The sequence below is a fragment of the Equus przewalskii genome, chromosome 21, assembly GCF_037783145.1.
Source record: "Equus przewalskii isolate Varuska chromosome 21, EquPr2, whole genome shotgun sequence".
NCBI classification, from domain to species: Eukaryota; Metazoa; Chordata; class Mammalia; order Perissodactyla; family Equidae; genus Equus; species Equus przewalskii.
Window position 1 is genome coordinate 21,694,627 of NC_091851.1, and position 139,158 is coordinate 21,833,784.

The following is a 139,158-nucleotide window of genomic DNA, read 5'->3' on the forward strand; positions in this document are numbered from 1 at the left end:
TTCCCGAGACTAAGCTGGGCACTAGCCAGCCCGCCAGGTGGAACAGGCCATGCTGACTGTTCAGTGACAGACAGGGAGGGTTTGTACTGCTGGACGGAGAGCCAGGACCAGGAGGTTTGTCAGCTGCAAGCCCACAGTCACAGGCTGGGGAATGGGGCCAAGACCTCCGTCTGGAGGGATGGGGGAGGGAGGGAGAGATGAGAAACCGAAGAGCGGGGCTGAGCCCCCTCCAGAAGCATCGAAGCACTAAGGGATGAAGGTACAACCCAGGTCATCAGAGCTGAGCCCCAGGATCAAAGCGATGCCCTGACCTCTGATCCCTGGAGCACCCACCAGGCCATCGCTGGTCCCCCACAGAGCAGGGCTCAGCCTGCTACGGAGGTCAGGAGGCCTCAGCTGCAGGGGGAGGAGCAGGAGGTCGGGGAGGGGAGCACCGCTGCATGCAAGGGCCGGGAAGAGTGACCGAGGGGACTCCCAGGAGCGCTGCGGCCATAAGCGCAACCAGCGCACCTGCGGGGGCTCCAGAGGGCTCCCCTGGTGCCTCTGGCCTTGACTTCTCCTCTCTTCCCCACTGCTCCCTTTCCCTTCCTTCCCCCTTACCTCCGGCCGTGCCTCCTTCCATTGCTTCCCTGCTTCCCCCTTTCCTTCCTTCCACGGCTTCCCCATTATGAAATCTCATAGTGGGAAGCTACATTCCCCAAAGGCAGGGGGAAACCTGGCCTGAACCTGGTCATGGCCGTGGACTTCACCACGAGATGAGACCTGACTCCTAAGCTGGCATCCTAACCATGTCCCCAGCCTGCGGTGACCTCCTTCAACTCTCCAGAAATCAAGTATAAGAGGGGTCTCATCTCCTCTCCACCCAAACGTCAGAGGGTGTCTCCCGGAGCATGGAGTGTCCTGAGGTTTATGGGGTGCGGGGGGCTTCCTGAGGCCCTGGATTATGAGCTGGTCACCTGGGACTAATTGCTGAGCCCCTCTGAGCCTTAGTTTTCTTGGCTGAAACAACTTCACGGGCTGAGAGGAGGGTAAGTCAGGACGACACCTGGTTGCACTCAGTCACAGGAGTGCTTCTGTCCTGCCCGGTCCTTTGCTGGCACAGGCCTCTGACCTTTCTCCCAGGCCCCTGGGGCAGAGCCAGCTCCCAGCTGATGTTGGCAAGTGGCTGGGTGGGTGGACGGGCAGGCTGTCAGGGCCGGCCTTGTGCCCAGAGAACCTTCTGTGCCTCTGTTCCTGGGCCAGACAGGCCCGGCCCACCGGCCACTTCCCGCGCCCCTGGCAGGACAGGGCTGCAGGCCCCTCCTCTCCCGCATCTCGCTCAGCTGACCACGTTGGCCACCCTCCTCCCCCCAGGCCCTGGAAACAGAAGTCTCCAATATAAATGCAAATTTGCTGCGGTCCCCAGTCTCAGGCTGGCAGCTCCAGCCTGTGCTGCAGGCTGGGGACATGAGCTGACGCTGGCCCAGAGGAGATAAGGCGCTTCGGGGCCACCCCCGCCCCCGGCTGCCCACTCCTCAGTCCGTCAACTCCACAGAGACCCCAGGGAGTCCCAGCCCTCCCTCTCCACTGCCCCATACGGCCTGCGATAGGCCTGCAAAGGCCCCCCTTGCCGCAAACCTCGAATAGTGATGATGTTCCACCCTCGTGCTCTCCCGGGCTGGTGGGGACAAAGCAGGAAGCAGACTGGAGAAAGGGCAGGCGATGTGGGGGCTAATCTCCACGGCCATCCTTGGCCGGGCTCAGGGCGGCCACTAGCCCACAGCGTCCCTTTGTGTGGGTTAGAAACGGTCTCCCTTCTTCCTATGCAGGGCCGCCCCTCACCAGGGAGCCCAGCACGACTTGCACAGCAGGGAGCCGCAGCTCTTGTCAGGGTCCAGCTCCTCCTTGGGACTTGGTTTCCCCTCTGGCCGGGAGAGTCACCTGAAGAGATCTTCAACCATTGACAATCCATGCAGGCCGAGAACTGGACAGGGCAGCCCCATGGGCCAGAGCCACTCCGGCGCCACTGTCTGATCATCTCTCCACTCCCAGGTCCCAGATATGCCAAGCCATAAGCCACGACTCCAGGGTTCTTAACAAAGGGGCAAAGTGTCTCTGGCCGAAGCCTTCTGAGACCCACATGGGACACAGGTGGGGCCGGTGTGGGGTCACGAGCAGGGCTCTCAAAGGACCCGGGTTCAAATCCAGTACATTCCCGGTTCCAGCTCCAATGTCACCTCCTCACAGGAGCCTCCCCTGCTGACCCCATAGGGAGCAGACCATCCCATCCCTCCAGGGCCCATATCTATGGCCTGTGGGGTTTCTTCACGGCATTGATCATTCTGCGAAATTCTCTCATTCCTGCGTGACCACCCGTGGTCCTTTTCCGTCTCCCCCTCCCTTGTTGGTTCGCGTCTCTGCAAGAGCAAGCACCGTGAGTCCACAGCTCCTCCCTCGACACTTTCTGGGAGGGGATGACGGTTCCTCTGCCGTAGGGTTAGTGTAAAGTGGTGTCGAGACAGCCAACGTTGCTTAGCAGAGAGAAGCACACAGTAAGTGCTCAATAAATGTTAATGGTGGTGGTGCTTGTTTTTGTTGTCATGAAAGGGCCATGGGTGTCCTGGTCCCAGAGGTCCTGGTCCTGACACACATCACAAATTCCACACCCACCACTGGGGTCAAGTCCTTTTCTCCATTCACTCATGGGCAAACTGCTTCTCTCTGTGCCTCAGTTTCCTTTTGTAAAGTGAGAGGGTGATCTCCTCATTGCCTGAAACTTCACAAAGTCACTATGAGTGTCAAGTGACATAAAGAAGGAAACACATGGGGCTGGCCTGGTGGTGTAGTGTTTAAGTTCATGTGCTTCACTTTGGGTGATCTGGGGTTTGCAAGTTCAGGTCCCGGGCACGGAGCTATGCACTGCTCATCAAGCCATGCTGTGGTGGTGTCCCACATACAAAATAGAGGAAAATTGGCCCTGATGTTAGCTCAGAGGCAATCTTCTTCATCAAAAAAAAAAAAAATGAAGAAGAAGAAGAAGGAAACACACCTTTTAGTTCCTAAATATGATTTCAATACCATGAAGAGATCTGTATGCCTCTCCTGATTGCCTGGCTTCTGAATTCATGACATCTACATCTTCCAGAGCCTTCCAGAGCCCTTGGCCTTGCTTTTCCCTGACCTAACTCAACTGTCTCAGGCTTCTTCAGAGGAAGGGGTTTCCATTAAGACAGTTTCTCAAAGTTTCAACATAATCATAGCACCTTCTCTCTCGTCCTATTTGCATTCTGTCTGTATTTCATACAATTTACTTAGTATTTTTCTTTAAATTGCCTCATTTTAAAAATAAAGCCAATTCATGCTAATGGGAAACTTTATACCACTGCCATAAATGAAAATTAGTATCGATTAGTATACAAAGAGGATATATGTTGATATTTGCTAAAATAATTGCTTAAATATTAAAAGTGTGATACCCCAATAAGATGGGAGTTCTGATGAGAGGTTTTCAAGTTCTCAAGCTGACAGTTCTCCGGGGGACTTTTCTTTACTCCTTGCTTCAGTAGACAAACATTTCATGAAACACATGCCCAGCCCTGGTGGCCGCAGCTGTAGGAGACACCATTTCCAGCCCTCAGCACAGAGGGTCTAGTTGAGGCAGCAACTTACATCCTTCAAAATTCAGTTAATTAACAGAGAATCATCACTCAGGCTAGCGTCACTGGGCACTCCTTGGCTCTTTTCTCTCAACACCACCTAATATGGGGGAGTGGGAAGGAAGGGAGTGAGGAGTCTTTATCGGCCAGCGTGACCATCTCCACACACACAACCACAACTGAACATGCCTGCTAACTGTCCCGCTAAAATGCAGACCAGGACCCCCGACCCAGTGACATCCATTTACTTTGCTGATTCCAGACTCGGGAAGAGCAATTTAACACAATGACATATTTTCCAGGAAAGGAATCAAAAGTGAGACCACTGCCAAGTTTGGTAAAATGTATCAGGAACCTTTCATTGGTTGGGCAATTTCTCTCCTAGGACTTTATCTGAATGTGGACACAATAGCTGCAGGATGTTCTTGGCAGCATTGCTGGTAATGGTAAAAGTTGAAAGCAACCTAAATGTCCATCAATAGGGGATTCAGTAAATAGGATATTCCATACAGTGGAAACTATGCAACCATTTACCCATGATACTGTAGAATATTTAGACATGGAAAAATGTTAATGCTATATTTTTAAGTAGAAAAGTAGCTATAAAATAGAATGTACAATATGTCCCATTTTTAATATATATACACGTGCATTGTAGAAAGATTGGATGGATTTGGGTTGGAGAGAATTTCTTAAACAAGAAATAAAAAGTCCAAACCATAAAGGCAAATATTAATAAATCAATCTAAATTAGAATTAAGACTGTGTTCAAAGTTCACCATCAAAAGTGAAAAGATAAGCCACAAGCTGGGAAATGTTTGTAACAATCTGACTGATAAAAATTAGTACCCAAAGTATGTAAAGAGATTCTACAAATCAATAAGACAAAGATAAACCAAAAGAAAAATAGACTAAAGATTTGAACTGACATAGAGAATAGAAAACATGAAGAGCCAAGAAACATACAAAAAGATGCTCAACCTGTTAGTAATTAGGGAAATCCAAATTAAAAGCTCATTTCGTGTCCACTAGATTGGCAAAACTTAAAAAAGCTGGACAAATCCAAATGTGAGCACTTATGTGGAACAAGGAGGACTCCTTGAGGCTTTGGAGCTAGAGCTTCAGTGACTGTCACGGGGGGCAGGGAGAGGCCAGGAGTGCTCAGGGTGTTAGGAGAGGAGGTGGCAGGGTTGCGGGGAGGGCTGGTTCATAAACGACAGATCATCCGAATAATAGACTGCTCCGCGCAGTACAAAAGAATGAACTGCTCCGTGCGAGCCAATCGGAAGCATCTCCAAGATACACTGCCAAGGGGGAAATGCAGGCAGAGCAGCCACCATGGTGAAAGGGGAGGAGTAAAGTGTGCATGCACATATCCACTTGTGTGTGTGCAAAATGCTTCTGAGCACAGGGAATTGGCCCTGGGGGAGGGGAAGGGGTGGCTGGGGATCAGGGGTGGGAGAGAGACTTTTCAGTGCGTCCCCTTGTGTATGTTTTTATTCTGCACCCTGCATGTGATACTATGGAAAAATAAATAGATACAGTAATTAAAAAATGGGGAAAAATGCAGTCATTAAATATAACACATGTGTAACGATTATGAGAGTTGAACCAGTTGCTGATCCCCAGTTGACATACTGCTACTTTGTAGACAATTAAATCATATTGCTTTCAACTGTGATAAGGTGTTTTTTGTTTGTTTCCAGCCAACTTTTTTAGGTTTCAGACTTTTCCATGGACCCTTGAAGAGCCTGTGGCTTCTTGCATTGTGCCAGCCGAGCCAAATGCCTGGAGCAGACCCGTTCATCACCCATGCCCAGTGGTCCACTGATTCCCCAAGGCCTACTCTTAGGTATTCATTCCTTTGACTTCAATCCTCTGTTGGGTCTACCCCAGGGTTGCTCTTTAAGTCAAGTGATGGGGAATTAGCATGACCTTCCCTTACTCCAGAGCCAAAATGCACAAGGTCACTTTCTGGACCTCTGTCTTCCGTTTGGCTCTATGGCGTGTATGTGTCTCTCCACCTAAGGTCCTCTGTGCTCTCCTACCCCTCGGCCCCTTGCTCATGCTTCTCCAGCCGCACTGGCTTCCTTGTGCTTCAAACCCCCCACTATGGCAGGCAGAATTCTACGATAGCCTCCAAGGTTCCCAGGCCCCCCCACCCCCCGCAGGTGTACATGTTTTGGAGTGTGAAGATGATGGAATTCTCTCCAGTTATTAGGTTGTCATATGGCACAGGGGGCTGTGCCAGACTTGTGACTTACAGAACTGTGAGCTAAATGGGGGTTGTTTGAAGCCACTAAGTTTGTGGTCATTCAGTACATGGTAACAGAAACTAATACACATGCCAAGTTGCCTCCACTCTGGGCCTTTTCTCTGATGGAATGGGTTCCTCCGCCCAGAAAGTTCTCCCTCCAGATGTCCACAGGGCTCGCTCCCTCCCTTTACCCAGGTCTCTGCTCAAATGTCCCTTCCCAGAGAAGCCTGCCCAGCCACACCATCTAGAACAGCACCACCCCTTCATTTGTATTCCCCCGCCCACTTTATTTTTCTACGTATCACTTACCACTACCTGACATTATATGGTTTCAGTTTCAACTGAATAACTTTTTTTTTAACTTTTTATTTTGAAATGATTTTAAGCTTCCAAAAGAGTTGCAAACATTGAACAAAGAATTCGCATATATCTTTCACCCAGAATCCCCAGATCTTGGCATCTGAACACGTTTGCTTTATCATTCTCTCTTTGTAAGGAGAGAAGTTTTTGTCTGGGCCATTTGAGAGTAAGATGCTACCAGATTGCCCATTACCCCCCAGTACTTTAGTCTGTATTTCCTACAAACAAGGAAATCCTCCTCCATAACCACAATAAATTTGTCAAACTCAGGACATTGACATTGATGCATTACTACCATCTAATCTTCAAACTCCAGTCAAATATTGTCAGTTGTCCCAATAATAATGTCTTTTATAATAAGCAAAAAGATCCGTCCAGAAACACTCATGGTATTTAGTTGTCTTATCTCTTTCATCTCCTTTCATCTGGAACAGTCCCTCAGTTTTTCCTCACCTTCCATTGTCTTGACGCTTGCCAAGGTGGCAGACCAGTTATTTTCTAGAAGTTTCCTCAGTTGGAGTTTATCCGATGGCTCCTCAGGATTAGATTTAGGGTTTTCATCTTTGGCAGGAAGATTGCAGAAGTGGCTTCGTGCTCTTCTCTGTTTGTCCTACCAGGAGGCACATGCCAGTTTGTCCCGCAACAGGTGATGTTTCCTCTGATGGCTTGATTTAGGTAGTGTCAGCCCTGTCTCTCCGCCATGAAGTTACTCTCCTTGCCTTTGTAGTTAATACATTACCTCATGAGGAGATATGCTAAGACTATGTAAATATCCTGTCCCCAGCAAATTTTCACACAATGGTTTTGATTTTAGCATCTAGTAATGACTCTTGCCAGAATCGATTATTACCATAATTTTTCCATCCTTCCTTCTACATTTATTCTTGGACATTCTACTGTAAGGAAGAACTTTTTCTTCCTCCATGTATGCACACATGTGTGTGTGTATGATATCAGTGTGGATTCATAGAGTCCTATTTTTATTCACTGGATTATAATCTGTTACTGTCATTATTTATTTCAAGGCTCAAATTGCCCCAGATTTGGCCGGTGGCTCCTCTGCTCTGTGGACGTGCCCTCGGCATTACTTGAGCACTTCCACACTTTAGAGCACAAGGGGATGTCCCAGGCTCCCTTTCCTGCCCCAGCCCTCTGATCAGCCTCTTTCCCAATCAGCCACAGACCCTAAATTCCTTTCAGTGGAGGAGAGTATTCAGAAGCCAAGATCTGGGTGCTAGGAGTACTCATTACTACACGGATACTGGTGTTCCTGGGCGCCCTGTGAGGGCAGAGCTGGGACATACATGTACGCAGAACACTCACACATACATTTGCATCTATGCCCATTTATCTACATGTGTCAGAAGCCATGGGTTTACACTGATCCCTCCAACTCTGTTCCAACACCACAGGGATCACTCTGGCCTTTCCCGTTCCCATGTTTGTAATTCCCTTCTCCGACAGGGAGAAGCCTGGCTCTCATTAGCCTGGATATATGTACTTGTTTGTTCAATCCCCAAGCCACTGAGCCATGGCCTCACTCGGCTGCCTTCCCTGCTTGGTCCCACACCCCACTGACTGCCTCCAATAAACGCTGAGAAAGGGAAAGAGGACGGAGGAAAGAGGCAGCTGAATGCTTTCATTTTATTTTAAAAACCTTCACCGCATACAAAGATAAAAACTGGAGAAAAGTACACCATGAAAAATCTTCCTCTCCCACCCCCATCTCTTATTCCATCCAGCCCTGCTCCTCCCCACAGGTAACAAATATTCTTAGTTTGTTATATATACAAGCTAATATAAAAATACTTTTTATTTCCCCCTCTTTTACACAAAGTATTCCTCACATTCCTTTTCTTATTTGCCAATTCATCTTGGAGACCTTTCTGTATCAGACCATAAAAAGTGGTCTCACCCTTTTTGTGGCTGTATAGTATTCCTCTGGCTGGTCCACTTTACTTAATCAGTTCATGTATAATAGACAAATAGATTGCATCTAAGATTTTGTTAGGCCAAACAAGACTGCAATAAATAACCTTGAATGTCTTCATTTCACATGTCTCCAAACACATCCATGGAATAAATTTTCAGAAGTAGGGTCATTGGTGTGACCTTATATGTTTCTACATTAAATGATTCTCCTCTCTTACAATGTCAGCTCCCAGAGGAAAGGGACTCTCTTCTATTCACTGCTATTTTCCCAGCACCAGAAGCCATTAGAATATGCTAGGCCTTGGGCCGGCCCGGTGGCTCAGTGGTTAAGTTTACACATTCTGCTTCGGCGGCCCAGGGTTCGCCACTTTGGATCCCAGGTGCAGACATGGCACCGCTTGGCAAGCCACACTGTGGTAGGCGACCCACATATAAAGTGGAGGAAGATGGGCACAGATGTTAGCTCAGGGCCAGTCTTCCTCAGCAAAAAGAGGAGGATTGGCAGCAGATGTTAGCTCAGGGCTAATCTTCCTCCAAAAAAAAAAAAAAGATTATGCTAGGCACTCAATAGGTGTGTGTTCAATGAATGAATGAATGATCAGTGCTCTCTGATTCTGGACTTGACTGTCTCAAGCTTGTATGGAGCACTCATACCAGTGCTAGGCGCTATGTGCTAGGTGCTATGAATCATCTTGCCAATCCTCCCCCTGTGAGACAGGGACTGTTTTGATAGCCCTACTTTACAAATGAGGGCCCCGAGGCCCAGAGAGGGAACATGACTAGGCTGATATTACATAGCTAGCCAATGGCCAAGCCACGGTTCCCACCCAGTGAGTCAGACTCTGGAGCCACTAACAACCTCACCAGCTGCTCTCCACACATCTCTTCTCTGCCCGAACTCAGCTCAGTCTTCCAGCCCCAGGGGACTGCTCTTCTTGCCCCACACACTTTCCAGGTCCTATCCACTCCTCAGCCTCACCCCCAGCCAAAGGCGCCTGCTCCCCATCCTCAGCCAACACAGGGCAGGACCAAGGAAAGGAACTGTCATTTCCATACAGCTGTCCCCAGGAGCGAGGCCCGGCCCAAGCCCCCCCATTTTCCCTGAAAAGGCTGAATTGTCTTGCCTGTTTGGGGAGCACCTCTCGGCACAGGCCGGGCTGCCTGGGCAGGGCCTGGCTGGGCTATTATGCTACATTATCTCACTCCCCTGCTCCTGAAAAGAGCTAGTGACTGCCCGCCCCCCTCGGCCCTCCCCTGCCCGCTCCTGTCTTTTACACTTAATTACCTCCCTCATCACCCCGCAGCCTGCAGAGGCCGCACCACAACTGGGGCGTGAGTAATCCCCGCAGCATACACCCAGCCAGCCGGCCGGCAAGGAGCAAATTGCACACACAGCCCATAAATAAAGGAGCAGGGTCCGCTCAGGCCTTCGGAGCAGAAGGACCCTCGTGACGGTGGCTGTGAGGGGCAGGCCTCGGCCCGGCTTCCCAGTTGACCTTTGCCAGTCCTGGTGAGAGGGTCTCCACCTCCTCGGCCCCAGACGGTGACCTTGAACTTCCCCAGGCCACTGAAGTCACAGCTCAGTGCCACTGACAGATGGGGCAGCAGGGGCCAGCACCCCGCCCCCCCACCACAGCCAGGGGACTGTCCAAGCGTGGCTTCCAGGCTTCCGCGTGACCCCCCAGCCATCTCTCACCACCTCCGCCTCCACACTGAATGCTTTGCAAGTCCCGTGTGCTTCCTCTTTCTTCCCCAGCTCCTTTGTCCATGCCGCCGTTTCTGCTTCCTGAATGCTCTTCCTAAGTACCCAGGGGCCTGGCTAACCCCTACTCATTGAGAGGTCACCTCCTCTGGGGAGCCCTCCCTGATCCCTCCAGGCTGGATGAGGGACTTCATGTACTTTCTCCCATCAACGCAGCAAGCCTTTATGTTGTCGTCGTCATTTCGCTCGTGTCTTTTGAAGGAAGCGCTGAGTCTCACACGTCTCCATTTGCCTGGTGAGCAGCCCAGGTCCTGGTGCATTACTAGGCCAGTTAACAGGCGCTAAGCAAATGTGAGAGAGCGAATGAATGGATGAATGAATGACTGAAGTGGTGCTCGGTAAGCTGGATGTGCTGGATGACGGGGGTTGGGCCTCCTTTCCCTGTGTCATGAGCCTCCTCCTTCCCATGCTATAGGTAGTCCAGGGCCCCAGAGCTCATAACGGTGCATGATCTGGAACCTCCCTGGGGCTTAAAGTTCCCTCCAATCTCTAGGAGGTCGGGCTCAGGCTCCTTCCTTTGTATCACCTTGGGAAACACCAACTTCTCACTGTTGTCATGAGATAGTCCAGCCTTGGCCCCTGAAGTAGCCTGCACAACCTCTTCTCCCTCAACTTAAGGTCTTTGGCTGGTCCCATCGCCTCCCGCATCAACTCAGGGCAGCTGGCACAGGAGCTGGCTGTGTGGTTGCGTCTCGTGGCCTGCAGGCCTTCATCCCAAACTCCTGCTCCCCTGCCAGACGCACGATAAGGGAGGGCACTTGGAAAGATGGCTGAGGTGGGAGGGTGGGGGCGTGGGAAGTTCTAAAGCCTTATAGGCTAGAATTCATGGAACCCTTAGATGTCTGGTGAAGCGTATGGACCCTTTCTCAGAATAATGTTTGTAAATTAATAAAATAAAATACATAGCATTACAAAGGAAACCAATTATATGGAAACAGTTATCAAAATATTTAAAATAAATTTGCATTACAGTAATACACATGCTTCTTTATTACATATTATAACACAAGATTTAGCAAATAACTGTTGTAATTTCCAAGCCATGATGAGTGTAAATGATATTTCAAGGTTTCTGGGACATCTGTAATGCAGTAAGAAAATATCTGTGGTTTCTATTAGCGACAATGCCACAGGTCCTGCTAATACCTCTGTGGTCCACTGCCTGCATTCAACGTTGAAGAGATGATAACGTTCAGATAGAAGCCAGTGCAATGAAAGACCTAGCGCCTTTCCCTTCTGAGTTAACGATGGACCTCCTGAATTCTTCCTTCTCTGTGGACCCAGGCCAGGGGCACCTGTGATAGGGAATGACAAGTACACAAACATCACAAACACAGGAGCACTTCCTTTCCTGGATCCTGGCAGACATCGTTAATCAATTACAGCAGTCTTTCCCACTGAGCCCGAGCTCAGTTCCAGAATCCATCTCAACACCATGCTCCAGGCAACTGTTACCAACCAAAGTGGGCTCTTGAGCTGTACTCAACTTGCGATTCTTGGGGGCTGGAGGAGGGGACAATGTCGCTGTGAGAATGGGATTACAGAAGGGGTAGGAAAATGAGGTTTAGCAACAATATGGGAGAAGCATAAAAACAGACCACTTGACAGTAGCCTAATGTATGTCGTCAGGGCAAAAGGTCACCAAAAAGCTTACGAACTGTCTGGTGATGTTATTAGAAGTCAAATGTCTACAGTGAGGAAGGTGACAGCCCCTTTCTGCTCAGCTTTGCTCTTATATTTCTGGGGGTTCTGTGTTCAGTTCTGGGCCCTACACTTTCAGAAAAACATTGGAAACCTGGACCATGACACCAGGAAACATGGCCACCGGGACTCAGGATGGGGAGATGTTTGGAAACCGCATCCTGGCCGCTCATCTGTTTGCACCATGACTGTGTTTCGAGACTTTCCTCTGAGCCACGTCGTGCTAGGAGCTGGAAACACAAATATGAGCCACCCCAGGCCCCCGTCCTTGGGGTAAGGACAGTGGAAAGAACTGGATGTCTGCATATCCCCGAGGGGCCATCCTGGGCCAGAAGGATGGAGTCTGTGGGTTTGCTCTCAGCCCAAGAAAAATATTGCCCCTGGAATCTCCAGACGATGGCATGGGCTGCGGAATCATCCGGCGTCCATGGCCACAAACACGCTGAAGAATCTTCAAGAGGATAAGAAGCCAGGATTTGAGGATCACAGCCAGAAAAAAAAAAGCCCCAAATTAGGCCAAAGCCCCAGCCTGAGGGAGACTTCACTGGTCACACCGTGGGGCCCCAAGGCCAGAGCTCAATGCTGACACCGAGGGACATTGACACCCAGACCTTCGTCCCTGCTGCCTTGGGACACTCGTGTAGAGGCTGCCACACTCCAGCCAGGACGGCACAGGGCTAGCCACACCACACCCCTGGCTGCAGAGCAAGTGGGGCCAGTATGGACTCTGCTAGTGGGAGGAGGGGGACTCATGCGACAAGGGTGTTGGAAGGCACTGGGCAGCTAAAAGGAGAGTCCCCTGTGCACTGTGGCCACCAAGGATCAGGGGCTTCTGGAGCACGCGGCTCTGTGCTCAGCACTTTACAGGGACCGTGTCTGTTGATCATCTCAGCTCTCTGGAGTGCGTGCTGTGCTTATCAATCCCCATTTTACAGATGAGAAAAGGGAGGCTCGGAGGACCTGAGTCGTTTGCCCTGAGCTTCTAACCGCTCCCCAGAGCTGGGCCCGGTAGGGCAGGGGGACTCACCATGTGCTTGGAAGCTGATCCAGGCATCTGAGCTCTAGGTGCCACTGGTCCTGGGACCTCTAGGATTCCAGACCAACCTGCCACAGTGATGCTAGAAGTGATACCCCGTCTCCCAACCAAGCACCTGCTGCTCTCTGGACTCTGCGCAGAAGCCATCTCAGAGAGCTCTTCCTGGACCAAACAGCCCCTACCCCTCTACCTTTGCCCGAGTCACTTGTCTTCCCAGTGCTTTGTGTGACAGGACCTGGCACATCTTCCTACTTGTCTGTGATCTGTCGGCACAGAGGGATGTGAGCCGCATGAGGGCAGGTCTTGGTCTGGCTCCCTGTTGGGTCTCAGCCCTTAGCACAGTGCCTGGCACATAGCAGGGGCTCAGGAAGTCTCTGCAGACCTACTGGCTGTAAGCCTTTGGGCAATTTCTTAACCTCTCTGTGCCAGTGTCCTCCTTTATAAAATGGGCATAATCCTTCACTCTGTCTCCAAATGTGGTTGTGAGGACTCCACAAATTCATGCGGTATCACAGCCAAGCGGACCTTTTAATGAGCCCCTTCCGTGCACCAGGCCAGCGGGGTTTCACTGCAGGACCTTGACCGTTAGGGAATCAGAGAGGAGAGGCTCCCTGGGGCTGGAAGTGCCAAGAGGTGCCCTGGAAGACGGCGGACTCGGAGTTAACAATGGCTGATGTTACTGAGCACTGACTGCGTTCAAACCAGCGTCCTAAACACCTCACCCATTTCCCACCTGCGCCAGGAGGTAGGTACCATTAGTATCAACATCCCCATTTGACAGCTGAAGAAACTGAGGTACAAAGAGGATAGGTCGCTTGCTCAGGGTAGATAACTGGCTAGTAAGTAGCAGGGGCAGAATTTAAACTCAGGCCATCTATGCTTGTAACCCCCCTGGCCCCCCGCCCCTCTGCACCTGGAGTGAGGCAGAGGGGAGGCTCGTAAGGTGTGCAAGGGGGCATGGGATGCTCTGACTCCTTAGGAGTCTGTCTACCCACCAAGTCTGGGGTCAGGCACAGGTCAGTATGGACAGCCCCCTGCCTCCACACACCTGGGCCACCTCCTGGCTTTCTCCAGAAGCTGATGGGTCCCAGCTGGTGTACGAGCAGAGGCAGGGAGCAGGAGGCAGAGCTGGGGGTGCTGAGAGGGGTGGATTCCTCTGTGCCAGAGCCCTGGGAGCCCGGAAATGCCAACTCTGCAGCTCCAACAGCCATCTCAGCATCTGCCAGGGATGGTTCTGGGCTTGGCTGATGGGGAAGCAAGGGAGGCAGGAGAGGCCACTGCAGGGCTAGGAAGCCAGCCTTGATCTGGCAGGCAGGCACTTCCCTGTCCTGTGCCTCAGTTTCCCCAGCTGCCAAATGGGGGTGGGGAGGGGATGATGCTGATATCCCTAAGGCTGTTCAAGTGGAGTTTCTGTTTATCAAGGGCTGACTAGCCCCAGGCCTCCTACAGCCTTGGCCTCAGTTTACAGAGGTTAAAATAGATGCACAGAGAGGCAAAGAGACTTGCCCAAAGTAACACAGCTTAAAGAGGCAGACTTAGAATTCAAACTTGGCTCAGGGTGACCCAGGGCCAAACTCTGAACCATCTCACTGGCTTGAATGTGGGATTCTTGTGGAGGGACCTTTTAGCTACTGCACCCCCCCACCCATGCTGGGGCCTGTCCCAAGTCCCCTGAGCTGGCAGGGAGCCTGGTGACGAGACTCCTGCAGCCAGTCCTTTCTAGGGGGTTCAGGGAGCTGCTTACGGTGTGACCTTGTCAGGGACAGGAGTTAGCATGTTCAGGAACATCTCTGACTTGGAAGGAAAGACAATTTAATGGGGGAATGTCAAGGCCTGTGATAGTCAGGATAGGGGCTCAAACTGAGGGTTGACAAACCCAAGCTCAGGCCAGAGGGGACCACGGTGAGTGGGGGTCTCAAGGAGGTGTGTCACTCATTGGTTTATCCATGCATTCAAGACAAGAATTTACTGAGTGCTGGTCATGTGTCCAGCACTGTGTATGTGAAGGGGTGTGGCAGGAAATAGAGCAGATCTGGGCCCCCACCTGAGGAGCATCCAGCCCTGGCAGGGGGAGGGGGAGTGAGACCCCCTCTGGAGGTCCCCCCACCCCGGCCCTGCATTGGCACCTCCGGCCAGTTTAGGGAGAGGGGTTCTGTGGTTTAAGACCAGGGCTTTGCAGCTAGGTAGTCTGGTTTGAATCCTGACACCTAGCTGGGTCTCTTTGGGCACATCACCTTGCCTCTCCGAGCCTCGGTTTCCTCATCTGTAAAATGGGGATAGCATTAGGCCCCCCCCCCCCCCACAGCTTGTTGTGATGGTCAAATGAGGTAATAGAGATTGGACTGGACTCCCGGCACAGAATGAATGCTCCGTAAACGTCAGCTAGTATTATTATCATCTGGGCCTTTGAAACATGCTCCTCCTCACCACATAGCCTCTCTGTCCAGGGCTAGATCCTGGGGTCAAGCAGGGGAGCGATGGGAGGAGGGGTTAACTAGGTGAAGAGGAGAGGGAAGAGTGCTCTGGGCAGCAGGAAGAGTATATGCAAAGGCCTTGAGGTAGAGGCTTTAAAGGAACAAGGTAGAAGCTTCAGGAGGGTCTGGGACCCTGCCACACCCCCACCCACCCCAGTAGGCCCCTTCCTGAAGTCTGCCAAGGCTCTGAGCTCCCGAGCCAATGAGGAACAGAAATGGAAATGTTCTCAGAAATTGCCGCCAGGACCTGTGGAGCTGGAGAGGAGGCAGCGCAGTGGTCAGAGCACTGCCTCTGGAGCTCACCATGTGGGTTGGCCCCACGGCTCATCACCCACTGGCTGGGAAACCTTGGACAAGTGGCTTAACTTCTCTGGGCTCAGTTGCTCCCTCTGTAAAATGGGGCTAAGAATACTGTCTGCCTCAAAAGGCAAGGGTGAGGATTAACCACGGGAATATAGGTAAAGGGCGTAGATCAGTGCCTGGCATGTGGCCCAGAGCTGGAAGTGTTTCCTAAATGAGTAAAGGAAAGAAAAACACGGTGGCGGCTGTGGGGAGGTGCCTGCCACTCGGCTTTCCTACTGACCGCCATCGCTGAGACCTCCAGCCGCAGGACCTTCGCAAGCTGCCACAGTGTGGAAGCCGAGGCCTCTTCCAGGACGATCTGACTGAGGACTGGGCACAGCGGGCATGGGCCTCCTGTGCAGGACATCTTTGTGCTGGAGCTCCCTGTCGGGTTGGCCGGACTTTGTTATAGCCCCACCCCTGCCGGAGGCTCCTCTCCCACAACGGACCCACGCCCACCGACCACATCTTCACCTCCCGCCTCTTCTTTCTCAGGTGTCAGACCTGCCCTTGGTCTGCATGCACCCCTCTTTCCTTCATGGGTGTTAACCCCAGGGCATCTCTTGCACTTCCACCTCCATTTTGACATGTGCTTCCCAGAGGACCAAAGGGACCCAGTAGAGAGCACCGCATTTGTCAAACTCCACGGAACCCACCACAGGCCCCTGGGCAAGTCGTCTCTGAGTCTTGGTGGGCAGAGCTGTGAAACGGCTTCCTTTTCATCCTTCTCCTCCTCTCTTTCCTTTGGCTCCAAGGAGGCCTGGATAAAACACGCTGGAGAACCAGGGCAGAGTAAGTGATGCTTCCCAGAGAAAGAGCCCCATCGGCGTGGACCGGATGCATTTGCAGCCACTCTCCTCCTTGGAATTCATACAGAATTCCATTATCGGTTCTGGACAGCAGCTCAGGGACCATCTTGTCCCATGCCCATTTGACAGATGAGAAAGCTGGAGCCCAGCAGGGGAGCAGAGGGAGCCGAGCCAGGGCTAGAATCAGGCTCCTGACTCCCAGAGCAGTGCTCCTTCCTAACACCATGGAGTGAATCCTGCAAGTATGATGCCCCATCCTCTCTTTACAAATGTGCAGAGGGAGGTTCAGGGCAGCCCTGCCAGCCACCTAGGGTCACATAGCACCAAGATTCACACCAAGACACTGGTAGCTACCCTCCTTCGTGATGGGCAGGGCAGGGTTGACATCTGGAGGACACTCGAGCAGTCTAGGAAGGGCAGAGAGGGCTGAGTCTGCAGCCTCCACCAGCTACACGCATTATGCCAAGCCTAGGGCTCCTGAGGGAGGCGGGCAGTGGGCCACAAGAATATGGGACACTCCCTAGGGCCTCTGTGCAGCAACCATGTGGCCTTGAGCCAGTCATTTCACCCTCATTCGTAGAACAGGCCAATAACAGAGCCTTCTCCCATGAGGCCATGCTGAGGCTTAGATGGGTGAAGACAAGTAAATAAAAACAGTCCATCTTTAGGGGCCAGCCCGGTGGCATAGTGGTTAAGTTCATGAGCTCTGCTTCAGCAGCCTAGGTTCCTGGATTCAGATCCTGGGTGCAGATTTACACCCCTCATCAGCCACGCTATAGTGGTGACCCACATACAAAACAGAGGAAGATTTGCACAGATGTTAGCTCAGCTACAATCTTCCTCAAGCAAAAAGAGAAAGATTGGCAACAGATGTTAGCTCAGGGCCAATCTTCCCCCCACCCCACACAAAAACAGTTGACCTTTATCAAGTCAAGCCACTGTGTGTCAGGCACTGCTCTAAGCATTTACAGGTAATTATCATCTAATCATCACCCCAACCTATTAACATCCCCATTTCACAGATGAGGACACAGAGGCACAGAGAATCACACAGCTGGGAAATGGCAGAGCACGGACTTGAACTGAAAACAGGCTGACCCTAAATCTATCTATCTGAGCCCCTGGCAAGGCCAGCTCTGTGAAGGGTAAGTGTTCAGGACAGTGCCAGGCACACGGAGCTGCTCAGTAATGCTGCTGTTGATACAATAATAATTGCTGTTGTCATTGGGGAAGTTTGTCACCGGTAATGCTATCATCCCCAAAGTCAGAAGAATAAACCTCCTGATACGTTTTGTGAAACTTTATCATTTCTTCTCTTTAGAAAGAAACGAGTAGTTAGCAAGTGCTCAAGATAAATCTTTGTTGGACTGAAAGGTGGTAGGGTTTTTTGAAGAGCACAAGAAGAAGCAGGACAAACCCACAGTCCTAACACCCTCCTTTCACTTGTCCGTGCATGTTTATTTTTATTTTAGTTCATAGCTGTGAACATGTTGTGAGAGATTTCTGGATTCTGCATCCTTCACTTAACATAATTCCATGAGCTTTTCCCCTGTATGTTCATTGTTAACAGCTGTAGAATATTCCATCAAGCGGGCGTCTTCTTCACAACTCCCTCCCCATTTGCTCGAGCCTGGGGTTTTTGTTCCAGCTTCTGATGCGGCAGCAGGCATTCCTGGGAGTAAAATTCTTCCCTTATCTGATGTGACTTGGAGAAGTGAATTCCTGACAGTGGACTTTCTGAAGCCAGTAAGCTGGTGCTGGGGGAGGTCTGGGGGACAGAGGGTCCTTCTTGGCAACCTAGTGATGGAACCGCACCAGCCATTGTGAGTTTCATCCATGCTTAAGGCCTCCCCACCCCTGTAGGTAGTTTTGAACCTCACCATCTGAGCTGAAGGTTTCTGCTTTATCTGCTAAAGGTGCCCACGCCCCCTCCCAGAGCCCTGGGATGTTATCCCCACCCTGACACTAGTGGGCTACGGGACCTTGGGCACGTGACTTCTGTGGGGCCTCTGTCTGTCAGTTCAGGGTGGATGACCTCTCCATCCTGCCCAGTGAGAAGACCTGAGGAGAGTCCAGTCCAGCTCTGTCCCTAAGTTACCGCAGACTCTCACGGTCCTGCAAAGCTCTCTGGGCTCAGTTTCCCCGTCTCTTTGCAAGAGGTTGCAACAGTAGAGCCACCAAGCGGGCAGACGTGAGCTCACAGGCACCCACTCGTCTTACTTACCCCCAGGGACTCGGCGCCCCTAGAGGACAGAGATCCCAGAACCCGGTGCAGACCCCAAACCACGGAAGCACCATGAATGACCATCAACAGCTTCCTCTTCGGCCCGAGCTTGCTGCTCTCTCAGGGCCTTCGAATTTGCGAAGCCTCTGCCTGGAGCATCTTTCCTCAGTTCCTCTCCTTACTGGCTCCATCTCGTCACTCAAGTCTTGGCTCAGATGACACCACTTCCAGGAGACCCTTGCTGGCCACCCTGTCTAGGTACCGGCATGCTCCAGTTTCATGATCTTCACAGCACTGAACAACTATTTGAAAGGATCTTGTTGACTTCAGTGTTTCCTTGTTCAGTGTCCATCCACTGTCCCTTGAATGTCACCTCCAAGAGAGCAAGGACTAGGACTGTTCAGGTCACCACTTATTCCACAGAACCCCACAAACATGGCATAAGTGAGTCCTGGGCGCTCCGGGCACAACTGTCCACATAGACTCACATGGATCGAGTACCTACAATATGCCTGGCACCATTCCAAGCTTTCTATATATAGCAACTCTTGTAATGCTCCCTACAGCCCCTGAGCTAGCAACAATTGTTATTCCCATTTTATAAGTGGGGAAACTGAGGCACAGAGCCGTTGAATAACTTATCCAAGTTCCCATGGCTAGTGAGTAGGGGAGCTGGGACACCCTACTGCATACTGTGAGAGTGCTGAGCCCAACATGGGACTGAGTCCCTGTCCCCATGAAGCTCAGGGGCTAATTCCTTCCACAATATAGGAAGTCAGGAAGACTTCCTGGAAGAAGTGACGCCTCAGCCAAGTCCTGAGGACAAGTAGGGGTGAGCTAGGGTGAAGTGGAGAGAAGGACAAGCTGAACGGAGGAAGCAATGTGGAGGCCAACAGACAAGCAAGAGAGCAGCAAGCCTGAGGGACTAGAAGTACGGCTTGTGTAGCTGGAGTGGGGAATACAGCAGAGTGCGTGTGTGAAGGGTGTGGTCACCTCAACTCTCAGTGACTGAGAGTAAAAAAAAGTCCCAGAGGGCAAAATATGAGGCAGTTCAGCTGGGAAGATGGACAGGGACCCCCAGATCACGCAGGGCCTTGGCAAGATCGGGGGCCCAATTCTATTCTGAGGCTTCTAACCCACAATTCAAAGACTGTGTTTAGCTCTTGACTCAGTGGTGCCCAGAGGCCACTGGAGTCACCGGAAATTTCTGCTGACTCACTGTGGGGCCTCAGGCACCTCCATGCCTTCTCTGGGTCTCAGTCTCCCAACTGGTATTGGATGACCTAGTCCTGAAAGCACATGCCCACTCCATCAGCCTGGCATCTCATAGCAGAATGCTGTTGAACAACGAGATCTTGGCATTCCTGGAGTCTGATTCTGGGACTCTGGTGCACTGGCCATCCCATCCTCTCCGAGGTCAGCCCACCACCATGGCACTTTGCCAAGCAGCCTCTGGGCTGAGGGCTGAGTTTTCCTGCTCCTCGGTCCTGCCAAGATATGGGAGCTCCCCCAGGTTTGTCAGGATGGGGTGTGGGGGGGGTCTGCTCAGATCCTCTCAGAGACAAAGGAGCTGACCTGCAAAGAGTTCCAGCGGGAGCCCCGCTCCCCCTCCCTTTCCCCCTCTCCCTTCCCAGTCCACGTGTCTCTATTGTCTGCTCCCCGCTTCAGGGAAAGACACAGCCTCGGATGTGTCAAAACCACCACCCCCCGGCAGCAGGGAAATTAATTACTGGACGATTTTCACTTCCTCTTGCAGCGCCTGCCTGAGCTAGGCACCGGAACAGGACCGGCTGAGTGGGCCAGCATCGGCATGGGGGACTTGCTCCCCCCAGCAGTTCTGGGAGAAGAAAGTTGAACCCCAAACCCAATAGGGGGCTTCAGTGGGAGGCCCAGCTGGGTTGGGGGGACGACTTCCTCTAATTAAAGCTGAGTGTCCACACTGGCCACTCCAGAACTGAGGGCGAAGGAGAGGACTGGAGGCAGGCGGGTTCCCGCTGGCGAGCTCACACTCTTTTCTTTGCATCCCCTTCCCTGGGTCCCCATGTGCCTGAACTCCCCCTGTCCAGATCACTCTCCCTCCTCTCCCCTTGGCTTCTCCCTCCATCTCGCACTTTTCTTTTCTTTTCTTCGTGTCCCTGGGGGGCTTTCTTTTTGTATGTTTGTATCTCTCTTTTCCTCCCGTAGGTGTGTGTTGCTACTTCTCTCCATTTCTGTCTTTCTTCTCTCTCTGTTTCTCTCTTGTGTCTTTTTGTCCTTATCTTGGTCTCTCTGTTTCTATTTCTACCTCTTTCAGTGTGTCTCTCTCTTCCTCTGTATGTCTCTTTCTGTCTTCCCCCGTGTGTCTCCTCTCCTCTCTCTCTCTCTCTCACACACACACACACTCCTCTTTCTCCGTCTCTCTACATCTCTGCGCCTTCCTCGTCCTCTCTTTCTCCCCTCCTGCCTGCCCGCTGCTCCCTGCGCCTGGCCTGCCCCCACCGCCGCCGGTTCAGGGGAACGTGTGCGGAGCGATTGTCCTGGGGGACATTTGATGGATTAGAGCGCTGAACAGTTCCATTGCTGGGGGACCACCTGATCTCCTCCAGCCTGCGTCCCATATAAAGCCGGCAGCCGGAGTGCTGAGCACAGCTCCAGCGATCGCCTGTCTGCGCGCCGCCGCCACCAAGCCCGAGCGGGAGCCGAGCCCGAGCCGGGGCCGCCGCCACCGGGGCCGGCTCCGCGCTGCCGCCGGCCCGCCGCCCGCTGGGAGCTGTCCAGTGCTGAAACCCCGCGCAGACAGCCAATCGCGCCCGGCTGGCCACCTCCCCCCACCGGGGCCCCACGCAAGTGCCCCCGCCGAGCCCCCTGCCAGTCGCACCATGCCGCGCTCCTTCCTGGTAAAGAAGATCAAAGGGGACGGCTTTCAGTGCAGCGGGGTGCCGGCCCCCACCTACCACCCCTTGGAGACCGCCTACGTGCTGCCTGGTGCCCGGGGGCCGCCCGGGGACAACGGTGAGTGGGACCCTGCGCGGGGATGGCGACGGTGGGGGGAGCAGCGGGGAGGGGAGTTCGGGCCCTCCCCAACTCGGGCCACGAGGAGGGGTGCGCGCGGCAGGGAGCCCCGGGAGGAGATTTCCCGGGCTGTGCGCGCCTCCGGGGCTTCCCGAGGGCCAGGCGGGCGGGGCAGAGGCTAGGTCCGTACAAAGGGAAAGTCGCAGGGTGGGCCCATCCCGCAGCCACGCGCCGGCCCGGACTTTGAAAGTTGTGGCCCCAGAACGGGGCTGGAGTGAGGGGTGGTGAGAACATGGAGAGAGAGAGGGGCCCATGAAGGGCTAGTGCTGGGGGGGGGGCTAATGCACAAGGCAGTCTGAGGGTCCCCTGTCCCTGGTTGAGGGAAGGAGGGTGGCTGCCTGAGTGGGCTACCCTGGCGGGCAAGGTAAGCAGGCCTGGACCACCAGTCCCTGAGGAGCTGGGGTTCACTCCCTGGGGGTAGCTGGGGGCACCCTCCTTCCCTTCAACCCTGCTCCCCCTAGCAATGCCGGACAAGTGTTCTCAGGCCCCCTCTCTCAGCAACTCTTTTGTTACCCTCAGCCACATGCCTGCCAGAAGCTGGGCAGTCCTGGGGACTGTGAGGAAGAGGGGATTTCTAGGAGGGATTTCTAGGAGGGCTTCCCCTAAAGTGGTTCCTGGTCCCCTGGCTGCACTCCCTCCCGGCTCCCAGCTTCTCACCCCCTCCAGAGCCAGCTTTGCCGCTCCTAGTGAGCCCCCACCCCCAACACACTCCATCTCTTCTCAGAGCAAGTTGCTGCAGGGACAAGGGTTTGGGGGACAAGAGAGGTCATTCAGGCTCAGAAGGGGGTGATCTCTGGAGGGTGTGGAGAAGCAGCAAAGATGCTTCTGTGGACCCCACCCCCCATCAAGTGGATCACAAAAGAGTTCTCCACTGATGGCCCCACCAGGGCAAGTGTCTGGAGAGGAGGCGTCCTTTTGGCAGTAAGAAATCTGACATCACATGTGGTATCAGCTTTGGGGAGTGTGTGTGTGTGTGTGTGAGAGAGAGAGAGAGAGAGAGGAGGGAAGAGGAGAGGAGAAAAAGGAGAGAAGAAAGGGCTGAGGATGAGGGGGAGCTGAGATGGCAAGGGCAGGAGCCCAGGAGGCTGGGAGCTTCCGCCTCGGGGATTTCCAAGCACTTCGCCCACATTCCATCACTCTGCCAAGCCAGGTAGCAAGAGGGCGCTGGGCAAAGGGCTCTGTGACCTCGCCAAGGTCAAAGAAATTAGAGAGTGATCAGGGATACAGCCACAGCCACCAGCCCCTGGTCTCCCCCGGATCCCCAAGAGAACCACCCCTCTTTGCTTTGCTCATGTGTCCCTTATTCTACTGTCCTCTTTTCTTGACCCCAGGGCCTCTTGGGGTCGAGGACAGAAGCCCAGGGACATGGCTGGGCTTGGCTGTGTGCTCGCAGGACACAGGGTGGACCTGGGGCCGTGCCAGGGCTGGGAGTGTGTGTGCGGAGAGCTGGGTAGAAAGTGAAATTCCTGCAAGACTAGGATGTGGATCCCTTGAGGGAACTGACACAAAGCCCTGGGCTCCCACCCCCTGAGGCCCCCCGGTCCTGTCCCCAGGCCAGTGGAGGAAACCCAGAGAAGCCCAGAGAATTTCTCATGCACAGCCAAAACTGCAGGCTGTTCCTCAGGAAGGAGGGAGGAGTGCCTTGCCTTGAATTCAGTCCAAAAAAGCTTTGAATAGAGCCCCTGAGTGAATAAGCAGGGACAGTGCAAAGCCATAAGCAGGGTGTTCTTAGGGAGGTTCCACCAGGTTTGATCTTCTAGAACCGCCCCTGTCTTTGGCCATTTCCCCGAAAGGCTCCAGACCAGCTCCCTGGCCTCTGGGGAATCCTGAGGCTGTCCTGATAGGCCAATATCTGGCCTGGAACTCTGGGAGGGCTGGGCTCTAGATCTCTGACTTGCTGTGTGACCTTGGGCAAGTGCCTTCCCTTCTCTGGTCCTCTGCCTCCCCAGCAGTGAGAGTTTGGATGGCATGAGCTAAGTATCTCTCTAACTTTGACAAGCTCAGCTTCTGTGAAGGGCAAGTGTGAGATGGGAGGCACTGAAGATGCCTGGAGGGAGGCCATTTTCAGGGTTTCTGTAGGGGTACATTTACCATTCGATGTCTGGCCAAGGGTGGCAGAGTTTCTGAGACCAGGCATTTTTCTTGGCTTCCATCCCTGCAAGCTGCCCCATGGTGAGGACAGGCACCTTGGCCTGGCCACCTTGGCAGTATCTGCATCAGACGGTTAGTGCAAGAGACTGGGCTGACCCTTTAAGCCTGGGTATGGCTGAGAAACGCAGGGTCTGCCTTGTCCTGTTTTCAGGGGCCTCTCCTATCCCTGGGGTGTGGCCAGATGGGCAGTGAAGGCTCCCTCACTCCACCGGTGGGTAGGGGTCCTGGGGTCCTCGAGAGCCTGCTGGCTCCTAGTGGCCCGTTGTCTCTGCTCTGCCGGAAATAACCTTGCTGAGCGTTTGAGGGAAGTGTGAAAAATTGCTGAGCCGACGTTTTTCTCTCCCAGCGTGTGTAAGTGTGCTGGGTAAACAAGGAGAAAGAGAGGAGGGGGGGAGGGGGAGAGTGAGGGAGGGAAGGAGGGAGGGGGGAGGAGAGAGGGAGGGAGGAGGGAGGGCCTGGGGCTGGAGATAGTTCCAGTTATTAGAAAGATCCTCTTACAAGCCATTCCTGCAGCAAAGGCTGCAGGGTCAGGATGGGGCTGGTGGGAGGGGAATCCAGTGGGACAGGGAGGGGGCCTGTGAATGTGGAGGTCAGAGGAACCACTGGCTCCTAGCTGACGAAGATGCAGGACCCTAAATTAAAGAAGTGTACCCCCAGCTTGGGGAATGCCTGGGAGTGCTGGCTGCTGGAGAATTCCTGGAGGACTCCTCCTACACACACAGACACACACACACATGCACACACACACGCGATGCTCTTCTTTGCTTCATGCTGCCTTCCTGTTCAGCTTCTGTGGGCTGGGCAGAGGGTGCAGCAGGTGCATCTGGGCTCCAGAACCCACAGAACCCCTAAATAGGGAAGGGGAAGCCCCCCAAATGGGGGATGTGCCAGGTGTCTCTGCAGAGCTCCCCAAAGGAGGAAAACCAGATGGAACCTCACCCGGTCCCCAGTACAATGCCTCTCCCCCCACCCCCACCCCCCCCACCCCCGGCTGGCTCGCCCTGCTCCTGCACTGGGCTCTGCCTCCATGCAGCCTGCCCTTCGCCTCCTCTCCCCTGGGTGATGCTGAGCACAGATTCAGTCTCTCAGGGAGATGCCAACTCACATCCTCCTCACCCTCGCAGAACCACCTCGCCCTCCAGCGCCACCAAGCCCACCCACCCCTTCGCGGGCCCTGGCCCCATCCCGGGGGATGCTGTGGACTCTCAGCCATCCCAGAGAAGGCTGCTGCTCACCCATGAGCTTGGCTGTGGTCTCCGTGGGCCACCGCTAAGGACATCTTCACTGTCCCTGGAGTGTCTACCTCCCCTTACACCCTAACTCTGGACTCCGGCCGGCGCCAGGTACCCCTTCCTCAGCACCCCGCTCCGTCCTGCCCCCATACTCCTTCAGAGTGCATGCAACCCAGGGAGATGAGGATCAATGCCAATCCAATAACGCGGGTGTCCGCCCTCCGCGGCTACATTAAGCCTCCCCGGCAGGCTGAGGAAGCTCCCGCTTCTACCCATAGGCTTATTTAGTCGACCACATTATACCAGCACCCGCTTCCGCTCACGCCCTCTGATGGCGCCAGGGAGTCGCTCCAGGCCAGGCCCAGGAGCCCGGCTGAAAGTCCCCAACCACCCTGCACCTAGGAAAGTCCATCTGGGGAGCAGGGATGCAAAAGGACTGCCCCAATCCAGTGGCAGAAGGAGCCCAGAGAAGGCTGGGGAGGTGCCCAAGGACACACAGCAGGCCCATCTGGGTCTTCTTTAACCACGACTTCCCCTGGCATATCTGTCTTCACTCACATCCAAGGCCCAGGTTAGAGACATGTCAGAGGTCCCGGCTCAGAGTCTAGGTCCAACATCCAGCCCAACATCCATGTCCAGACCTGCGGTCCAGGTCCAACGTCTACACCCAGGCTTAGGTCTAGGACCAGGTCCAAGGTCTAGATCCAAGGTCAATGTATGAGGTTATAGGTTCCATCTGAGATTCAGGATAATCCATGTCTAAGTTCAAGTTTCAATGTCCAGGATCAGGTCCAGGTCAACGTTCAGGGTCCAGGATCAAGATCCAGGTCCAATTTCTAGTCCAAGTTCACGTCCAGGTCCATTCTCAAGGCTGGCTGGGCTCAAGTCTCAGATCCACTGTTAGCTTTCTCTGTGGCCTTGGTCTAATCTTCCCCAACTCCAGCCTCAGTTTCCCTCTCATGAAATGAAGCAGTTGAACTTGATCTCTTTCAGCTCTTTCTGGGGACCCAGAAATCTGATTTTCCTAAGAATTAGTTAGTGGGAGTGTAGAATAACAGGGCCCATGTGGGATATGGAATCTGGGGCCCACAGTCCCTCCTAAAGCCTGGGGTCACACCGGGGACATGAGGGACCCGAGCTGAGCATCCACTCTTCAGACAGTGTGTTTGTGGTCCCTAAGGGCGGGCAGGAGAGTGCATATAGGCCGTGTGTCAGCACAGCAATTTAAACATCCCCAAATCTGCCCCCACACACACTGCGGGCAAACGGCAGCACTGGCAGAGGAGGGTCAGCCCCAACCTGCCGAGGCGAACCCGCGGCCAGTGCGGGTCCATGACTTGCCCAAGGTCAGAAAGGCATAAACAGTGGACCTTGTCACACCTCCCTGGGGGCTGCTTCATCTGCGTGTTCTAGGGGTCCCCACATCCTGGAGGCCCTCTGGGGGGCACGGCGAGACACCGCTGAGAGAGATGAGGGCCCCAGAACTCTTGGCCTCCTTCCCGGCTGTGGTGGCCCCTGGAGTGGAGTGTCCACGGCCAGCCCTCGCGTAGGAAGGGAGGTTGGAACGGGTCCTCTGACTGCACCCTTCTGGGGCAGAGAGAGGAAGGGCAGAAAGCAGGAGGGCTGGAGAGACCATGCTCACCGTGCGAGAAACCCTGTCTCTGGAAGAGGCCCAGGAAAGGCCCAGGGGAGATTCCTCTGAGGGAGCAGCAGGCGCTCCCCCAAGCAGTGCTGGGAAATTCAAGACCCTCAGCCACCCACCCCATCTCCACAGCTCCTTGAAAATCTTTCCTATTGATTCCTGCAGAGCTGTGGACCTCCCTGTGGGCCACAGAAATTGGGTCACAGTCAGGAAAAAACAGAATATGGGGATTTCAGGAGGTGGGGTTGGTGGGGAGGGGCCCTGGAATCCTCTAGACACTCCCTGGGCCTGGGTCAGTGGGCATCAGCCCCACGCCTACAGCCCTGGTCATGCTAGACCAGACCTTGCTGTGCCCCCTGCTCGTGTGGACTCAGAGACCCTCCCCAGTGGGCAGGTGTACCAGCTGTCAGGCCCTTGGAGGAGGTGGGTGTTATTTCTGGTCCAGTGCCCAGGGAACCGCTAACAAAGATGCTATAATAAGGGGAGGGGGAGGCACCAGCCCCTTTGCCCAGCTCTGAGCAGACAGGAGAAACTATTTTTATCCCACTTTGCTGCTGACAGACCTGGCTTTCTGCTCAGCTGGCTGGAGCTGATTCTTGAGGCCTGAGGCCCTGGCACAGCAAGAAGCAGCTCTAAATATACCCATGCAGCAGCCCCTCAGCCACCGCCCCCCCCCCCTAGTACGGCTGGGCCCTCCTCAGGAAAGTGGGCCACCTGGGAAGCTGGCCCCCCACCGGCCCCTCTCTTTCTCTGCCGATCTAGAGACAGAGAAGTGGGACCAGGGCTGGAAATTCCCTGGAGGGAGTTTGGGACCCTGGGAATCTGGGAGAGACAGGGAAAAGGAGCCCTGGACTGGGAGACAAGAGGCCAACCTAGCTTTGATGAGAAGTCGCTTTGTGACCTGAGGTAGGTCAAGGCCCCTCTCTGGGCCTCAGCAGAACTAGGGCACGGGAAGAAGTGACCATTGTGCTCCCTTAGACATGAGCAAATATGCATAAAGCACTGAGCAGGTGCCTTGTACACAGTAAGTGCTCAATAAGTGTTAGTCATTACTTTTATTAATTATTATTATTTACAAAAATTTACAAGGGGCTGGAGCACTTTCTAGAACAGCTTCTCCCCACCTCCCGCACCCCATCATCCCATCAGACACAGGCCAACTGGAGGGTGGATTTGAAGAAACCCACCATCTCTCGTCCCCACCACCTGGAAATCCTCCCTCCCCCAGCACACCTCCACGGCCGCTCAGGAGTTTTGGAAAAACCACAGGCGTTGGCGGGTGTCAAGCCTAACTCGTCCTCAGTGACCTTGGCCAATCCTCTCCCGTCCCCAGCCCTCTGGGCTTAGTGCAGTGCCTGGCACACGGGGAGGGCTCAGGAGGGAAGCAGCAGTAGGACTTGGTGGAGATGCCTCCTGCCCCCACCTTACCCCAAGGCGTCAGTGGGTGAGACAGTGTCTGCAGAGGGCCCAGCACCTTCGTTCTCATAAAATTCCCTTCCCACCACTCCTCTGGGTGCAGGATTTTTTTTAATGGATTTGGCAGCTTCCATCTAAAACATCAAGACTCTTGGGCAGGGAAAACCAAGTCATTCTCAGGTGACACGTGCATGACATCTACACATCTCCAAACTGTTTCTGAGCCTTCCCCATAGCCTCACGTGGCAGGAGTGGCTCTGGTCCCTTGCCCTCAAATGTGGGATTTGAGTCCAGAGAGGCTGTGTGACTTGCCGAAGGTCACACAGCTAGGGTATGAGTAAAAGGGCCAGGAGAAGAGACCTGGCTCTTCTCCCTGGGTCCCTCCCTGCCTCTTTCGAGATCTAAGCAAGAGAGCCCTGTCTCCCCCTGTCAGCTGGGGGACAGGCAGCTCAGCCTTCCACAGTCACCTGTGGGGCAGAGGAAGGCACTCCAAATCCATCTGGTTTTGACACACAAACTTAGAAGAGCATGGCCTATGGTGTCCTAAAGGAGCCTCCAGGGTTGAGGCCCAGAGAGGTGGGGTGGTTTACCCAAGGTCACCTTGGGCAACCTGGGACCCCCATGTGTGTCTCTCACTCTGGCAGATTAGAAGGCTATCACCAGGAAATGCAGGGATAATAGTAATGGCAATAATAACGACAGCTTGAGAGGCTGCTGCGTGCCAGGAATTGTACACTTTACAGGCAATGATTCATTCAGTCCTATTATGAGCTCCCTTACACAAATGTGGCACCACAAGGTTAAACAACTTGCCCAAGGTCACCCAGCTAGGGAGAGGTCGTGGAGAACAAGGTGGAGGTGATGGGGGCTGTGGGGCGGGGACAGGACAATGGGCATCACTGAGACATCTATTCAGCCACGGGGCAGAAAGGGTCTTTAGAGTATGCAGCCGACCTTCTTCCTGGACAGACCTGGACCAGAGGTTAAGCAACCGGCCAAGGTCACAAAGCAAGTTAGAACCACCTCCTGCTAATCTGATCCCCCGCCGGCAGTGCACGCCAAACTCCACAGCTGCACCAGGCCTGGCCCCACGATTCCAGCCCCCAAGGCAATTCCGCATCCCTCCCTATGCAGAGAGCAGCCTTTGTTTGAGGCGCCCCTATTTCTGTGTCAAGAGCCCCCGCAGGGACTGGAGTAGGTGCTGGAGTGCCGCAGGCCGCCACCAGAGGGCGCCAGGGGCAGGGAGCCCAGTTGGGGTGAGGACCACCTGGTTCATGGAGCCGCCCAGGAGAGGAGGTAGAAATCACACACGCTGGGGGAGTAAACAGAGGCCCAGAGAGGAGCAGCAAGAGGAGTCTGGGCTGACGCCGAGAAAACCGCAGCACACAAACTCACCTGGGGAGATTGTTATTCTTAGTAATAACAGCCAACGTGTACTGTGGGTTTACAATGTGCCAGGCCCTGGGTGAGAATTCTGGCTCTAAGTTACTAGCTGTGCGACCCTGGGCTTGTTACTTAACTACCTTGTGCCTCAGTTTCCTCATCTGTAAGACGGTACCAACCTTAAGAGTCATAAGGCTGGAATGCATTTGTGTGTGAGGCCTTTAAATCATGTCTGACACACAAGTGCCCCAGGAGTGTTCGTTATTATCTGGCCACTTTTCACTTACATTTGTTTACTCATGGGCTCCTCACTGCAACTGTATGTGTTATGTGCTTTTATGATTCCCCATTTACAGCTGGGGAAACAGAAGCACAGAGAGGTCAAGAAGTTTGTCCAAGATCACACAGCTGGGAATAGTAAAGCGGAACTCAGTCTAGGCTGTGTGGCACTCAAGTTGCGTTCTTAAACGATATGCCATTCTTCTAATGACAGAACATGCCAGGGCCTGGTCACATGATCGGTGACCCCCTCCAAATGGATTCTTTACTATCCTCATATCTAGAGAAAGGAGCTGAGGTGCAGAAAGATGCATGACCTGCTCAAGGTCACCCGGCTACAGTCTGTGTTGGGGAATCAAGTTGTCCCAAGACCAGGGACAAGCAGAGAGAATGGCCTGTAGCAGACCCTGCTGGGCTAGGGGGTGAGGCTGGCCTGGCAAATCTTTATTACCCATTTCACAAATACTTATTGAGTGCCCACTAGCTGGGGGCCTAGAGATGGGAGGTGAACAGCCCAGCCACCGCCCCTTCCTCAGGGACCCTCAGTGAGTAGAAAATGGGGGGAGCACTGCAGTGGCTTCCAACCCTCGCTCCACCCCTTGAGCAAGTACCACCACCATTCTACACCTCGGCCTCCTTATCTGTAATTCAAGGATTTTTGTGATGATCCAGTGAGGTGATGGGAGTGAAGCTCTCAGCACAGAGCTGGGCACATAGTAAGCGCTCAATAAATATTAGCTGCCATCATCATCAGTAATCACGATGGGAAGAAATACAGAAGGAGAAAGAGGGGGTCTGGGAGTAGCCAATGGGTATTTAACTCAGTTTCAAACAATACTCCCCGAACTTTTTGGGGCCTGAGTACCAGGACTGATCCTGGAATGGGAGGTAGGGGAAGCTCCAGACCAAAGGCAGATAGCAGGGAGGAGCGGGGTGCTGAGAGGCTGGGCAAGTGCCCCACCCATTTCAGAACTGACAGGGCCACTGCCCTCTGCATCCGACCACAGAGTGCCTCCCTGCTGAGTCACGCACCCCCACAAGCCCCCATCACTGCATGTGCAGGCAGCTGAAGGGAGAGAGGGAAAAATAAGGGCACACCCTGGCCTTCAGGGTTGGGGGACAGTTTGCACAGACTTCCCCCTGTGACCATCCCAAATGCCAGAAGAGAGGCCGAGGCACGGAGGCCCAATCAGGCAGGCCGTTTGAAGGAAGGCAGGCTCGGAATCTGGCTCCCTGCTTACAAAAACCCTCTGCCATCCGCTCACTTGAGTAGGGGAGGCTGGGGTGGGGGGGGGGGGCGACACAGATCTCAGGGGTCCGAAGGAGAGGACCAAACGCCCCCTGTGCCACTCCCCCACTGTGAAACCTCGGAAAGAGCCCTAACCTCCACTGTCCTCCAGAATCAAAGGGCGATGGAAACACTTGTTAGTTTAGTGCCGGGTTGATACGTTTGTGCATGTCTGCCAGGAACTCTCCAGGGGGCCCAGGCTCCAGGGTTCTCAGGAGGGTGCTAGGGCCATGCGAGGCACTGGGAGACACAGACAAATCCGGTGGCCCCTGCCCCCGGGGAGCCCCTGTGGAATCCCCCAGGAGAGCCACAGCCAGCCCACCCACCAATCACGCAAACCCAAGATGGACAGGATTTCTGGTCCAACTCTAGAGGGAAGGGAGCAGCGCGGGGAGGGGAGTCCTCACAGGGGGCACTCCAGAAGGCTTCCAGTGGAGCAGGGAGCAAGGCAGGCCTGGGAGCAAGGACAAGGAGGTCCCTCTCCTGGAACACCTATTCCACGCCACACCCTTGACCTCTGAAACCCTCCAGCCGCCCTGCGAGGTGGGTCTAACAGCATGAGATCCATTTAGGCACCATCTATTCACCGTACCCCTCTCCAGAGCCTGGCACATGCTGGGCACACGGATCCAGCCCCGGGAAGCTCACAGTCTGGTGGGGGAGGCAGACAATTAAATAATCTTCAGTGAAGTCACTTTTTCGAGCAAGTAAAAAGCATAATTATAATAGCTAACATTTATACAGCAATTACTGTGCGCTCCCTCTCTCTTTCTCAATTTCCTTATATGTAAAATGGGGATTATAATAGTACCTACTCGGCGGGGTCTGTGATGGTTAAATGAGCTAACATGCGTGAAGCATCAAGTGCTTACTGGCACACGGTAAGCGCTTAATACATGGTTCTTTCCATCACTTCACTCAGTCCTTCCAAAGACCCTGGGAAGGAGTGTCCAATTATAAGCTCCATTTTGTGGATGAGGAAACCGAGGTTCAGAGAAGTTATAGCATTGGAATGGCAGGATGTCGTTGGAATAAAGACAGCATGGGCTTCGGCGTCAGCCTGCAAAGGCTTGAATCTGGCTCCATCACTTACAAGCTGTGAGCTTAGACTATACGCCTCAGTTTCTCTATCTGTAAAGCGGCTGTAATAATAAGACCTCCCCTGCGTGTCTGTGAGCACTTAAGAGAACACAAAGCCAGCACACAGGGCCCCGCGCTCCACGAGGATGGGGTGGGCGGTATTTTCACTGTGGTCCACGGAGGAGGGATCTGACCCAGGCAGCCTGACGCCAAGAGCAGAGGCGCACGACAGCGACCAATGTCTTACAAGCAACCATCCTCTTCCAAGAGCGCCCGCGGGGCGGCCGAGCTGGGGGGCGCGCGGGTGACCCGGGGCCTCACCTTCCTGCCTGCTCCCCTCTCGCCCCTCCAGGTTATGCCCCGCACTGCCTGCCCCCCAGCAGCTACGATGCGGACCAGAAGCCGGGCCTGGAGCTCGCGCCGGCCGAGCCCGCGTACCCGCCGGCGGCGCCCGAGGAGTACAGCGACCCCGAAAGCCCGCAGTCCAGCCTGTCGGCGCGCTACTTCCGCGGGGAGGCGGCCGTGACCGACAGCTACTCCATGGACGCCTTCTTCATCTCGGACGGCCGCTCGCGGCGGCGGCGCGGCGGGGACGCGGGGGGCGCGGGGGATGCCGGCGGCGGGGGGCGCGCGGGGCGCGCGGGGGCGCCGGCGGGGGGCGGGCACCGGCACGCGTGCGCCGAGTGCGGCAAAACGTACGCCACGTCGTCGAACCTGAGCCGCCACAAGCAGACGCACCGCAGCCTGGACAGCCAGCTGGCGCGCAAGTGCCCCACGTGCGGCAAGGCGTACGTGTCCATGCCCGCGCTCGCCATGCACGTGCTCACGCACAACCTGCGCCACAAGTGCGGCGTGTGCGGCAAGGCCTTCTCGCGGCCCTGGCTGCTGCAGGGCCACATGCGCTCGCACACGGGCGAGAAGCCGTTCGGCTGCGCGCACTGCGGCAAGGCCTTCGCCGACCGCTCCAACCTGCGCGCGCACATGCAGACGCACTCGGCCTTCAAGCACTACCGCTGCCGCCAGTGCGACAAGAGCTTCGCGCTCAAGTCCTACCTCCACAAGCACTGCGAGGCCGCGTGCGTCAAGGGCGCCGAGCCGCCCCCGCCGCCTCCCGCCGGGCCCGCCAGCTGAGCCCCTGCCGCCCCCCGGGCCCCTCACGCGCGCCCTCTGCGCCCTCTCCACCCTCCAGCTGCGTTTCCCTCCCACGCCCCTCGTGGGGACCCCCCCCAGCCTCCCAACCAGGAACTTTTCTCTCCAGCCCCCAAACCCGTCACTCCCTTCTGGCACTGTCTTCCTCAGTGTAGCCCCACCCTCGTCCTTTCCGGCTACCGAGACTCGGACCTTGACCCCCTGGCCATGCCCCCAAGGCTCCCAACTCAGGCACCAGGTCCGCACCTCTCCCAGGCCTCAGAGCTGGAATCTTCGCCCACCCAGACCCTGTACCTCTCCCCTTGTAACTTTCAGACCTTTTTGACGCTCTCTGACCATTCCTCTCTCGGAGCCCCCAATCTAAGGCCCAAACCTATCCTTGCCTCTCACACCTGCCTTGGTTTCCCCATTCCCAGCAGGACGCAGACCCTGCGGCCCCCGGACCCCACTCCAACCCCAGACCTCCAAGACCCAGTCCAGTCTCCCTGTGCGCGTGCCCATCCAGGGATCTACTCCTCACCCCTCTTGGAGTCCCAGTCTGTTCCTGATCCCCTCCAGGGTCCAGCCATTCACACACCGCGGCCACCACCATCCCCACGCTCACACACATTGTCAGTCCTGGGGGCCTTCTCACTCCCACCTCTTACTCTCTCCAGACCCCCTCGCGCTCATCCCTGGAGCAGCTCTCACCCCTCTGAGTTCACCCGGCCTGGGGCAGACTGGAGGGGTCCATCAGGCCCTGCCCCCGCATGTAGCCCCTGTCTCACCCCAGGACAGCCCCTCCCTCGGCTGCCAGCCTTGAGCTGCCCTCTCCCCAGATTGTGAGCACTTTCCCCCACCCCCAGGACTACAGGTACCCTCCTTGTTTGTTGGGGGGAGGTCTGGGGCACCTCACAAATGCCCTTTCCCCCGTCCGGCTGGGCCTCTCCAGTTATTTATTTGTGTATTTATTTATTTATCTATTTATTATTCTATTTAATCTCTTGGCCTCACCCAGGGACAGTTTGGCTTCCCCAGCTGGACTGGGAGGTCAGGGAGCCAGGCAAGGAGAGGGACAGCAAAGGCCATCGAGGGCTGTTCCCCCCACACACACCCGGCCTGGAGTGAGGGAGAAGCCCCACCCTCCTCAGAGCCTGAGCTCGCTGGGGAAGGGGGCACCGGAACGGGAGGGGTAGCTTGCTGACCCTCGACGGCGGGATGGGGGCGTGAGGAGGTCCAGGCGTGGGGCAGGTCCCCGTCTCCAGAGCCTTCCACTCCCACTCCAGGGAGACCGGAGAGAGGCGCCTCCTCGATTTGTTTCCGATTTATTCCTCTTCTCGAGGGACCCCAGCTTCCAGGGACCGATTGAGCCCCGGACCCCGCTGGGGCCTCCGGCCCGCTCCGCTCCCCGGGAGGAGCGGTCCCTCCCGGCCACGTCTATGCAACTCTCCCGGGCAGAGGGGCCGGGGCTGCCAGGCACCCCCGTTGGCCGCCACTACCTCCCCCGCCGCGCTTTTGCATGCCCGGGCGAGGACCGAAGCACACCCCTCCGCGCTCACCGGCCCTGGTTCCCTCTGCTTTAAGCACACGCCTCTGCCCCGTCGCTAGGGGCCCAGCTCGGGGCAGGGGTCCCGGATTCTCCGACCCTCCCCCGCTCCTCCAAGCCACAAAGGAGGGTGGAGACTGGAGGGGCCTCTGGCGCAGGGGAACTTCCCTAGGGCTTCTCAGCTCCAGGCCCACCAGGGACGGGAGGCGGCAGGGATGGGGGAGGCAGAGGGGTCGCAGAAGCAATTACGGAGGGGGTTGACCCTGTAAATAGGAATTTCCGACAGCAATAATTTTCCATGCATGCTAAGCCTTTGGCCATATTTTGTACGAGCGCTTGGCGCTCCCCTCCTCCCTCTCCCCCCATCCCCTGCCCTTCCTCACCTCCAGCAGTATTACTTGTAACGCAATTCAGGGATATTAAAGGGACTTTGGCCACTCAACAGCGCCTCTGGACCTTGTGGTGGGGACTAGGGGGGTAGGGGGAGAGGAGGGCGTCTGAGGCAGCCGATTTTTTCTACTCTATTTCCCTCCCTGTAGCCACAAGGGGTCGCACAGCTCCAGGGGTCCCTTGACATGGACATGGTCCCAGGCATCCTCAATCCTAACTATTCCTCAAACACTGGGGTCACAAACCCAAAGAGTTCAAGAACCAGATTAAAAACATAAGAGAGTAAAACAGGTTACCTTAAGACATTAGGGAATGGTGGAGCCTGTGTAACAGAAAAGAGATGTCTCACCTTAAAGAACTGAGATTCAAATTAACTACACCAGCCAAACAAATACAACTGTGGACCAGATTTGTCCCGTGGCAGCCAGTTTACAACTCCTGTATTCTTCTCCACTTCATCTCCTGCTGTTCTGGGGGAGTCTGCCCGGCCCTATTGGTCATTCATGCAGCAAGTGTGTGCATGCAAAAAGGTTGGCTTTGGCTCAGCAGGCAAAACTGTCTGAAAACAGTGAGCTGCCCCTAGAGCTTGTGAGCTCCCTGTGGCCAAAAGTGTCCAGGACGATGTTGGATAACCAGTCCATCCTCCTTGCCAGCTGCCTTGGTGATCTTTCAAGATACAAAGCTGCCCTTACCTTACTAGAAACCTCACTGGGGACCACCAACCCCATGCCACTTAACTCCAACCCCCAACACAGACTCCCCGAGAGGTGGGGCCATGTGCTTTGAGGGCTGGATGCCGGGCTGGGGGGTGGGGGCTCCAGGCTGGAGCCCCATCACCCCTGGGGCCACCTTTCTGGTTTGGTTTCCTCCTTTTTTAGGCAATGCACTCAACTTTCAGACTCACCCTAGTGCCTCTGCCTTTCCCTCTACACACCTCCGGACGGGAGGCTGCGTCCTGAGCGATGTGCTCGGTGTCTCCAGCGATGACAGCAGTGTGGGAACAATCACAAAGTCTCCATCGGGGTTTGGGGCCCAGGCACCAGATGCCTTCTCTAGCCATCCACACCCAGTCCTTGGTGGCTGCACATGCTCCTGACTGGCTGTTGCATCGATGACGTTTGTTTCAGGTCCAGGCAACAGAACCCACTCCAGATCTGCATTTTATAAACATCTAATTCCCTGTATTAAATTCCTTTGCATCACGAAGTAATTTAATACAGGGAATTGGCTGCTGACAAAACTGATAGAAGGACTTCAGGGGCGAGCCCTCAGCTGGACCCCCAGAACATCCTCACAGAACTGGCCCACCAGCTAAGTTGCTGGCTCCTCCACAACCAGAGCGGGGGAGGCAGGAGGCTCATGGAACCACTGAGTTCAAGAATACAGCACTATAGGTGCGACTCAGGGACCAGGAGGGCCCTGCCACTACCTCCATCTCCCATCTCCCGCTATGCTGGTGGCTCGATGATGGAACGCTGTTACGGAAAAACTTAGTGCCTCCAGGACCATCTTGCCAGTAGAAAGTGACGAGGTAATAAGAAAATGGCCCCTACCCACTTCTGCCATCCGAATTCAGCAGAAGTGCATCCAACCAGCAGAACCCACACCACTGTCAGTAACCTTGCTGCAAGGAAGTCTGAGAAATGCAGTTTTTAACTCTCCAAATGCAATACAGAATGCACCCTAGCGGGAGATGGGAGTGGATACTGGGTGCCCGGTGACTATCCGGCTCAGCTGTAGTGGTCTATCATCCACCCATTCCTCCTTCCTTGATTGGCAGCCATGCAATCTGGGGACTGAACATCAGCGTAGGGGGTGGTCTTGACTGGTCAAAGAGTAATCTCATCCCCCATGGGCTGAGAAATGGGTATATGCCTCAATTCTGGCCATGAAACTTGAGGGGAGTTTTGCTGGAAGCTTATTCAAAACTTTGCTGCTTCCTTTCTTAAGAGACAGGAAGCAAGGTCTCTCTTCCCCCCAAACATGAACAAGGGAGCAGGTCATCTTGTGACCATGGAGGGAGCCAGCCTTAGCATGAAGCCCACACCCTGGGCGGCGGAGCGGAGGGAAGGGAAAAGCCCACGTTCCTGATGAGATCAGGGAGCCACTGAAAAAACACCTTGAAGCCCGCAGCATATGCTGCCTCTGGACTTTGCAGTATGTGACGTGAGTAGCTTTATTGTCTGAGTCAGCTGAATGGGTCTCTGTTCCCTGCAGCCCAGAGCACCTCAACTGGCACGTGGATCCAGTCTGCTTTCCATAAGTCTCTCAGAGGAAGACCTCCGCGATGCGACTTTCTGGTCTCCTCTTACTGTCTGGCTGCTCCACCAAGCTAGTCTCATCTTCCTGCACCCCAGGAAGGAAGCCACTTCCTGTTCCTTCTTGTACGTTTGTGTCCCTAAAGGTTCTCCCCCTGACTCCTCTTCTCACGGCATGCTCTCATGAAGCAGTCTCATTACGCCCCTGGCTTCAGTTTCCACCCACATGCAGATGACTTGCAAATTTACAGTTTCCATTCCGACCTCCTCTCTGAGCTGCAAATCCACCCCTGCCTGCAGGCGCCCTCCACTTGGATATCCCCAAAGCACCATAGACCAGCCTAAGTCTGAAGCCGAGATGTGGTTCTCCCCCAGGGTTTCTCACTTCCATGAGAGGCACCAGCACCCAGCCAGTCCTGTAGGCGTCAAACCCAGACGTCATGTCCGCTACCTGTCTCCTCGACCCTACCACCCAATCCATCACCAGGTTCTGTCGATGTTTCCTCTCCATCTTCTCAGTCTCCACCCTAGTCCATAGCTACAGTCATCTCCTACCTGGACAACCGGACCCCCTTCTCACTGGTTTCCCTGGATCCACTCTGCCTCCACCACCTCCCTTCCTCTCTCCACAGCAGCCACAGGGATCTTTTCAAAAATGCAGATCTGATCACATCACTCCATTCCCCTTTCTGCTTAAAACATTCCAGTGACTTCCCACTGTGTGTGTGGGAAAAGCAGAACCTGCTTAGGGTGACTTTCAAAGCCCTACTTTGTCTGGCTCTTTCCATCACTCCAGCTGAAACTTCAACCATGTTCCTCTTCCCTCTTTGAGTTCCAGCCACCTCTCTTCAGCAATTTTGTTCCCTCCTGCCACAGGGCCTTTGCATAAGCTGTTCTCACCACCAGTAACATACTCCATCTGCACTGCCATCACCACTACGCTTCACTAGTTATTGCCTTTTCATCCTTCATCTCCCAGCTAGGTGGTCACTTCCTTCCTCAGGGGCCACATGCTGTTCATGCAGCACTTACCATCAATGTACGCTTTTCCTTCAATCAGTGTGATTATTTCATCATTGTCTGTCTCCCCCATTAGACTATAAGCTTCATGAGACAGAGACTGAAGTGTCTTTTTGCTCATCCTCTAGGTCTAGTACAGTGCCTAGCCAAAAGCAGATGACCAGTAAGTGTTTTTTTAATGAACTACATACATTTAACTCATAATATGCCTTAAAAACATCTCTGTCCCTCAGGGCCATAGCTGATGGGTTCAGATGTGGGCATCTGACTAGAAGTTGGAAATTTCCTCTCCCTTTCTCTGAGTCATAAGACCTGTAACTTGAGCGCTGCGGCTTACTTAGCAGCCTCCATTCCCTCCTTCCACAGTAAGAGAACTCCACCTTCAGCCAAGCACACTGCCTCATTGAAGACTACATATCCCAGCTGCCCTTGCAGCCAGGGGTGGTCGTGTGACCAAGTTCTGGTCAAGGACACGCGAGGGAAAGTGTTATATGTAACTCCTGAGACAGCACCCTAAAAAGGAGGGGGTCCTGTCCTTTTGCCTTTCCATTTCTGCCCCCTCTTCCAGGCTGGCACTTCAGCAGCCATCTTGAACCAGGAGGTGACCCTGAGAAGGAAAACCTTACTCTAAAATGATGGAGGTGACAGAGAGAAAGGGCCTGTGCCCCTAGTGACCACGGAGTCACCACCCCAGCCCCCGACTTCCTACTTCCAGATTCTTCTTCATGAGAGGAAACACTTTAGAGTATTTTAAACCTCTTTTGTCAGCCTCTCTTACTAAAAGCCAAACATAATCCCTGTTGACAGCCACGTTCCTGTCACGTGGAGGTGATCTCTCTGCCAAGTGAGAGACGGAGAAAAAAGCCTCTGAGCTCACTTTTCCCTGCAGCCCAGCTTCAGCCCACAGTCAAGGGAGTAGCAAGAGGTCTCATTTTCATTAAGCTAATTCCTGGTGGCTTTCTCCATTGCACACAGGAATCCTGGCTAACACATCGAGACTAGTCTGGAAGTGCAAACATGGAGAGACCTTCGAGATCTATTGTTCATTTGAAATGTAATCGAACGGCTCACATTTATTGAGCACCTACAGTGTGTTGGGACTGTCCTAAGGACTTTACCTACATCGACTCTTGTCATTCTTCCAACAACCCTACCAATTGATGCCACTGTTATGGCCATTTTGCAGGTTAGGAAACTGAGACACAGACAGGTGACTGGCCCAAAGTCACACATTTAATAAGATGAGTGTAATTTTAACCCAGACAAGGTGCAGAACTAGGGAGGATGACCCATGAAGTGCCCCTCTGCCTTGGTTTTGTACCCGATAGCAAAGGCGGAGACTTAAGTGCGGTGGGCTATTTGGGAGGTGCTCCCAGGAAGCGGGAGTGAGGGGGCGAGAATGGGACAGAGGGTGTTAGTGAGGTCGCAGCTGCAGCAATGGGGCTGGGACTGCTGGTCTCTGAGAAGGGTCCAGAAAGGTCCAAACGGTCTGGAATACCTCTCGCAAGTGTCCACCTCTGATGACGGAAGACGGGCTTTTACTCTCCAGCTCCTGTCCCCACTGGCAAACCCCCCAACACCTCGGGGATGTACCGGCGAGTGGGCAGAGTCCGGCAGGCATGCGAGATGTCGAAGACACAGGCAGCTTGGGCTGGGAAGCTGGCCGTGCTAGGTGAGTCCCGGCGCGCACAGGACTTGCCACCACAGCTTCGGCTGAAATCAAAGCTGGCCCAAGGGGACGTGACACTGCCACCCAGCCCTTCGCTCCACCCTTTCCTCATCAACAAACCTCACATTCGTTCAGACATCCACCCATCACTTAACCCATCCAGGTGGCTCAGAGGAGGCAGAGCCCAGGGGTGTGGTCGATTGGTCTCCTCTAAGTCAATCACAGTCACCAGAGGGGGTGACAGGTCTCAGCACCCAGGCTTAAGCCGCTCAGCACACACACATGTCCCTGGAGAATGTTATTAATCCCGGGTAGTCACGTGACTCAAGCCAGCCCAATCATGGCTTTAAATCCATCATCACTGGGGGAGAAGTTTTCTCTCTCTTCTCCAGGATGTGAACTGCTATGGACTGAATGTTCGTGTCCCCCTAAAGTTGGTACGTTGGAACCTAATCCTCAGTGTGCTGGTGTTAGGAGGTGGGGCATTGGGGAGGTAAGTAGGTCATGAGGGTGGAGCCCTCGTGAACATGATTAGTGCCCTTATAAAAAGAGACCCCAGAGAGCTCTCTTCACCCCTTTCACCATGTGAGGACACAGCGAGAAGATGGCCATCTATGAACCAGGAAGTGGGCTGTCACCAGATTTGGAATCTGCCGGTGCCTTGATCTGGGACTTTCAGCCTGCAGAACTGAGAGAAATAAACGCTCGTGGTTTAAGTCACCCTGTCACCAGCATTTTGTTACAGCCGCCTGAGCTGACTAGGACATACACAAAGGAGGTTACCCCAGTTGGCACTGGCAGCCATCTTGAGACTAAGAGGAGAAGCAGTTTAAGTGCAAAGCTGCCTCAAGACCCCAAGGAGGTGTTCAGAAGCTGCAGAAGAAAGAGGCAAACTTTCTACCTAAAATAAGAACAGGAACTTGAGGATTAGTAAAGGGGAGAAAGAGGAGATGGACGAGAAAACTCAAAGGGAGAATGGGACCGGGCAACATGGCAGAATGCTGCAAGCCAGTTGTAGAAAGGGACAAGAGCCTTCAGGGGCAGGGAAGATGAGATTTATGTTCCCTCTGTGGCACAGTAATCCTTTCGTCTCCCCAAGCAGCCAGGAAACTCCTCCGCATTCTCGAATGCCTGATGCACCAGATTCTTTGCCAAAAATGAAAGAGAAGGGGAGGAGCAGGGAGCCCGGGGAGCAGGATGGGGAGAGCAGGCGGTGAAGGCCTTCAGCTGCGAACAACAAACACGGACGCCGGCTGGTTTGGACAGAAAAGGCATTTATTGACGTCTTGCCCCTTATTCCCTTGGGCCCCCTCTGGGGTCACCACAGGGAGGCAGCGTCATCAGCGAGTGCTCAGAGGCTCGCTCGGTCCGAGTCCAGAGCAGCCCAGAAAGGGCAGCGATTTAACATCCTCAGGCTGCCCTCAACTAGGGAATAAATATGCAGCCCCCATCCCTTAGAGGGAGAACTCTGATGCATGACTCTGATGCATGGGGTCTCACGCATCAGAACTGTATGGCTTCTTGAGTCCCCAGCAGGAGTGAGCCTCGGTTGTCCACCAGGTCAACCGACTCAGCAGTGTACCCTTTATCAGCATTTCTCCATTCCCCAGAACTTCCTGGGGTCACCTCCTACTGCAGAGGTGTCTTCCAAAGATGGTCACAATGGTATCTCCCCGGTGGGGACAAGCTCTTTTAGAACCACGCTCCTCCTCCCATCGTGAGATGGAGCCTCTGTCCCTTCCCTTGGTGGGGAGGGTGTTGTGACAGCTCCTGCAGACAGAACACTGCAGAAATGATGCTGTATGACCCCCAAGACCAGACTGGAAAAGGCCATGAAGCTTCCGCCAGGTTCTCTTGGGACGCTCGCTCTCGGAAGCCGGCTGCCATGCTACAAGGAAGCCCAGGCCACATGGAGGGGCTCTGGCTGACGGGCAGTGTCATCCGACACAGGTGGAAGTGACATCACCTCTCGATGATTCCAGCCCCAGCCATTGAGTCGCCTCCCGGCTGATGACCCAAACACTGTAGAACAGAGACAAGCGGTCCCCACTGTGCCCTGTCTGAATTGCTCAGCCACAGGACCTGGGAGGATAATAAAATGGCGGTTTTATGCGACTGAATTTTGCAGTGGTTTGTCTTACAGCAACGGTAACGAGAACATCTCCCAGACCAACCACCTGCACATGAGTCCTTGTCTCAGGGTCCACTTCTGGAAGAATCCAGACTTAAACAAAAAGAAGTTGTGTATCTCCCAGAACTTCTCCAGCTTCCAGTTCCAGGCTTACGTTAGCCCCAGTGGAAGGCACGCCTCTTACTCCCAAGAGACTTGAGTCTCGGTCTCCTTGGTCAAGGGGCAGATGGGCCAATATGATGCAACAGTTGGCTCGGCCGGCTCCCCTTCCCCCTGGCCCCCCCACTATGGGGTCCGCCCCACCGACCACACGTCCTGAGAGTGGGGGAGGGAGGATCCCCACAGGAAAACTGGGTCACAGCTCCCAGGCCTCGCCAGTTCTCTTCAGGGATCAGGGCCATGAACTTCAGGGGAGGATAAACCCTCCTGAGCCCAGAGCTGAGTGTCAGTTAAGCTACACCAATCACGGCCATCCCACTCCCTTCCCAGGGACCGGTTCAGGAATGGACACCTGATAAAATTCTTGCCAATGAGATGGGAGGAAAAGGCTCCTGGGAAACGGGGAGGGGATGGTTAGTAAAGGTTTCTTCACTTTTAAAAAGAGGCACAGGGGCTGGCCCCGTGGCATAGTGGGTAAGGTCAGCACATTCTGCTTTGGTGGCCTGGGTTTGTGGGTTCAGATCCCAGGCGCGGACCTAGAACACACATCAGTCCTGCTGAGGCAGTGACACACATATAAAGTGTAGGAAGACTGGCACAGATGTTAGCTCATGGCTTATCTTCCTCAAGCAGGAAAAAAAAAAAAGAGAGAAACAAACAGATGTCCTAACTTCCACCTTCGAAAGTTATTGTATAGTGATGTGATGCTTGGAGCTACAGTAGCCATCTTGCACCACGAGGGGCAAGCCTGAGGATAAAAACCAGAACACGGAAGATGATGATACAGAAAGATGGAAAGAACGTGCGTCTTTGACGACATAATTCAACTGCCTCTTTGCCAAGCGTGGGTATACCTACCTCCATACATCTTATTATGTGAAAAAACAAATATTCTTAGTGTTTAAGCTAAGTTGAACCACAGGTATTTTAAAACACAGATTTGATATCAGGAGTGGGGGCCTCCCTAGGCAAACCTGGATGAGCGATTCAGGTCAAATACCTATTCTCCCATTCCAGAACCTGTTCTCCTGCTTCCTCTTACTTCCTGGAATGAGGAAGTGGCTCTAGAAGGGGAAGCTTCCCCCTTGATGAAACTCTAATTCTCAATAATTCTGGGGCGTCAGCTCTACTTCCTGAAACAAAGGACAATTTAGGTGCACCCAGGGGTCATATTTTGGAACAGCAGAAAGAAAGGTTCAGGTCCAATTCATCACCACCTCAGTGTCCTAAGGTTTTCGAGTGACTAAGAACGCCACACGAATGACCAACAGCACACTAGGACGTTACACAACTCACAGGGCACTTGCCACGCGCGTCCTCTCAATTCACACTCGAAACGACATCGGTCGCGTGATGGGCGGCATTACCCCGGTTTGCAGAGGGTCAGAAGGTATCAGTAACTGGCCGTGTGGCCGTCCCCACACACACTGGGGCTACCTTCTCCAGTGTCTCCGGCTGGGCAGTGCATATGCCTTCCCCAGGCAGGTGCCAACCACGGGGCGGAGGAAACTGGACCAGACACGCCTGTGTCCAGATGGGTGTGGACCGCCCCGCCTCCTGCTTCTGCTCAAGTTGCTCCTGCTGTCTACCTTTTCTTCAGCACTGTATGTGCCAGGGACCTTTCTAAACACTTAGCCTATTATCCTCATTTACTCTCCTTGGCAATCCAAAGAAACTGAGGCACGGAGAAGTTCACCCCCATCCCGCTGTCATGCAGCTGGGAGAGCCAGGATTCAAATCCATGCCATCCAAGTGATTCTGGAGCCTACACCCTAAACCCTCACCACTTCTCTCCTCTCCCTCTCCAGGACCAAGCCACTTTCCAGTGTGGAAGCCCCTCCTCCAGGCAGCCTTTCCTGCTGCTCTCTGACACGGCCTCTCCTTCAGCACCATGGGTGTTCCTGACAAAACCAGTCACCTTCCTTGGTTACCACTATGTATGCCCTGATTTACCCCCCACTCTGACCCCCACCAGCCCTTTTCTCCAAGTGTCCCCACAATCTCCCCGCAACCATTTAACAGAGGAGAAGGCTGAGCCTCAGAGAGGTTAAGCAACTTGCCTGAGACCTCACAGCCAGGCCAATCTGTGTCGAAGCCCTAATGTTGGCATCGACGCTGATCTACACCTAGAATTAAGCCAGGGGCCTCTGCCCACGTGGCCCAGACCCCAGGTGACACGGGGTGCTGAACCTGGTCCCGAGGGGACAGAGGGCTCTGAGCGGACCAGGTGGGGCTGGCAGTCTGCAGGCGCCGCTGCCCCCTGCAGCCTCGGCGTCCACAGCTGTAAGCAGCTGGCGGTGGAGGGCCGAGCCCTGGGCTCAGGCGACCTGACCTTCATTCCAGCTGCCCTCCCTGGGACAAGCAGTTCAAGAACCACATCCGCTTCCCAGCGGTTGGTGAGGACGCGAGCACGCAGTCAGCGTGGAACTTTAGGGCGGTGCCCACACTGTCAGCAGGATTCCAGAAGGCTCCTTGTGGCAGTTTTGCTGAACCGAGGCAGCCAGCGGTGGGGAACACGGTGCCCTCGAGGGCCAGACGACCTGGACTCTAACCCTGGGTCGGCCACTTCCCAGCTCGGTGACCTTGGGCAAATCACTTACACCTCGCTGCGCCTCAGTTTCCCCGTCTGTAAAACGGGAACAGTCATCTCACCTACTTTGCCAGTTTAAATAAGTTAACACACACGCTAAGTGCCTGACACAGCACCGGATGCGGAGCGCTGCTGTTGGTATGATTACGCCTCCAGGGCTAATACCACGAGGGCTCCGACCGCCGGCGGCCAAGCACTGCGGCCTCTGCCGACTCATCCGGGCCAGGCAGGTCCCGCCGCGCCCCCTCCCCCCTCCGCCGCCCGCAGGCCTGAGTCACCGGCGCGGCCCCCGCCCTGCAGACTCACCCTGAGTCAGCGGCCCGGGCGCTCCCACTCGGGGCGGCGCGCGGAGGGGAGGCGAGCCCGCGCCCGGCCCGCGCGCTGCGGGAGGGGACAGCAGCCCCGGCCGGCCGGCCCCCGGCGCCCGCGCGATGGTACGGCCCAGCCGCGGATAAAGGCCGGGCGGCGGCGCGGTAGCGGCGGCGGCGCGATGGGGCTGCGAGCGGGCGGAGCGTCGGGCAGGGCTGCGGGGGACCGGGGGGCGCCCGAGGGGCCCGCGCCGGGCGGCAGCATCCACTCGGGCTGCATCGCCGCGGTGCACAACGTGCCTCTGAGCGTGCTCATCCGGCCGCTGCCGTCCGTGCTGGACCCGGCCAAGGTGCAGAGCCTGGTGGACACGATCCGGGTGAGGCCCCGGGGAGGCCGGCCGGAGGGGGTGGTGCGCCGGGCAGGGACGTTGCGCTGGCCGCGAGACGGAACTGGTTCCAGGAGAAGGCTCCGCCGGAGCTCAGCGTTTGCTGTGTGACCTTGACCGGTGGCTGGGCCTGTCTGAGCTTCTGTTTCCTCACTTAAGCAAGGAGGGGATTGGACGAGATCATTAAAATACGGATCGCTAACTCATAAAGATAGCTCTTCGAGTGACCCAGGAGCTGGTTGTTTTTTTTTTTTATAGATCTGAGCTAACATCTGTTGCCAGTCTTCTTTTTTCCCTTCTTCCTCTTCTCTCCAAAGCCCTCCTGTACATAGCTGTATATTGTAGTTGTGGCATGTGGGACCCCACCACAGCGTAGCCTCATGAGCGGTGCCATGTCGGCGCCCAGGATCCGAACCGTGAAACCCTGGCCGCCCCGCCCCCCCCCCCCCCCCCCCCCCCGCCCCAAGCAAAGCGCGGGAACTTAACCACTCGGCCACCGGCCGGCCCCCCAAGAGCTGTTGTAAGTGTCTTAGCTTTTTTATGGCAGCCCTATGAGATAGATATCACTTCTGTTCTTCTTTTACAGAGGAGGAAACTGAGGCACAAGAGGATTTAAGTAACTTGTCCAAAGTCAGACACTTAGAAAGGGGCACAGCCTGGCCCCAGAGCCCAGCTGCACGGCCACCACACTATCCAGAGATAAGCTGTGATGTCACTTCTGAATGGGACAGTCAGTGGCAGTGGGACTGGGCATGTCCTGTGTGCTGGGAGGGCCCTGTTTGAACTGGAACTGGGAGAGGACGGGTGAGCCCCATCACGAGGGTGGGTGTTCAGGAATGTCGTTGTGATCCTGGCCGGAACTTTGGGGGAGCGGGGAAGCTGTGTCAGGGGAGGCCTCCATGGCATCGTGCCCCCTTCCCCTACACCCTTGGAAGGTGACCATGTGAGACCCAGAGGCCCCACCAAACCCCTCTACAGGGCCCCCAGGTGTCTTTCTGTCCTGGGATTTGTGCCACAGGGCCTGCTCCCTCACTGGGTCAGGGCTCCGCCTCCCTGCCCGCCCTTGCTCACGGAGCCCTGGCCCCTCTCGCTGTGCCCTTGACCTGAGCTGTTTCCACCTGAGTCATTTGTTTGTTCGTGTTTTATTGTCTGTCTTCCCACCTCATGTGAGCTCCACAAGAGCCGGGACTTGGCTGTATCTTAGCTGTTTCCTCAATGCCAGCCTGGGGCCTGGCTCTTTGTGGAGGATCTAGCCCTGCGTCCCCTCTCCCACCCCTGGGCCTTTGCACAGGCCTTTTCCCTTGCCAAGAAAACTCTCCCATCTCTTCTTTACTGTTTCTAACTCCTTCTTGTAGCATTGTCTTCCCTGGTGGCCTGGATTAGGGCCACCTGCATGCCCACCAGCATAGCTCTGCTCCTGCTGGGTTTTTTTGTTTGTTTTTGCTGAGGAAGATTCACCGGGAGCTAACATCTGTGCCAGTCTTCCTCTCCTTTGTATGTGGGTCACCGCCACAGCATGGCTGATGAGGGGTGTCGGTCCACACCCGGGATCCAAACCTGCAAACCCAGGCCCCTGAAGCAGAGGGCACTGAACTGAGCCACTAGGGCACCAGGCGGGCCCCTCCCTCCGGATTTTAATGGCCCCCTCCGATGCCTGTCTCCCATGCTAGAACCATCTGCTGTGAGGGCAAGACCCAGGGCTCTTCTTTGCTTACCTTGTGTATTAGTTTTCTGTGTCCACTAACAAGTTACCAGAAGCTTAGTGCCTTAAGACGACACAAATTTATCATCATACGGTTCCACACTTCGCAAGTCCAAAATGGGTCTCCCAAGGTGTCAGCAGGGCTGCATGCTTCTCTGCAGGCCCTGGAGGAGAAGCCATGTCCTTGCCTTTCTGGCTTCTAGAGGCCAACCCATTTCCTTGGCTCGTGGCCTCTCTCCTCCATCTTCAAGGCCAGCAACCTCAGACCTCCTGTTCTGCTTCTCTTCTGCTTTTAAGGACCCTGGTGATTACCTTAGACCCAGCCGGATAACCCAGGATAATCTCCCCACCTCAAGATGCTTAAGTTAATTCCATCTGCAAAGTCCCGTGTGCTCCAGGCATTAGAGTGTGGCCAGCTTTGGGGGCTGTTGCTCTGCCCACCTGCCATCATGTCCCCAGCGCCCAGCACAAGGCCTGCCCTGCGCAGCTGCCCCTCTGTAGTGCTCCCTTCCCGGCATGCTGTGGTCCGTGACTCACCTGCATTGGCTCCTTGACTCCTCCTCAGCAGCCCCATAGAGCATCTGTTCCCATTTCACAGGTGAGGAACAGTGCTCAGAGAGGCGAGGCCACTTGCTCAGGGTCCCCCAGCTGCTCTGTGGAGGAGCTGAGATTCAAATTCAGGTTTGCCGGATTCCAGAGCCCCAGCCCCTAACTGCTGGGCCTTACTGCTTCATAATCTTTTCTGGAATGAATGGACAAATGAATCCATCCAAACAGCACAATAGGAGAGAACCCACCCGCCAGTGGCGTGACGCCTGCTTGGCGGCTCCCACTTCAGCGGCCTCCCCAGAGTGCTGCCCCCACCCGTCCTGCCCCAGGCCTTCCCTACCAAGAGGACCACCCATCTCCACCCGCTGCCCAGCCCCCAACCAGAAGTCCCCTTGGATTCCCCTCTTTCTCTTCTCCTCGCATTCACCCCTTCAGCCATCCCCTCGGCATTGCCCCCTACATGTCCCAAACCTGCCCACCTCTCTTGTCCCCTCCATGTCCTCATCTGGGCCAGCATCTTCTGCTGAGGCTCACCTCTGGCCTCCCTCTCTTGCTTTGTCCACCCCACTGAGCCTGCTCACCCATGACAGCTTTCTAGAATATTCATCAGATCATGTCACCCTCCCTTGTTTAAGACGCTGCAGGGCCTGCCCACTGCTCCTAGAAACAAACCTGCAGAGCATGGCTCATGCTGACTTTTCTGACCTTGTCTACTCCTCAACCTGGCGAGTCCCCTCTGGTCATACTGGCCTCCTTGCCATGCCTCCAACCCAGTGAAGTTGTTGTGGCCTCAGACCTTTAGAGTTTGCTGTTCCTCTGCCTAGAATGCTCTTCCCTCACAGCGTATGTTATTGAGCGCTTTCCTCGTACCAAGCATTGGTCAAGGCATTTTACACATATGAACTCATTTAACCCCACAGCTCTGGGAGATGGGTCTGTTTTCTTCATCCCCATTTGACAGATGGAACAGCTGAGACACAAAGAGATTTCAGGCCCGAGGTCACACAGCCGTTAGGCAGCAGAGCTGAGATTTGAACCCGGCAGTCAGGTTCTTACTCTAAAGTGTTCCACCTCTCCGTCCTCCCCCGTGGGCCTCTGTGCTCAGGCCTCCGCTCCAATCTCACACTGGAGAGGCCTTGAGGAACCCCGTCGCTGTAGCGTCAACCTGTGGGACTGTCTTCCTCGCGTTTATTACCGTTCACTTCTTCATTCCATCGGCCCCTCTAGACGGAAGCCCCGTGAAGGCAGGGGCTGTGCCTGCCTCATTCTGGCAGTCCCGCACCCCGGAGTCTAGAACAGTGCCAGATACGTAGGATGCACGTGCTGTGTTGGTAATAGTTAACAAGCTGGTGTCTAGGGGATAAAGCACTGCTCTGCTGGCTCTTCCCCTGGTGTCAGTACTCTCACTGCGACAGTCCCAAGCTGATGTCAGCCAGCTCACAAGCTTCCTGAATCTGTAACACGCGTCTCTCACAAGCTAGCGCGGGCCAGGGCGAGCGCCCTGCGGGAGGGAACGAGGTTAGCAAAGTCAGCTCTGCTCACTGCGCGCTCACCCTGTGCCCCTTCTTTCCAGGAGGACCCGGACAGCGTGCCCCCCATCGACGTCCTCTGGATCAAAGGGGCCCGGGGGGGCGACTACTTCTACTCCTTCGGGGGCTGCCACCGCTATGCGGCCTACCAGCAGCTGCAGCGGGAGACCATCCCCGCCAAGCTTGTCCAGTCGACTCTCTCAGACCTGCGGGTGTACCTGGGCGCTTCCACGCCGGACTTGCAATAGCAGCCTCCTCGGCACCTGCCACCGCTCCCAAGAGCCCAGAAGACGCGGTGGCCTCCGGTGGGTCGGGCCACACAGCGGGCGCAGGAGGGGTGCGTTCTCTCCAAGCCTCCGGGAGGCTCTGACTCTCAGCACCTGTTTGCCAGCTCTTGGACTCACAGCCGAACAGTGTGGGAGCCTCAGTTCCCTCTGTGGTCATGGGGTCATGGCCTCGACCTTGAGGGATTATTGAGAGGATGACACGAGAAAGGAGATGGGTTTGAAGAGCCACATGCTGCTGGCTCCAGATTCCCAAAGACAAGGATCCTGCTGCATTTTTGTCTTCATATATCCTATTTTTATGGAATACACTCAGCTGCAAGTAAAGGACAAACTAGCTTACAGTGGCTAAACAAAGAGAAGTTGTGTTTCCGCACAGCATGAATTCTGGAGACAGCTGGCTGATGGTGTTGGTTTAACAACTCAGTAAAGGAGGGCTCACATTTCTATTATCCTTTTGGCCTTTCCCTCATGGCTTGTTACCTCATGGTCACAGGATGGCTGCTGTACCTCCAGGAATCACGTCTGTCTTCAAGGAAGAAAGGAGTGGGGGAGGAGGAAGGGCCAAGCCAGCTGGACTTGTCGACCTCTCTCATAAAGTCAAACCTTTCTCAGAGGCCTGCTTCCTGCTGTCTCTCCCTGCATATTTCCTTGGCCCAAACCAGCTACCGTTGCCACCTCTAGCTGCAAGGAAAGCTAAGACAGCAGGAACAGAATTGTCATAGTTGAGTAGACCAGTCACATCCCATCTCCGGGGACTGGCACGCAGCCTTCTGAAATAAAATTGGGATGCCACTGCCAAGAGGGAAATGAGGGATCATGCATTAGTTAGTCAGGCTTTGCTGTGTAACAAACCAGCCCAAAACTTAGCAGCGAAAAACAAGTCATTTACTTGCCCACGGTTCTGTGGGTTGGCCGTTTGGGCTGGGCTCATCTGGATGGTTCTGCTGACCTCGCCTGGGGTCATTGTGGGGCTGCGTGCTGTCAGCTTCACTTCACTGGGGCTGGGTGGCCTCCAATAGCCTTACTCCCTGGTCTGGCCGTTGGCGGGCTGTTGGCTGGGTGACACGCTCTCCTTCATGTGGCCCGTCCAGCGAGTCAGCTCGGGCTTATTCACATGATGGCCTCAGGGTTCCGAGAGTGAGGGGAGGAGCTGCAAGGCCCTGGCGTTTGAGCCCAGAAGTGGCACAGCATCCCTTCTGCGCAATTCTTGTCATCAGGGCAAATCGTAGGGCCGGCCCCAATTCAAGGGGCGGGGAAACAGGCTACACCTCTTAACGGGAGAAACTGCAACGAATTTGCAGCAGTTTTCGTCTATCACACATGATTCTGCACAGGCAAATAACAGTATTTCCCCCTCCGTTTCTCTCTCCTTTACACAGGGCTGTGCTCCACCCAGGCTGAGGTCTCTCAGCCATTGTCCTGGCCCCCCAGTCTAGGAGAGTTAGTGATGGGCGTGCGGTGGCTCTCTCCACTCAAGCAGGAGCATCTCTCATTGTCTGCACTGGTGGGAGGGGTGGGCCCGGTGGGACACTCCGAAGGGGCTTCTGAATTCCTAGAGTCCGGGGGGAAGGGAGAGGCAGAGCGAGGGTGCAGAGTGAGGTGGGCCCTGCCAGGGGAGCTCGGTCACTTGTGTTTTCGAGTCTCAGTGTCCCAGCTCAGTATGGAAGACGACAGCTTTCCCACCCATTCTGTGTCCAGGGAGAGACAACTGAGGCGACCAATAGAATTTGAAAGGAGCATAGTCCCAAATGCAATGTGATATCCTGGATTGGGTCTTGGAACGAAAAAAGGAGCATTGGTGGAAAAGCTGGAAATCTGAATAAAGTCTGGATTTCAGTTAATGATCATAGAGTAGTGCTGAGGTTGGGGTAGGCTGGCTGCGGAGTATATGGGAACTCCCTGTGTTATCTTTGCAGTTTTTCTGTAAATCGAAAATCATTCCCAAATAAAAGTTTATTTGATAGAAGGAAGGGTGTCATTGCTTTTAGACCAATGGTTCAGGTTCTCAAACGGGTTTGCTTAAACTCTGATGGCTGGGCCCCACCCCCGGAGTTGCTGACTCCGTGAGTCTGGGGTGGAGCCTGAGAACTGGCTTTTCTAGTAAGTTCCCAGGTGCTGCTGCTGCTGCTGTCCAGGGGCCACAGGCTGAGAAGCCCTGATCTAGTCTGCGCCAGTTATTTTCGAATGTGGTGGCACACCCTCCACACCTGGTGGGCTGGGTCCCAGGAGATCCGTGCTCTGGGACCGGCTTGCGCAGCCATTCATCATGTGACATTGGACAAACCCGTCCCTGGGGGCTTCTTACAAGCTGTCAAATGGACTGTCTACCCCCAAGGTTTGTAGCGAGGGTCAGAAAGCCGAAGACAGGCTTTGTAAACTGGTGTGTGCAGTGCCACCGTCTCCCGTAAGTGATCACCTGCTGCATCCGCTGGGCTAGGGTGACAGAGTGCTCGCCCCTCCCTGACAGAGCTTTCCGTTCTCGCAGATGAGACGCGAGCTGGTAGCGCTGGGGGCCCTGCTAGGCAGCGGAAGGGGTTGGGAGCTGGGTTTCGAAGGGCGAGACCTGCCGGCTGCTCTCAGCGGAGCCCGCGAGCTGCGTTTCCCGCTGACGCCAGCAGGTGGCGCCGCTCGCCGGCCTGCGGGGCAGGGCTGGACTTCCAGCCCCAGAGCAGCGGTCTGGGAGGAGGGGCCTGGCTGGGAGTCTGGAGTTTCAGGTTCTGCTTATCCTGTCCACTCTTGCTCTGTGGCCTTGCACACGTCACGGCCTCTCCAGGCCTGTCGTCTAGTCTACACTGGGGGTGCTGGGCCAGATGGTCCAGGGTCAACAAAGGTAGCACCTCCTCCAAGAAGCTTCCAGATCCTCTAAGCTGAGCCATATGCCTCTTCTGGGCTCCCCAGTCCAACTGTGTGTCCCCTCCCTAGACAAACCACTGCCCCCCAGGAACTTGGGTGCAATGAGAGGCAGTGTGTAGGGACCCCTTGGGCCTTTCACTGCCCTGCAACCCACCCCCTTCACTAAGGCAGGTTTTTAAGACTTTTTTAATTTCACAAGTTATATGGGAGTATATTCACCTTTAAGACATTAAGATATAAAAATGCTAAATAATTAAATATGTAAAAAATAAAATATTAGAGTCCAGTTGCAGCCCCAGTCCTGGTTGCCCCTGTGCCCTCCCTACTTGGGGCGACTACCTTCATGAATTTGGTGTATACCCTTCCAGACCTTTTTCTAACTTTGTAGCGGTGTATGTGTGTGGAAGTAAAGAATGCTTTTCTTTTTCCCATTACTTTGCAGATCGCATTTCTTGCCTGGCATGTGCCCTGGCCATCAACCCCATTAGTGTCTTTGCTCTTCTCCCAGAGTCTCCTCATTCAGGTCACTTCGTCAGAGGGGCCTTCCCTGACCACACTGTCTAAAACAGCCCCCTCCCCCATCATTCTGTCACCCTACTGAGTTTTATTTTCTTCATGGCATTTCTCACACTCTCTGAAATGATCTTCCGTGTCTGTTTATGTCTGTCTCACCCACTAGAATGAGTCTTGAGGCAAGACTTGATCTGTCTTGTTTATCACTGTCGGCCCAGTGCCAAAAACTGTGCCTGATGTATGATAAGTGTTCGATAAATATCTGCGGAATGAATAATTCCACGTAGGTCTAGCTCCTTCTTTTCATCTCTGCAGCACATTCCAGGGTCTGAATATAACCATTTTGTAGTCTTTCTCCTGTTCATGGGCATCGGGGGTTCCAATTGCCCTCCGGGGTGGCTGTTCAATGTGCCTTTCCCTCAGGCAGAGTTTGGGGAGCTGCTTTCCCACCCTGACTCAGCCAGCGCTTCTTAATCTTTCTGGGGTCGTGAACATGGTTGAGAATCCAAAGACCGCCGTGAGCCCTTTCTCCAGAAACACACACAAATATTTGGGGCAATTTCTAGGGCTCCCTGGACGTGGTGACCTCGCCCCCCACAGGACCCAGTATGGAGTGTTTCGAAGCCTAAATGTCTCACAGGGATGGGAGCACTGAGACGCACACAGACGGGGTGTGAATGAATGAATAAGTGGGATCTAGTTTTATGGGACTAGAGGAAAGTGTTCAGACCCTGATCTGCCTCCAGTCACAAAAATACCTATCTGGAAGGGCCAGCCGCGGGCCTAGTGGTTAAGTTCGGCACCCTCCTCTTCCGTCGCCTGGGCTCAGTTCTGGGTGTGGACCCACACCACTCATCAGCCACACTGTGGTGGAGTCCCACATACAAAATAGAGGAAGACTGGCACAGATGCTAGCTCAGGGTGAAACTGCTTCAGCAAAAAAAAATAATAATAAAGCCTGTCTGGAGGTGGAGGAGGGAGGGGATGGACGGTCCAGCACTTGCTCTATCCTGGACCAGGGGCCTGGAGGATGAGCTCTAAGGGGTCCACCTGTCAGCCGTGGCAAAAGACAGGCCAAGTCTGGCACGCAGGGTGGAAGCCGGGGACCAAGAAGAGGCTCCGACTGCCCCGGGGCCAGAAGCCGGCTGCCCGCAAGGCCACCGCGCCGCCTCCCACACACACGCACCGTGTGGCGCAAACCGCATTTGCTTCCATGCTCCGACCCAGCCTTTGGGGTTCGAGTCCCAACGCTCAGACGCTCACACTTCCCCAGAGCAGGAAGGCGGGAGCGCTCGTTACCGATAGGCCATCATCATCATCACCATCAGCATCGCCATCATCACCATCGCTTCCATACTTGATACCTGGTCCCGAGAGGTGGACAGGGCAGAAATCATCGTCGTGTTGGACAGACGGGTAAACGGGGGCCCGAAGCGGAGCCGCGACCCGCCGCAGAGGCTCTACCCCAGCCCGCCTCAGGGGCCGCCCACACGGACCCCGCCGCCCACCGCCCTCCCTCGCGGCCCCTTCCCCGGGCCTGACCCCCGGCGCTGCCTGACAGATGACCTCAGCTGCCGCCAATCCATTGGTTCCAGCTCCGGGGGGAGCGCAGAACAAAGCGCGCTTTGTGGCGGGCCGTCCCCTCGCCCGGCTCGGCCGCCGCCGGGACCCCCTCCGGAACTGCGAGCGACGCCCCCGGCCGACAGCCGTGTAATGTCTTCCAGGCCCGGCGGCTCCTTCCAGAGCCCGAGCCGCGCTCGCGGCCCCGGGGGGGCTCCCCGGGCGGCGCGATGAGGGGCGCCCCCCGCGCGAGGTTGTGCTGGCCGCCAGCCTGTCCCTGCGGCGCAGCGAGCGGGCAGGAGGAGTGGGCGCCGGTGGTCCGGGCCGTGGGTGCGGGGCAGGTGCTGCCACCTGGTACCCTCATGCTTATCTAACCCTTAGAGCTACCATCTGGGGTGGAAAATGGTGGTGGTGCTGTTACTATTATTGTGGTCGTTGTTGTTGCCATTACTAGTGCTGTTATTATTTTGTGTCCCTTTAGATTCAGACAGACCCGGGTTTGAATCTTGGCTTGGCCACCTACTGGCTGTGGGGCCTTGGGAGGGAAGTTCGCATCTCACAACCACAGCAGTGGAGCCCACATTCCTTGAGCACCTACTGGGTGCCAGACCCTACCAAGTACTTAACGGCTTTTTCTCACTCGTTGAATCCTCCCAACAACCTTAGGAGGGAGGAGCTATTATTCTCATTTTACAGAAGAGGAGGGGACGGTGGCTCCAGCTGTCTGGAGAGAAAGTCACCTTTCTGAGCCTCAGTTTCCTTGTCTGTGAAATAGAGACAAGCTTAGGAACTCCCCACGGGCGGTCCACTCTCATCAGTCTTGCCTCTCCCAGGATGAGGATGCCAGCCAGGAGCAGGTCCCTGGCACACCCAGGGACACCCAGCATGGGTCTGGCCCCCCTGCCCGCTGTCTTTTGAGGACTCTCCGGGAGGGTGTGGCTCCCGTGGAGCTTGTAGGGGTGGAAGGGGGAGGGTCTGCCCGGGGCTGGAAGCCTTTCCCCTGAGGGAGGAGCTTAGCTGTCCTGTCCTGCCCGGGAGGGCTGAGGGGGTGAGGGCAGGAGGAGAGGGGACCAAGGGGCCACAGAGGGGGCTGGGCAGGGCTGGGAGAGACTGCCTCCCACCCTTCACACACCTCCCTGGACGTTCACTGTACAAATTGATACCTACTGTGTGCCAGGTGCTGGGGCCATCAGAGCACAAAACAGATGGGAAGTCCTGTCCTGATGAGGCCCACTTGGGAGGGCAGGCAAGAAACACACACATGAAACATGCATAAAATGTAAAATGCAATGTTCGGTGGTGATAAGTGCTATGAGGGAAAAGCAGGGGAAGAGAAAGAATGAGACGGGAAATAGCAATTTCCTTAAGGTGGTTGGGCCTCTCTGAGGAGCGGACATTGACCTAAACAGAGAGAAAAGAAGCCTTGTCCGTGTCTGAGGGAAGTGTGTTTCAAGCAGAAGGAACAGCACGTGCAAAAGCCCTGAGGAGGGAGCCTCCTTGGAGTGTCCCAGAAACAGCAAGGAGGCCATGCAGTGGGGGCAGCCTGGATGGGACGAGGCCTGGGCTGGGACAGTGAGAGGAGGGGGAGCTGGGTACCGTCAGCTTGGAGGGGCCTCATAGGCAGTGAGGACTTTGGTTTTTCCCCCAAGTGAGCTGGGAGCCATGTGAGGCTTTGAGCAGAGGAGGGAGCTGGTGTGGCTCTGGCTGCTGCGTGGAGCAGGGATGGGAAGGGGTGGAGGGGGAGGCGGCTGCTGTCACCAGGGCCCCAGCTGATGTTGGTGGATCGGACCGGGGTAGAGAGGCGAGGTCAGAACCCAGATGTCATCTGAAGATGGAGCCCCAGAATTTTCCCATGGATAGAACTGGATCTGAGTGAGAGGACCCCGGGGACCCCCAAATTTAGGAGTCCACCAGCCCTTTCCAGAACCGTCACCCCAGGCCAGAGTGTAGACAGAGTCCCCAGGGCGTCTCCCACTCTGTCACTGGTGCCCTGGGGGCCTCGGCCAAGCGCAGGACGCAGAGTAGGGCCTCGGGTTCCCCAGGAGCACAAGGACAGGGTGAGGTTAGACACATGTTTCTTAAAATCCCATGGGGCGCCTCCTTCACAGTTTGGGCCGCTTGAGACAGGAGGCTTGGTATCAGCTTCAGGGACCATCGTTTTGGAGTTGTTAAATCTATTTGCTTTTGTTTTACTTAAATACATTTTTAAAAATTTAAGGAAACGTGAGATAGCCAGATGAAACAGCAATCGGGATCACGTGACATGAGTGAATGTAGCTGTCAATACAAACGATGTAAACATAACCCAGTTCCTGACTTCCTCCGACCTGCGAGGATGCTCTCTCCTGTTAGCGGGTGTTTGAGACCCACGCCACCGACCCAGGACTCTCCCCGCAGGAGTCAGGGCTGGAAGAGACTGGAAACAGATTCATCGTCTTGCTCCGCATGTCCCCACCTTTTCTCATTTTATTTAACAAACAGAAAGCATTTATGATACTATTTAAATGCTTCCCAAATAGAGCATCATTTAATCCTCACAACAAACCCGTGAGGTGGGTACACTTGTTATCTCCGTTTTGCAGATAAGGAAACTGAGGCTCAGAGAGATGAGCTCTCTTGCCCACAGTCACACAGCAGGCGTGAGGCAGAGCCGAGGTTCAAACCCAGTCAGGCTCATTCTGGAGGCCACTCACTTGACCAAGACATGATTCTGTCTCTTTGAAGACAGAACTATACTTTGGAAGTCCTGAACTATCGGAACAAAAAGAGCTTCAGTTAATTTTAATTCAGTTAGCATTTATCGAGTGTCTACTAAAATGGAAGTCATATCATATCACCCCTTGCTTAAAAGTGTTTGAGGATCGAATTCAGAACAGGCTTCTGACCCTCAATGCCCTGAACGATCTGCCCTTCCCCGGCTCATCCCACTCCAGCCAGGCTGGCCGTTTTGCAGTCTCCAATTGCTTTCTGACCTCAGGGCCTTTGCACTTGCTCTTGCCTCTGCCTGAAATACCCTTCCTCTGGTTCTTCTGGCTCCTTCACATCCGTCAGGACTCAGCTCAAGTGTCAAGTCCTTCGAGAGGCTTCCCCTGTTTCCTCCCCCCTGCCATGGTCTCCTCAATATTCTCACCCTGGTTTTTTCTTCATAGCTTTACTCATTTTGTATATTTGTCCTGCTGCCCCACTCTGATGTAAGCTCTGCAAGTAGAACTTGGGCAGAGCAGCTAAGCATCTGGCATGAAGCCCCAGAGAAGAGCAGCCTGGGAGAGGGGACATTTGGGTTGTCCCTGGGTAGGGGAACAGATGTGTCTGTGGAGCTGCAGAGGGCAGGGGGGTCACCAGGGAGGTCACCTTAATACGAGGAAAGGTGTTTCACATAGTCCTAGTGTTCGGACAATGGAAAGGGCTATGTCATGAGGTAGTGAGTTCCCCATTACAGGAGCTATGCAAGCTGAGATAGGACAACCCCTGATTGGACTGCCCCATATGTTGGGGCTGTGTAGAATGGATTCATCATCACAGATGGGGTAGATGTTCACCCACTTGCTCATTTACCCATTCCTTCCTTCGTTCTGTCTCCTATCTATCCACTTATTCATTGACTCCACGTTCCTCCAGAGTTGTTGTGTGATGGCCAACCTCCATGACTTCGGCCACACCCGCGGGACATCATCCTTATTATTGTAAGTGCAGGTATCTTCTGTACAGAGTATCTTAAGGCAGTCTTGGGAGGCTGACTTAAATTTAAACGTATGTGTTTTTAAATCAACTTTAGGGAGGTATTAATTTACATACAAGAAAATGCATCCATTTATGGAGCACAGCGCAACCCATTTTGACAAATAGACATGCCCACGTAACCCTGACCTCAGCGAGGCATGGAGCGCTTCCATCACGGGGGGTGGCGCGGGCAGGCCCCCATCGCCACCCAAGCAATCACTTTATCAGAAAGTGCCCGACGCTTCTCCAGAGTTTCTCCAGGGCCAGCGTGCGCTCCCTCCAGCAATAGCCAAACATAAAGGAAACTTCAGCATCCCTCAGCACAAATAAAAAGTAACTGACCAAAATGAAAAAAAATGGAAAGAAAACAATATTCTCAGATTCTAGGTGGATACCATTGCCTGCAGAAGCTCTGGGCCCCAGACCAGCTTCCTCCAGGTTAAAAAAAAGGGAGCGAGCAGGAGATGCACAGGGGTTAGAGAGGTGTCACCCGGCTCCGTGGAGACCTTCTCCTCGGCCTGTTGGAAGGACTGCGAGATGCTGAAGAAAGAATGATTTTCTCACTGTGGATTTGTTGTTGTTAATACCTTGCCGCTGTTCACCCCCACCCCCTCTCGCCCACCCTCACCCTCACCCCAGGGACGCAGGTTCCACGCGGCAGCTCCTCCCTCCATCTGCGCCCTCATTCATTCATTCACATGACAAGTGTTTATTAGAAGCTACTCCGAACTGGCTGCTGGAACTAGAGAAAAACTACACTCTGGGCACTGGGTCGGCCTTGAGGGTGGCATGGTGCCTGGCCCATAGTAGATGCTGAGCAAGTCTCTGTTGAATGGGTTGTTGTGAAATGAAAGACATAAATACTCGTATCCTCCTTAATCTCTACGCTGTTGCTGTAACAGTCTGCCTGGAGCAATCTAGGAAGGCTTCCCTGAGGAGGTGGCCCTTGAAGAGAAACTTGACCACCTCCTTCCACTCATTCTCCCCCTACTCATTTGACAGATGGAGAAATGGAGGCACAGAGAGGTAAAGTGATTTTCTCAAGGCCATCCAGGAAAAAGAGAGAGAAATGAAAGATGGGTAAAACCTAGGACTCAGGGCCTAGCCCACCATTTCTCCCAAGGGCTGGGCCAGGACAGGAGAGCGGGCCCGGGGAGGGGGCTCCTAGGCCTTGAGTCTGGAATCCATTTGCTCCGGCCCAGCAATGTTTTCCCAGGGAGAAGTGGGAGGCCCTGGCCTGTCCCTCCGTGTCCCCACAGCCCCACCACCATCTGCTCCCTGTTTATTTATTTATACTTAAGTCTCACCTCCCAACCCTGCCGGGGGCACCAAACATACCGGGGTCCCTGCAGAGAGGGGGACATGCGGGGGAGGCACTGTCAGCCCCCACGGCCGGGGAAGCCCAGGGCTGAGAGCTCCTCGGCCCTACCAGCCCAGCAGGGACCAGCCGGGATGACTGGGTTCAGATCCCAGCTGTGGGGCTTCCTGGCCGTGTGCCTGCTCGGCGCCTCCATCTCCTCTTCTGTAAAATGGGGTTAACAGTAGTCGCCTCACCGGGTCGGGAGCGAGGATTTGGGAAAGTGCTTTGGATATTCTGGCAAAGACATGCTCAGCAAGGGTTTCTGTTGTACTGAGTGACCTTGAGCAACACACTACCCCTCTCTGGTCTGCTCCCTGCACTGGGCAGCTAGCCATATCACCTGAGGGGCCCCAAGCCTAACACCCTAGGATTTGTGAGGGCTACAGCCCCTGTCCCCCCAGGACCTGCACCGCTGGCCCTGGCCTAGGATGGAGAACGGATGTCAGCTCCCTGCCTCCACTCGAGATTGTCCTCCGACCATCTCCTAATATGCAGGGAAGACAAAATGACACCTTCCCCAGCCCCACAGGAGGCGGGAAAGCCCTTCCTGCGATCTGACCTCGGCTCCCTGAAGGCGAGGCCAGCTGCCCTCCGCAGAGGGGCTGCTGTGCAAATCGTGACTGCCAACGCAAACCCCAGGACCCTGGCCCAGCTGCTCCTTAATGACAGTTAGCTCAGGAGCTGTCACTGGGAAGGAGCTGCGGGCCGGGCTGCTCCTGGGGCTTCGTTCTGGGGCCACCCTGAGCAGGCACAGCCTCCTCCCCGAGCTGCAGTGGACCCCGTGCGTGCCCCCTCCCCAAATTCACGCTCCCTTCTGTCCCCCTGCCCTTATCTGAGCCTTTGCCCCGCCCCCAGTTCCCATTCTGCTGAGTCTACCGCCCCCCATCTGATTCCCACCCTCCCTCTGTCCCACAAGCTCCCTCTGTGCCCCCAGCCTCTCTCTGATACCCTGTCACCCTCACCAAGTCCCTGTCTATTTCACTGAATCCTTGTTCCTCTCTCTCTGCCCACATCCCCTTCGAGACCCCTCTTCCCTCACTGAGCCCCACCCCTCTACCCCCATCGCTCTCTCTGAGCCCATTTCCACCCCAGCCTGTGTCCCCTGCTCTGCATCTCCTTCCCCTCTGTCGCCCCCACGCCACACAATGCTGGGGTACCCTTTTGAGATGCATGTGCCATTTGAAGGCCTTTCAGGGGTCACAGGGCCTCTAGGCAGATCCCTCAGTCCTGGGAGACACACTGCCCTGCAGAAGTCACAGGGGGCAGACTTCTGCAAAGGAGAAGGGAAAACTCACTGACCAGCAGAGTTGAGGGTCACCTCACAAGGGAGTGACCTCCCATCACCCGAGGCACAGGGCAGAGACGTCCCGGCTGTGCCTGGCTCCTTCCAGTGCGTGACTGGCCCTGGTGGCTCATTCCAGGAACCCTCCAGGCCAGAGCCCTGTTGCCTTGTTCCTTCTAGGGGAACAGGCATAACCAGAGAGGGACCTTGGGGTCCTCTTCATAACCAGGGGGCTGGGGTTTTCCATAACCAGAGAGGGACCGAGGAGTGGAAGTGGTAAGAGGCCAGTGAAGGGCCATGGAGACATTTACCGGTCATGCCTCCCTGTCTGCTGGGCCCACGTGAAGCATGTTCCTTCCTCATCGTCCCAGGGAAACTGAGGCTCGGGAGGAGCTGTCGTCTGCCCGACTCTCACAGCAGGGCCTGAGCTGCGATCAGACCAAGCAGAGCTCACTTCATGTCCCCACATCTCTCGGCTTCACTCGGAGGCCATCAGGCCAGGGGGAGAGGAGAGGAGAGGAGTGGGCGAGCCCCGCCCCCGTGAGAGGTGGCTGGAGGAGCAGAAGCCCAGAGGAGGGGGCATGGTGGGGGAGGGAGGGGAGGCAGGTGTCTGCAGGATCCTCTATCCTGCCTTCCACAATCCTCTGTCCCCCACCCAAGTGGGCCCCTGACACCCCCCTCCATTCTCATCTGGCCTCCATGTGCACAGCCTGCACCTGAATACACACTCCCCCACGATCTGTCTTGGGCTGTCAGAGGATCAATGGGGCTCCCAAGGCCCGGCCCAGCAGGGAGCTGGAGGGAAGTCCCTAACGAGAGCTCAGAAGGGGACCCGGAGAGGGAGGGGCAGCGGGGAGAAGCCAGGCTGGAAACAGGCATGAACCTGGGTCTGGCAATTCATTGGGGCAGACCCCTGGAAGGCCGGGTGCCCCAGTGGTGAGACCGGCTGACTCCCCGGTGCGGGGGTCCCAGGCTGGTTTCCAGCTCTGCTTCGCCTTCTAACTTTGGAGACCTGTTCCGGCTCCACTGTGGGCCTCAGTTTCCTTATTTATGAACCTGAAGGGATTGCATCTCAGGTGGACACAAGGTTCTAAAGTCAGCAAGAGAGCTCTCTTTACGTGTGCAGATAGAAAATGGTCTCCAAAACGTTAAGTGAAATAAAGCAAGATGCAGAGCACTGTGTATATTTAGCCACCCGCTGTGTGCATATAATCCTAAAAGAGGATGCATGTGTATGTGAGCTCGCCTGTGCATAGGACTCTTCTGGAAGGCCACAAGAAACGGTACAAGAGGATGGCTCAGGGAGACGAGCTGGGGGCTGGGGGTAGCCCAGGAGGGAAACTTGCCTTACACTCTGTTGTGCTCTTGGATTATTGGTCCACACTCGTGCATTCCTTGGTCAACCAGGAATTACATTTAATGCAAAATCTATCATCCTGCTAGGAGCATGTGGGTAAGACAGGTAAAGAGAAGCAGAACATTCACGTAGTCTTAACGTATCTCCCCACAGATACTTAGTAATTACAAAGAGAAAAATAATAGCTTTACAGCGGAGAAAGCCGGCAGATACCACCTTAACCAAATGATCAAGGTTAACATCCGCAGTAATGGGGCAACTCGACATCACGTGCCCCTCGATAGGATGTGCTGCGGGGGACACAGCATCCCTTCTGTGATATGCTCGCCCAAAGCGCCTGATGTGGATCTAATCATAAGAAAATATAAGAAAAATCCAAATAGAGGGACAGTCTACAAAACAACTAGCCTATACACATCAAAAAACGTCAAGGTCATAAAAGTCAAAGAAAAACTGAGGAACTGTTCTGGATAAAAGGAGACTAAAGAGATAAAACCAAATGCAACGCGTAGCCTGGCTCTGATACTGGCTCAGGAAAAAAAGTGTTTTGTGTGTTTCCTATAAAGGACACTAGTGGAAGAACTGGCAGCATTTCAATAGGTCCCAATGTAGACAATAGCCTGTATCAACGTTACTGTCCTGATTTTTGTATCTGTTCTGTGGTTTTGCAAGAGAATGGTCTTATTTTTAGAAAATATACAAGGAATAACTGAGATGTAAAGGGCCATCATGTCTGCAATTTACTGTCATCAGTTCAGACAAAAATGTCTGCAGGGAGAGAATGATAAAACAGGGGCAGTAAAATGCTACCGCCGGAGGAGTCTGAGTGAAGGGTATACAGGAATTCTTTACACTATTTTTGCAATCTTTCTGCAGGTCTGAATTGTTTCAAAATAAAAAGTCAAGTATAAACACAGGTCACTGGCATAGCTAAGATGTAGGAGGCGTGCATGGTGTCCAGGTGCTGTGCTAAATGCTTGGCACCCCTGGTCAAATTCCATCCTCACAACAACCTCACGAGGAAGGGGTGACTATTCCCTCTTTTGTGCAGATAAGGACCCTGCGGCACAGAGCGGTTAAGCACTTTGCCCTATGTCACACAGCTGGAAGAAGTGATGCCCAGAGAATCTTCTTCAACAGCATTCTCTATGAACTAAGGGTCTAGGAATCCAAATTCTATGATGTGAATTGTGGCTGGGAATTATTTTCTCAGGACTGAGATTTTGCTGCTGTTGGAAAAGAAGCCTTGGTGTCCTTATTCAGCCTTTCATCCAGCATTCCTTCGTTCATTCATCTGTCCGATTGCATGCATTGAGCACCCACTCTCAGCCAACCACTGAAGCTATAAAGACAAGTGGAATGGGATGATCCCTGCCCTTGTGGAGCACCCACCATGTGCCAGGCTCTGGGTTCAGCATGGGGACTAAAGAGATGAGCCAGACCAAGTTCCTGCCCTCCAGGAGCTCATTGGCCATCAGAGGAGACCTGCAGGTACGCCAACCAGAAAAGGGCTGTGGGAGTCCAAGGAAGCAGAAGGCTGGAGAAGGTTTCACCGAGGAGAGAGACCTTAGTGGGTTTTGATAGATGTGTAGGAGTTCCTAAAAATGAGAAAGGGAGAAAGGGCATTCTTGACTGAGGAAACAGCACAAGCAAAGGCTCAAAGGCAGGAACAAGAGACATTTGGGCCTGGGGTGACTGAAGCCCTGCTGGAAACATCAGGAAATAAGACTGGAGAAGCAGCCAGGGCCAGCTAGGGAAGGGTCTTGGGTGGTAGGGGTCGTTAGGATTGTGTCACAGGAGACCAGCTAAAGACGTTTTTCTTCTCCCCTTCTCCTGCTCCTCCGCCTCCTCCTTCTACCTCTCCCAGCCTCCTTTTTTTGTATCAGGTGCAGAGAACTGAGTTAATCCCATTTGTCCAGTCTTAGCTCATTGTCATCACATGCTTCATTTTATTTTTTTCCATTTTTCTCCTCAATCCCCACTCCTCTTCCCCTCTGCCCCCAACCCTGGTGGGCACCTGCCTGTGTGGGACTGATGCGTGACAGGGAAGGTGGGCTGTGGCGCTGCTGAAGCACTAGGAACCTCATGTTGGACTGCTGGATTCAAAGCCTGGGTCCACCTCTTACCAGCCATGTGACCTTGGGCAAGTCACTCAACCTCTCTGTGCCTCAGTTTCTTAACCTCTGTAAAATGATGATAATAATAATGGTACCTACATCACAGGACGGTTATGAAGATTGAATGAGTTATTACTTGAGAAACACTTAGAACAAGATAAGTATCAGTTGAATAACTACATCTCAATCAAACAGCCGATGTGCTTGGATATCCTTGTAGAAAGGGCTTACCCTGTAGCCTCTTCGTTTTTCTCTGCTCCCTCTCTGAGCGCTCATCCAGCCTCCCACCTTCAGTTATATGCCCATGACGCTTGAAGTGTATCTCCAGCCAGGGCTCGCCCCTGAGCTGTGGCCTCAACATTTCCGCTAGGACGTCTATCGGCATCTCAGACCAAACCTGTCCACAGCCTGCTCCTCACCAGCCTTCCCCAACCCGCGCCTGCTGCCCTCCCATCAGACCTCGAGGGCATTCTGGGTTTGCCTCCTCTCACATCCGGCATTGGATCTATCAGCAGATTATGTTGAATCTACCTACAGAATAGATCCGGGAACCAGCCGTCCTCCCGCCGTCACTGTCCCAGCCTCCCTCACCTCCCACAGGACTGGTGCAGCATCCACTCCACTCACTCCTTGCTTCCGCTCCATTCTCTACATTCAGCAGCCAAAGGGGTTGTCTCAGAAACTAAATGTGTGTCTCTGCTCAAAACCCCCAATGAGTGAGTGCTACTGGGAAAAAAATGCCAGAATAAACACCAACTCCTTTTTTTTTTTTTTTTTTGAGGAAGATTAGCCCTGAGCTAACTACTGCCAATCCTCCTCTTTTTGCTGAGGAAGCCTGGCCCTGAGCTAACAACTGTGCCCATCTTCCTCTACTTTATATGTGGGACGCCTGCCACAGCATGGCTTGACAAGCAGTGCCATGTCTGCACCTGGGATCCGAACCGGTGAACCCCGGGCTGCTGAAGCGGAACGTGCAGACTTAACTGCTTCGCCACCGGGCCAGCCCCTGCCAACTCCTTTTCAATGGCCCAGCAGGCCCTCCAGGATCTGCTCCTCCAATTTCTTCTCCTTGTTCACCTCCCTGCCTTCCCCTCATTTACTCCATGACAGCGGCACCTGCCTCTCTGCTGTGCCCCCCCCAAGTTGGCACCCTCTGCTTAATTTCTCTCCTGATTTCCTTACTTTTCTTATTTGTCTGTTACAGAGAGAAGGCATGCTGCATAGGTGTCAGGATTTTTGTCAGTTTTCCTGATTGCTGTGTCCCCAGTGCCTAGAACAGTGCCTGGCACACAGTAGGCCCTCGATAAGAATTTGTTAAATGAATAAAAAGTCGAGTTCAGTGCTTGCGACCAAGTACAGTGTGGAAATGAATGAAGGAATTAGAGGGAGGAAGAGCTGGAAGACAGCTGGGGTGATACGCTCAGCAATCACCTGAGAGAAGACCAGAATCCCAACATCACAGGGCCCTTCAGGCCCCATATGCAGGACCTCCCTCCTAGTCCCTGTGGACGCTGCCCTCCAGGGAGCATGTGCCATCCATATCCAGGGGCTGCCTGTCCTGGAGCAGATGTGACCCCATACCCCAGCTCCCCACCCGCCCTGGGGCCCAGGAGTCCAGAGAGATAGATGCCTCTTGAACTCACCGTGTGCTCCTCCTCCAATGTTCCCCGGAAGGTACAAGGTGCTGGTTGGGAAAGAGCCTCCCGTCCCATCGCTGGAGCTGGGCTGTGACCCTGGACCTCAGCTTCTGCGTTTTAGTCTCCAGACGCCTGGAAGGCAATGCCGGGGCAGGGCTACAGGCTGCTGAAACGCAGCAGGACCCCACTGGGGGCTGGAGCTGGGCCAGGGAGCCAAATGGGGGGAGGCAGGGCTGGGAGAGGGGGCAGGGGGAAGTGACAGAGCCTTCATGACTGAGGACACCAGAAAGCTCTAGCTGACAAGGGCCTTCAGAAGAATGGCTGTCAATCTTCCCTTACCTGTCTTCCCCTTGTCCTTCTCCTTTCTTCTCCTCTGCCCCCCGACTCCCTGCCTTTAAAGCTGTGGTACCATTAAGGCAGGCTGGTACAATGGTCAGATAGTTGGGCTCAGGAGCCAGTCTCTTCTGGTTCAAATCTTAGCTCCTTTGTTTGCTAGTCCTGTGACAAGCTACCTGAACTCCCTTTGCCTCAGTTTACCCCTCTGTAACAGGAGGATAGTAATAGTGCCTGCTTCTGAGAGTTAACAAGGGGTTGAAATGAGAAAATGCACATTCCAGCTTATAACATGCCTGTCACATTGTGAGTGCTCAGTAAATGAGCACTTCTTCTCTACACCTTACGGTGGCCACTGAGGCCCCTCTCAGAAGCTGAATCTATAGTCGCCCCAAAATTGAGCTAAACTTTTTACCTTGCAGATGGGGAAACTGAGGCCCAAAGTGAGGAAGCTATTCTCAGCCACTCCTAATACAACCATTTTGGTTGTGGGCCTACCGTGTTCCAGGCCCTGGGCTGGGTGTGTCAGGAGATACTGGGAAGAGAACCCACTGCTCTGCTTGTCCTCATGGAACTTTCTAGCACAGGGAGAGAAGCAGGCAACTGAATACTGACCAAGCATAGCAGGTGCTGGAAGGAGAAATAGAGGGAGCACCAAGAGAGACCAGCATTGGAGGCCACCGGGGACAGAGAGCCCATCAGCTGGGAGAGGTAGCCAGTGAGGTGACATGACAGCTGAGACTTCGAAGAACAAGCAATTGCCACGTGAAGACGAGTACAGAAGCCTGGCTGTTACCAGCGCTATTGTTCGTAATAGCACAACCCAGAACCCACCCAAATGTCCATCAACATGGACCTCCCGTTAGTATATCGCGGCGGATTAACATCACAGGATGTTGTGCAGCCGCACAAAGGGGCCGCAGACGCCTCAGCGCGGACGGATCTCAGAAGCCGACAGGGGAGGAGAAAAAGCAAGTGAGATGGCTGCGTACTATAAATACAAATGGGTGCATGATCGTGGGCATTTCTATACACTTTCGAGAATGAAATACAGTCCTACATCTTGTGTAAGGATTTATCCGTATGTAGTAAAAGCTAAAACATTCATGGGAATAGTAACTGTCAGGAGAGTGGTTTCTTTGGCTGGAGGAGGGGACCGTTCCTGGGAGAGACACCGGACCTTCTGCACTCCGGGTCTATCCTGCGTGACAAGTCACCCCACAGCACGCTGTTCTCAGGCAACAGCAGTCATTGATTCTAGCTCTCGGTGTTTGAGGGTCTGGAATTTGGGAGTGGATTAGCTGGGTGGTTCTGGTCCCCGGGAGGTCGCATTCGGACGTCAGCTGGAGCTGCGCTCATCTGAACGGGGCTGGAGAATCTGCTGCCGAAGGGGCTCGTTTGCACGGCTGGCAAGGGGGTGCTGGTTGTTGGCTGGGGAGCAAGGCGGGCCGGATGGGAAGAGAGGGGAGAGGGACTTAGGTCCTCTCCATATGCTTCTCCATGTCACCCCGATGCCATCACAACATGGTGACTGGACTCCAAAAGTGAGCATTGACAGACACAGAAATCTGGGCGGAAGCTGTGTCAAGCAGGGGCACCGCTTGTTTATAAACAGCTATGCACATGCAGACGCTTTGATTTCCCCCAAATGGAAGCCTGTTATACACACCCTTCTACATTATGTTTCCCCCTTGTCAGTATACCGTGGAGGTTCCTACACCTTGGTATACAGCAGTCGTGTCCATTCTTCTCCATGGCTTCATAGCCCCCCATCAAGAGAATGTGCTGTAACGCATTCAGCCAACCCCCCTATTAATACACATTTATTTTGTTTACCTTTATTATTACTTTTTAAGCTTCAAATGTAGGGAGCTAGGTTAAAAAAGAAAACCCACGCCTCAGTTCATGGCAGATGAACTTATCATCGTTGACCCCCGCCTGCCCTTCCTCTGTTGTATTTCTCTCTCTATCTCCCTTCATCCCACGTCCCCCTTCCATTCTCTGAGCCTCCGTACACCCATTCTCACGGATTCCATGTGCGTTCTTTGGGACGTAATTCTTCTCGTAGAGCATGATGTGCTTGTTTTCTGTGTACGCATTTTTAACTTATTTTTGCTCTAGTGTTCATTCCCTGTTTGATATTGATCTGGGCTGTGGCTCGACCTGTGGCTTCTGATTGCTGACTAGAACTCCTTGATTGGCATCCACCACGTTTTCCTCCCTCTCACCCCAGGAATGGGCTCTGGGTGGCCTCGAAGTCTCTGCCACCACAACAGTACCACCATGTCTTTCTCCAGGCTGGATGAGAATCTTGTCTGGATGAATAGTCTGGAATGCCATTGCTGGGTTATAGGGTATATGTATTCTGCTTGTCTTTTGCACCATAATAAATTACTCTCAACGTGGAGGCTAAAACAACACTCTGTCTTGTTCGTGATTTTGTGGGTCAGGACTTCAGGAAGGGCTCGGCAGCTCTCTCTGAGCCATGTGGTGTCAGCTGAGGCAGGGGGGCTGGAGGTTCCCTTCCAAGATGGCCACCTTCTCCACTTGCGTCTGCAGCCTGCTGCGCCTGTCCTCTCTCTCTCTCTCTCTCTCTCTCTCTCTCCGCCTCATGGCATCTCATCCGAGAGGATACCTCTCCATGGCTAGCTGGACTCCCTTACAGCATGCCAACCTCAGGGTGGTCGGACATCTTTTCTGGCAGCTGGCTTCTTCCCAAGTGATCATTCCAAGAAAGTAGAACGTGGAAGCTGCTAGTCTTTTAAGATCTGGGCCTAGAAACTGACAGAGCATCACTTCTGCCATAGCCATTGTCAAAGCAGTTACAGGCCAGCCCAGGTTCAGAGAGGGGGTGCACAGACCTCACCTCTCAGTGGAGGAATGTCAAAGATTTGGTGGCCATCTTTTACACATCTTATATGTATACTTAGCGTGATAGCTTGGTCTCCAGATGGCGGCTCCAGTCCCCACTCCCCCAGTGCTGTCTCTACCTCCCTACCCACACTCGACTCCATCCTGCCTTTACACAGCAATAAGCATCCTGCATACAGGTCATTTCCCCCATGTGCGAGTACTACTGTAGGGGAAAGTCCAAGAATCTGATATGGTAGGTCAAAGGGTGTGCACACTTGTGATTCTGACAGACACCGCCAACCCTCCAGTGAACCCTGAGTTCCGCCTCCTCACAACAGATCCAGAAGCTGAGTGCTTCTCACCACCTCCACCAGCACCACTGTGGGACAAGCCGCCCTCCTCCCCAAGCTCCTATCTTCCACCCTGGCCCCACAGTCCATTCTCCACAGGCAGCCCTTAAAGCCTAAGTCAGATCCCGTCCCTCCTCTGCTCAGAAGCCTCTGATGACCTTCCACTTACTCACTGTAAGACATCCTCGTGATGGCTCTGAAGCCCCATGTGTCTGACCCCATGATCTCTCTCACCTTGTTCCTCTGCCCACCCCCACTTCTCTCCTCACAGAGTGTGAACACACCAGCCTACTCCCACCCTGGGCTCGTGGCAGGAGTGTGAACACACCAGCCCGCTCCCACCCCGGGCTCGTGGCAGGAGCGTGAACACACCAGCCCACTCCCACCCTGGGCTCGTGGCAGGAGTGTGAACACACCAGTCTGCTCCCATCTCAGGGCCTTTGCACGTAACGTTCCCAATTCCTGAAATGCTTTCTCCCTACGTGTCTCCATGGCTCATCCTGACTCCGTCTGTGCCTCAAACCAAAGACCACTCCTCCCCTCTCAGGCTCTCCTTCTCCCCCTGCTTTGCTTTCTTCATAACATTTTCCCCAGCGTGCGGTATACCAGGTTCTATATTCGCATCCTGTCCTCTCCAGATCGTACGAGCCAGGCAGAGGGACTTGGTTGGATTTGTTCACTGCAAATCCTCAGCACCTGCATAGCACCTGGCATTCAGCAGGGACTCTACAAAAGCACCCTGAATATTTGTGGAATTCGATCACCCTCCATAGAGATTGTACCAATTTGCACCCCACCAGCAATATACGGACCTCAGTAACTTGAATTAACCCAAACACACTCCCAGATTCGTATCCTTTAAGTTCATGCTTCCCCTGCTCAAGAACCTTCAAGGACTCCCTATTACCTTGCTTGATACATCTCAAACTGGAACCCAAGACCTTTTAATGCCAGGACCAAGTGTTTCCCCAGCTCTCTGGAAAGAAGTTCATGGATGAGATTTTCTCAATGTTCAGTTTTTCCCTTATCCATTTTTCTAGTGTTATTGGCATGGACTCCCACTTAACTAAGGAACCACTGAGGGATAAAAGGGGATCTCTCACATACAATGAGTTCGCTGGCTGGGGCTTCTAGTGGTGTAATGAACTAATCCCAACCCTGGGCCAATAAACCTCATAACTGATAACTTGCGCCAAGTTCTTTCTCCTGGCTGAGCCTCACTTTACCCATTGGTGGAATGAAGATAATAACACTGTTCCGTGTGGTATGCTTGCTAGGTGCCAGGCACTGGGCACATTTTGACTCACTCAGTCCTCATGGCGACTGTGAGAGGTCAACAATATTATTATTCTCCTTTCTCAGATGAGGAAACTGAGGCACAGAGCAATGAAGTCACACGTCTACGTTTCCACAGCTGGGGAGTTTGTGGGGCCTGGATTTGAACCCCCCGCACCCCGACTCCTGGGCTGGCTTCAAGGCTAGATGTTTCCTCCTGCGGCACGTTTTACGGAGGGAGGATGCTCTGAGGTGGGGCCTTGAGGGAGGCAGAGGCAGGAGGTGGCCTTGTGCGCGGGACTTTGTCTCTATGACCGAACTGAAATGTACACAAAGGGCACAGGGCTGAAACTGTGTCAAGTCCACGGTTCCCTCCAGGATGTGAACCCCGGCTCCTGGGCTCCCAGATGACTTCTCAGTAACATTTCATGCTCTACCATTATTAGAATAATTACCGTTAATAACAGCTAACCACTATCGCATGTTTCCTGGATGCTAAGAATTCCCTCTGCATTTTGAGTTTCTCAACAACCCTAGGAGGTTAACGACTCACATGAACCCCATTTTCCAGGCCAAGAGACTGAGCTCAGTGGCAGAGCCGGGATGTGGTCCCCGTGCCTCTACCCGCGCAGGGGTCCATGGAGCGCCTCCGTTTATTAAGGACTTTCATGCCGTTATCTCATTCATCTTCACGGTCACAACTTGAAGTTCGCACTCCTGTCATTCCCATTGTGCTGACAACAAAATCGAGGTGCCGTGCCCTGCTCAGGGCCACTCACAGCTCTTTGCCACATTTTGCCCGGCCCCACCTGCCCCAGCAGCGTCCCGGATGTCACGGCTGGAAGGGACCTGATTTATAGTGCAGGAAGGAGCAAGCCAAGGCCTCTGGGGCACCGGGCAAGGCTCTCAGGCGCTTGCCCAGAAATCCTGTTTACTGGCAGGGCGGAGGCATGCCAGACCAGGAAGGAGGGGCCCCCCCCCCCCGGCATTCGCATCTTCAAAGCCTTTCCCTTGTGCTCTCCCATCCTCCTGGCTCCCCAGAGGGGCAGCACGCCATCACTTCTAAGCCACGTCCTCCAGGCCTGGCCACACTGGCTCAAGCCGGCCTCTCCCCTCCTGCCCTTTCCTGACCCCATCTGCTTCCCTACTCAGACAGCCCCATGTCCAGGCTCCTGCAGCTCATTCATTCATTCAGCAAACCAGCACTGGGTGTCAGGTACTATTTTAAGCACTGAGGATACATTCAAGAATAAACAGTGATCCTTGCCCTGTAGTGCTGATATTCTGGTGTGGGGAAGAGACAAAAAATAATAAACACACTAAGTAAAGTGTATAGCATGTTAGTCAGTTATAAGGACCAAATAAAAAATAGAACAAGGCAAGTGGTTTGGGAGTTGGGGGGTGGGGGTCGCGGTGTTAAATAGGGCAGACAGGGTAGCCCTCACCGAGCAGGTGGCATCTAAGCAGAGATGTGAACAGGATGAGGGAGTGAACCAGGCAACACCTGAAGGAAGAGTCTTCCAAGCAGTGGAGCACTGCCCACAGCAAGTGCAAGGGCCCTGAGGCAGAGTGTCTGGTGTATGGGAAGTAGCAACAAGGCCAATGTGGCTGGAGAGGAGTCAGTGAGGGGAGAGGGGAAGAGATAGGGCAGGGGGTAACAGAGTAGGAAAGGGGCAAATTGCATAGGGCCTGTGGGTCACTGTAAGGATTTGGCTTTTGCTCAGAGTGAGCTGGGAGCTAAGGGACGGTTTTGAGCAGAGGAGGGACACGGTCTGATTTGTGCATTATAGGATGTCTGGGTGCTGCGTCAAGAGCACACTGCAGAGGTGAAAGGGGGGAGCCGGGAAGCCCTATGAGGAGACGGTGACAATAATCCTGGTGAGAGATGCAGGCAACTTGCCCGGGGGGTGACACTATTCCGGTTATTATTGTTGCCTAACTAACTACCCTGAAACTCAGTGGCTTAAAGCAGCAACTATTTTATTCTGCTCACGAATTCAGACCTGGCGTGGTGGGGATGGCTTGTCTCTGCTGTGTGGGGTCTTGACCCTCAGCTGGGAAGGCTCCAAGGCTGGATGTGAGTCAACAGCTGAGGCCTGGAGTCATCTGGAGGCCCCTGGACCGGGGTGACCTGGAGACTAGGACGGCCAGCAGGAGCAGCCACACATGCGCTCTGCACGCGGCCTGGGCTTCCTCCCAGCATGGCCGTCTCAGAGCGCGGACTTCTGACACAGCAGCTCCAGGCTCCAAGAAGCGGGGGGTTTCAGGGAAGCAGGCGGGAGCTGCATCGCCCTTCAAGACCCAGCCTCAGGAGTCACATAATCACTTCTTCCACACTATATTGGTTAAAGCAGTCACAAACTCACCCAGCCTCAAGTGGGAGGGACGTGGACCCCACTCTCAATGCGGCCGTGTTCGGAGACAGCACTTAGCATCTTCAAGGCAAATTCAAAGTTTCTAGTGTTGGCTGATGCAGGAGGCACAGGGAGGAATCCAAAGTGGGTCTGCCAAAACAGCCACCTCCCAGGGGTGTGGGGGGTTCTGGCACTGACCATCTGGGTTCGAATCCTGCCCTATCCCTTCTAGTGGGGTGACATTGGGCAGGCCACCTTGCCTCTCTGAGCCTCGGTTTATTGTAAAACAGGAGCAATAATTTTTCACTGCCTTCAGGAGAGGCAATGCAGGCAAGGTGCCTGCTAGATAGAAAGCCCCTCAAACTGTCGGCTCTGACGAGGAAATTACAGATTGGGGTCATCTTGCTCAGGCTCCCAGGGTGCTCAGATAAGCCAACAGGCAGACACTTGCCCAGTGCCACCCAACACAGAAGGGAGGACCTGAATCACATCCCACTGACCTGCCACAGCCTGGCCCCTCCCTGTCTGCTCTCACTCAACCACCAGGTTCACTCACCTGACCCAGAGGTGGGGCCTCGAAGATGGGGGTGGTCTCTGCCCTGATAAGGGCTCCCCCCTGCCTGCCTTCTCCAGGTCCCCGTTCAGCAGGAATTCCTCCGTCCAGCATGGAGTTCCGGTGGGTTTTACGGGCCAGACACAGCAGACAAACGGAGAAGAAAAACATCCCTCTGGAGCCTGCTCAGCTCTCAAAACCTGATTTCCGCTCAGCCGGAAGGAGGCCGGGCTGCTTCAACCCTCAGTGGGAGGGACCACGGGGTCTGATTGCAGCTCCTCTCAGCCCCTTGCCCTGCCTGCCCACCGCACAGCCTCGCTCCTTCCCCAGTGCCTCCTGCTCTGGCCCCCACGCTGCCCCGGGGCTCAGCCTCCCCACTTTCTTTGCAAAACTACCTCAGAGGCCCCAGATCCCGATTTAGGACCATCATCAAAGCGGCCGCTCGCTGTGAGCAGACTATGTGCCAGGCATCTTATAAACAGGGACTCAGGGACAGTCTGGAGCGAGGTGGGAAAGAACATGGACGTGGGACTCAGACTGAAATGGGTTTGAGATCCAGCTTTGTCTGTTCCAGTTTGTAAGATCTTGAGCAAACTCCCTTCATCTTGCTGGACCTGAGTTTCCTCATCTGTCAAACGCGCGTAGTAACAGGACCTGTGTCATAAGATTGTTGTGAGGATTCACTGAGCCCACGTGCATAGTGTTCATAGCACGCAGCCCTCGGTGAATAATAGTTGCTGTTGTATTCTTACTACCCTTTCCTCTGCAATCCCGACAGTGGAGGCATCATCACCCACATTTTACAAAGGAGAAAAAGCAAGGCTCTTGGACCCGCCTTTTCCCACTCGACGCCTCACTTTCTCTGATTATTAATCAGATCTACAGACCCTGAATTTATTAAATAATACAGTCAATCCTTGTTATTTGCAGATTCCATATTTGTGAACTGGCCCACTTGCTAAGATGTATTTGTAACCCCAAAACGAACACTCGCCGGTGCTCTCATGGTTGTTCCAGGATGTGAGCAGAGTGACAAAATGATTGAGCGAGCGGACACACGCATCCCCAGCTGAGGCTGATGGAGCTGACGCCCTGCCTTCTCATTTCCGCTCTCCTACGGTAAGCAAGTGTCCTTTTTGTGGTCTATTTAGTGCTATTCTTTGCACATCTTGGTGCTTTTTGTTGGTGCTTTCACTGTTTAAATGGCCCCCAGCATAGTGCTGAAGCGCTGTCTGGTGTCCTGAGCACAGGAGGCTGTGACGTGCCTTACGGAGAAAACGCATGTGTTGGATAAGCTTCGTTCACCCGTGAGTCACGGTGCACTGGGCATGGGTTCAGTGTTAATGAGTTAACAGTTTACATTAAATCAGGTGTCCTTAAATAGAAACACACAGAAAGCAAGGTTACAGATTGATCGGTTGACGAAAATGCCGTGCCCAGAGGCTCGCAGGGCCCCAGCCCTGTATTTTCCCCGGGAGCAGAGGTTCAGTGTTCGCTAGTTCAGTGTCTGCGGTAACGTTACAGAATATAATTACAGCGAATAATAAAAAAGCACCTCAGCTCTCAGGGGTTTGGGACGTTCAGGTGTGAAGGTCCTATGTGGAGCGTTGCGGTGCGCCACGCCCATAGTTAGCATTGCTGTGGGACAGATTACTGCACAAGTCGGTGTCTTAAAACCTCCCGGGGCCGGCTCCGTGGCCGAGTGGTTAAGTTCGCACACTCCGCTGCGGTGGCCCAGGGTTCGGATCCTGGGCGCGGACATGGCACCGCTCGTCAGGCCACGTTGAGACGGCGTCCCACATCCCACAACTAGAAGGACCTGCAACTAAGATATACAACTGTGTATGGGCTGGGGAGGGTTGGGGAGATAAAGCAGAAAAAAAAAAAAAAGATTGGTAACAGTTGTTAGCCCAGGTGCCAATCTTAAAAAAAAAAACCCTCCATTTTCTTAAGCTCACAGATTCTGTAGTTCAGGATTCATACTCCTGGGCACAGCAGGGCAGGCTCGTCGCTGCTTCACGATGGCTGAGGCTCCGCCTGGGAATACTCAGTGGCTGGGGCTGGAATCGCATGAAGGCATCTTCACTCACACATCTGTCCCCGGGCTGGGCGGCCTGGAAGAATCGTACAACCAATGCATTCGCACCTTCCTGTGGCCTCTCCTTGTGGCCTGGGCTTCCTCACAGCCTGAGACTCAGCCCATCTGAACCTGTGACGTGGCAACTCTGAGCTCCAAGCAGGAGGGTTCCAGTGATCCAGGCAGAAGCCGCGTCTCCTTTGGTGACCCAGCTTCAGAAGTCACAGAGGGTCACTTCTGCCAAATTCAACTGGTCAATGCAGCTCCAAGTCTGCCAGACTCAAGGGGAGGGGACCGAGACCCCAGCTCTTGATGGGAAGAGCGGGGGTCACGTTTAAAACCACCATGGCGATCGACACAGACTTGAGAAAATTGGAGACGCAGCTCCAAATCTTGACTCTGCCCCTCTCCTAGCTGGGCAAGCTTAGGCAAGTTTCTTAACTCCTTGGAGCCCTAATTTCCGTTTCCGCATGATGGCAATTACAGCCCCCAGCTCCTAGGGTGGTGAGTGTGAGATGAGACAACGAGTCTGAAGCAGTCAGTTCAGCGCCTAGCACACCGTTGATGGTAATGGTATGGACATTATTCTTTAGGAGACCTCAACATATTGACAGTTGTTTGCATTTGGCTGCATGTAACAGAAACCCAATAGAGGGGCTTCAACAAATAGGAGGTTTTTCTATTTCAAGAGGTTAGGGACTAGTGTGGCGAGGACCCAGCTCCTCTGGCTTTCCACTCTGCCGACCTCAGCATGTGACTTTTGTCCTCATGGCCCCAAGTCGGCTGCTATACCTCTGGGAACTGCATCTCCATTCCAGGCAGGACGAAGGTGAAGGTAAAGGGCCAGCCTTCCCAGGAGACTCTGTCATTTCATTTGAGGAAGGAGGCCCCTCCTAGGAGTTTCTATCTTCATCTCATTGGGCACAATGAGCCACATGGCCACCCCAGCTGCAACAAAAGTTGAGAAGGGAGTATTTGTAGGTAGGACCACTGCTGCCCTGGACAAATCAGCGTTCTGTTGATAGGAGGGGTGGCTGTTGTGTAGGCAGATAGCAGAGTCTGCATGCCAACCAGGAGAGCAACCCACACATGCGCCTGTTGTGCCAGCATCACCACTGGCCACTGAGGATAGACCAAAACACAACTTCATCATGGGGCTCCTTCATTTAAGATAGCTGAGACCCCCGTAGCTTGATCCAGGCCCCCTCCCCCAGGAAGCCTTCCCAGACTGCTCTAGGGCTCTGATCCCACTCCTCTCTGAAATCCTATTGTCTGGGCTGGGCTACCAAACCTGGAACTAGGGATAGTATGATCTGCCACTGTCAGAGTTCTCTGGGGCCCACTCCCCAGCTTGCACCCCGACACTGTCTAGCCTGCAGAGGGAGGAGACGTGCCCATGGGCACAGTCAGCAGCTGATGCTCAACCTTGAGGATTTCCCACAGGACTCCTTAAATTTTAAGGACTCCTTAAACTGTGGTTTTATTTAGCATCATCCTGATTTGCCACATCATCTTGGTGGCTCTGTCTCACCTGGCACTGGTATAGGGCCTGGTATAGGGCCAACCTGAGCCAGGTGGGTACCTAGGCAGCCTAAATTACTCAATGCTTCCTTCAACTTGATAGTCTAACGGATGCTTCATCAGCCCAACATTTCTTTAGAAAGATGGAGCTGACGGAGGGCACGGATGGCAGCATCAGCCTCCTCTCTGTTATTGAGCAATTCCACTCTGGCCCCAAACTTGCATCCTTTGCTCAACGAAATCAGAGCACTGCAGCAAACAGACCCACTCTTCCTGGAGCAGAGTTTTGTGAGCATCTGACTTACATTAACTACCCTGGGATGGGACTGTTCCCTCCTCATCCCCACCACAAGCAACTTCTCAGAGATTTCCTGTCCACTCCCTAGCTGTGTGACCTTAGGCAAGTTACTTAACGTCTCTGTTCCTTAGTCTACTCATCTGTTAAATGGGAATATTAATAGTACTTAGCTCATGGGGCTGCTCTGAGGATTAAATAAGAAAAGGCACACAAGTGCTTAGAAGAGTGCCTGCATATAGTAATCCCTCAGCAATAGTATTATTTCAATTTTCATTGCTCTTCCCCTGACAGAAGTGCCGGGAAACATATTTTTTACCCAACATGTTCTATTTCCAGGGATGTTTTAGTGTCTCTTAGTGGGGCTCTGGGAAAATGCCTGGAAGTCCCCCTCTTAACCCAGCTCTGCCTGGTAACCAGCGCCTACCTGCTTGCTCCCCCCTCCTCCTCTCAAACATGCTCTCAAGAAAGAATAGGATGTGCACTCGCACCGAGGGGGACGGCACTGCTAACAGCCTGGAGAAATGGCTGCTGAACTGGATTCTCTATCAGGTGTCTGGGGTGGAGTGGAGTGGGGTGTTTGGAGGGGACAGTCTGTGGTCAAATAAGCCTAGAAAATGCAGCCTGAAATGAAGCCTCAGGCATTTATCTGCTGCAGGACTTCTCAGAGCCTTTAACGTCAAAGCTCCACAACTCTCTAGAAGCGGGATGCAGAACGCAGCTTCCCAGACTTTTTTTTTAATCATAGAAACCTGGGCATGTCCCAGGACAAGAGTTCCCAGGAATTCACTCTTGAAAATGATGGCCTGGAGGGACCTTAGAGGGACTGAGCCCTAGTGGTGGGCTGAAAGCCACCAGCCCCACGCTGGAGAAACCACATGGGGTCAACAGAGCACTCTCATTCACCTGAACAGAACAAAACAAACCCAAACCCGGCGTCTCTGCGCCAGGACAGTTCAAATGTTTGCTTAACATGCTCATTCAACAGATATTTCTGGATGCTTATTACGTGCTGGGTACTGACTGGGTCTTGATCTTGTTCTCTAAGAATTTCAATGGGATGTGGCAAGTGGGAAAAATTGCCATCAGGCCAAATTCTGCTTCCATCACTTACTGGTTGTGCGACCTTGGGAAAACCCCTTGTGAGGGTTAAATAATAATAGCAGCTAACACTTACACAGCAAGTACAAACGCCACGGATTTTGAGCCATTTAATCCTCACAATAACCCTATATGGGGAGCCTCTATTATGGTCGCTCTTTTACAGGTGAGGAAACTGAGGCACAGAGAAATTCAGTAAAATTTCGAAGATCACACGGATGGTAAGCGGCAGAGCTGAACACAGGCATGCCGGCTGCCGAACCTGCAAACTTAACCACGTGACACTATGTTATCTCCAGAGGTAACACCTATGGCAGACATCACTAGTCGTTTTCCGAAATGCATTCTTCCCTGCTTCTGTACTAATAGAAACCCAGTATCCAGCTGGGTATGAGGCCGTCTGCCATGAAGACTACATGTCTTAGTCTCCTTTTCAGTAAAGTAAGGTCAAATGACAAGGTCGGGCCAATGGGACGTGAGCAGAAGTGAAGGTGTAACTCCCGGACAAGGGGAAGTGTGCCCTTCCTTCTTCTGCCTCCTTCTCCTTTTTGCCAGTTGGAATGCAGACAGAATGGCTCCAGCAGCCATATTGGTCCCTGAGACAAGCTAGGAAGTAGAAGCCACATATGGTGGAGCCAAAAAGATAGACAGAGCCTAGGTCCCTAACACCATCTGCTTTAGTTATCTAATGTTACATAATAAAATGCCCTAAACTTAGGAGCTTATGACACCAATAATTATTTTTTCTCTTTCTCTTTCTTTCTTTCTTAGTTTTTCACAGTTCCTGTGGGTCAGGAAATCAGGATCCACAGCCAAGGAAACTCACTTGCATGGTTGGCAATTTGGTGCTGGCTGTTGGCTGGGGACCTCGGCTCCACTTTACTGGAGCCTCCCACAGGACAAGTGGAGTGACCTCATGGCGTGGGGGCGGCTGTCCCCAGAGTGAGTGATTCAAGAGAACAAGGCAGAAGCTCAAAACCTGTATCAGCTAGATCCAGAAGTCACGCGCCGCCACTTCTGCTCTGTTCTTTGGTCAGATCTGATTCAGTGTGGGAGGAGTGTACACGAGGGGGAGACCACCCCGAGACAAGGGTCATCGAGGGCGATCTTGGAGGCAGGCTACCACACTGGAATGTCGGATCAGCCCCACCCGCCACCTCCTCCCCTGGGGACAGACACATTTTTATCTTTCCTAACTGAACTTAAGGTTGTGATTAACCTATCCGTGTGTTCTTGACACAAAGTAGGCCCTCCATAAATGCTATCATCAGCCTTTTTCTCCAAGTAGATTGAGGCATAGGATTTTGTCCTCATTCGTGTGTCCCCTTGTCTACACACACATATACACACATATCACCACCAACACAACATATACACACAGCATATACACATGTATCACCACCAACTAGGTCAAGATTTGGCACAAAGAAAGTGTAGGAGGCTGTGCATCAACCTTTTCATTCATTCATTCATTCAACAAGTATTCATTATTGTCCACCATGTGCCAAGCTGGCCTAGGGTTCTGGGATGTATCTCCTGCCCTGGGGAACTCACAGTCAACTGGGAGAGGCAAGCACAACGAGACGGAAAACAACCCATTTCTCTGTCATCAGAGAAAGGCCGAATAAAACAGGAAGTCAGATAATTCCAAGCACCAGGGGTGACGTGGGGGAAAGCGGTCCCTCACGCACTGCTGGGCATGTGGACTGCGGCAGCCATCCTAGGGTGCATCAGACAGTGCTTAGGCTAAGGGGGTGTATTCTCTCCACCTCTGGAATCCTGCCCCGGGGTGTATATCCCAGAGACACACACACAGGAGTCTGTGAGAGTCACGCACCGGAAGTTCATCAAGCTTTGCTTGTGGAGGCAGGAGCTGGATGTGGCCACAGTGTCCATCACTCGGGGAATGGAGAAAAGAGGCATGGCGGACACACGCACACCATGCACACCAAGCAGCAGTTAGAAGCAATGGACTCCTGTGAGACTCAGCGGCCAGAACACAGTGTCGAGTAAACAAAGCAACCTAAGAAACACATCTATAGAAACTGCCATTTGTGCAAATTAATAACCCACTCACACAAATCAGCACCATACAGTTGATAAGGACACATACATATTCAAAGATATGCATCAAAAATATTACAGTTGGGGGCTGGCCCAATGGCATAGTGGTTAAGTTCGCGCGCTCCACTTTGGCAGCCCGGGATTTGTAGATTCGGATCCGGGAGGTGGACCTACACACATAATAGAGGAAGATTGGCACAGATGTTAGCTAACGGCCAATCTTCCTCACCAAAATATATATATTACAGTGGCCCCAGAATATCCATCACAATATCGAAGGAGAAGAACAAAGTTGGAGGACTGACACTACCCGACCTCAAGACGTACTATAAAGCTGCAGTGATCAACACATTGTGGTATTGGTGAAAGAACAGACAAATAGATCAATGGAACAGAGTGGAGAGCCCAGAAATAGACCCCCAGAAATATAGTCAACTCATCTTTGACAAAGGAGCAAAGGCAACACAACGGAGCAAAGACAGTCTCTTTAACAAACAGCACTGGAAAAACCAGACATCCACATGCAGGAACACGAATCTAGACACAGACCCTGCACCCTTCACAAAAACTAACTCAAAATGGATCCCAGACCTAAATGTAAAACAAAACTATAAAACTCCTAGGAGATAACATGGGAGAAAATCTAGATGACCTTGGGTACAGCGATGACTTTTTAGATACAACATCAAAAGACACTATCCATGAAAGAAATAACTGATAAGCTGGACTTCATTAAAATTAAAAACTGCTCTGCAAAAGACAACGTCAAGACAATGAGAAGACAAGCCACAGACTGGGAGAAAACATTTGCGAAAGACACATGTGATAAAAGACTGTTATCCAAAATAAACAAAGAACCCTTAAACCTTAACAAGAAGAAAATAACCTGATTAAAAAATAGGCCAAAGACCTTAACAGACACCTCACCAAAGAAGATATCCAGATGGCAAATAAGCATATGAAAAGATGCTCCACATCATACACCATTGGGGAGATGCAAATTAAAAGAACAATGGGATACCACTACACACCCATTGGAATGGCCGTAATCTGACAATGCCAAGTGCTGGTGACGGTGTGGAGCAACAGGAACTCTCATCTATTGCAGGTGGGAATGCAAAATGGCGCACTACTTTGGAAGACAGTTTGCTGGTTTCTTTAAAACTTAATATACTCTGATCATACTATCCAGCAATCGCACTCCTTGGTACTCACCCAGAGGAATTAAAAACCACGTCCACACAAAAACCTGCCCAGGGATGTTTATAGCAGCCTGACTCATAACTGCAAAACCGTGGAAACCACCAAGCTGTCCTTCAGTAGGTGAATGGATAGATAAACTCTGGTCCATGCAGACAATGGAATATTATTCAGTGCTAAAAAGAAATGAGCTATCAAGCCATGAAAAGACCTGGAGGAATCTTAAATGCATATTACTAAGTGAATGGAGTCAATCCGAAAAGGCTACACACTGTATGATTCCAACTATATGACATCCTCGAAGAGGCAAAACTATGGAGACAATAAAAAGATCAGTGGTTGCAGGGCCCGGTGGCTGGGGAAGACTGACCTGAGCTCCCCAACTCGCCCACTGGGTAACCTCAGACGAGTCGCTTTCTCCACTCCGAACCTCAGTTTCTTCATCTGTAAAATGGGTGTAATAACAATACCTACCTTGGAAGGTTGTGATGGGAGGGAGGGAGATGAGCAAAGTACCAAGTCCCTGCCCCACGAAGCTTATATTCTAGTGGAGAGAAACAGCAGGTAGACAGTGTGTTCACCACTGTTTTCTCAGTACCCAGAACTGTGCCTGGCACACAGTGGGTGCTCAATTAACATCTATAGAGGAGCGAATAAATGAATGAGTAAAAGCAGTGGTAAATGCTATGGAGAGAAGTGAGCAGGTAAGGGGCAGAGGGAGAGCCATGGGGTGCTGGGGGCGGGAGGGGCAGCAGTTGTTCCAGTCTCAGTGGTCAGGGAAGGCCTCCCAGAGGAGAGGAGATTTGAGGAAAGATCTGGAGGCAGTAAAGGACTAAGCTACGTGGACAGCAGGGGACAGTGAGTGCCAGGCAGAGGTGGGCTCCAGGGACAGTGAGGCGGCCAGTGTGGCTGGAGCAGAGTGAGAGAGAGGATGGGAGGAGCTGAAGCCCCTTGTGTGGGCGGGCTGAGAAAGTGGCCCCCCCGCCCACTCCCAGAGACAAGGCCTTCAAGCTCAGTCCCTTCCCAGGCCCGGGGCCAGCCCCCAGCACTAGCACAAACTCTTCCAGGTGTTGAGCGCTCCCTGTGTGCCAGGCCCTGGCTTTATTGGCATAAACTCAGGGATCCATCATCAGCCCTAGGACTGGGTCCTATTATTATCCTCAGTTTTCAAGCAGGAAACTGAGACTGCAAGAGGCAGTTAACCTGGGGCCGGAACCGGGTCTCTCTGATGCCAGACCCGGGCTTGCTCCTACCACATTGTCCTGGAATTCTTTGTTTACAGCTCGCCTTCCCCTCTGGGCTGCAGAAGGCCGGTCTCAGTCTCATTCATGGTTTTATTTTACTCCCAGGATCCCCTGTGTCAAAACCTGCCTGGGGAGCAAATGAATGAATGAGGCTCCCGGGGACCCTGCCTTCCCGGCCCGGTGCACGCCCTGCTTGGCTTCTCCATGGCGCGCTGGAATGGAGAGGGGGCCGGACGGAGGAATTTCAAGCCGCCTGAGGGTCGAGAGCAGAAGAGAGGGGGAGAAGGGGGAGAAAGCGAAAGTGAAGGGAACCGGGAGCCCCTGTGAGGAGGCGCAGACAGGGAAGGAAATCTCCCGGTAATAATTCATCGGCTCAGGAAGCAGCAGCCTGGCCTGGGGCTGCGAGCGGACCGGCCCTGCGGGGAGGGGGCCGCGCAGGCTCCTTCTCCTCCTCCCCAAAGCCCAGCCTGGCCCGGGTCACGGTCAAATGGGGGTGGGGGGAGCCAGGTGTGGGAACAGACTTTCCCGCAGACCCTGGGGCCTGAGGACTTAAGGGGCTGCTCTCCCAGCAGCCACGGGAAACCCTCCAGCCGCCCTCCCCCATTCCGGCCTGCGTCAGGAAAGCCAGGACAGCAGCGCGTGGCAGAGCCGGGAGGCGTCTTCAAGACAGCTCAGGCCCAGAAAGGAAGACGGAGCCAAAACGCATTTAGGAGCCTTTCAGCTCCACTCCATGCGCTCTCTCTGCCACATGGGTTGCCATTTAGGCTGAAGACAAAGTTATTTTCAAGACCAAGGGGCTGCAGGCTTGTCCATTCCCCAGGATTGAGCTGGGAGGGGGCCATGAGCAACATGGGGACCCCAACAGCCAGTATTTCTTCCCAGGGCATCTGAGGAGAAGGCCGTGTCGGGCTGAACAATCCGAAGTTTCCGAAGGCAGGCAGACAACGAGGGAAGACAGCCTCTACGAGCCGGGGGCGGGAAGGGGTGGGGGGCGCGTTTGGAGCACACGGAACAGCAGAGCGCAGAGGGGCGTGGCTTCAGAGCCAGGGAGGCCACGCCAGCCCAAGGTGGGATTGTGGGGAGTGAGGGATAGAAACCTGGATTTTACTGGGGAAGATGTGGGGGACAGGGGTCATGGGAAGCCATACAGCCTGGGACTAGTGCCCCCACTCACCACTTGTAAGAGAGAGGGCCAGAGCGCTTCTCTGTAAATCGGGGGCACTCGCCCATAACTTCAGGAGAAGCAGTAAAGATCAGTAAGGTCCTCAGTACCATGTCTGGCACACAGCAGGTCCTCAACCCAAATGTCAACTCTGTGAAGGCAAAGAGTTTTTTTTGTTCACGTCTCTATCCTCAGACCTAAAACCGCGCCTGACGCATAGTAGGGACCCAACAAATATTCGTTGAATGAATAAATAAGTGAATGGAGCTACCGGCGTTTGTGTTTTGTTTTTGTTTTGCTTTTGTTTTTTCAAGTTTGTCGTCAGGGATGTGACACCGTCGAATCCTTATTTGGACAGATTATCGTGTTTCTCCAAGTGCTCTCGGTGGACACCACCCTGTACAGAATGCAGATTCCTGGGCCCCATTCCAGACCTGCTGAATTAGAATGGAGGGAATCCGGGAACCCACAGAGTCAAAAGCCCTCCTCCCGCAATTCCTACACACACGAGAGTTGCAGAACCACGGTATTAGAATTCGCGGGCAGAAAACCCAAGCGGGTTCCTCTTCCCGGACGAAGAAATTGAAGCCAAGAGAGAAGGGACCTGCCGCAGTCTCCTAGAGGGTCTAGGCTGAGCATCCGGAGTCCAGATTTGGGCACACCCCACCCCACCCCCGCAGACCCCCGGCATTTGCGCGGCTCGCCCGCGGGGACCCGGAGCGTTCAGGCCTACAGGGCGGGCCACCCGCTCGCGGGCCGCTTTCAACCTGGAGGACGGGGGCGGCGGGCGCGTAGCCATTGGCCGGGACGCGGCGGGCGCCTCCCGATTGGCCAGCGCGGAGCCCCCCCGCCCCGGCCGGGGCGGCCGAGTGACTGGCCCCTCCCTCGGCTATAAGGCGGCGGCCGGCGGGGCCGTGGGAGCGCGCGGGAGCGCACGGCGGGGCGCGGAAACGCTGGGTCGCGGCGCCCCGAGGGACGCGGCCGGGCGCCCATGGCGTTCGCGCTGCTGCGCCCCGTCGGCGCGCACGTGCTGTACCCGGACGTGCGGCTGCTGAGCGAGGACGAGGAGAACCGCAGCGAGAGCGACGCCTCCGACCAGTCGTTCGGCTGCTGCGAGGGCCTGGAGGCGGCGCGGCGCGGCCCGGGCCCCGGGGGCGGGCGGCGGGCGGGCGGCGGCGGCGCGGGCCCGGTCGTGGTGGTGCGACAGCGGCAGGCGGCCAACGCGCGGGAGCGGGACCGCACTCAGAGCGTGAACACGGCCTTCACGGCGCTGCGCACGCTCATCCCCACCGAGCCGGTGGACCGCAAGCTGTCCAAGATCGAGACGCTGCGCCTGGCGTCCAGCTACATCGCGCACCTGGCCAACGTGCTGCTGCTGGGCGACGCGGCCGACGACGGGCAGCCGTGCTTCCGGGCGGCCGGCAGTGCCAAGAGCGCGATCCCCGCCGCCCCCGACGGCGGCCGCCAGCCGCGCTCCATCTGCACCTTCTGCCTCAGCAACCAGCGCAAGGGGGTGAGTGCGCGGAGCTCGCTCCTGCGGAGGCGGAGGCCGGGGGCGACGGGGGCCGGGGCCTCCTAGGGAGCAGGAGAGAGGCAGAGACCCCAGTGCAGAGAGGAGGGAGCGACGTGGAGATCGTCGGGGGTGCGGCGCTGCAAGCCCAGGGTTTGGTGTGGAACAGAATCATTCGCTTAATGTCCCCTGGACAGAAGGGGTGCAGGGAAGCCCAGAGCTAGGGCATGACTTAGAGGATGGAGATCGCTCATCGAGAGCGCCCCTTCCAACTAAAGGGTGTTGGGAAGAGGGCGTGAGGAAAGAATAACAAAGGCTGTCATTTACGGAGCTCTTCCTGTGTGCGGGATGTATTCCTCTTTTTTTTTTTTTTTTAATCTTCGTAAGAGCCCTGCCAGGCAGCTCATTGTGCCGGTTTTATCACTGCTGAGGATTTGAAATTCAGAGAGGTGTAACCCCACTCCCGCATTCACTCTGCTAGGAAGCCAGAACGCAGGGCTGGGTTTGCTGGGCGTGTGTGGCCCTGGCTATCCCTACCGTGAAATGATTGTGCCCCATCCAAAGACCTGACCGATGGGCAGGAGACTGGAAAGGCAAGGGGACACCTGAGGTACCCAGCTGATGAGCAGTAGGGGTGAAGGAGGGGGGTCCCTGAGGGCACGCAGCCCTAAAAGGGATGGAGGGTTGGGGAGGGCACTGTTGAGTCAGCTGGGCAGAGCTGGCCTAGCTCCTGTGGTGTGTCCTAGGTGGGGGTGAGAACCAGGCTGCTAGGGGATGATGGATGGGGCTGGCTAGCAGCGGAGGTTGCTGGGGGCTCTCCTGGCTGAAAGCTGGCTCTGCCGCTGCCCAGGCCCTGGCGAGCCTGCTTCACCCCCAGCCTTTCCCGCTCTGGCCTGGGCCTTTCCTACAGACCAGGAAGCTTGTCTGTGTGACAGCTTGGATTCCAGCAGCTACCACTTACATCTGGGGAAACTGAGGCTGAGAGGGTCCCTGAGTGGCCACAGCCTTTTGGAAAGTGAAAGAGCATGGGGGGTTGGAGTCAGGCCTCTTAAGTCCCCAGTCTGTGGTCCTCACGGCTGCCCTAGGTCCCCTGCTTCAGTTTGTTCTGGGGAAGTCTCTGAGTCCTGGCCTCAGACTGCTCCCTTCTGCCTCTCCCCCCGTAGCTGCCTCAGTCTCCCTGAGTCAGTCTTAGGCTCGGACCTGGACTCTCTTGAGGTCCCTGCCGCTCCCAGCTTGGGCCCTGGTCAGTGCTCCAGGCTGGGCTGGGAAGCCAGATGGGCCTACAGGCGTCCAGCGTAGGGAGTGAAGGGTTGACTGGGCCCTCAGTGGTCTTCCTTGACCGCCTGTCACGCATTCATTCAGTTCAGCAAACCTTAGCTACCCCGTAGCCACCTTTTGTTGGCTCTGAGGACATTCCCAGAGAAGCAGGTTATGGGTCCCCACCTACCACAGTCGGGAACTCCCAGTATGGCACCAGGGCAAGGAGATGAAGACAGGGATGCTGAGGTCTGATGTTGGGGGTGGGGGGCACAAAGGGACCATCAGAACCCAGAGGAAGCCCCCGACCCGGGGCTAAATTCCTGACCCGTGCTTTGGAGTGGAGGTAGGCAGGTGAGGAAGTAGGGGCAGGCGTTCTCAGAGCCGGGCGCAGCAAGAGCTGGGGTCAGAAAACACAGCCTAGAGAGGGCAAAGGGAAGACACTGACGGTGGCAGAGCTCAGAGCAGAGTCCAAGACTGGTCGGTGATAGCCATCGCAGCGGTCTCACTGAGCACTGGTCTCTTGTGCCGAGCGCTCTTCACGCGTTATCATTAAAACCCCTCAGCGTCGGGGGAAGGAGCTGCTCTGGTCCCCCCTGCTTAGAGATGCTGCCGCTGCTTCAGAGACACAGCCTGTGATGGAGCCAGGATTCGAACTCAGGCCTGCCGATCAAGAAGTATGGGAGGCGCCGTGCCTGCAGGCCTGGGGGAGAAGGTGTGTCTGTCACATGTGCACACCACGGCTGGTAGGCTGGGGGCCTCTCTGCTGGTCTCAGACCTGTGCCGCAGATCACGGGGCCTCGTCTGGATCTGGCTGCTTCCCTGAGACCTGTCTGCAGGACTAAGAATCCAGCCAAATTTGGCTACAAAAGCCATGCTCTCACCCCCACAGTCTCCTCTGGGAATAGGCGAAAGGGACAATCCTGGCCAGCTCTGGCCCCTTGAAGATTCGATGGAAGAACACTGGCTGTCTCAGGAACCCAGGGCTTTGTGGGCCAGAGAGCTCCAAGGCCCTTCAGTCTGAGCCACCTGGTTGATCTGGGGTTGAGGTCACGTGGAAACAGCTCCCTGTAGCATCTTTCTGTTTAAGGAGAGGTTAGGTGTGGCCCTCAGTGGTAGAAATAGCAAGTGGGAGATGGAAAGGGGATTCTTGTCTCTGCCCTGTTTTCCCGTTTGGCACCTGGGGTTGGGGGTTGGGTAGGATTGTTCTGTGAGGTGTCCCCACTTGGTGTCCTCAGCTGGGGAGCAGAAGAAGTGGTACGGGATGGCAGGGTGAGGAGGCGGCATTACCAGGTGATGCCGACAATAATGCTGTGAACATTCATTAAACACTTTCGACATTCCTGACAGTGTGCTAAATGCTTTACCCGTGTTCACTGTGTCATCCTCACAGTAACTCCACTTTACACGTGGGAAACTGAGGCCCAGTGAGGTGAAGGCACTTGCCTGAGGTCCAACAGGTGGTCCATGGCGGAGGAGAGACTGAAGCCCCGCTCTGTCTCACGCCAGCCCAGCTCCTAACCACGGGGCTTCCCAGAGCCCTTGACGCTGAGTTCCTAGGGGCGGAAGAAGCTGGGGCCTAGTCAGGCCCTCTTCTTAGTGCTTCCGGCAGCTTACAAGCCTCTTTCACAGCTGCGTTGCCTTGGGCTGCGCCCTGGGGCAGCAAGTAGAATCATTTTGTCCCCGTTTCATAGATGAAGAAACTGAGGTTCCAGGAGGTCAACAGTCTCAGTAGTCTCATGGGACCGATGTCTCCTGGTGACCACCAGACTTGGGGTGGAGGTGGCTCTCCCTGTGCCTGAGGACATCCAGTGAAAGGGTGGGAGGCTGGTTTTCTATCCCCCAACCTCTCCATCGCCCTCCCCGACCTCCTTCCCCCCTTCTCAGCCACTCCTGCCAGAGTTTGTCTGAGAACCCCAAGCCCCAGGCTCTGCTGGGACTGTGGCCTCAGCCCTCAAAATAGCCCTGCCTGTGAATGAACACGCTGTCCCTGGGCCCGGAGAGCCTCGAGGGAGGCTGGGCTCGCATCTGGATGGCTCTGCCCCAACCTGGGCCCAGGGGTGGAGGGGCAGGGGCCAGAGCTCCCAGATGGTCAGCTCTTTCTCTGGATGGCTGAGAAAGATGCCTGTCCTGTCCTCTCCTGGCCAGGCTTGGTGGGGGGGGGGGGCATTTACAGTGGGGCTTCAGTCACCTTCGTGTCCTGGATGCTGGACAGACTGTTGGAGGACATGGATCTCTAGCCCAGCTCCTTCACCGGCTGGCTGGGTGCCTTTGGGCCAGTCATTCAACAGCTGGAGGCCTTTGAAAGAAGGGGGGACTGTCATGTCTGTGACCTCTCTGGCTTCCAGTGAGGATGAAACCCATGGGTCAGACCTCAGAATATCAGGTGGAGACTGCCCCTGTGGCATGAGGGTCAGGTGGCTTCAGGGGCTGCCACCATCATCTTGTCTTCCAGTGGGCACCACTGATTCAGGCTGCATTGCTTGGCACCTGCTCCATGCCAGACTCTGGGCTGGAGCTGGGGCCACAGAGTGAACTTTTCCCTGCCTCCCCCTGAGCTCCCAGCCTGATGGGGACACAAAGGAGCAGCCCCGTCTTCCCCTCCTGAGTTTTATCCTGGTGGAATGTTCCTGGAAGTGCTAGGCAATTACAGGAATCAAGAAACCTTCCCACAGAGCCAGGACCGGAGAGCATGTTCCTGGCAGAGGGAACACCCTGAGTGAAGGCAGGAAGGCCAGACATCCATGGTCTACTTTTGCAGGCTGAGGAGTAACTGGGCACCGTCAGGTAGTGGGGACGACCACTGTGGGCTTTGTTTGTTTTGCCCTTTAGTGTAAAATATTATGATTTAAAATGTATTGGATTTTTTTCTAAGCCACAAATCACATGGGGGAAGAAATGAAAAAGGTAAAAAAGCATATAGAGTGAAAAAGCCTTGCTCCCATCCTGTCTCCCCATCACCAAATTCCTCTTCTGCGAGGAAGTCCATTAGCACTTTCCCATGTGCCCTTCTCTCCATCTCAGCACACAGGAACATTCACTGCGCTCTCGCTGTTGTCCTCAAACAATGTTATCTTGATCTCGTTCCCTGTTGATCCATAACAGGTGTCTTCTGCCTTCTGCTGCAGAGAACTTGATTGTGTAGCTAACTGTGATTTATTTATCAAGTCCCCTATTGCTGGACGCAGAGGTTAGTTCCCGTTTTCACTGTGACCTGATGGAACCTCCTAATACATCTTTCTCACCTCCTACAGGGTGGCCGTCGTGACCTGGGGGGTAGCTGCTTGAAGGTGAGGGGAGTGGCCCCACTTCGAGTGCCTCGGAGATGAGCCAGGACCCCTGTGGCGTTTGCTCCAAGCAGGACCCCGGAGAAGAAGGCCAGAGGCCAGCCACTGGTAGACAGGAAAGAAGACCCCAGGATCCAAGCCCAAGCCTTCTTTGTGTGGGGACCAGAGGACAATGGCCTAGGCCCATGACCCTCTGGGCAGGCCCCCTGGGACATCTCCACCCCACCCTGGAGAGCTGAGAGGACCCAGCCAGCCAGCCCCAGCCCTGGCTGGTCAGAGGCAAGGCAGAACTTTTGGAAAAACAAAGACTGTTGGTGATAGGATGTGTGCATGTCTGTGCGTGCGTTGAGGTGTGTGTGTGTGTGTGAGAGAGATAATGGATGGGTTTAAAATAAAAGGTATTTTTAAATAAAAGATGTTCCAAACTGAAGAAGGGAGGGACCTGGGACATCAGAGGTCAGAGGTAGCCACTCTCCTGGACCTTGGCTGAGGCCCAGATGTGGCAGGTGCTGCCTTGTGCCCTGGAGGTGGTGGGGTCAGGAGGACCCGCCTCTCCAGAAGTCGAGATAACCAAACTTTGCTCACAGTCTTCCTGAACAGCTGTTAGGCGTCTGGTGCGGCTGGCAAAGCAATCTTAATTTTATTTATTTTTGAATAAGGAACATATTCATTCACATGGTTCAAAATTCAAAAGGTACAAGAGGGTATAGGATGAAAAGTCTTTCTCCCTCCTGTCCTTCAGCCACCAGTTCTCCCTGCAGGAGCCTCAGCCACCGGTTTTTTGTGACATCCTCACTCCTTATGAAAACCAAGCAAATACAGAGAAAGAAAAATATATATATATTTAAGTTTTCTTCCACTTTACACAAAGGGTAGCACTTTGTACATGCTTTCTGCTCCATGCATTTTTTTTTTTTTTCTAATCAGCTTGGTTGTCATCCTGAGTCTGTACACGAGGTAAAGGGTTTCACTCACGGTCCTTTCGTAGCTGCTTGTTGACTTTGTGAATGTACCAGACGGTAAAGCATCCCTTATCCAAGTCTTCACAGACAGGGCTCTAGAGGCACGCAGATTTCCACGTGTGCAAACAAGTATGTGCTAAGGGGCTGTTCTGACCCTCTTTTAGCTGAGATGATTTGGAAGGATGATGACGCCCAGAGGCGTGTGGCTGGCGCATGGCAGGGTGACGATGTGAGGTCTGTCCACCTTGAAAGCCCCAAGTGAGCTCCATCCACTGTCCTGGAGAAGCTCCAGAGTGGGTGCCAGCCCCCGTGACCCCGATTATTCCAGCAGCGCTGGGAGGTGGGGGCTGGTGTGTCCCCCTTGCACAGATTCAGCCGAGATGGTGACGGGCACAGCCGTCAGCAGGGCCAGGAGTTCTTGGTTCTCCGGCTGGGGCTCTGTCCCTGTGAGGCCAGGATCAGAGAAGCCCAGGCGGCCGGAAGGTGGAGAACGCAGGGAGAGGGGCCAGGAGAGGCCGCAGAGCCGGGCAGCCGCCCTTCCCTCAGGGTGCGCTCCCATGCCTGTTTTTAAAACTTATGTATTTAACAAACACTTAATTAGCATTTGCCGATGGAAGCCAGGCTCCAGAGTCCACTCTCGTGCCCACTCTGCTCTGTCACCCCCTGCAAAGTTTGACCTTCTGACTGAGCTGGAGGGGCTGCCCATTTTGCAGATCAACAGATTGCCAAGCACCTGCTCCGTGCCAGACATGACAGGGGTGGGCCAGACCCACCCCGTCTGCCTCACAGACGAAAAACCAGACCCCAGTAGTATGAGGGGGTGGCTGGAATTGCTGGTCCAGACTGGAGTGGGCCGTGAAACCACGGCATTGACCCCGTTTAGTATGACAAGTTCAGGAAGGAGGGCGCCGAGGAGCCGGGTCCTGCCCGGGAGAGCTTCCCCTGTGTCCAGGGACGCTGGCCTTGCCTATCCTGTGTCCCAGTGCAGCATGCTTCCCCCTGTGGGAGCTAATTAGGAAAGCACATTGCCCTCTCTGCGCCTACCCAAGTCCGGGTCCAGGCAGCCCCTGGCAAAGCCACAGGAAAAGAACTGTGACCTCGTCAATGGCAGGAAGCCTGGGAGTCAGGGCACAGCAGACACTTGGGTGCTCTCGGCTGGAGGCCCGCTTCTGCCACCAGATTTGCTGGGTGACCCCAGAGAAGTTGCTTGACCCCTCTGGGCCTCCTTCGGCTGATCTCTAACCAACAAGAACAGCTGGGACAGAATGATAATTATTTGTTTTGCCTTGTTAAATAGTTTTTAATAGACCGTTTATGCCGGGGGGCGGTGTGTGGCGGGGGTAAGAACTCAAGTTGTATCCAATAGTACACAGTGAAAAGTACATACCTCCCTCAGGCTCCTCCCCAAAGGCAACTGCTTAGCAGTTTCCTGTGTGTCCTTCCAGAAATGCTCTGAACTGATTACTGTTTCTAAAAGAGTACTTACAGGTTTCTCTGCTTCTGTTTTCATTGTAAAAAAATTAAAGTGCTACACGACCCTAGAAATATCACCCAAAGACAACCACGTGAACACTGTCACACTGTGGAGATTTTACAAAGCATACACTTAAACAATCTTTACAGGATACTAAGTTACAACTTTTGATGGAGGTGTAACACCGTTCAGGAAGGAGCACACGGCCTTGAGTGTACGGCTCAGCAAGTTTCCACAAGCCGAGCTCACCTGTGGACCCAGCATGCCCATTGAGAAACGTGGTTGTCAGCATCCTGCGGACATCGCGCACATCCCACCCAGACGGGGTTCTTTCCATTGTATTTCCTTTGAAATAGATAACACACTTAACAGAGTTCACAGTTCAAAAGACACCAAAGAGAATCCACTGACAATAATTCTCCTTCCCTCCCAGCCACTCAGCCCCAGTCCTCAGAGGCCATTTCCGCTACCCAGGGTCTTGTGCGTTCCTGCAGGGATCGTCTTTGCAGACACAAGCAAGTCACGTGCATCTGGTTTTTCCACACAAGCGGTAGCATCTTACGCACAGTTCTGCACCTGGAGTTTTCTTCCCTTAACAATGTGTCTTAGAGATTCTTCAGCGTTCAAAGAGCTGCTTCATAACTTTTTCACAGCAGTGTAGTGCTCCGTTGTGCATTTTCTGTTCTCCATTCTTAACTTTTTGCAGCTTGCTGTCTTCCTTGAGCCTCATTCGGGGTGATAGACAGTTCATGTCTATGAGCCTTGGTGAGCTGCAAGGCCAGCCCAACACACGTGGCTTGGGAGAGGCACAGCTGAGGACCAGTACCTCTGAGGCCATCTGCCTAACAGCCCTGCCCGCATACACGCACTTTCCGCCTTCAGGACGGACCAGCCCAGCCAGGCTTCTCCAGGCTCCCCGAGTAAGGGCCAACTCGGAGTCAAAGGAGTAAAGGAGCTCAGGGAGAAGAAATCCAGGGCTGAGGAGGGTGGAATGACCAATGTCAGCCCGGCCACCCGGGACCCTGAAGGGGAGGCTTACACTTCAGGTCACACCCTCCGCCCAAACCTTCTTAGACACGAGGAGCATCAGCACAAGAATGATCCAGAATTTCACAATAAGGAGACAGCCCGTACAGAGGAAGTAACCTGCCTGAGGTCCCCCAGCGAGCGCTCAGCCCTGCTGGGCCACCGGGAACCCAGGTCTCCCTCCTTGTCACTCAGGGCTCTCTTCCCTAATTCCACAATTGCAAGTGGGAAGGCCTCAGGTCGCCCATGGCAATGGGGAAACCAAAGCCCAGAGAGGGAGAGCGATGGGCCACCATTGCACAGCATTTGAAGCTGAGCAGGGCTGAGACTGCAAGGCCCCTTCCTCCAGCCCAGGGCTCCTACACCACCTTAAGTTCCGTCACTGGCCCAGGCCACTTCCATTTCATGAGGCTCCTATTAAATTAAAAAATAAAAACACCACAAAACGAAATTCTGGAAACTGTGGCCTATTTAGCAAGTTAACTCAGGCTCCCATACGCAGTCACAAGTATGATGCATTATCCTGAGAATATTAAATATTAGAGGATTTACAAACACATCATTTCACAGGACATGCATGTCAACTTGAACATCTTCCTTCAGCCCAGTCTGTGTGTCCTGCTCCCACGTGTTTTACCTCCTGATAAAAGTCTAGACCTGGACAGCAAGGTGCCACACATGGTCCTAGACCTGAGCCGGGACTGCAGGCCGGAAATGCTACAGAGGACATTATCAGGCAGTTGACAAACTTCGGAGAAGAACAATAGACTAGATAAAAGTATTGTATCAATGTTATATTTTCTGAATTTGCTAACAGTCTACTTATGTAAGAGGATATCCTTGTGCTTAAGAAATACAGCCTGAAGTACCACAGGGTAGATGAACGTGGCATCATGAACGACTCTCAGATGGTTCAGAAAAAAATAATACGTGTGAGCAAGAAAAGGATAAAGCAGGTGTCACAGTTAAAAGCTGGTGCATCTGGGCACGGAGCATATGGGAGTTCTCTGCACTAGTTCTGTCCCTTCTCTGTGTGTTTGCAAGTGATTGCAAAATGATAAGACAAAGTGGAGAGCTTGGCCCAGGAGGACGTGAGGGCTGCCAAATGGTCTCCTGGCCCCCTCTGACCCTTCCTTGCTTCAGCTACTCCAACAGAGGATGGAAAATATGCCGGTGGACCCAGGCCGCCCTGCTCAGGACGCTCAGGCCTCTGTGCTCTCCAGGAGGCTAAGGTGGTCCTGGCCCCCGAGCTGCTGCCACCATGATTTATGTCCCTGTGAGCCTCAGCAGCTGGGAGCACGGGTCCCGCCAGGCGGCCTGCTGGGGGGACCAGCGTTTGCTTCTCAGCGTGTCTAATCCAGACCAGACTTGCAGACCCCACGGACCTGGGATCAGGCTCCCAGGGGGCCGGGGTGAGAGGGCAGGCCAGCAGGCCTTGGAAACCAGGGAGGCGCTGAGGGTGAACTTGCTGGAAGGCAGGAGACTTGGCCTGGTCTAGCTTGGCCACTCCTCCTGTGTGACAGGAGGTAGGTGTCTGCCCCTCTCTGGGCCTTAGTTTTCCTCATCTTGGCATAGCCTGCACATGGTGGACCAGAAGGGCTTTGTAAACTGGGACACACCAGCCTTGTAGGAGGGAAGACTGGTAAAATTTAGGCGTTTTTTTCTGAATGCCCAGATCCTCTAAGCTTGGAAAAATGCCTGACTTTTTTGAGGGCCTACTCTGTGTCAGTCCTTGGTCTACACACTTTACAGAAGTTAATTAATATAGCCTACTCAATGAGTTTGTACTATTTTTGCCCCGTTTTATAGATAAGAAAACTGAGGTAGAGGGAGATTAAAGAACTTGCCCAAGGTCATACGGCAGCCAGTAAGCGAGTGAATTTGAACCGGGTGTTCTGGCTGCAGAGCCCCACTGGGATCTCGACCACTGGCCCACAGGGCCACACCAAGTATATGCCTAGTCCTGTAAGGGCCTAACCAAACCTGGGCTTCCAGAACAAGACAGAAAAGGGCCTCCCCTCAGCCCAGAGGAGCCCAGGGCCCAGCCTGCACCAAGGGAGTTAGAGTCTAGGCATGGGTCCAGGAGCCTGTACCTCCCATGGGCTCCCTGGCATTGCCGACACTCCCAGGACTGGAGAGGCTCAAACATAGACTTTGGAGGGTCTAAGTGGAAGGGGCTCTGGAGCTCTTCTCCTCACCAGTGGAGACATTGAGGCTCAGAGCAGGCGAGGTGCTGCCCAACATCACACGGAAAGTCAGAGATGAGCCAGAACCAGGTTCCATGTGTCCCAGTCACTGTTTTCGTTGCCTGGTGATGCCTCCCGGAGCAGCAAGAAGCATGAGAGTAACTGACGTGGATGGGACGCACTGGTCGGAGGCAGAGCTCCGAGGGACTTACCCGGATGGCCTCACTTAATCTGGGAACAGCCCGTGTAGGTAGGTACTGTCATCACCCTCATTTCACAGATTAGGAAACCAAGCCCAAGTTCAGCCAGCGAGGCAAGGGCATAGCTGTGATGGGAACCCAGGGGGTGTGTCCTCAGATTCCACAGCCTGAGCCCCAGCAAGGAGGCAAAACTTATCAGGAGGCATAGGATAGAGTTGAACATCATAGACCAACTTAAGGCGGGTGGCTCAGCCTGTCAGTCAGTCAGTCAACTAACATGCATTGAACTGCTCTGTGGACCACGCAAGGCTCTAGGGCTGATCAGGAAATGAGACAGATGTGGGATCTGCCCTCGCAGAGACCACAGTCTATCAAAGAAGCAGGCTCTGAGCAATAATAAAAATGTGACAGTGCTTCCGAGGCACGTGGGGATGTGCAACAGGGAGAGAGCGGAGGAAACATGGGGATGGTGGCTCATGGAGGCTTTGCCCAGTGTAAAAGGCTCTGCAAAGATGTCCAGCCCACCCTTGAGTCAGATGAGTGATGCGGCACCTGTGGGTCCCGGGGTCTCCCCAAACGTAACTGGATAATCCCTGACCTGTCTCCTCTGAGCGCCCAGAGCAGCTCAGTGATGTCGTCAAAGCACAGCGAGCCCAGCGGACAAGGGGAGTGGTAACAGCTAAGGCACTGCAGTGCTCTCATCATCCTCGTGGCTCCCCAGGGTCACACGTTCCCTGAGTGACAGGCCAGGGTTCTGACACAGGCACGCAGGGTCCAGAGCCCACCCTCTCAACCTCCCCCTCTGCTGCTGTGCGCTATGTGCTCAGGCAGGAGGCAACGCTCCCCAGGCCCTGGAGCTGGACCAGCGCCCCTGCCCGCCCCACCTCTAGCTGCCACCACGCGGCCCCATCCCTGTGCCTTGCACGGTACTGGCACTTAGCGCATGCTTAGCTGCTGAAGGACCAAGAGGCCTCATGCTGCGTCCCTCAGTCCGCACGCCACCCTGCAAGGTTGATTTACCCGTTTCACAGGTGGTGCTCCAAAAGGAGCAGCGGCTGGCCTGAGGTCACACAGCTAGGAGGGCTGGCAGACCTCGAACCCAGATCTGTGGCTCATCCTGTCTGCAGAAAGCCCACACTGCCCGGAAGCTCAGAAGATACTGGCAACAGGCCTTTAACCATAGAGGGGAGAGGGATGGGCCCGGAGCTGGGAGCAGAAAAGGCGCTGACCAGCTGGGAGCTCCGTGGGAACGTCTCTTGCCCCCCAGCCCCACCCCACCCCAGTTTGTCCCCCAGGCAGCAGCCAGGGCAGGGCGAGGATGGGGTCAGGGAGGCGGGCTTTGAATTCCCAAGGAATACACCCCCTCCCGCTCCCATGGGCCGGCTAAAGAGTCCCGGAGCTGGGCTTGTCTCCTCTCACTGCCTTCTTTTCCTCGATGGCCTCCCCCTCCTCTCCACCCCTCGCCCACCTTCCCCTCCCTCTCAGCCGAGGCCTCCGCCTCCCCCACCCCTGGCTCTCAGAAAGCCCTGGAAAGGCTGCTTTCTTTGAGACAGGAAGGTGTCCTCAAGTCTCAGGAAGGAAAAACAGTCAAGCTGAACCCACCAAGACCGTCTCCAAGGGGCCGGGGCTGGCGCCCGGCCAGGACTGACATCACCTGGGAACTGCCCGGCCGCAGCTGCAACACGCCTCCGGGGGGACGCGCTTTTGCTATTTAAAAAAATAATAATATTAGTAAAAAAAACGTTTCCAGTCTGGTGTTTTTAAATGTGCTTTTTATAGTGGGCCCTGGGGCGTGGGTGTTTTGGTGTCTCCCCCCCCCTCTCACGTCCTGATTTTCACACCACACAATGTAGCCTTTGACCAATTCCAGCTAATTCCCGAGGATTCTGGGTGGGACCTGCTTCCAATCTCTGACTCCCTCAGATTATCTTTTATCTATCTAGATATATTTAATTTTAACTTTTAAAAAAAATATTGAATATATTTGCCTGCAGTACCAAATTCAAAAGGTACCAAAGAGCATCAGGTGAAATGTCAGCCCCTTCTGGGCCCCTCAGTCACCTCATCCGGTCCCCTGAGACAGCCCTCTTTTATTTTATCCAACAAAACCCCCGCTAGTGCTTCCTATGTGCCAGGCACTCTGCTAAGCAATTATCGATATTAACTCATTTAATCTTCATAAAAAACATATGAGGTAGGGTTTCCATTGGCTATTTTCTTGTGAATATTGCCAAAGCTATCCTATGCATATAGAAGCAAATCTAGACCTATAATCTTACCCTCCCCGCTTCTTAAAAAACACAGGTAGAAGCTTATTATACAGCTGGGTCTGCACTTTGCTTTTTACTTAGAAGTATCATCATGGTTCCATATTGGTGCATAAAGAGATTCCCCATCCATCTTTAGGGCTACATAGCATTCCCTTCTGGGGAAGGATGTGCCATAATGTAATTAGGGTGTCCATTCTCGGCAGGCATTAAGGATGTTTCCAGTCTTTTCTTTTATGAATAATGCTGCAATGTATACCCAAGGTGATCCTTCTGAAAGCACAGCTTGGACCTCACCAATCCAACATTCAAAAGTTCTCGTCTTTCTCCCCGCATGCAGAAGGGCATCTTGAATGTAGGGCTTATCAAGAACCCCTCTGTGACTCTGGTGGAAGCAATGGACCTGCTCCCCCAAGAAGCTCACGGACAACAGAGCTGCGTGTGAGGTTCGGGGACTCCTGGAAACTCCACTCACGGACGCAACAATGCCAGGACACCCAGCCGGCCGTGTGGCGTGCCCATGGCTTTGGACTGGATTCTTTGGCCTGCCAGCTCCACTGCCTCTGAGTTACGGGCCTTGGGAAAGTTGCTTAATCTCACCAAGCCTCAGTTTTCTCATCTTTAAACTGGGGCTAATTACAGTGGCTTCCTCCTGGGATTATGACAAATAAATTAGATCCAGACTCTAAAGTGTTTAGCTCGGCACACAGCAAGTCCTTGACCCACGTTGGCTATTGTTTGTAGTGGTGGTGGTGGTAGTATGGTTTCAGCAAGACAAATTCCAAACTCATTCATTTATCCCACAAATATTTATTGAGAACATACTATGGGCAGGCAGCTGTGGGGGGGGGGGTGCAGGCCGGAGGTGAGGAGACGGAGAGGCTGGCAAAAAATCAAGCCCCCCCAAGCAGCTCAGAGCTCTGAATGTGGAGGATGCAGGGGCTGCAGGAGCACAGAAGAGGAGGCGGCTGAGGCAGCCCAGGACGCGGACGATCAGGAGGGCCTCGCCGAGGATGGGGGCTGGGGTGACTCTTGAAAGATTAAGGGGTGATTCTCCAGGCCGAAGGAGCCTGTGTGGAGGAGAGAGCACATTCACCAGCCTTGAGGACAGGGAGAGCCCGAGGCAGCAGGGGGACCTCATGGAGGCTCAGGCGGCTGAGGTGTGGGGGCTGAGGGTCTCAGAGACTGGAGAGCCGGACAGGGCCGTACTGGAGAGTGGGGAGCCTCGGCTCTGACTAAGGGAAGACTGCTCAGAGGTGCAGGGGGAAAGAGGCCCGGGTGACCATGGAGGAGGCCCAGGTGGCAGCAAGCAAGAACGCCCATTGGAGGCCACTAGGGTTGTCCATGTGAACATGATGACCTCACCTAGGTCGTAGCCGTGAAGGTAGACAGAAGAGGGCCAGGAGAGAGACTCAGGACGCAGGGGAGGGGACGGTCACTGCCCTGATTAAGAGACCGACTGAGTGTGGGAGAAAAGGACAAGCTGAGAAGAAAGGGCCAATTCACGCCCCTCCTCTGCCCAACCCAGCAACGGCTGCCCATCACTCTGACAGCCAAACCCAAAGTTCTCTCCTGGTGTGCCAGCTCCTGCCACCCCAACAGCCTCATCTCCTTCCCTCTCCCCACCTTGCTCTCTGGGCTCCCAGTGTGCCAGCCTCCTTGCAGGTCTTAGAACACACCGGGCGCACTGGGGCCTCACGGCCTCTGCCTTGGCAGTTCCCTCCACCTGGAATGCTGTTCCCCGCAGATGTCCTCAGGGCTTGCTAATTCCCTTCATTCAGGTCTCTGCTCTAACGTCACCTCCTCAAGGAGGCCATCCTGACCCCCCAAGCTAAAATAGCACCCCTCCGCCAATCTTTGTTTATATTGTGGTAAAATATACAGAACATATTCACTATTTTAACCGTTTTTAAGTGTACAATTCAGCAGCATTAAGGACAATCACGGTGTTGTGCAATCATCACTGCCATCCATTTTCAGAACTTTTTCATGATCCCCAACAGCTCTCCTGTGTCCCCTTTGCTTGCCTTAGTTTGTCTTCATAAGCTGTTACTATCTGACACTATGATACTTACTTATCTATTTGCCATGTTTACACCTGTCTCCTCCAACTAGAATGGAAGCTACAAGAGGGAGGGACTCTGCCTCTGTTGTCCATTGCAATCTCACCAGCCCTTCAAGAGCGCCTGGCATACAGCAGGTGCTGAATAAGTGGTTGTGCACAAATTAACTGATGAAGGGAACTCTTCCAGAGAAGGAGGATGCAGGCAGAGGAACAGACTGGATTTCTGCACAATTCAGGCACATCTCTGCCTGCTGGCCCCTCTCCCACTATTTCTCTACCGGTTCCCTTCTCTCCATCCGCACCGACTATGCTGTTCCCTGCACTGTTCCACTGCCAAGCCTTTGCCTGAGCTGCTCCTCTCACTGGAAATACAGCAGGCCACCCTTGTCCGCGGGGCCTATGTTCCAAGACCCGCAGTGGATGCCTGAAACCTTGGATAGTCCACAACCCTATACAGACTGTGCTTTTTCCTAACTAATGGGCGGAAAGCATATGGACACGCTGGACAAAGGGATGATTCACGTCCTGGGCAGGACGGAGCAGATGACACGAGAGTCCATCATGCTACTCAGAACAGTGCGCCGTTTAAAACTTATGAATTGCTTATTTGGGGAATTTCCATTTAAAATTTTCGGACCTCAGTTGACCCTGGGTCACTCAAACCACAGAAAGCGAAAGTGCAGACAAGGGGTGACTACCATATTGTTTCTGCCTCATGCATCGACATCCCCTTCATTTTTCAAATTCCTGCTCAAATCCCACCCCCACAAGAGAGGATTCCCAGACAAATCGTCATCACCCCAACCGCTCTCCTTTTCTAACTTTCCCATGACACTGTGTTTCTGCCTGGAATGGACCAGGTCTCTTTTGGTTGTAAGTGACAGAAATCCAGCTCAAAGTGGCTAATGGAAAAAAAAAAAAAAAAGATAAGCTACTGGCTTCCAGAACTGAGTTCAAGGAACTGATTTCATGGCTGAATCCCGGTGATCTTGTGATGTCACTAGAACTTTCTCTCTGTCTCTCATCCCTGCTTTCCTCCATGTCAGCTGCATTCTCAGAGAGCCTCTCCTCTTTTGGAGACAAAGATGGCTGCCAGCAACTCTGGATCACAATGTGTCCTTTGAGAAACCCCTTTGGAGTGGGTTTTTTCCCTAATAGTTCCAGTAAAAGTCCTGGAGAAGGCCCCATTGGCCTGCCTTGGTCACGTGCCCAACCCTGTGCCAATCCCTATGGCCAGAGGGATGAAACGTTCTGATTGGTCAGACCAGGTCACGTGCCCACCTCTGAACTGGGTGTGGGGTTTGCCTGGCCTGAGCTACAAAAACTGAGAGTGGGGGAGGGGTGGTTTCCCAAAAGAAAATGGGGAAACAGCCACTGGGCAGGCAAAAGCCTCAGATGTCCCGGAGATGCCTCTGTTGGAGCGTTTGCCACACAGCCGCCAGGAACCTGAGTTATTTTTGCAGGATGTCTTCCTCCTGAATCCATGAGTTCCCTGTGGGCAAAGGCCAGCGCCATGTGCAGGGTCTAGCACATGGGCTGTGCTTGATGAACTCCAGGTGCTTCCCTCCTCTCCCTCAGGAGCCGGGGCCTTTTTGCACTCAATGACTTGGTCATCTTTGAAGGACCCTGACCCTGGTCAGTGCAGTGGCCAGGCTCATGGGAGTGCACATGATCCCTGCCCTCTGCCCTACCCCTCTGGCACAGGATCTCTCCACCACAGGGGCATCGGGAGGGCCAGTTCTCAGTCCATGTCATTGACGTGACCTTGAGAAAGTCCCCTCCCCTCACTCATCCTCAGTGGTCCCTTCGTTAAACAGGGGCTGAGGGAGGCACTTCCTCCTTTTAGCCCATCACGTCCCTCTATATAATTTTTCCCATGTCTGGGTACCACCTGTGCTGCCAATTACATAATATTTTTTCTTTAAATGGACCCTCTTTTAAAAACATAAATATATTCATTTCAAAAGGGAGCTGTAGATCCCTCCATAAATGGAAAACAGTATCTTGTGCCATAAATAGAAGGTCACCATAAAAATAAGTACAATGAAAACAAAACAATGTCATTAAATTCTTGCCAGATCCAGCTGCCTGCTTGTCACAGGCTCGGAGGTGGAGGCCTGCTCTCCATTAAAACGGAAACTAAGTGTTAAGAGAGGTGTTAAAAACACACCAGCATTCAACAGAGACTTTCTCCTTAATAACAAGTTGAAGGAAAACTGGAAAGGGAGAAAGGTTCTCGCTCTGGGCTTTGCTGTTCTCTAGTCAGGTGTGGCTCCACCTGGCAGGAGCTCAGACGGGACCTGTGGTACTCAGTCCACTCTCAGGAAGCGGTGGACCTGGCCATCGCTGCGTGTGAAGTGGCTGTGCCTCCCCTGCACACAGGCCAGGTGGGGAGGTCAGAGCCCAGCCAGGATGGAGCCCAGGTTTGGGGCTCTGACTCATGTTTCAGGATCTGTAAGGGATGGACAGATGAGTCCCTGCCCACTCACCTACTCCCCTCACCAAGAATGGCCTGGGGGAAATAACAATATGTTTTTAATTTGCATAAATTTGCATGAAGAAACTCTGGAAAGATCAGAAACTAATAAAAGTGGTGGGAACCAGATGGGAAATGGAATGGGAATAAGACTCTTCACAGTATCCCTTTTAGTATTTTTTTGAACAATATAAATATATTACTTACTCAAATTTTAAATAATAAAAACAAATGTTTATGAGCACCTGTTATGTAAGCAGACTTGGTGTTAGGCACTGTGAGTTCATTCGTTCATGCGTTCACTCTGCTATAAATGAATGGATTCAGTGGGCACTAGCACAAACCGTGGGTCGAGCCCTACAATAGGCACCGAGAGTTTGTTCATTTATTCTGTCAACTAACCTTTATCAGGACTCTGCGACTTTGTTCACTCATGTCGGGGTGGATCAGCAGTAACTCCTGCCCCCAAGAAGCTCAAGGTCTAGAGGGGGAGATGGGTGGCCCAACAGACCCTGCAGGAGTCCAGACAGCAAACACAACTGGTGTGAGGCCGGAGAACAGAGATTGCAGGGGCTTTGCTGTAGAACCTTGCACATTCTCCCGGGAGCTGGAAGCAGGGAGGCAAAAGGCAGGAGGAGAGAGGACGAAGCCCCACAGGCCAGGGGGCCAAATCATGAAGGCCAGGTCCCCAGGGAGAGGAGCTCAGGCATCATGCAGCAGGAAATGGGAGGAAGGGGCTGTCTTTGCTGCTGAGAGGCATCCCGCACCGTCCCCGCCACCCCCACAAAATGCCTCTCAAGTTGCATGCTCTCCATTTGCAGTGTGCGGTCTTTCATATGTGCTGTCATCTCTTGCCCAAATGACTGCTGTAGCATCCTGGTTACTCTCACTCGTATATTTCGTCCTCCTCCAATTCACGGCAGCCAGAATTATCTTTTTAAACTTAATATCTCATAACGTCATTCCACAGCTTAAAACCCTACAATAGCTTCTTGATGCTCCTATAATAAAATCCAGACTCCTTACTGTGGCCCACAAGGTGTTGTGTGACCCAGCCCCTGCCAGCATTACTGATCTCATCTTCTACTGTGCTCTAGCTCAGTCACTGTGCCCCTTTACTGCTCCTCAGATACACCAAACGCTTTTCTACCTCAGGGCCTTTGTGCGTCCTGTCCTCTCTGCTTGCAACGCCAAATTCTCCTTCTTCAGGTTTCATCTTAAATATCATCTTCTCAGGAAGGGTTTGCAAGACCTCATTCTTTAAAGCAGGGATCAACAAACAATGGCCCATATTCTAAATCTGGCCCACCACCTGTTTTTGTAAATAAAGTTTTATTGGAACACAGCCATGCTCATTCATTTATATATTGTCTGTGGTTGCTTTCCCACGACAATGGCAACACTGAGAGTTGTGACAGAGACTGGATGCCCCTCAAAGCCTAAAATATTGACTATCTGGTCCCTTATAGAAAATGTTTGCTGATCGTTGATCTAAGGCAATCCTCCCCTCTTCCCAAGTTCAGCTCTATTGTATCACTACACTGATCCGTTTCACAGCACTTAGAACAATCTATAATCATCTTGGGTGCTGTGTGTGTGTGTGTTTAGTTGTTTGTTGTCTCAAAGAAAATTCAGAGACAAAAAGCATTTAGAAATCAAACAAAAATTTACCTGAAAAGAAGTTTTACAAGAGGGTCCAGGTTTTAGACCCATAAATCACCAAACAAAAAATACAACAGCTATTTCAAGGGAAAAAAGTCACCAAGGGATAATGTGTCCAAGGTAGAAAAAAACAGCAGTTTTCTCACCAGATTATTATATCTGCAAAGGTAATCACGTATTTTCAGACACAGTTTTGCAGAAGTAAGAAATAAAGTTGTTTCTGTTAGGAAGTCAGTAACTCACAGGAAGCCCCAAGGCTTCGCTCATTTGGGGACAGAGGAGCCCTGGTTTTTCTCAGGGTACAAAGGGCTTTTGCAAATCTCACTGTTAGACAAAAATGCCAAAGGCTCACTTTGGCTTCCAAAAATTGTCTGTTCCCCAGCCCTCCACCCCATTCTTAGAACATAAGGGAACAGTATCTCCCCTGAGGGAGATACTGTGTCTGCATGGCCTACCTGTGTTACCAGTACCAAGCACAGGTCTGACTCATATCAGGGACAGTTGTAAAAGACTTCCAAACGGCAAAAAACCCATAAAGATTACTGGATATCCTATGGAATGCTATGCATTGTCTTCACCTGATTTCAGGTTAACTGACTCGATGGTGGTCGATGCCTTTCATTATTTTGATCTACTGTACATCTCTGTAAGTTGTAACAAGGCTGACGGTAATGCAAAGAAGTCTTGCTCACAGAGATGCAAATAAAGTTTATCTGCTTGAGGTACAATTGATACCCCCACCCCAGCCCTCTTGGAAGAAAATAGTTTTGCGTCTTTAGCAAATTAATTTTAGCATTCTTCTTTATACATGTATATATGTGTGTGTGTGTATATATAGATATCTGTGTATATATATATGTATATATCTTCTCTTTGGAATCTCCTTTGAATTAATTTTTAACACTTTACTGGTTCCCTCATAAATTAATTATTTAAATAAAAACTTTGACACATTTTCACTTTATATTTGAACGAGAGGCATGAGTTTATTCTTTTGTAAAAATTCTCTTCTAACACATATAGTCCTCCTTGTTAAATATTTGCGTGATGAATGATGACTATGCTCTCATAGCATCCTGTATTTCTTGTAGCACTGGTTTAATAATTTAATCATTAGAGTTATTTGTGCATTTATTTGTGTCTTATGTGTCTCTCCTGACCATAAGTTCCATGAGGACCAGGACCTTGTCTGACTTGCTCACCACTGTGCTCCCTAGAGACTATCGTAGTGCCTCCGGACATGTAGTAGCTGATCATGAATAGATATATATGTGTGCACATATGTGTACAAGTGTAGATGTGTGTATATACACGTCTACACGTGTGTGTATTTATATACACACATATATTAGAGAGAGAGACAATGGATTATGTGCTGCCCAATTTAGAACAGACACGGACAACTTTTTGAAGCTCCTAGTACAGAGGATGGGGGAAAGAAGGAAGAAAGAGAGAAAGAGAGACAGAAAAGGAAAGAAAGAGAGTCAGAGAGAGAGAGGGAGGGAGGGAGGGAGGGAGAGAGACGGAGACAGAGAGAGAGGGAGAGAGAGAGAGAGAGAAAGAAAGAAAGAAAGAAAGAAAGAAAGAAAGAGAAAAAGAAAGAGAAGAAAGAAAGAAAGAAGAGGAAAGAAGGAAGGAAGGAGGGAGGGAAGGGGGAAGGGGGGAAGGGGGAAAAGGGGAAAAGGGGGAGGGAGGGAAGGGGGAAAGGAAAAAAATGAAAAGGAAGGCAGGAGGGAGGGAGGAAGGAAACCAGCGATGGTTCTTTCTGACAGGAATGGGCTGGTGGCACTCAAGATGCTCCATCCCCAGCCCAGCTTCAGGCCCTATCTGTCCTCACCGAGGAGATAAAGGAGGCGGGGATGCTGTGTGGACGGTTGAGCACTATTGTGGGAAGAGCTGTGATTGCTAAGTCACCCGTTCCTCCTCCTTTGCAGACGTTTCTCTGCCCCTTCACCCAACCCAGCCCTCTTGCAAGTCACCTTCCTGTGTCTCTCCACGGTTGCTGGCCGCCTCCCAGACGCCCAGCCTGACCTTTAGTCCCCTCCACTTTGGTCATCACCAGGAAAAACCCTCTAACCTACTTGCTCTGATTCCATCAAATCATCAAATCTCCATCCAGGGTCTGAGAGTCCTCTTCCTTAAGTCTGAGCTAGAAGCTGTCAGGGACATCAGGGTGACTAAAATAGCCCTCCATCTCAGGAAGCTGGCAGTCTAGTGGGAGAGATGATATCTGTCCCCACGGAGTCCTCACACGATGGAGCATGCTGGTACCCACACATCTCATCTGTGGCAGAGACCACTAGCAGCCTCTCATATCTGTTCTCCCCTTCTTCTATAGAAATGAAACCTCTGACTTTCAGCTGGATGCTGAGCCACACAGAATAAAGACTACATTTCCCAGCCTTCCCCTTGCGGCTAGTTATAGCCATGTGACTAAATTCTGACCAATGGTATGCAAACAGAAGTGATATGAGCATCATCTAAGTCATGGCTGTCCTTTGCCTTTCCCCTGGCCACTGGCTGTGGTGTAGATGTGGGGGAGCCACCTGAGACCATAGGAATCAGAGTAATCCCCTGGGGATGGCACAGCTACAAGATAGAAGAAGCCTGGGACCCCAACTCTATTGAACTAGTCCTGGATTATTTATATGCAGACCTGAGAGAAATAAAATTTCATCTTCTTTGTGCTATTATTACTTTGGATGTGTGTTAGAACAGATTAACCTATATACTCTATATCCTAACTGGTCATCCATCTTTGCAATAGAATTCAAGGAAGAACACATTTTTTTTCTTTTTTTCTGAGTGCCTGCTATGTGCCAGACACTGTTTAAAAGTCTGGGGATACAGAGAGAATCTCCACTATGATGGGCACGCATTTTAGCAATTGCCTAATTGTGTCTGAGTCACGTGTGTCTCCTCTCCCTACTGCCCCTGCTCCAGCCCTACCCATCCCCCATGCCTGGAGACAAACATAACCATACACCGTGCCCGAAGAATGCTGAGAGAAAGGTAGCAAAGAGGAGTGGACAAGGCGTGGAATTTGTAGCCACACAGACTATGTTTAAATCCTAGCTTAACCTCTCAGAGACTTCATTTCCTAAATGGGGATAAAAGTTGTAATTACTTCTTAGGGTTTCTAGGGGTGGGGAACAAAATGAGATAACGCATGGAAAGCTTACAGCAGTGTTTAACACATAGTCTGCACTCAACAAAATGTGGCTGCTACAGTGATAAGAATATTATTACTGATTAACAGGAAAGGTAACAAGGAGATACTAGGGATCTCTTTTCTGATCCAACTTTACCTAAGAAGCTAACCCCTAAAAGTTCCTCACTGCAACCCAGCCTCCTCTCCCTTCCTTCCTCCCAAGGCCATTCTTCCCTTCCCTTTGTCAAACCCGTGCCAGTTCCTAGGGCTTCTGCTGTCACCTCTCCCTGAGTGGAAAGTTGAGGTCTAAGAACTCTCCATCCTCTCTGCAGCCAGATCCTGAGACAGCAGCCTCCTCCCACTGCTCTGAGGTGGGTTTCTTCACTTGGGAAGTGGGTTTCCACTTCCAGAATCTGGGAAATGACTAGTTTAGAAGGCTGGAGGCCTGGTTACAAGTCTCTGCCCCATCGCTAACTCTCAGTATGGTTGTGCAGTCACTTCCTGCTTTTGGATTCAATTTTTTCCCCACAGAAACATTGGTTGAACTTCTACGCATCCTTCAAGACCCAGTTCAACTGCCACCCCCTTTGTGAACCCTTCCTTCATCCCCTCAGACAGGGTTTGTGGCTCTCTCCTCTGTGTTCTGCCCCGTGGTGCTCGGTACAATCGCTCCTCTCTTCCAGCAGCCATCACACTATATATAACTACCTCCTGACCTGTCTGTCTTTCTCTGCTAGACTCTGAACCACCTGAGGACAGATTGTAGTTTATTTTGTCTGTATCCCTAGTGTGGATTATCTGGCAGGTGATGTGGAAAAGAAAACATAAGTGAGCAGATGACTGGATGGATAATGAAATAATTAGACGACTTGTATGTAGTTGTATAGATGTGAGATTCATAGAGGATGACAGACGTGGCTGACAAATAACAGATATTTAATGAAGCAGTGAATGAAGGACAGATGGCAGACGGGAGAGGAATGGATGAAGAACAAATTGATGAGTTGATGATTGGCTTGTGAATGATGGATAAATATGAAGAAATGAATAGAGAATGTACATTAGATGGATAGATGCATGGCGAATAGGTGGATGAGGAACTGATGAATGCATGAGAGATGATGGGTGGCTATTAATGGCTGGTGAATGGCGGACAGATGAATGATGGATGGATGATAAGTGGATAGACAGATGGAATAACGACAGCTGGCTGGGTGGTTGGCTGAATGGATGTCTGGATGATAAATAGATTGATGAGGGACGGATACAGAATGGATGATAGGTAGATGGATAGTGAGTTGGTGGTTCATGCATGATGATGGATAAGGAATAGACAGTGGGGGAAGGATGAATGGACACTTGGCTAGATGGATGGTGAACGGGTGATGAATGAATTGTTGGTGTTTGAATGGGTACATGAAAAATGGATAAATGATGGCTGGTAGATTGATGGATGATATGTGAACAGTTAATGAACAGATGTGTGTGTTACCACAGATATTCTTTGAGGGGCCTTCCAGCCCTGATATTTTGTGAGTCTCCTGTCTTTGTAAAGGAATGAAACTGATATTTGATGAGCTTCCATGAGCCAGGCACCTTCATGGGTTCTCAACTTATGTCATCTCAGGTAACCACTGCAGCAACACTGCACGGCAGGTGTTGTCATGCTCACTTTACAAATAAGAGACATAAGGCCCAGAAGGAGGAGGTGATTTTCTCAAGCCTGGCTCTGTCTTGCTTCAGTGTCTGCTTTCTCCTTCTCCCTCCAGTGGTACCTCATCCACTCTGCTAACCATTTTACACATCGCTGCACCGTTTACAGCTTACCTCCTCCAGGAGCCTCCCATGCCCTGACCCTCAGGGATCTCTCTAGTCCACACTCAGGGCCTCCCAGCCCTGCCGTTCTCTACCTTTCACTTGGTTCCTACCATGATTCACAATCCTCATCAAAGCTACCATTTACTGAGTGCCCACAGTGTGCTTGGCCTTGAGCTTGCTGCTCTACGTATATTATTTCATTTTATTTCCATGACAGCCCGAAAGGTAGGTATTATTATCCTCATTTTAAGTGTGAGGAAGCCAAGACTCAAAGAAGTAAAATGACTTGCCCAAGGCCACCCGCTGGCTAGTGATGAAGACGGGGGTGTAACCCTGGTTTGTTCCACTCCAAAGCCTACATCTTAGACCTTAATGCTATGTTTCCTCTTGGCTACTGTGATGTTTAGTTATCCATGTCTATTTGTTTGCGTGTGTCCGTGTGCTTCTGTCTTGTCTCTCCACAGATTGGAACAGAGATATTTTATCACACATTTCCTGAACTCCCTTCAGTGTCAGACTCAGAGAAGAACCACAGAACATCAATGCAGAAAGAACTACCTTTGACATCCTGGAGTTCAACCCCTTTATGTTCCCAGTGAGATCCCTGGGCTCAGAGAAGTGATGTAACACACTCAAGGCCACACAGCAAGTTGTGGCTAGGCTGGGACCTGAACCTGAGCCTTGGTGCTCAGCAAAAATTTTTTGGTAAAACTCAGCCTCCTAGAAATACTGGGCTGTGTTCTAGGGTTCTGGGTTCTAGGAATAATAATAATAAAAACCTGTGAAGCAGGTACAACTCTTAGCCAACACTGAAAATAAAGAGCCTCCATTCCACTGGGTGGTAGAAACTTAATCTTGGTTGATTCGAGGTGTCTTCTTTCACTTTTCCCACCTCAGGTCACCTACTCCTGCACCTCCTTGTGTGCAGAAAGGCTCCTGGTTCAAGGGGCCTGCACACCCGCTAAGGTATCTAGGTTCAGGTCTTCCTTAGGTTCAACTCAGGAGAAAGGCCCTGGGCCCTGCTCTCCGATCCTTCAAAATTACCTGAGGTTAGTGTATTCTTTTCCAGAGTCACACACCAGTGTCCACCTGCTCCATCGTTTCCTATAACTGACCCTTTGTCTGACCTGGGTTGCTAATTCAGCTATTGTGACACAGGCCAAACTGTGTCCTAAATAAGACAAAAGTTGGTCTCTCTCTCACTAACCAGTAGAAGGAAGGCGGTCCAGGCTGATTTGGAATCCCACGGTGTCAGAGACCCTGGCTCCTTCCATTTTGTCGCTCTGACATCCTTCACATGTGGCTTCCAGCTTGTGGTCTAAGATGGCTGCTCCAGCTCCCACCACCATGTCAAATTCTAGCTGGCAGGAATGGAAGAAGAGGAGTGGTGAGAGAATGTCCCCTTTTTCTTTAGATATATGACCCAGAAATTGCAGACACCATTGGGCTCACATATCCTTTGTCAGAACCTCGTCATGTGGCCACACCTAACTGCAAGGGACACTGGGAAACGTAGTCTTCAGCCGTGTGACCATCTGTAGCCACAGAAGAAGGAGGAGTCAGATCGTTGCATGAGGACTAAATATCTCTGCTACACTTCCCTTCTCCCCCCGCCAGATAATCTTTATCTCATTTCCTAAAGAGGAAAACCAATTTTGACTCATCTATTCTTCTCGCTCTTATAGTTATGGCGTAAATTGTATATCCTCAAATTACTCAGGGCTTTGCCTAAATTCTTAGGACTCTTGCAAACCAAAAGTTTGGCCTTTGAGAGTCAGAAAAGAATTTCCTCCATTTCTACCTCATTATCCCCTAAGGTGCTGAAGGCCACTAGCAAATAGGGGAAAGTTAAAGTGTATGAAGAAATGCAGGAGGCGCCTTTAACATTACACGAGGCTTTGCAGCTACAGATACAGCTGAGAGCTCTCCCGGTCCTGCTAAGTCTTTGGCTGGCTTCCCCCGACCTTAGACTCTTCATCTTGGCTTAAATGACAACTCCGCAAACAAGTGTTCTCTGCCACCCTGTTTGTTTCCTTCATACGGGACATCACAATATGTAAGCCATAAATATATACACTTTATTTGGCTTGTGAACGACATGAGGGATGGGACCGTGTCTGTCTTTTCATCTTCATATCTCCAATGTCTGGCACAATGCCCAACACACAGCAGATGCTCAGCAAATATATTTGATTGAATGATGAATTCATGTACCAGGGCCCCGTGAGGTGCAAAAAATGTTCAGATCTTTTCCCAGGGGACTGAAAACGGAGTGGACGTGATTCTACTTACAGTCAGTGGCCCGGGAGGAACTATGTTTCTTTGACTCTGGAAGTCAAAGTACTAACACGGGCAGGGCTTTGCCCAGCAGACGCCAATGGGGTAGGTCTGTGGAGGGCCAGATGGGCTGGGACATCCTGAGAAACACCAATCACAGACCCTCCACTTCCCCCCAACCAATATCCAGACGCCCCCACCTGCAGGACTTAAGTCAACCCAGGAAAAAAAGAGAGGAAGGGGAAAGCTTGACTCACTCACTCACATCCAAATCTGAAATCTGACTGGTTTTTGTTTAGATTCACTTGAAGTTTGCATTTTCTGGCATCAGGAAAAACAGGAGCTCAAGAGAAGCGAGATTCAGTTTCAGAAATGGAGTGTTACATTTCTCGCCTATCTGAGTACATGGCTGATAGGTGTGTTTTGGCCACAGTAGAATGACATCATTCTAGAATCACAGATGGGTTAACTTATGAAAACTTGTAATCACAGAGAGTTAAAGTCATTCCATCTTAGAATCACATAAGGTTGGAATCATAAACTACATTCAGAAAGAACATTAGTGATTGTCTTAGTTTGGGTTCCCCTGAAAGCAGACCCTGAGACAAGGATTTGGATGCCAGGAACACAGGAAGCCAGAGGGATCTGGGAGAGCGAGACAGGGAAGGAGGAAAGGCAACAAAAGACGAGCTTTGGGGCCAGTTTCCAATATGGGCAGCCAGTGCCCAAGTCACTGCAGGGCTTCTGAGGCACCAAGGGGACTTGCCTTCAACGGATAAGAGGTTGAGGCACCTCCCAGCTCCCAGTGATTGAGGGGTGCCCCTGGGTGCATCAGTTCCTCCCAGGTTCTTGTTAAGAGAGTTCCCAAGGCTTCAGAGAAGCCAAATGACTGACAGGTGCTTGAAATGGGATGCTGTCAGCCTGCTGAGAAGTGCCCACTGCAGCTACAGCTGAAGTCAGCAGTGGGCTGAGGGGAAGAGGTGTGGGACACTAGCAACAACTAACAATCCAATTTCACCCCAGAACAAGAATCCTTTTGTAAAGGTCTAGCCTGGGAGTCCACAGGCTGCATCAGTCTGCGGATTCATTTTGTTTCATCAGCATCTTGTTAAAACGAAACTGGGATCTAAAGGCCTGTAGGAGGCTCATCCTGTCTCCATTTTGCCATACGCCCCACCACTCCCCATTGCTCACATGCCCTCAGATTTCTGGGACCCGCCTGGGCCCCAGAGGCATTTGACTTTGAGTCTTCTGCCCAGCACTTCTCATCAGCTACATGATACTTAAGGAGAAGATCTTTGTTTCACGTCTGTATCTCCAGCTCCCTGACACGCAGTCTGGCCCATGAGAGGGCCCAAGAAATGTTTCCCAGCGCGTAGCCTCTGCTTGCATACTTCCCTGGCTGGGAGCTCACTCCTTTCAAGGCTGCCTGTTGTATTGTCTGCTACCTGCCCCCAGCCCCTCCTGCCTGGCCCCCGGGCATTCCCAGCGGGGACTGGGGGTGAAACTCTCTGCTCGGGGTGAGCAGCAGGTTAATTTCCTCCTGGAGCTTCCCTCGGCAAACAATGAGACAATGGCGAGCCGGAGGTGGCCTGCGTAAGACAGCCCAGGAGGGGAAGTTGTAATCTGTGTGCGAAGCCAGCAGGCGGGCAAAGGGGCGAAAAAGCAGCCGGGCCAGACCGGGCCCTCCACCCAGCCGGCCCCTGGGACTGCTGCAGGCCCCAACCTGAAGGTCACCTGAGTCGCCCCTGAGGAAAATGGCCACGAACCACCATCCGCAAGGAGAAAACACGGATGGGTGGGGCTCGCCCCCACACTCCTTCCCTGTCCAGATGGTCCTAGTTCCTCTGCATGACCCCATCTGCCCACCTTCTGCGTCCTGCTGGCAGGGAGACATCCCCAGACAGACACCATCCCCATCTGATTCTAGCTGTGTGACCTTGTAGCATGTTACTTAACGTCTCTGTGCCTTTGGTTTCTTATCGGTAAAAGGGGAATAATGCCACCCCCTTCCTGTGATTGTCAAGAGGATTCTGTGCCTCTATTCTCCCAGCAGGCATTTATCAAGAGGCTGCTATGTGCTGGATGCTGGGGATACAGTTGGAACGAGATCATGTCCCAGCCCTCATGGAATACACGGTCTTAACACGGAGAGAGTCAAGAACCAGGCAATTGCACGGATATATGAAATCTCACCAGTGACGGGTGTCACCAGAAGAGGAGGCAGCACTATTAGGACTGTGCAACACAAGACCCAGCTAGTCTGCAGTGCAGGGTGGGCTTCCTGTAGGAAGAGGCAGTTAAACTGAGCTGGACAGGGAGTGGAAGTTGACTAGGCGGGGGAAAAGGGTGCAGGGAGCAATGCAAATGCCCAGAGGGCAGAACAAAGTTGGCATCAACGAGGAAGAGCCAGGAGGCCTGCACACCTGGGACGGGAGTTTGTTCTTTATCTGGAGAGCAAAGGGAAGGCGCTGAAGGTTCCAGTGCAGTGACACGATCCCATCAGCTTTCAGCCAATGCTCGGAGGCCCTTAGCACAGTGCCCGGGCAGGTGGGTTCCCTCCTCCTGGAGGCCAGGGTCCTGCCCAAGCACCTCATGCACAACAAACCACTGCTTCCCCAGACCTGCCCAGGTTGAAACCTGAGGTCTGCGGCCACCTCACAGATGAGGAAACCAAGGCTCAGGGCAGAGGAGAGAGGGAGTTGGAATGAGCACACCGGATGGATCCCAGCCCAGTCTGGGAAGGGGAGTGGATGGAAGGGCATCCTGAGACTGCAGAGAAACTCAGGAGGACCCCTGGCCTCCCCTCTCCTTCCCTGGCCTCAGAGGCCCCCCCTAAATCCAGCTCTGTACCCAGAAGGGGAAAAGGCCTGCAGACAACTCGGGGATATCGCCATCCCAGGTCATGACCCCACATGTTCCCAAGAGCTGAGCAGCCACTGCCCCAGGTTCAAAGCCAGCCTTTGGCTCTGCTACCAGCTCCTGCCCTCCTTGGAAGCTCACAGAAAAAGCAGCTCCCACCATGGAAAACTGTAGCTTCGCCCCTGTGGTCCTTCCTCTTAGCCATCCACGTGCTGTGAGCCCCACCGACCGAGGCTTGAGGAGGAGTGTCCTGCCCAAGCTTGCAGAGCCGCAGAGCGGGGAGGGAGGTGCGATGGGTTCCAAGCCCGTGGGCCTCAGAACTCATGCACCTCCTGGAGGACCCTCAGGGGGGTCACTTCAGAGACATGTCACTGCAGGCTCAGAGCCCTTGATGGCTTCCCATGAAAGGAGCCGATGTCCTTGCCTCGGCCGGCCCCAAGCCCCCAGCCCCCAGGCCTCTCTCTGCATCTCCCCACTCGGCACAGGCCTTTCCTTCCCAAGCCTTTGGCACCTGCTGCTCCCTCTGCAGCCGGTTGTCCTGCTGCATTCTTGCCTCCACTCACAGGTCGTCCCAGCCGAGGCCCCCCCAACACCCTCAGACCCCGCTTTCTTTCTCCCATAGTACTCACCTCCGCCTGACCTCAAAGGAGACATTTGTTTGTCTATTTATTATCTGTGAGCTCCATAAGGGCAACATGACGTGGTCCCTTCTGTTCACCGCTGAGCCCCAGTGCTGGCACGATGGTAAGTGCTCAACAATTATTTGTCACGCAAAAGAATGAAGGAAGGATGCAAGGTCCCAGGCCCACCCCTGCCCCAGCTGCGCCCCCCAAACCTGCATCCTCACCTTCTCCCAACACCTCACTTGCGGGGGCCGGGCTTTTGGGTTTGGGAAGGGCCCATGCACAGCCATCGCCTCGCTGGGCTGTCGCCAGCCCTGGCAGGTCCTGGTCACAGGCCCCTCTGTAAGGAGCGAGGAAACCAGAGCTCAGCGAGAATGTGTGGCCTGAACGAGGTCACAGAGCCGCGAGGGTCACAGAGCCACTATTCCCTAGGGGGGTGCTCCCCACGCCCTACGCTGCAGGAGCCCACTCACTGCTGCAGGGGGGGCCTCCAGTCCCAGGGCCCAGGGGGATGGGCATGTTGAGGACCCGGCTCACCCGGGTTCTCCCGAGAACCCGCTTATGCTGGGGGTGGGGATGCTGCTCAGCTGCCAGCAGCTTCCCTCCTCCCAGTGCTGGGACTCCGGCTCCGCGTGTTCCAGGAAATCCAGGCCGCATTTCCCTCCAGGAGCCACCGCCCAAAGGGACCCTCTGGGGAGAGACACAGCATTTTTGAGGAAAAGGGGTGGGAGTGGGGGGTGTGGGAGAAAGAGTTACCAAAAAAAAAAGACAAAATAGTGGCCCGGCCAGGAATGTGCCTGGGTGAATCAGAGCCAAGCCTCCTGTCACATCCACAGCTGTGCCGGCCAGGGCCGGGTGCAGGGTGCAGGCGGGGCCGGGTCACTCTCGGGACAGGACACCAGCTGCCAACCTGCTCCTGGCCGGCGGCGGCGGCCAGGCTCCCTGCCACCAGCCTGGCGGGGGAGGAGCAAGTGCTTGAGCCAGAGGTCAGGACACTGGGCTCTGCCACCCCAGTCCATGCGCCAGCCTGGGCCTCAGTTTCCCCATCTGGGCCACGACAGGGTTTAGAGAAATGCTGAGAGGCGGGGTGACTTTTCAATAAGAGGCTGGTTCAATAAGGTGAGGGACAGCCACACTTTTTAGCAGGAGTTCTTAACCTGAGGTCCAGAACTCAGGGACTCTGTGAACTCGGATGGGAAAAAAGTAACAGCTTTATATTCACAACGTCTAACTGAAGTGCAGCATCTCCTTCAAGTACGAGTGTGGACCGCCAGCCACGGCAGGGTTACCAGTGACCTTGCCCAATAGAAGTCGAAGACACATTGGTCTGACATCACAGTGGTTGCAGACACCTCCACACATTTTTCATCCTCATCGAGACCTGGGACCCTCATCCACATCTTTTATTTAACGTGCTAATGAAGAAGCTCATCTGTTACTGCATGACAAACCCTGTGACTACTGCGGTAGCAGCATTTCAGTATAATCGGTCTCCTTTGTGATCCTATGCACTTTAGTTTACGCACTTAAAAAGCATGATTATGAGAAGTAGGGGTCCATCCCGTTGCCAGATACCAAAGGGGTCCGTGGTACAAAAAGCTAAAACTCCCTTCTTTGTATGGAGCCATTTTACTTTTAAAGGGGGAAAGATTCTGTGTGCTGACCTGGAACAATGTCAAAACCCAGTGCTAAGAACAATACAAAAAGCAGGCTACATCAGGGTCTTCGAGAACCGGGCTCCGTTTGCTAGATGCAGATATCGTACGCGCAGGGAGCCCCAGACTGGAGCAGTGGCGACCTCCAGGGTCTGAGTGAGCCCTTCCCTCAATACTTTGAGGACTGACTTTTTTTTTCATATACATTCTGGGAAGATTCTGGGGTGATGACTGTGGCCGTGGGGAAACACAGTTTTTGAGTCTTCCCAAATCCCCACATCAAAACAGGCAAAGCAACAAGCAAACCAAAACCCCATGGGCAAGATTTACAGCAAAACCAGGTGAAAAGGTGTCCCCACAAAGTCCAAGATACAAGCGGGTGGAGGCAAACCTGGAATCAGGGTCTGGGGGCGGGGCAGGGGCTCTCACACCTGTGAGTATTTGTCTTGGGGGCACATGAATAAAAAACAAAGTTTGTCCCTGCCCCACGGCCCAGGAGTAGCAGGGGACACAGGTAATCACATAAACACATATAAAATTGCAACTGTGACAAGAGTAATTCTAAGAGTTCCAGACTCTAAAAGTGTATAAAACAATCCATGTTTGAAAAAAAGAAAGAAAGAGAGAAAGAGCCCAGATGATAGACAGACGGACGTGCTGGTGATTCGTCCTTTACAGGCCCAGCTCAGTGGCCCCGGGGTGGTGTCTGAGGACAGTTGTCCACCCGCTGGCCCCAGGGGAGCTACCCAGCCCCCAGCTCAGGCCTCGGTGCCCACTGCACAGCATCTTCCTTCGCGATGAATCATGTGTTTTTGGACTAAAAGGCAGGGTTATCCCAGCCAGGAAGTCCTTGGAGTCATCAGCATGAGGCAGCCCCTTGAAGCGGAAAAAATATGGCCCTCAGAGGCTAGAGACAAGGGTTCGAGTCCCAGCCCAGCCCCACAATTCACCATGTGAGCTCACACGATGTCAGAGGCGCAGAGTGAGGGCACCTGCCGAGCCTCACGCAGAAAACCTGAGGACAGTTCTGGACTCCAAGGCGGGCTCTTGAGTCCCACAGCTCCTCTGTTTGGGGAAAGCTTTTGGCAGCCGCTAAAGGTAAGGTGAGGATGAAGGCGTGTGTTATGCCATCTCTCCTCAAGCTCCCAGATGCTCAGGCAGCACCAACCCCGGGCAGGACCAGAGCAGAGCCCTGGGGACCCAGCTGCATTTCCATTCACTCTCAAGAGCAACCCCAGCAGGTGGTATCTTTACCCCATTTTACAGATAAGGAGCCTGAGGCTCAGAGAGGGGAAGAAGGCCACCTGAGGTCACACAGCCCTGATGTGCTTTGATCCAGGTCACTTGGGGGGGAGCATGTCCTTCCCGGGGACAGCTTTGTCCTGGCAACCCCGACCTCACACGGAGCCCAGAGGCCCGCTCAGGGGTGCGGCCTGTCTCCCTGCGAACACAACTATTTTTAGAGTCGGCAGCAGGGGCTGGGGGCCAAAGCCAGGAGTGACAATGGGGGGAAGGGGGTGGGGCAGCTGGTGGCCGCCCCCGCACCCAGCAGCCGCCCCATTTCCTCGAGGAACCAGGCGGTGCACAATACAAGGAAAGCCGAGTGGGGAGCGGCTGGGGGCTCCCGTGGGGGGGGTGACCTGGCCCATCAGGGCAGCTGGTGGCCCGGAGGAGGCCTGCAGACCAGGGGGAAACGGACCATTAGTCCAGCTGCCTGGGCTTCCATGCTCTACGCTCACACACACACACTCACACACACAGGCATTCTCTCTCACACATCCACACACCCACCTTAACCTCTGTCACATACTCACACTCATTCACTGACACCCATTCTCTCACACAATACGCACCCTCATTCTCTGTCTCTGTCTCTCTCACATGCACACACACACACACACACACACACACACACACACGTCTTTTATTAACTCCTAGGCCAGGGCATGGCCTCACCTCCAGCCTCAGAGGCAGAGAGCTGGGCCCAGGGGAATCCGTGAGGTGAGATTCGCCCAGAGGCCAAGCAGACATTGATTTGGGGGCCCAGGTGGGAAATGCTGTCATGAGCACCCCAACACTCTGCTGGGGCCTCTTGGGGATGGGGGACCCTGCTGGGGAGGGTCCTAGCCTGGGACTGTCAGTGGGGGCTGTGTGACAGGAGCAGGAAGATGGCCTGGCAGCGAGGGCTCCTTCCTTGCTCCACTACAAAGGGGGTTCCAGCTGTGCCTGGGCAGGGGCCCTGGACTGAATTTGATGTCTGAGGCTGTCCTGTGTCCTCCCATGGCTTAGGGTGGGGCTGCGTCTCCCCCTCCCCCACCTTGCACTGCCAGCCACCACACTGAGCTCTGGGCGAGGCCTCCTCTCCACCCGACCTCCACCCTCCTGTGTGTCTTGTCCCACCAGGACGCCCTCTCTGCCTCCCACTGTCCTACCACCTAAAGCTCTGACAGCAAGGACAGCGACATTCTTGTCTGCCATCATGTCCCCAGAGCCAAGCACAGTGCCTGGCACATAGTAGGTGCTCAGAAAACACCTGTGGACTGAAACTCCTACTTCCTCCCCTCACCATGGACAGTTACCTCCTGGGACCTTCTGGACTGCCCAGTGAGGCGAACACACTCATCCCCACCATAGGGAGGAGAAGACAGACTCAGGAGGGATGCAGTGCTGAGGATCCCACAGCGGGCAGCAGCGTAGGCAGGATGCATGTCTTAGATCCACACTTACCAGTCCTCAGGGCGGGGGCAGATCACATCACCTGGGAGGGAGACCACAGAGGAGAGAAGACAGCAGAGTTTACTAAGAGAGTAATCAATACTGGCAAGAGGGAGGTTTGCTTGTTTTGGGGGGATCCGCCCCAAGAATGAGGGCTTCTCCCACCCTCCCAGGACCTACACAGGGCTGGGTCCTCCTTCACATGGGATGGAGCTGCGCCCAATGATGGAGGAGGGAAAGCAGAGGATTTCTGGGCGTGCCCTGGGGGCAGGCTCTGCACAGAATGCAAAATGACCCGCTGGAGATTCTGAAATTATATGTGGTGGAATATTACTCAGCAGGAAAAAGAAACAGATGCTGATGAATGTGACGGACATGGGTAAATTTCAGACACATTAAGATGAGTGAAAGAAGCCAGGTGCGAGAGAGCACAGGCTGTTTGATCCCACTTAGCATATGAAATTCTAGAAGACGCAAAACCAACGGGCAGTAACAGAAGTCAGATTAGTGGTGGCCTGAGGCCAGAAGATGGGACTGATGGGTGAGGCGCACAGGGCAGCTTTTGGGGGTGATGGAAATGCTCTGCATCCCAATTGGTGGTTGCATAGGGTGTACATTTGTCAAAACTCGTGGAAAGATACACTTTAAATGGATAACATGGGTACCTTTGATTTTATGTTAATCTGATACAGATGATTTTTAAAATTGGCACCATCCTCTCAACCTTGAGAGCTCATGATTGCTCCCCGCCTGCGTTCTTTCCAGTAACAGAGGGCGCCTCCTCCCAGCTAGTTCCCAAGGCTCACCCCTGAGGGTGCATTTATGTATCTGCTTAACTTACTTCCAGAGGGGACGGTGCACGAAGGGAAAGCAGGCAGCTGTTTACTGAGCACAGACGGTGGGCAGCGCTGAACTCTGTTTCGGGGACTCCCTTCCCCGAACACCCAGCAAGGAGGGTGCCCTTATCATCCCCACTTCACAACAAAGGGAAAAAGTAGGGGGAAAGGGCTTCTGCTCAAGACCACAGCTGGCAGGTGGCGGCGGGGAAGGGGGCAGGGGGCGGCGGATTGGAGCCCAGCCAGCCTCCAGAGCCCGGTTCCCCACACTGCGCCGTGTGGCAGAGAGTGCTGGAGCCACCTTCTCACTCGTCCCCTCTTTCCTGACCTCAAATGTGCCCCATCTTCCACGAAACAGACGCCCAGCAGGGGTGCAGGCTCGCCTTCCTTAGACGGCAGTTTGGTGCCCGAAGCCCACCCCTCCGAGGGAGCTTTTCAGCGACTTCCTCTCGACGCCCGCAGCCAGCTTGTCCCATTTCCTGGCTGAGTGACCCGGGGGGGAGCGCCTCCACCTGCCGTGCCTCGGTGTACTCATCTGTAAAATGAGGATAAAAATACTAGTTACCGTTAATGGGTGCAGGGTTTTCTCTTGGTAGCGACAATGTCCTGGAACCAGATAAGAGGTGGCAGTTGTACAACATTGTGAAACATTGTGAATATGCTAAGTGCCTCTGAATTCTACACTTTAAATGGTTAATTCTATGTGATGTGAATTTTGCCTCAATAAAAAAGAAAAAAGAGATAATCTGTATATAGATGTAAATGAACATATACGTTAAGAAAAAAACTGCCTACCTAGAAGTTCTAATGAGGCTTTAAAAAGCAGAAAATATCAAGCCCTTAGAGTAGGGCCTGATCCATAGGCAGCAGGCAATACATTTTTATTTCCGTCGATGTTTAGGGCCCCTGATTGTTGGCCAAGCTGCCATCCTCGACGAGCAGCCAGCGGCACCAGCCTCCTCCAGGGCTCCCTGCCTCAGCCCTTGCCCGCCCCATCTCCCCATGTTTCCTCCAGTGGCAGCCAGAGGTGGGGGGGGGGGGGGGCGGTACGCAGAGGGAGGGGATCCTGTTAAAACTTGAGTCAGGTCATGCACTCCTCTGCTTAAAACCATCCAACATCTCCCCATGTCATGTGAGAAATGGCTCAAATCCCTACAGCAACCTTCGAGGCTCCATATGACCTGCCCCCTGATGCCACTCCTGTCTGCTCTCACCTCCCATCACTCCTGTCATTCACCCGTCTCCATCCACACTGGCCTCCTTGGCTTTCACCCTCCCCCGCCATGCCAGGCCTTCTCCTGCCCCCGGGCCTTTGCACTGGCTATTCTCTCTGCCTGGACCACCCTTCCACCAGATTCCCATATCTGCTGCCCCACCTCCTTCGGGTCTTTGCTCAAATGTCACCTCCTCAAAGAGGCCCTCCCAGACTGCCCTGATAAAGCAGTTCTTCCCCGACTACTCGTCATCCCCTCACCAGCTATGCGGCCTCGCGTGATGTTGTACACTGACTTGTTTTCTGTGTTCGTCTCCCCAGGAGCCTGGAGGTTCCTTGAAGTGGAACTTGGGCTCTTTTCAGAGAGAATTTGCTTCCTGCTGAGAGTCCAGCCTGGCACGTGGTGAGTCCTCCATTTGTTGAGTGAGTGAGTGAATGAATGCATGTCCCGGACAGTGCCCATCTGGTCATTCAGCTGAGCTCAAAGTGTGTGAGTCACCCAGGGCCGGGACCTTGGTCTCATCTCAGTGGCCTCATTATCACCTAGTACAGGAGTGACGGGGGCACCTGTGGAGGGAAAACCTCTGCCTGGCTCCAGGTCCTGCCACCCAAGGGCTCCACAGTGGCCGGGGTCCAGAACCCAGGCCAAGGGCCTGGCCTGCCCCCACCCCAACCCTAGCCCTGTCCCCTGGGACTCTGGACTCTGCTTCCTCCTCTCACAGCTGCTCCTTCCGCCGCGGCCTCTTCCCTTCCTCCTTATCTGGGCCCTGACTCCAGCTCCTTGCCTTTATCTTTCCCCTCAGCTGCTCCAGGGCGAAGGAGGCCCCTCCCCTCCATCCTCTCCTACCCTGCCCTCCTGGCCTGGGCCCTAAAACCTCCCCCTCAGCCTCACATCCCATCCCAGTCTCTCCCTTCACCTCCAGACGCTTCTGGGGACCAGAGACAGGGAACAGGGGCCAGGCAGGAGTGGCCACGAGAGCCTCAGGTCCCTCCACAGGCCTGTCAGCCTCCGACTTGCTGTATGACCCACGTCTCCACTCAGAGGCCAGATGGGGAACTAGGCCATCTGCGCTCCAGTTCCAGCTCTGCGACTTTGCTAGCTGTGTAGCCTTAGGCAAGTCATTTAACCTCTCTGTGCCTCAGAATTTGCCGTTTTATTTATTTTTTTTGGTGAGGGAGTTTGGCCCTGAGCTAACACCTGTTGCCAGCCTACCTCTTTTTGCTTGGGGAAGATTGTCCCTGAGCTAACATCTGTGGCAATCTTGCTCTATTTTGTATGTGGGATGTGGCCTCAGCATGCGTACGTCCGCTGCCAGGATCCGAACCCGTGAACCCCAGGCCACCAAAGCAGAGTACATGAATTTAATCACTAGACCACTAGCCAGCCCCAGAATTTGTCCTAACACAGGGATACAATGCAATAATGTGGAAGGGCTTTGTAAATTGCAAAGCCCTAAACGACCCTTGTATTTGTACCGTGTTTTTGTCTCAAGAACCAAACTCTGAGGGAGAACCTCCCAGTGGCCCCTAATCTATCCCAGATGTAACCTACGTCATTATCCTTATCATCACATGATCAATAGCATCCTCAGGTTTCAGAAAGGCCACAGTCAAGGGCCCATCTCGAGACAGGGATAAGGTCCCAGTGAACACTCTAGAATAGCACCCCTCCAGCTAAGCCCACTGCCCCCAGGGGCCTCACAATAAGGAGGAAGAGTCCTATTATTCCGTTTTACAGATTCAGAAGCTGGAGCCCAGAGAGCTCTGGGCTGCCTGATCCCAAAGCCCATGCTCCATTGGTGTCCCTGGTGCCAGCCTGGAATCCTGCCGAGCCCTCCATAGCTGCGCCCCCTGCACACCTTGGGGACTCTTGAGCTCCCCACACTCCTGCCCAGCGAGTCCTCTCCCAAGTTTTTCCTGGGCATTTGCCTATCCTTCCAGGATCCTTCTGATCCTAGCCAGCCAGGGACCAGCCAATGCCAGATGTGCTTCACTTTCCCTCCTGATTCCAGAACAAGAGAGGCTGGTGCCACTGAGAGCCTCGGGGCCCCCAGGCCTAGATTTGTTCATAAATATTACTGACGGCTACCACATGGGAAGGGCTCTCATTCCCATCTGAAAATGTGACTCGGAGAAATTAGGAAAGCACCTTGCCTGAGGTCACATAGCTGGGGATGGCGCGAGCCAGAGTTGAAACTCAGGTCCGTCTGACTCCAAAATGCTTGACGCCAGCCTCCAAAGAGCTCAGTTACATTGGGTGACTTCATTCCCAGCTCCACTCCTCTGTTTCCTCGTCTCCACAATGTAGATGGTGACACTTCATAGATTTGTTGAGTTGTGAGATTAAACTGAACGAGTTTATAAAGTGCCCAGAACAGCACTGGGCATGTGGGTGTGGCATTGCCAAAGAACTGAGGGCTCTGAGGTCAGGCCGACCTAGGATCAGGTCCCAGCTTCACAACTTTGGCTCAAGGAAAGGAATACTCTACTTCTCTGAACCTCACCAGACCCAGGTGGAAAACAGGCACAGTCAGCCCCTCTCAAAGATGGGGCTGGTCCCCAAAGTTGAATTTCTAAAAAATTTCTTTTATTGATGTCATATTGGTTTATAACACTGTGAAATGTCAGTTGTACATTCTTGTTTGTCAGTCACCATGTAAATGTGCCCCTTCACCCCTTTCAACTTCCCCCTACCCCCTTCCCCTCTGGTAACCACCAATCTATTCTCTTTGTCCACATGCATGTTTATCTTCCACGTATGAGTGAAATCAGGCAGTACCTGTCTTTCTCTGTCTGGCTTATTTCACTTAACATAATACCCTCAAGGTCCATCCATGTTGTTGCAAATGACACAATCTTCTCTTTTTTATGGCTGAGTAGTATTCCATTGTATATATATACCACAGCTTCTTTATCCATTCATCCATTGATGGGCACTTGGGTTGCTTCCACATCTTGGCTACTGTGAATAATGCTGCAATGAACATAGGGGTGCATAAATCTCTTTGAATTATTGATTTCATGCTTTTTGGATAAACAGCCAGTGGGGGGATAGCTGGGTCATACGGTATTTTTGTTTTTAGTTTTTTGAGGAATCTCCATACTGTTTTCCATAGTGGCTACACCAGTTTGCACTCCCACCAGCAGTGTATGAGGGTTCCCTTTTCTCCATATCCTCTCCAACACTTATTATTTTTTGTCTTGTTAATTATAGCCATTCTGAGGGTGTGAGGTGATATCTCATTGTGGTTTTGATTTGCATTTCCCTGATAATTAGTGATATTGAACATCTTTTCGCGTGCCTGTTGGCCATCTGTGTATCTTCTTTGGAAAAATGTCTGTTCATGTCTTCTGCCCATTTTTTGATCAGATTGTTGGGTTTTGTCTTGTTGAGTTGTATAAGTTCTTTATGTATTTTGGAAATTAACCCCTTGTTGGAAAAAGCTTAACTTTTTAAAAGTTAAAAACATAGCTCTCATACAAATAAAAAGTAACCATGTGCCAAAATTACATGTAATTCATTAGCCTTTAACTCATCAGCAGGACGGTGAAGCTGGTTCAAAGAGTAAGAGAGTCTGAAATGGTTACAGGCCATGAAAGACAAAATGCTGAACGATGTGAAGCGACACTGGCTAATGTCCTACAGGGCAAAACCACCATAACCTTCAGGGTGATCTTTTCTACTGGACAACAATATCTTGCAACTTAAATCTATGAGAGAACACGTAACTTCCCTGAGTTCAGGCCCTAATGAATAAGTAACTGGCAAGTCAAATGAAGTCTCTTCCCTCGAGAGTTAGCTAACCCTCGGGCGGCCGTTGGACAACACTCCAGCGTGCTGCTGAAAGGACGCACGGGCCTCCTTTTGCGTTTCTTCCACGTTTTGGGTACCGTGTGTTTACCCTCAGGATGCAATGCAGTAATGGAGATCGAAGGGATTTACAAATTTTTAAAGTGCTGAACGCCTCTTGGCTTATTATTTGTGCCGTGTCTCTGCCCATCAAACCCAGAACTCTGAGCGGGTCCCTCCCAGCAGCCCCTCCACCAACCAAATGAGGCCGACAGTGAGTGAACAACATGCAAAAGACTGTACACTGTTTGCAGACATCATCTAATTCATCTTCAGTTCCTTCCAGAGCACTCTGAACGTCAGGGCTGGACTAGGGTGAGGGGATGCTGAACGTCACACAGTCCATCAGTGTCCTTTACACGGAGTTCCCGCTCACCCGCTGACTCCTGGAAGAACCCAGACAAGTCTTTAGTTTCATTTATTCAACAACTATTTCCTGAGGGCCTAATTGCTACTGTCCCGGGCTCTTGGGATGAAGCAAAACACAAGACAGACCCAGTCCCTGCCTTCGAGAGCCTAGACTCTAGACAGGAGACAGTTAACCAAGAGAGAGGCTGAATAGTTGCAAATCACCATGAGCACTAAAAAGGAAAAGAACAGGGATGAACACGAGCCGGGCCACCAACTTCCTCGCCAGCAGAGGAAAGCGTCTCTGGAGAGGTGACATTCAAGCAGAGGCATGAGGAATGAGAGGACACCAGCCAGTGGAAGAGTTGCAGGAAAGGCATCCCAGGTGGGAGGTACAGCATGTGCAAAGGCCCTGGTGCAGGAACAGGTTTCAAGGAACAGAGAGAAACAGAGTGGCCGGAGATGAGATGAGGGAAGAAAGCAGGACCTGAATGGTAGTAGAGGGGAAGGAGGGTTGGCAAGAAACCTAGATTTAATCCTAAACATGATGGCAAGATATGGAGCATTTTGGTCAGACACCTCTGCTCGGGCACCTGTGAAATGAAGGAGCTGGTCCTGTTTCTACCTCAGGGCTCCAACCTGGGGTTTTGGCGATGAGGTCCCAGGCCCAGCAGTATCGACCTCACCTGGAACTTGTTAGAAACGTAGATGCTTGGGCCCCACCCCAGACCTACAGATCAGACCCTCTGAGAGGAGGGCCCAGCAATCTGTTTTAACAAGCTCTCCGGGGGACCTTGAGGATGCACAAGTTCGGGAACCACCCCTCCGGAGTCAACCATCCACGTTAGAAACGCAACAGAGAGTCGCCACCTGGCGGCCTGTCATGGGAACCACAGCCTGGCTGCCCTTCCCCACCAGCCCTTTTTGATGCCGGGAGAAGAGGGACACTTCCCGCCATAAAGATGCAGGCCTGGCCGTGGACGGTGGCTTTGGATTGCGCCTGTCTACTTTTCTCACATGAAGGGACACATAACACAGGAGGGTTTCCCCAGGGAATAGCTTCAGGTTTTCTGCCTGCTGCACTTGGGATAAAACCCAGATTCCTTACACAGTCTGCTCTCTGTACCTCTGTCCTCATTTCCTCTCTCCTCTCACACACCTCCTGCCAGCCACGCTGGCCTCCTTGCTGTTTCTCAAACACACCAATCATATCCTCACCTCAGGGTCTTCGTATTTGCTGTTCCCTCTGTCTGGAATGCTCTTCCCCCCAGACTTGGAGGGCTCACTTTACTTTATTCAGATCTCTGTTCTGTTCAAATGCCACCTCCTCTGGGAAGCCTTTCCTGACTACACTCACCAAGGAGCTCTAGCCCTACTCTCTTTCTGTCTACGGCTTTGGCTTCTGTTTCTTCATCCCTGACATTATCTTATATATTTATTTGATTTTCATCTATCCTCTTTATGAGACCATGAGTTCCAATAAGACAAGTATGTTTGTCTGTCCTGTTCACTGTAATATCCCCAGTACAAACAGTAGGTGCTCAATAGATATTTACCGAATGAATGAATATGCTCTCTGAGGCACGTATTAGCACCCTCTTTTCCACCAATGAGGAAACTGAGGCTCAGCCGTAATGTGAGGTTCTGACAAGGAGGAAGTGGCTGGGATCTAGATATGAAGCAGGAGTTCCAGAAGCTGAGGTATGAGCTGTGCCCGCGGTGGCACCTTGGGGTTCCTGAGGCTGCAGAGACTCTTCAATCAGGCTGCCATGTCTCCATCGTCCAAGACCAGCAAGCAGGCGGTTGTGAGTCCTGAAGGATGTTCTTCAACGTAAAGGGACAGAGGGCGGGGGTCCAGCACCAGGATCCCCAGTGGGGCAGCACCGCCCAGAGCATTGGGCAGTCCCCAGTGATGGGGGGGGGTCCTGGGCATACAGCAGGAGGGGAGCAGGGGTGCAGACAGACATCCTGTGCCAAGCCCAAGTCCCAAGTGGTGCTCAAATCTCCCTTTGATAATTAGCGTAGGTGAAAACCCCATTTTTAATGATCTGAGCCTGGAACCAAATTGTGTGTCACATGCAAACACAATGTGTGGGGCATTTGTTTTGTTTTGTTAATTTTTAATAGACTTTATTTTCTAGAGCAGATTTAGGTTTACAGAAAAATAGTGCAGAAGTTACACAGAGTACCTGGTACTTCCTCTTCCCGACATGCACAGTTTCTCCTATTAGTAGTACCTTGCGTGAGTGTGATACATTTGTTACAATTGATGAGCAAATATTGACGCATGGTTACTAACTAAAGTCCGTAGTTTACATTAGGGTTCTCATTTTGTGTTGTACATCCTGTGGGTTTTGACAAATGCATCATGTCCTGTATCGCCCATTACAGCATCCCACAGAAGTTTCCCTGCCCTCGACTGTTCCGTGCTCCCTCCGCTCGCCCCTCCTCCCCTCTCGTCAAATCCTGGCAACCACCGATCTTCTTCTTGTCTCCATAATTTCGCCTTCTCCAGCACAGTGTGTATTTGCTTGGTTTCAATACACGATGAATCTGCCAGGAAAGTGACCTCCGCATAAGTTGGGAACAGACCCGGTTGTGCTCGGTTCAGAAGTTTACCCAGAACATCACACTGGGGACCATCACAGTCACGGTCATGCTGTTTGAGTTGATTCTGGATGATTCCACCGCCATGCCCTTCCGACCACTGTGTGATGTTTTCTAGGTGTTGTGCCTGAATATTTCATATGAATTTATTCCATCTTACTTTCATTTTATTTGTTTTATATTACAATCAGGGTATTGTTTATGTTTAAAATTGTGTGTGTCAATAGGTTATGTTATTTATGAATTTCATTTTAGAACAGCAAAGAAGCATTACAACTGTTGTGAAAGGAACACTGAGTCCCCTGGGGTTTCAACCCACAGTTACACGGCACGACACTCACAGGGCAGCCAGCATGGACGGAGTGCTGGTCCCCCAAAAGGCACCAGGCCAGGTCAGGGACTTACCCGTAGGAATGGTTACATCCACACAGTCCCCCTACCAGATCCTACAGTGTATAGTCTTACCCCATATCACAGAGGGGGAAACCGAGGTTCAGACAGAATGAGGCCCTGGGTGGGGCTGGAAATCGAATCCAAACCCACCCTCCTAACCACCCAGCATCCAGCCCTGGATTTGCTGGGCCTCCTGGACAGACCATGCTGGGTGAGCTGAGCACCCCCAGGCCTGAAGGCCCAGGAAAAGGTGGAGAGGCACCCGGGGGAGCAAAGAGGTCAGGAGCACAGGGTCTGGCCTGGATTCCGATCTTGGTTGTGTCACTTGCTCATGTGTGATCTTAGGACAGTCACTTCCGCTCTCTGAGGCTCAGTTGTCTCGTCTGTAAAATGGGGGTGATGTCACCAAAGTGTGGTGGGTACTGTCCGTTACCATGTTACCAACAGCGAAACTATGCCTCATAGAGGGGAAGTGACCCACCCAGTGTTAAATGGCAGGCGATGCGGTGGTCCTCTGAGGACACACTCCATTGCCCAGTTAGGTCCCCAAGGCTCCTTCAAAGCCCCATTCAAGACTCATAGGTCACCAGGCAAAGGTCAGGGGTCACCTGCCCCAGTCACCCATTCCCCAATCCAACTGCCCACATGTGACTCCCACAGGGCAGAAGGACCCGAATGCCCCCGATGGGCTGGGAGAGCTGAGGGGTCGTCCTCGGAAGCGCTGGGCCTTAGTTTCCAACTCCAGCTCTGAAACATCCCAAATCAATCCATTCCTCTCCATCTCCCCCACCGCTCCCACCCCCGTCCACGCCACCATCACTTCTCACGTGTGCCACCTCCTGCTCCCCTCCTCCTCATCCCCACCCAGCAGCGAAGGAGATCTTTTATAAATGTAAAATCATATGAAGTCACCTCCTTGCTTAAACCTTCCATGGCTCCCTGTTGTTCTTAAGCCAAAGGCCTCTCCATCCTGCACAGAATCCCGCCCACCTTTCTCATCTCATTTCCCACAGTGCCCCCTCCAACCTCCCCCACTCCCCACGTATGTTCAGGCTGCAGTGGCCTCCTCCATGTGCCTTGAATGCACCTATTATGCATTAAAGATGCATTAAAGGTGCATTAAAGATGTCTAAAGATATATAGATATATAGATAGGGATGTTCCTATCTTAGGACCTGTGCCCGTGCATTTCCTCCTCCTTGGTCAGTCCGTACACGGCCCCCTCCTTGCCTTCACTGGGCACATTCCTCCTCCCTCCCTCCACTAGGACAGCTCTTCTGCACACTCACAGCCAGACGGCCCGTCTCTCCTGGCAGTAATCCCAGTTTGCAATGATTGATTTGTCCGATTGTCTCCTCCCCACTTTACTGAGCTCCACCAGGCCAGGGACACTGGCTTGTCTCCCTCTCTGTCCTGAGAACCTAGAAATGTCTGCCCCAGAGTAGGTGCTCAGGAAAACCTGCTGAGTGGCAGACTGCAGGCACGAACAGCCACTCAAAGCAGAGGGATGACCCATCTCCTCCGCCATGGGGACCAAGACATCTGTGACAGCTTAAGGAGGAACCTGGGGGAAAAAACAGAAGGCAGAGGGAATCCCAGGCACAATTCAATTTGCTGTCCAGCATGAGCCTCCAGGTGCCAGATGCGGTGCTGTGTGCTGGGGACAGCAAATGTATATCAAGCTAGTGAGAGAACAAGCTTGGAGCCGCACCGACTGGGCTCAGAGCCCAACTCATTACTCACCAGCTGTGCAAGTTTGGCCAAGTCACTAAACCTCTCTGAACCTTAGTGTCCCCAACTACAAAATGGGAAAAGTGGAGAAGTTACCTCATTACAGAAAACCCATGCTGTAGGGCATTAGGACTTAATATGCCCTTGAAAACATGGTGGAACCAGCAATTCCGTTTGGTCACTATTGCTGCATCACAAATTACTGCTATATTTTAAGTGGCTTAAAACCGTTTTTTTCCCTCACTGTTGTGTGAAGCAGGAATCTTGGAAAGGGTCGGCTGGGCGGTTCTTGCTTTGTTGCAATCAGACGCTGGCTGGGCCTGTGGTTATCTGAGGGTTCAATGGATGTTTGTTGGCTGGGGCACCAACATGTGCCCTTTCCACCATGGTGGCCCAGGGCAGCCAACCTGTCACGTTCCTTACCTGCATCCTCTCTATTATCTCAACTTCAAGCAGCCAGCTCGACGACCATAACCTCCTATCTTTCCGGCTCACTCTCTCCAGTACCCCAACTCCAACAATCCTTCAGCCCCACTGGAACCTGTGAGCCACTGAGCCTGCCACCTTTTCCCTCCATCCTTACTTCCCTCCTCCCTGATTAAAGCCCACGGGGCGTCACTATCCCCAGGCACTGCACACCCCCAAGATGCCCTGCCCCTCCCCTGCTAAACATCCGCTGTTTGACCCAACTCTTTGTCCCCCTGTGCTTGTTCCCCTGCAGTGGGGTGTGGCTGGAGAACAACACACCACCGTGTGGACTGGCGTCACTTCACCTACATGATGGCTGGCCTCAATGGGGTCTTCAGCACTCCTGACGATTACACTACTGTTCCCTAGGTCCATTCATTCTCCCCAGGCGATTCCTTCCTATCTTCTCAAACCACCATCACCTTCTCCCCCATTCTCACTCTTAGCTGAGGACCTTCCTTCCTACTTCACAGGGAAAATTGTAGCCATCAGAAAATACTTCCACAAGCTTCGCTACACAGCTACCCGCCTTCCCTCCTTGGCACCCATCTATGAATACTCTGCCTTCTCGTCTGTGACCATGGACCAACTATCTGTGCTCCAAGCCATGGTCAAACCCTCCACCTGTGTACAGATCCATCCTTCTCGCTCATCAGGGATGTCATCCTAGCCACTCGCTTCTCTCCCTTGCATCATAATTATTTTCAAGCTACTGAATCATTCTCATCAACATAAAAACATGCTAATATTTCTACTTTTGAGTAACTTCTCTTGATCCCACTTTTCTACCTCCTACCCATCCTCAGTCCTACAGCAAAACTCCTGAAAAAGTTGTCTGTACCCATTGCTTTCCTCTCATTACAGAAAAGGTGCAAAAATAGGACAATGAACCCCCAAATGCCACTCACCCAGATTTTACCACCTTTGCATCACCATTCTTTCTCTCCCTTCCCCCCTCCTCCCAACTCTGTTACAGTAAGTTGCAGACGTGCTTCCCTTTGTCCCTGAAACACAGCATGTATATCCTAAAAGCAAGGACATTGTGTTACAATAACCCAAATCAGGAATTTTCACGTCGAGGCAATACTATTATCTAATCTACAGACCTTATTCAAATTTCACCATTTCTCCCACTGATATCCTTTATCGTCAGTGAAAACAATTTTTTCCTGGTCCAGGATCTCATATCGCACTTAATTCTCACGTCTCTTTAGTCTCCTTAGTCTAGAAGAGCTCCTCAGTGTTTCTTTCTCTTTCATGACCTCAACATGAGTTGCTATACGAGAGTACAGACCAGTTATTTTGTAGAAATATTCCTCAATTTGGATTTGTGTAATGTTTCCTCATGAATCAGTTGTGCATTTTTCACACAAACACCACCAAAAGGATGCTGGGTCCCTCGCAGTGCATCCTATCTGGAGGCATCTGACGTCATCTGCCCCTGTCCTGGTGATGTTCACTTTGATCGCTTGGTCAATGTGTGTGCTGGGTTTCTCCGCTGCGAAGTTACTATTTTACCATTTGTAATTAATAAGTATCTTGTGAGGAGATACTCTAAGACTGTGCAAATATCCTGTTTCTCATCAAACTTTAATCTGCTATTGCAGCGTCCGTTAATGGTTCTCTCCTAGAACAACTCCCACCACGGCGGCTGGCGAACGGTGATTTTCTAATCCCTGTTCCTCTACATTTATTACACTTTCTAGTCTTTTTTTTTTTTTTTAAAGATTTTATTTTTCCTTTTTCTCTCCAAAGCCCCCCGGTACGTAGTTGTATATTTTTAGTTGTGGGTCCTTCTAGTTGTGGCATGTGGGATGCCACCTCAGCATGGCCCAGGATTCGAACCAGTGAAACCCCGGGCCACCAAAGGGGAGCACGTGAACCCAACCACTCGGCCACAGGGCCGGCCCCTAGACTTTCTACTCTTAAAAAGAGTTTCTTTTCCCTTTCCTTCTGTCTTCTTGTCTTTCTTTGTGTACATATTTAAATCTTCTCCTACTCTTTTAATCTCACTCCGTCAGGCTTTTGCTCTCACCATTCTACCTAAACTCTTTCCTGTCAAAGTAGCAATGCCCTCCACTTTGCTAAACCAGTTCCCAGTTCTCATGTTCCTTTGACTCTCAGCAACAACTGACACAGATCATCAATTCTCCTCTCCACACCCACCCTCCCCAAAATGTGTTTCCTCGCGTGGTCCCCAGGACACACCTCACTGGCTGCTCCTTTGCTGGTTCCTTGTCTCTTACTGTTGGGAGCCCGGAGGCTCAGCCCTTGGTCCTCTCCTCTTCTCTGTCTGTGCTCGCTCCCTTGGAGATCCGTAAAAACCATTTGTACGCAGACGACTCTAGTCTTAGTCTAGCCAGGCTGCCAGAACGAGATACCACAGACAGGGGGGCTGAAAACCAGAAGTTTATTTGTTATTGCCCACAGTTCTGGAAGCTGAAAGTCCAAGATCAAGGTGCCAGCAGGGTTGGTTTCTGGTAAGAACTGTCTTTCTGGCTGGCCACCTTCTCCCTGTGTCTTCACATGGCCTTTCCTCTGTGCACATGCTGGGCGGGGGGGTGGGGGTGGGGGGGCCTCTGATGTCCATTCCTCTTCCTATAAGGATACCAGTCCCACTGGATTAAAACCCTACCCATATGATCTCACTGAACCTTAATCACCTCCTCACAGGCCCTATCTCCAAACACAGTGACGCTGGGGTTAGGGCTTCAAAATAAGAATGTGAGGGCGACTAAGTTCAGTCCATGACAACTCCCAAAATTATATATGCAGCCTGGACCTCTCTCCTGGGCTCCGATTCTGCACACAGGTTCTAACTAGACATCTGCCCCTGGAAGTCTAATTTAACAAGTCCCAAATGGAACTGCTAGTTTCTCCCTCCTTTCCCTCTCCCAAGGTCATCCTCCCACGGCCTTCCTCGTCTCAGTTAGTGACTTCTTTGGGTTTCTCTGGCCAAAAACTTTAGAGCCATCCTCAATTCATTTCTTTCTCAAACACCCCATACCCAACCTGTCATTTTGTCTTTACTTTTGAGATAACCCCCGAGTCTGACTTTGGTTCAAACCATCACCATCTTTTGTCTGGACTGTGCCAGTGGCCTTTTACCTGGTCTTCCTGCTTCAGCCCTCCTTCCCACTCCATTTCTTCTTCGCCCAGCAGCTGGAGAGATCCTGTAACAGGGCAGAGCTAGTCCTGCCCTCCCTCTGGTCAAAACTCTCCAATATCCACCATCTCACTCAGAGCAGAAGCCAGAGTTCTTACAAGGACCCACAAGGTTGCATGTGATCTAGCACCCGGGGAATCTCCCCCGCGTCATCTCCTGCTCACTTACTCAGCTCAGCCACCCTATCTACTGGCAGTTCCTTACACCCCCCAGGCGTGAGTTCACTTCATGGTCTTTGCCCATCCTGTTTTCTCTGCTTGGAACAATCTTCTCCCCTATACCCTTGTGGCTCCCTGCCTCGCCCCTTCCAGGCATTTGCTCCAGGATTGCCTTCCCAGGCAGGTTTCTGTTGATTATCCCATTTGAAATTGCCCACAGCACTCCCTTCTCCCTGACCCCCATCCCTGCTCCCTGCTTTATTTTCCTCCACAGTGCTCTCCACCGTCTGACATACCATACCGCTCCCCACAGAACAGGAGATCGTGAGAACAGAGACTCTTCTGTTCACAGTTGCATCCCCAATAATAATCACTCACATTGATTGGACCCTTGCTACGCACCAGCGTATTTTTATGGACTTTACTGTGTCACTCATTTAATCCTGACAAGAGCCCTATGAGGTGGGTGTATCAGTTAGCTATGACTATAACAATGTTGCATAACAAACCACCCCAAAAGTCTGTGGCTTACAGAAGCAAATGTTGATTTCTCCCTGTTTCCTCTGCAGTCGTGTGGGGCTTGGCTGATCTCGGCTGGGCCCTGCTGGCCTTGGCTCCAGGTCAGGTCGTCTCCATTTGTCTTTCATTTTTCTGGACCAGCCTGTTTGATGCTGAGGATTTGGATAGCAGCCATGGCTTCCCTAAATTGACACAGAGCATTCTCCTCCTACATGTTTAGCTTCCCGTCATTCAAAAGACATAGAGTTCTTGAAAAAAAAAAAACAATTTAAAATTTAATACAAACTAAATACCAAAGTACAAAAGTATTCTTAGCTCAGACTTTCCTACAGCGACTTTGCTTGGGCTCTGTTTCAAAAGATGTAATGGACCCATGACAGCCCTATGCTTATGGCAGAGGTGGAAATTCCAAGAAACACAGTTGAAAACATGAGAGACCTCTTAAGGCCTAGACTGGAACTTGCACATTGTCACTTTCTTCTACATTCCATTGGCCAAAGCAAATTACACAGCCAAGCCTAGTATCGATGGAGTAGGGAAGTACCCACCACCCTTGGTTGGAGGAGAAAGTGACAGTCACTGAACAGTAATCTAATTTGCCACAAGATATGTCATGCCGTATCCTTCTCTCTTCCTTCCTTCCTTCTTTCCTTTCTTTCTTTCTCACAGATGAGGAAACCAAGGCTCAGAGAGGTCAAGTAACTTGTCCAAGGTTACGCTGCTAGTAAATGACAGAACCAGAATTCAACCAAGTTGGGGGTCAAATTTATAAATACCGTGAACACCAGGCTGAAGGGTTTGGACTTTCCCTGAAGGCAGTGTAATGCCACTGAAAACTGTTGAGTAAGAAAGGAACATGGTGGTTAATAAATTTCCCTCCAGAGGAAGTGTGCTTGGGGAGAGGACAGGGGGGCGTGCCCAAGATAGTCACAGAACTTCAGGCCAGAATTGATAAGGGGCCGGACTGGCTGGGACAGTGTCAAAAAAGGAAGGAACAAAAAAACAGTAAAAGTAAAAACCAAATAGAAAAAGCCACAGATAAAAGACAAGTTGAAGGACATTTTAAAAACAGTTTTTTCTTTATGGAGTGTTGAAATAAAAATTCAAACAGAAAAAATTCTTACAATGCAGACAGAAGTGTTTAAAGTGAAAGCTCCCTCCTCTTCCTCCCTTCAGAGATAAGCTTCATTAATAGTCTGTGGTACATGCTTCCTGACTTTTATCTAAAATGACGTAACACATATACATCTACCCATTTTTAATGTGTTTTTTAAATGTGTTGTGAGCAAACTTGTTTTGTCTCTTGCTTGTTATCACTTGACAGAATGACAGGGCCAGTTTTCCATGCCAGGACATTCGGTTGTTCTCATTTTTTTTAGCAGCTTTGCCACTTGCTAGCTGTGTGACCTTGTACAAGTCGTTTAACCTCTCTGAGACTTGGCGGGCTTAATCTCTAAATGGGAGTAAAAATGTACCTGCCACACAGGGCTGTTGTGAGGATTAAATGAGTTAACATATGTAAGGCATCTTGTGTAGCATCTGATACACACTAAGTGCTCAAAAAATATTAGCCCTCATTGTTAATAGCACCATGGTTACCTGTACTATAATTTATTCAACCAGTTAGATACATATGGTCACTTAGTGTGGGATGTTTTTTGCAGAGATGGTCACAACAATTCTGCCCATCCCTGTGCACGCGACTGTTTGCAATACGACTTGGATGGTTTTCCCATCAAGAAACAGAGTCTACTTCTACTGCCCTTGAACCTGAGCTGGCCATGTGATGGCTCCGATCAATAAAGCGCAGTGAAAGTGATGCTATAGCACTTCGGAGCCTAGGCCTGCTGCTTTTCTTCTTTTCCTTTTGGAGGCCACCAAGTGAGGAAGCCTGAGCTAGAAGAAGCCACATGGAGGAGAACTACAGCACTCCAGTCAACAGCCCCAGTCAATTGCCAGACCTGCACATGAGGCCGTATAGGGCCAGCCAGCTTGCTGACTTGCTAACTGGCTGCAAACACAGGAGTGAGCCCAGGCAAGCGCATGCGCAGCAGGAAAGAGCTGTCCCAGCTTAGACATGTCCAGACTGGCAATTCGCACAAACGTAAGCACATAAATCGTTGCTGGTTAAGCCACTCTGTTTTGGGGTGATTTGTTAAGCAGCAATAGAAAGCCGATACATTTAGGTTTAGTGCAGTGAGTATGACCCAGGTTGGAAGGCAAAGTCCATCTCTGGCATGTGACCTCAGGCATGTCCCGTAAGGCCCCTGAACCTCAGTTTCCTCATCTGTACAATGGGATGCTTTTACTTCCTACCTCATCAGGCTGACGCTAGGATTAAAGGAGATGATGAACGCTCAGTGTGTGGCACAGTACTGTCAACATCTTAATTGTGGTTGTTGTCGTGTTTGTTGTTTAAAGGAAGTCTAGCCTGAGAGTTGTGATGTGGGGGGTCAGGAAGAGCAAGTGTTAAAGATAACTAAACTGGTCTCTGAAGGCTCCATAACTAGAGAACATTGGAGAATGGGAGCTTCTTGGGATCAGAGACCTGTACTGGGCTGGCCTGGGAGATGGCGGGGGTTGGGTCTCAATTGTATCCTGCATAGTGGGGAGGGTTTTATGGGTGTGCCCGGGTGAGCCCTTGGAATGAGGTCACAGATGGAGGCTGAAACTGGGTGGAAGAATGAAGAACTGACACTGTAAGAGGGGCTGAGATCACAGGAAAGGTGGGGGCTAAGCCTTGGGAAATATCCTTACTCTTCTCAGATGAAATCCCAGACTCCTTACCATGACCTGAATGCCCTGCCTGCCTATTCCATCATATTTCCTGCTCTTTCCCCCTAGCTCACAGTGCTTCCGCCACCCTGGCCTCCTGCCTCACACTCACCAAGCTCTTTCCTGCCTTGGGACCTTTGTACTTACTGCTCCCTTGTCAGAGGGACCTTCTGAACTGCTCAAGCGAAAGTTCTCCCTGCTTTTGTTCTTTTTCATAGCTACTTATCTTTTTCCTTCATAGCACTTACTGCTACCTGAAATTACTTTGTTTATTCATTTGTTTACCTGCGCATTATTTGTTTCTCACTTTAGATGGTGAGCTCCATGAGGAACTGGTGTTTGTCTTGCTCACACCACATTCCCAGCACCTAACACAGTGTCTGGCTCATGACAAGTGATTAACAGCTGTGAACTTAACAAACCTGAATGAAAGTGGGGAAAAAGGAGCCACGAGAGCTGAAAAGACATGGTCCAAAAGCTAAGAGGAAGGCCAGTCACTTCCTGGAAGAGAGCTTCACAGAAACCCTGGCGTCATCTTGTCTAACCTCCTCAGTCCACAGGTGGGGAAATCAAGACCCAAAGAGGAGGAATGACCAGCTTGAGGGTACCCTGAGAGCCATTTCTGTGGACTCCTAGCCCTTTGGGTCAAATACCACAGTTCTGTCTGGCAGAAGAGGCCCAGAAAAGGGGCACCTCCCTGAGGCCATCATCATATGTCTGAAGCTGCCATTGGGAGCAGAGGTGCCAGTCAGCTGACAAACTGGGAAAGAAGGGCTGGAGAGGGTGGGGAGGCCCATCCCTGGGCCAGGCAGCTATTCAGAGGCAGCTCAGGGATAATAACTTGTACCAAAATAACCCAGCCTCCTCACCCTCATTCCAACCCTCACACCTCTGCCTCACCAGAGGTGAGGCTAACACTCTCAGTCACACTTACGCACACCAGTTTTAGCAAAACCTGCGGGGGACAGGATGATCCTCAGACCCAGCCCTGTCCACTGGGGGTTCACAGTCTGATGGAGGAGGCAGGCTAGGGACCAGTCAGGCCGCTGAGTGATGGTGCTTAGGTCTGGGGGAGCTCAAGAGAAGGACGATCCCCAGAGGAAGAGATCTCTGGATTAGTTTCATGGACTTACA

The 139,158-nt window shown here is 52.9% G+C and overlaps 3 protein-coding genes across 3 annotated transcripts; all 3 read left to right on the plus strand.

Moving 5' to 3' along the window:
- Positions 1 to 20,328: 20,328 nt before the first annotated feature.
- SCRT2 (scratch family transcriptional repressor 2) lies at positions 20,329 to 35,162 on the plus strand. The gene is made up of 2 exons (XM_070589026.1): positions 20,329 to 21,523; positions 32,407 to 35,162. Exons 1-2 carry the CDS (start codon positions 21,391 to 21,393, stop codon positions 33,183 to 33,185), a joined length of 912 nt encoding a protein of 303 aa, XP_070445127.1. The 5' UTR covers positions 20,329 to 21,390; the 3' UTR covers positions 33,186 to 35,162.
- A 10,251-nt stretch (positions 35,163 to 45,413) lies between these two features.
- On the plus strand, positions 45,414 to 51,672 carry SRXN1 (sulfiredoxin 1). Its single transcript, XM_070589027.1, has 2 exons — positions 45,414 to 45,630; positions 49,464 to 51,672. The coding sequence occupies exons 1-2, from the start codon at positions 45,436 to 45,438 to the stop codon at positions 49,665 to 49,667; spliced, it is 399 nt and encodes a 132-aa protein (XP_070445128.1). The 5' UTR covers positions 45,414 to 45,435; the 3' UTR covers positions 49,668 to 51,672.
- A 33,723-nt stretch (positions 51,673 to 85,395) lies between these two features.
- TCF15 (transcription factor 15) lies at positions 85,396 to 91,528 on the plus strand. The gene is made up of 2 exons (XM_008529224.2): positions 85,396 to 86,000; positions 90,509 to 91,528. The coding sequence occupies exons 1-2, from the start codon at positions 85,479 to 85,481 to the stop codon at positions 90,581 to 90,583; spliced, it is 597 nt and encodes a 198-aa protein (XP_008527446.2). The 5' UTR covers positions 85,396 to 85,478; the 3' UTR covers positions 90,584 to 91,528.
- Positions 91,529 to 139,158: the final 47,630 nt, after the last annotated feature.

Excerpts from the sequence above, each read along its gene's own strand:
- SRXN1 (XM_070589027.1), top strand. The coding sequence starts at position 45,436 with ATGGGGCTGCGAGCGGGCGGAGCGTCGGGCAGGGCTGCGGGGGACCGG. Across the intron at positions 45,631-49,463 it reads GCCTGGTGGACACGATCCGG|GAGGACCCGGACAGCGTGCC; the intron begins GTGAGGCCCCGG and ends CCTTCTTTCCAG.
- SCRT2 (XM_070589026.1), top strand. The coding sequence starts at position 21,391 with ATGCCGCGCTCCTTCCTGGTAAAGAAGATCAAAGGGGACGGCTTTCAG. Across the intron at positions 21,524-32,406 it reads GGGGCCGCCCGGGGACAACG|GTTATGCCCCGCACTGCCTG; the intron begins GTGAGTGGGACC and ends TCGCCCCTCCAG.
- TCF15 (XM_008529224.2), top strand. The coding sequence starts at position 85,479 with ATGGCGTTCGCGCTGCTGCGCCCCGTCGGCGCGCACGTGCTGTACCCG. Across the intron at positions 86,001-90,508 it reads TCAGCAACCAGCGCAAGGGG|GGTGGCCGTCGTGACCTGGG; the intron begins GTGAGTGCGCGG and ends CACCTCCTACAG.